At 41.2% G+C, this 144,179-nt stretch overlaps 1 protein-coding gene across 4 annotated transcripts; it reads left to right on the top strand.

Moving 5' to 3' along the window:
- Positions 1 to 69,670: 69,670 nt before the first annotated feature.
- On the top strand, positions 69,671 to 134,899 carry LOC117490970 (pre-B-cell leukemia transcription factor 1). Of its 4 annotated transcripts, none has more exons than XM_034140764.1 (9): positions 69,671 to 70,216; positions 70,975 to 71,048; positions 117,530 to 117,777; positions 121,034 to 121,224; positions 123,613 to 123,748; positions 125,113 to 125,272; positions 127,315 to 127,427; positions 128,264 to 128,353; positions 131,965 to 134,899. In XM_034140764.1, the coding sequence occupies exons 1-9, from the start codon at positions 70,029 to 70,031 to the stop codon at positions 132,055 to 132,057; spliced, it is 1,293 nt and encodes a 430-aa protein (XP_033996655.1). In that variant the 5' UTR covers positions 69,671 to 70,028; the 3' UTR covers positions 132,058 to 134,899. The 4 variants fall into 4 exon arrangements, with proteins under 4 accessions (XP_033996655.1, XP_033996656.1, XP_033996658.1 ...); XM_034140765.1 differs by having other exon boundaries at positions 70,029 to 70,216; positions 125,113 to 125,161; XM_034140767.1 differs by lacking the exon at positions 127,315 to 127,427 and having other exon boundaries at positions 70,029 to 70,216; positions 125,113 to 125,161; positions 131,965 to 132,071.
- The last annotated feature ends 9,280 nt before the right edge of the window (positions 134,900 to 144,179 follow it).

The raw sequence follows: 144,179 nt of genomic DNA, 5'->3' as shown, positions 1-144,179 counted from the left end.
AAACACAATGTGGTTTGCAAATACAAAACACCATCTACAAACTAATGCATTTAGTTTTGCAAAGAAAAAACGTATCTATCAAACAAACACATAACATTTTTCTAATAAATCATGTTTCAGAGACAAATTCAGACTTTTGGCAGTAATATTCCGCCGTGAGAAGAAAAAGTTTTGTACTTGTAAAAAAAAGTTTTGTAGTTGTAAAACAAAGTGTTGTAGTTGTAAAAAAAAGTTGTGTACTTGTAAAACCTAAGCTGAATTTGTCTCTGAAACATGATTTATTAGAAAAATGGTATGTGTTTATTATGTAATGAGTATTATTTACGTTAAAGGTTGGGAAGGTAAGTTTGAGAAACCGGCTCGAGATACACTTTTTGTTATATTCCATGGAATGCTCTTAACATCCCGATAGCAATGAATATCTTAAGTGCTTTGACAAAAAATCCATTAAAAAATGTCATCTGTGGAAGCCGTAGCGCTGTAAAAAGTACGACCAATCATTTTAGCCGGACGGCTAAAAATCGCTAGGCCATCGGGAAACCTCCCGGCCCTCCCGATGGCCTAGCGATTTTTTTTTTTTTTATGTAGGCTATTGTGAACGCAATGCTGCGCAAATGTGGGTTTGCCTCACACAGGGTGACTGTCTGTCTACATGATGTGGCATCTGTTTCATATGGGTGTTTCCATAGATCTAGTCTCTTTATTTTCCCCTCAAAATGCACCAGATTGATGCATTTAACTCCAAAATTAAAAAGAAATCTTACCAGGGGGGGCATACCCCCGGAAGCCCCTAGAGGATTTGAGGTCCACCCCCAAAATATGTTCACATGGATAGGTTCCCAAATACATTTGCACATTTTTTTAAATAGTAACCCCTGTCCATATGTTTATTATTGGTGTGTGTGTGTGTGTGTGTGTGTGTGTGTGTGTGTGTGTGTGTGTGTGTGTGTGTGTGTGTGTGTTTGTGTGTGTTTGAGTGTGTGTGCGCGTGCATGCGTGCGCACGCGTTAGTTTCAAAGACCCCCATAGAGCTCAGTTTATAACTCGAACCCTGTATATATATAACAACTGAGGACATATGGAAACATTTCCCCACATATATATATATATTTATTTATTTTTTTGTATGTCTTGTAAATTGCACTGTTGAGGAACCTGCGATCTACGTTTTTCAACATTACACAATGACACTGTAGTTGTATGTTATGACAATAAAACCTTTGAATCTTGAATGCTAAATGAAGTTTCCTTCTTCACATGCTGCTCTCATTTTCACCACAGGGTGGCGCAATCCCTCCACCTGTCAGATCAGATTCAGAAACTGGTTTATTGCCAAGTAGGTTTACACATGCAAGAATGTTCTGAATGGTGCACACATAAAACACAGTAAGAGAAGAACAACATGTAAGAAAAGGACCACAAATAATGATACAAATGACACCAAATATAAATATACAAAAAACTAAGTACAGTTTAATATATTAGATTATTATGAGAATTACAATAAGATATATGCAGTGTCCATACAGTATTTGTTTTTAAAGATGGATGAGAGCCACACCAGTTTTCAGTCTTTTATGTATGATAAATCCATAATGATCAAAAAGTTGAAATATGTTTTTATGTCAGGGATTGTTTTACTATCCTATGACATGAGTTATGATAAAACAAATGTTTTTACAACATGCAGACAAACAAATGCTGCCCTTGGAGAGAAAGGTCTTTTGTGAAACTGTGCGTTACAGTAATTCATGTTTGAGGACAGATATATTGGCTGGGTAATTTGCCCTCTGCCTCTCTCTTTTGGTTCGGAATACTAAATATCTGGGGGGTGGGCCACATAAAAGAGAGCCCGGCACAGTGATGGTCATTTCACCCTCAGACAGAAATGGTAATTGGCTCATTTCTGTTCAAACGTGTGCCATAAAAGCCTCGCCAGCCCTTTTAATTACGCTTCTGTGAAAAGACTTGCTTTGCACAATAAAAAACGGTGTCAATTAGTATGCAGAACAATGTTTAACATATCAGAAAATTAATCTACACAGCACTTTGAATGAAAAGTTTCGTTCTGGAGAAACTAGGGCAGGCCAGCTGAGAACGCTTGTATGTGGTCCAAATGACTCCTTTGTTAGCACTGTTGAAAAGCAATTAAAACAGGGATTCGAGTGTGGTCGTATTCTCCACAAACCTGTCACTGTTATATTCTGGAAATAAAAAAGCTCTATGTCTAATATGTGTGCTACTCAGGCTCATTTCTGTCGAGTCTTGAAGTGAATTGGATTCTGAAAGGGTAAAGTATGGAGAAATTGGAAGTTGGGGGATGAATCTTGCCAAAGGAAGTCCTGTTTACTCGAGTTATTGTTACAGAAGAGATGAGCTTATCTGATACCTCGCTCCCATTAATGATGAAGGACTGTGCGCATTGAATTTAAAAGCTGCCTCAGGCCATGTTTCTATATTTCCCCTGCATACATCCCCCAGTTGCTTCACGTTGTCATGTTAAAGATGTTTCTTATAAAAGAATAACAACTTGGAGTTCTTTTTATTACAGTATTTTGTCTCCTACATAGAAGACAAATAATGAGGTGTACAATATCTCAGGTCTGATCAATGTCACCCGGCGTCTCCGTCTAAATGCAAGCAGCCCACTCCTGGTGGGACGCACCCCAGAGGCGGTGGACAGCAGCCCATTTCCCTAAAACACAGTCTTTTAATTAAACAAACGAGCATAATAAAGGAGAGAAGGAGAAAAGGAGAGTTCCCGCTATTCCCGTGTGAGGAGAAGTTCATTAAAATGTAGAGACCCTGTGGGCTTCCAGAACATTTCCTGCCGCTCGGCTCGGTAATAAGGCGGCAAAGCACAGGCTGGTACTGCACTGCTCCTGAATGTCTGCACACTTAGTCTGGTTAGAGGCAGAATTACTGCACACATGATGAGGGTACGGATCATACTGACTGCAACTACCATGTTATCCATGTGGAATGACCTTTGGGGAAGTATGCTTGGTTTTTTGCCCAAACTGGTATGGTAAAATTAAAAGCACGCTCACAGTTTTTTGGTAAAATTAAAAAACTGCTGTGACAAGTTTGTTTGCTTGATCTTAGCATAAAGACTAGAAAGAATGGAGAAAATGTCATCAAAAAATTCATACAACCAGCAACCTCATATTGATGGCAAGACCCCTGACCAATGCACTGCCCAACACAACAACCCTAGTAAAAAATAACATTGTATTAAGGCGGTTGCATGAAGAAAAAAAATACGGAGCCAAGAAGGGTTGGTTATATTAACACAAAACAAAACAATTTGGCAGAAAAAACTCAAGAGTTTGAGAGAAAAATAACGATGCCGATGATCACATGGTGATTGTGGGCTAAAATCACAAGTATTTTCTTAGGGCTAAAGCAACATGGCCAGGTCGCTCTTGAAAAAGAGATTTTAATCTCAAAGAGACTGTTAAATAAAGGATATATGTATAACATTTTAACATTTTAATTTGATTAGGTCAGACTTCCTGTTGCATGTAGGTCAGTCACTGCCGACCTAATACACGGCTAGCAGCGCTGTCAGTGGTGATGAGGGTGAGCCTACTTTGCAAAGTAAGGCAATGTGATTCCTTTACACAAATTAAATACTATGTTTGGTCTCTTATGATGCCTTTTTGGTGTTTTGGAGCCAGAAGGGACCATATTCGGTAAAAGAGGAGATCGAGGCCAGGTACCGTTAGCGGTAAGTGCTAAGTTACCAGCTAGTCACTGTGTCCTTTTTACCTGTGCTGGATTATGGTGATCTGGTCTATATGAATGCACCTGCCCATTGCCTGAACAAGTTAGATGCCGCCTATCACAGCGCACTGAGATTTGTCACTAATTGTAAAGCACTTACTCATCACTGTACCCTGTATGCCAAGGCAGGTCTGCCTTCACTAACTGTACGGAGGCTCAGTCATTGGTACACGTTTATTTATAAAGCTTTGTTGGGTAAACTCCCGTATTATATCTGCTCTCTGATAACACAGAGAGTTGCAAGCAGCTATTGTCTGAGATCGCATGATGTAGTATTGTTAGATGTGCCAAGAGCAAGGACTGTCTTAGGTAAGACAGCTTTTATGTGCGCAGCTCCACTTGCTTGGAACAATCTACAGCTACATTTGAAACTGAGCAATCTCATTCCTCTGCATGTTTTTAAAGCTACAGTAGTTTAAGTAAAATGCTCTTTGAAACTATGGGTATTTGTAAATGTCGATAAGTATGTAAATGTAGCTTGTAAATATGTTGTATGATGTCCTTTATTGTTTTATGTTGTTTTATGTTTCATGTGGAACCTATTTGCTGCAGGTCTCCCTTGAAAAAGAGATCTATGATCTCAAGGGACCAATCTGGTTAAATGAAGGTTTGAAATGAAATGAACACTGGTTCAAGAGAGCTAGATTATTCAGTCAGCTGTGTCCATAATCCAAGTTAGATGTGATATTATCTGGGAGAAAATGTACTAAAGCCTACTGGAAAAACAGCCAACTCCTTTGTGTCTGTTTCCTGGAAAGTAAACAATGCCATGCTAGCGAAGTTGTGGTAGCAAGCTAGCCACAGGTTGCTTTATAGTCTTTTTCATTCTGAATTGGACCAGCATTTACAAAATGAACATACTTCTTCACTGAAGAAGATTTAAAACTAGCGAACATTATTAGGAAATGTTATTAGGGCAAAACTTCGATACTTTTTTTCATTGACTTCTACACAATTGGACTTCTTTTGGCATCCTGTAGTGTTGTCGGCCATTAGACAGGATGCAGGTTTAAGGAACACACTGGCTTCACTTTTTACACCCAGAGGCTGCCGCTTGCTTTGGAAGCTATTCTGGGAGATTCAGTTTCACACATAGAGCAAGTTTACAGAGTTTAGCTATGTAAAACACTCATTTTTGTGTTCCCTGAAGTAGTTTAAGTACATAATAGTGAAAGATTCAGGGGAAGGTTTCTCAAAATAACACTGCCACTTCTGTTTCTAGAGAATTCTTTTGATATCTCCTTTGGGGCAATGCAACTTTTGAAAAGCTCTGCAGTAAACCTGACTTTGAAATCAAAGAAAAATACTGGTTGTGTTGAGCGGGCGTTCCGTACTGTAGGCTTGTTGTTGCCTTTGTAGTCATGTGGTTGCTTGTCTCTTAATTGACAGCGATAGTAGACCAAAATGTTGTGGATTGTGGGTGTTATCTCCAGTCTAGCATCCCCTCAGTGCACCGCGCAACTCATTTCTCACTTTGGTTGCAGGGGCATGGAGCGCGTCTCTTTCTTACAGCCCTCAGAAGTCAGGTGGCCCTCAGCCATTCCAGCTGTCTGTCGGGTGTCACAGTGAATCAGCATCAGGCAGGGGTGTAAAAGAAAATCACACAGTTTTACATGCTACATTTGCCTTTAATCGAGAGGAAATCGTGCGCAGAGCCGAGCCCCAAATAGAAATCTCCAGCAACACTTCGGTGCATGTGTAATTAGCGCCGTAAATCTTCTAATTAGCTTGTTGTGTTGTCACTGGTTAGAGCAGCATCCGGATGCATGCAGGGTGGAGCGTTTGGGTGTGGTGGGGCTGGTGGGGGGGGGGGGGGTCCAGCAGATGGCTGTGTGCTGTCTTGCAGGCACACAGCGGTGGAGCGAAGAGGCTGTGTCAGACATCAGGCCACTGCCAGGAGCCCCACGACCCCCCCATACCCAGACTCCTCCAGCCCGGCAGCTACAGAGGTTAAGAATAGAGGAAGTCTTGTCACATTGCATGTAAAGGCATCCTGTGTTCTGAGGGGCGATACACTCTGGAAATAACCCATCGCCGCTCGCTGTGCAGCCCTGATGTTTGTTGTTTTCCGCTAGTTATTAGTCCCTTTTGGTCTCATACTGTCACAGATCTGCACTGCCTACAGTTGAGTTTAGACCTCGAGTTGACATACTCCAATGTGGGCCCTACTGTTGGCTCCTTTTATTGGGACTCTGAATACACCACTGTATTACAGTACCTATGTTGATATCATTAAGAATTCTATGCTGTCAAATCTTCTCTTTTCAGGTTTTTTTTACTGTATCTGTCAGGAGAGTGTGGACGAAAAATGTTTTAATGAGATGACAACAATAATTTGTGTAGGGTTGTTTGATTTATTCCAAAACTTAACACACCAAAGATTTGGTTATTGAAATCTGTGCTCTGAGACAGAAGCTGTAAAAGTCATCCTCAGTTGTTCACTGCTAAGAAAACGCTCCCTATTTAGAACGAATCATTGCAGCTGCCCAAAGTCGTGCCTCAGTCTGTCTAAAATCTGTTCTGACGCAGAGAACAAAAGCAGTTTCGGGGACTTCTTCATCCTCCAGATGTTGAACTTGATTCGAAAGGAAAAGGTGATTTTGAGGGGGTTGGGAAAAATGGGAGGAGAGAAGGGGGGGGGGGGGGGGGGGGGGACAACGGCAGCTGCTGCAAGAAAGAGCAGACAGCAATGGAGCATTGAAGTGCGATGCAAAAAAGGTGAGAAAAAAAAAAAAAAACTATTCGGGGCACAGCCACATCGGGCAAAGTGTGCTCTTTGTGTGTCAGATGTTGTTGTGGTTGATGGATTTCATGCGGCACCTTCTTGTTTTTCTCTCCTAAAATTACATTTCATACATACTAAGAGAAAATTCCCCAAGGATCACTGCCTATTGTTTGACGTTGAAAACCAAAATACCAGATTGTTAATGAAGTATGTACTAAAATGTTAAATGGCGCAATATTTTCCCTAGTCACCTTATGTGCCATATCATGGTCCAACTGCCCCTCTTTTTCACAGCTTCAGTCTCTGAGCTGACTGAATGTTATATCTTTGACATTTCCTGTTATGCTCAACAAGCTTATGTGACCTTATCCCAATTTCCCCCTTGCATATAAAAGACTAGGAAGAGGCATCCAATAAAGTAAAAATGTAAACTTAAATTAACCAGATTTAGTATGGGGACTTCTGAATACGTTTACTTTACTCTGAAATGCAGTTCATTTGTAACATCATCTTCCCTTAAATGTGTCATTGTTCAAATTTCTTAAAAATGTTCAAACCAATTCTTAGACTGAGGAATTTGATGTTTCGGACCATTTAGTAGTTAGGGTTTGATTAGTTTTGGGGTATTTGGTAAGTGTCAGTATTTTTTTTAGATTGTAATGTTTCTGTATAATACTTGAACTCTAATTCTAGGTGTGTTAGTAATTATGTAAATACTTCTTGTTTAGTGTCTGGGCGCTATTTAACAGCTTATTCAAGTGTCCAGTTTCTGAGGTCTCCATTGTGTCTCATGATTGTACATGTCTTTTTAAAACTATTTGTGAATAGAACAAATTGCAAACTGCAGTTTCAAATAGTTTTAAGGGAATTTGAGGTGTTTTTCTCCCAGAGTACGGTTTTCAAGCAGCAGTTTTTAACACATGGATAATGTTGTAAATTGAAACAAAAAAGAAACTATTTGGTTATGGATAGTCAACAAACTAGCATTACTTGTAAGTCTTTGTTCATTATAGTTACACTTGTTAAGTTATTTAAATGATGGACTTCATTTGAACCCTTGTGTTGTGTTCAAAAGCTGTTACCGTTCGTGGTGTTCGCGGGTCAATTTTGACCCATGATTTATCTCAGTCCAAAACACACAAAAAAAATGACTATCATCCAATATTGTTTTAACTACATCATAACTAACTTATTATGCATTCATTCTGTTGTAATTTAATTGTATGGCCCCAAAACACATTACACCACATATTGCACATGTGCATGTGTGTGTTCAGGTTCAAGTGTTAGTGTACATATTCTTTGAGAAAGGTCGAGTTCCCGTGGGGGGAGGGGGCAGAGGGAGGGGAGACCAGGTGCATGTTGCGAAAAATTATTGTTAAAGTTGATGAAGGGGGTGGGGGAGGGGTGTCTAAAGTCAAAGATGAATTTTGATTGGGCCAAATTTGACCCCGAGTGACCCACAACAATTCTGCTGGCTCTCCCCAGACCCGAACACCAAATTATACACCTTCAGACTTGGCAAAAATGGTCAAAATCAGTTTTGCAGTGTTTATATATCTGTTGTGGAGGATATCATGAAGCCTTGTTCCGATAAAAAAAACTAGAGCGTAGTTATTATATCATTTTAACTTGAAACGGGTCACGGGAGACCCGAACACAACATAAGGGTTAAATGAATTGATTTTGAACTTTGTTTTCACACGAGACACAAATACCAGTCTCCTGGGTGAAAGTCCTGTGTTTACCCAGCCATCTCACCCAACTTCCTCTCTGGACACATTTTTGTTTGAAACGTATAATACGCTAAAAACAAACATAATCTCAGATAAGTAGGTTCACCTTGAAACGTAAATGACAATGCAGTTTTTGTCATAACTGTCCCTCAAGGGTCCATTTTAGGTCCTCTTTTATTTTCCTAACACTAATGCCTTTGGGCTACACACTTTACTCAGATCAGATTCAGATCAGAATCAGAATACCTTTATTCGTCCCACATAGGGAAAATGTACAATTGTTACAGCAAAGAACCAAAGAATGATGTAACTAAGATAAGATAGGTTAAAATGGACCTATATTAATCCCCGTGGGGAAATTCAGTAGTTTATCAGCAACAGGGTAAGGGTGAAAAACATGACAGATTCACACAGATTAATACAATTAAGGATAAAATCAAAGATATACATTTTAAATGGTAAATAACTATAAAATAAGAAATGAATTAAAATGAACATATATACATATTTAGTCATGTGTACACATTTATTTACATGTATGTGTGAAAACAATGTGTATTTTATGTCCAGTTTGTGTCACATTGTTGACGAGGATGTAAAAGTCTAAATGGTGATCCATCATCATTTGCTCTAAATCTGGGTTTCGTTGTAATTCGACAACCATGAATCAAGGTTTCCAAAGAAATGTCACAGTAACAGAACTTGACAGAGTTGTCCGTGCCTTTGTTTCCCCGCGCTTGGACTACTGTAATCCTCTTTACACATCTCTCTCATGCCTGTGTCCTTGCACTGGCTCACAGTGCATTTGTTGGAAATGATTTCAAGATTTTGCTAATAACCTTTGAGGCATTTTTTTTTAATATTATATCTCCATCTCCTGTAAGCTTCAGGAAAAAAATAGGATTGGGTGACCCTCTGAGCAACACTCTGATAGTTTCTATCCTGTAACATCCCTATTTTACTGCAATTGAAAGTTTAATGACAAGTTTGATCAAAATATTATTTTGTCAGACGTCAGTTTGCCAGAGGCCCAAATATTCCAAAAGTTTCACAAAATGAACACAATTTGAGGAGCGGAGTGTCCCATATATATCGCATATAGTTTAATTAAATGACATCCAGTGATTGAAAAAGATATACTTTCAATTAAAGAGCTTTAATTGAAAAAGGTCATTTCAGAAACTAAATGTTCTATTAGAAATTCAATTACCTCCCAGAGAAAAGGAATATAATATAATTCTTCATAATGGACTCTGGAATGTAATAAGTCGGCCAATTAACTATTTTTTATTTGATTTAGGTAGATTTTATGATCTTTGTTCACAATATCAATTACACGGAGAGCTTTGTGTAGGCAATGTTCATAATGGCTGCAAATGGCAGAGGAGGAAAGAACCCTTGACTAATTAATGCATCCCTAACCAGCTTTCAATTATAACACAAATCATGCACTAACACACATCTAGGTCAGGATTCTCTGCCTTTGTTCAACATGGAATTTGAATACAAGAAGATTGCCTTTTCCAAACTAAAACTGATCTTCTTTTTTTTTAAATGTCAACAATACCCCCATACAAACATTATACTATTGGATGTGTGCTTGTTGGAGGTTAGAGAGGTGCTTTGAACATTGTCAGGTGAATCTTTGCTCCGTCTGGCTGCTTTTACACGTCTGACAGATATCAATCAATCCGCACATGAGGTCAGCTGTTTTAATTTGCTCACGCTGCGTCCTGGGAAATGAATATTCAGCACTCTGATGATGAAGCTTCGCTGTTTATGCACACTGAAGACATTCATTCGCTGGCACGTTACTTTTCTCCTCAGCACATCTACTGCAACATAGTGTAGAGGCGGTAACAGGTAAGGCTGTGCTGAGAACAATCCAATAAAGCAGTAATTCATTTCTAGTGTTGCTCTGCAGGACATTTTCCATATTTACCATGGGTCATATGGACCGTCTCTGTTCCATACTGGAACAAGAGACATTAGAACAAATTCAGAACCAATTAGAACAGTTTGAATTCCTTGTGGTCTTTTGACAACAACAAAAATGAATGTCTAATGTCTAATATACTAATAATCAATCAATCAAAATGTAACTACATTTACTCAAGTAAGTTTCCTATCCGATTTCTGCTCCACTTCGGACAAAAAAATGTTTTCACTTAAAACAAACTACATTTATTTAAGAGCAATAAATACTGGTTAACTTTCATAATAAATTAATATAATGTTTATTTGTGTGTCATGAATAATCCCCTGCGCTGCACAGGCTTAAAGACACATTCGATTCACAAGAGCCAGAAACATTTCATATCTAAGAATCTGTCTGTGATAATAATCCAAAAATATAATAAGTACAAATGTTGGGGTTTTATCCTATTTTAAAACGCTGAAGTTATTCAACCCAAGCACCCTCCTGCCTCAATTGTTTATTATTTGGATTTATTGTATTGTTTTAATTAGTTGAATACATCTTTACTATTCGGTCTAAATACTGTTTCAAAGCGAATTAAGGAACTCATACAAATATACTTTTTAAATGATTTGCTTTCACATAGATGAAATGACCAGACGATTAGTTGTAGTCATTCTTTTTAGCTAAAATGTCATGCCAAATTGGAATACCTAAATACCTTTAGGTTATAACAAAACAAAACAAGAACCTTGAAGGCATTAGCCAGACTGTTAAAATTAATATTCTTACATTGGACAAAACATTTAGTTGGTTAAATAAACACTTCTGCACCTATGTAGGCCTTGTTCTCACTACCACTACTGTATCTTTAAATACCTCATAATGGAAATATGTAATATTTGGTTTTATTCAAAATCCGAATGGAGAAAACACATATTTTGTATATCATTTTTGACCAGCATAAATTCTCTTTTGATATTGTTGCATATGTATTCGACCTGCCATATACTAAAGCTGTATTATGTTTGGTTTCAATTATAATAACAAGTCCAGACTATTAGTACATCATTGCAGCCCCACTTCCCCCTGTGTTCTAGAGATGGATCTACTGTGGGTCCAGAGCCAAAAAATGGCAATATGAAATATTTCCAGCAGGGGGCAATATTAACCAGGGAGGACAGGGAATCAGGGAGAAGAATATTTGACCACAAAGCAGAACACACCAAACCAAAACCAAATGATATGTTGCACCATATCCATTAAACCCTGCTCCAGTAAATGAAAGAGATAAACTATAATGTGGGACGTTGACAACTAGCCTACAAGCATCACGTCCCTGATTACAGAGGCACAAGTGATACACAATGCAATACATGCTTAAATGATCACATCCTCTTTGTGAGAGGCACAAAGTGAACACACAGGAAACATATTCTTTGATACCAGATAAACAAAAACAGCACTATTACATGTTTAATCACAAATCCCCAACGTTAGATAGATAAGACACACACACACACACACACACACACACACACACACACACACACACACACACACACACACACACACACACACACACACACACACAGCTGAATAATTCCACAGCGCTTCCTGAGGCAGATGTGAGTGAGACTACCACATGAGCAGTGGATTATTATCACTGCATAATGTATTTTCACCTCCGTAGGTGAAGTGAATGTGCCGTGCATTTATTCTGAATTGTTACCAAAAACAAAACAGTGACGGAGATGGAGGAGAGGATATGGGCTGGCAACAGAAATAACTGTTCCTAATATATTTTACATACATATTTATCATTCTTATGGTCTCTACTTTGGCTCCCGAAATATTGTAACTGCCATAGCCTTTTGCAAATACCACACTTACAAAAGGTAATGTACTTAAGTGTGATTTTGGGCTACTATACATTTTAGTGGGAAATATTGTATGTATTATTTGAGAGCCATTACCCTTTAAGGATTAAAATGTTCATACATAACATACATATGAAATGATGTCTTTTTATGGAGGCAAATTAGAAGCGCTTCATTAACTAGTTCAATTATCTCAAGCTTGACCGGCTACATAATTAAAATGTTACTCCTGTTAATGCATAAAAAATAATATATATATGTAACATATATTACCTCTGAAGAGGAACATCATGCACAAACTGTTTTACTTTTGATACCGTATTAAAGGATCTGAATGCTTCTTTTACCACTTCGTGTCCCCTTAAATAGATGTATATTGTCACAAAGATGAATAGCAATAAAACACTAATTAAATAACATTTCTAAAATTAGGAAACGGTATAAAATATGTCATAAAATTCACATTTCTACTGTAAATGTGTATTGTTCCTTCTTCTTTGTTCAGCATCTCAAGCATCTCTGCTTCAGCTGGGCCACGGGGTGTCTATCACAGTTAAGTTGTTGAGGGAGATTAAGCCTCTGTGTCTGTGTGTGTGTGTGTGTGTGTGTGTGTGTGTGTGTGTGTGTGTGTGTGTGTGTGTGTGGTGTGTGTGTGTGGTGTGTGTGTGTGTGTGTGTGTGTGTGTGTGTGTGTGTGTGTGTGTGTGTGTGTGTGTGTGTGTGTGTGTGTGTGTGTGTGTGTGTGTGTGTGTGTGTGTGTGTGTGTGTGTGTGTGTGTGTGTGTGTGTGTGTGTGTGTGTGTGTGTATGAGTGAAGGGTTGGGGCGGCAGCTGGCCGAGGGTTTTTTCCGCGCTCCGCCCTGGGGAGCCCCCCCTCCAGCTGTGATTGATGCGCTCCTGTTGCTGACCGTGCAGAGGCCAGAGCACGGGCCCCGCTGAGGCTGATGTTTATTTGTGGTCAGAAAGCGCCTCGGTCAGGGGGCCCCACTCGTCAAACATCTTAATCCTCACAAACAGAGCTCTGGCTCTCATTTGCTCCTCAGAAAAAGACCCGTCAGGTCTCACAATGAGCTGTTCAGTGTTAGATGTTGTTTCTCACCATTATATGAACGGCTAAAAAGAGTATATTCTTAAGGACGTATTGACATGAGAAAGCATGTGTGTTTCGCTGTCGCAGCCATATAGTAGTAGACAGTTGAGTGTAACATGTTTCTGGAAGAGTACACACACACACACACACACACACACACACACACACACACACACACACACACACACACACACACACACACACACACACACACACACACACACTATAATGCACATACCAGGGAATAATAGCCTATGGACTATCCAACTACTAACAAGGAGTTTCAAATGGTTATGATGCAGTCTAACTGATGCCTCGATATTACAGAAGCAAACAGACCATCATTGATAATGTGGCTATTTCTATGACTGCCTGTCCCTGGCTCAGATTCCTACAGTAAAAGTCACAGTTAATAGAACAGTCTGTTAGCGGAAGCAAATCTTTATTTAGAGCATTTCGTTTTGTAGGTATTGTTTTGAGGTTGTTGCTGATACAAGGGCAGGATCAGCAAAGAGAAAAAGAAAAGAATTGACAGAAAAAAAAGAAAAAGGCTAAAAGGATAGTCATGGACAGGTTTGGGAGGGTTACTATAAAAACGTAGTTTTAAGTGACTTAATCTGTGTATTACAACATGCAAGTAATGTAACCTACTTTGCTTTGGATTATCTTGGAATTTTAATAAAAGAGAAAAAAATAATAACAATAAGATGTTTAAGTTAAGTGTATTATGTAAGACAACAGAACAATGTGACCCACACAAGAAGAAACCAAGATATTTATGATCAGAAAGGATTGTATTGATAGGAAAAGCTGCCTTTCATGAAGCATATTCAGACAGCAGCATACACACCAACACTGAAACACATGAGCACATATTACAGTTTAAAAAACAGAAATAAAATCTGAGCTGACAGAACATGCTCTGTTTTAGTTTAATACACACAGTTAAGCTCACACACACTATTTTATGAACATATAGATTCACCTGCTGAATTAAAAACAGAACAAATGAAGCAAAGAGAGTGAAAGCCATGAAGCAGATTCAGGCAGTAGACGTATATATTCACACTTAAAGTATTAGCCTACAGAACAGCACGCCTTACAGAGAAGAGAGAACATCTGGTCCTTTACAACAAACACTATATGCCTGTTTTTAGGTGTTACTAACATTGTAATCCTGCTAGTAATCCCTTATTATTAAACATGTAACAGTAATCTGATTACATCTTTAAGGGATTACGATTACCTTTCTTTTGTAGCCTGATTACATTATCCGGTTACATGTAATCTGCTACTCCCCAAGCCTGGTCATGGAGCATAAGCAAAACACCATTCAGCCTCTGCCGCTCATTCAAGAGAGTTATTGTTTTTCACCATTACATGAGAAGTGAAACATCTACCAGAAAGCTTTAGAACATTATATTTTAAGAGAGATCATATTGGCATGAGACACTTTGTGTGTTTTGCCTTGGCAGCCACATTTAGTGGTAGACAGTGCAGTGTAAACACTCAGGACTTATGTTTCTGGAGAGTACACACACACACTCATGTGTCTTTGATCACATGGACGTCGAGGACTCGCCGCTGGATGAAGAATGCTTTTTGTATGTGACATTCCGGAGCACTTAGAGGAAATGATCGGTCAAAGTGCAATCAACAGGCGAGCCAGAGCTTCATAGCTGACTCCCAGCGGGGCCCACTGGGGGGGGGGGATGCAGTTTGTTTTTGTCTGAGTCCAGTTGTGTTCGGGCACAGGGGAGAGCCTTCATCATTATTTTTCTGTTTTCAAAAGTAATTGCTACTTAAGAATGAGTCAGGTGATTGCATGCGGCTCATATTACTAAATAATTTTATAATGAGAATTTTATAGAACGAGAAAACAGGCTTTAAAGTCATTGCACAGCTTATTGGACTTTGTGCTAATGTGAAATGTTTGCAAATCTCACAGAGTAAAAACTATCCCTCAAATTAATGGATCTTTTTTTTTTCCTTTTTCTTTCACAGATAGGAAAGTCCATGAGGGGCTTTGTCTCTCTGTTTCAGTGACAGTAAGTAGTGAGTACATTTACTCAGTATTGCACTTCGCTATTACGACGTATTTTCCTTTCATATTACAATTTGACACTGAAAACATATAAAATACACATTTAGGTGTTTATTTTACTCAAGTTGATAGTTGTATCTTTACTTTTCATTAAAAAGTTAGCATTAGCTAATGTCTCATTTGCATATTTAACTCTTATAAAACATTTCTTAATGTAGATAATCAGCTTGGGAAGTTTCCTTATGATACTTATTATTTAAACATTGAAACATATGTCATGTTGTGTCTTATCCCATGTCATTGATGGGATTTTAAGCGTACATATTATTAAATCACGCTCTTACTTACTTAACAAACTTGACTATTTTATTTATTTATTCATTTATAGAATATTTTAGAAAAAACATGCTGAAAATCTATATTTTAAAGGCTCTTGACAATATTTTCTGATATATTGAGTGATACAAAGAAATATCAAAGTTAACTTTGTATAAATGAAATAACATGATGCATCATTTGCACATCAAACACAGCACTTCAGAAAACTTAAACGTAAAAAACTGGTAATGTTTCATGGTGATATCTATTTGTAACATTTGTACCCTATTCACTTTAGGTGCAGTTCATTCCATGTATTCAGTTAAATAATATATACAAATCTGTGACCTTTTAATGATATGAAATATAGTGTTAGAGTGTAATTAAATCACACAGCATTACATAAATCAGCTACATTGAAATGCACCTCATAAGTAATGATCAAAGGATAATGTCTGCATGATAAGTACTTGGATTGAAGGGTGTAATAGAGTATTTATTTTATTATAAGATCCGGGCACATATCTCAGCGTAGTATGCAGAGCGTCTGTTTGTTTTTATAGAGATCAGCTTTACCTCTCTCATTCCACATTACAACGCAGGTTAATGGTTGACTTTAAAATTAACGAGCCCTAAAGATATACAGGCTCCTGGGGTTAAAGGCGTGATGTATAATTCCATGTCATCATTACTGTTGCCCACAATCTCCAATCTCATCGCATAGCCAACGAGAACACATTTCATTACTTTTTTATTTATGAAGTTATGCTACACTGAAAAAACTGAAAGATTGACTGTAATTATATGAAGTCAACAAATGTCACATAACTGTATTCGGTTAGTTGCAAGCAATAATATTTAGTTGAACATAGTCATTTTGTATTTCAATTTAATATGTTTACTTTCAACTAACCTTATACAGTTATGTGAAATCTGTTGACATAGTACATTTAATTAAAGTCAACGTTTCAGTTTTTTCAGTGTAGAACAGAGACTTAAATGCATAGCTTGTGTTATTTCCCAAATTGTTATCTAAATTGACTGAATCCTTAATAAATAATGGGCCGGTGTGATGTCTAAAATGAATGCAAAGTGATTTCAGCAGCGTTTTATTGATTAAGATCATGGTGGGCCGCTGCTGACAGCAGATGCTATACATCCTCCAGGTTTAGATGAAGCCCCCCCCCCCCTCTCTGCGCCTCAGTGACAGTGATGCTCTCGCTACACTGTCCAAAACATTCAGTGGATTACCAGGAATAATAAAACCTACAGCCAGCACTTTAAACTGGATGTGCCTATCTGATGCAAGGGGGGGAGATTGATCTCCCATAATGCTTTGTCTTGATGAGACAATGAAAAATGGCCCTAGCCGGCGACATGTCAATATCAGGGCTGCAGATGCACCCACGGTCCTGGGTTCTTATTTAATCCGCTTTTCTTTAAGATGATAGCTCTTGTTACATTTTCACTGCCTGTCTGTCAGCTTGACATCGCAATATTCCCCCTCTCCTCACTTTCCTGCTCGGTTTCATTTATTTTAAAACGCCATTTCACACACGGCTGACTTTAACAAGGCATTATACAGCACTGAGGGAAGGTCTTGGAGATAGAATTGTGACAGATACAACATTTTTTATGGTGAAAATACGGAATATTGTAAACAGCAGAGTGTATAAATGTGGAGAGAAGAGCTGCTGGTGTATGTTTGGACGTCATTCACTCTCCTCTCCCCTGTGGAAATGATGTCCACTGCCAATATCCACTCACTTAGGCTTTATTTATTCAAATGCAAACATTATAATTCAAAAATTATTGATTATGAGTATTGGCTATGTGTCTTTTAGTTACAAGGTGTTATTGGAAAAAGATAAACTATGTAACACGGGCCAATATAGGCAATTTCACCAGCAAATAATCCGTGACATATATTCTTGTTTTTCTACCCTAAGAAATTGAGAATTGTTGTGCATATATCCATTACATACACAATTCACAATATTTTTTATTGTATGTGCCGGCAAATGGGCAAAACACATATAAATATGTGTTCATTGGTGTAGTAGATCTTAACAGATTTCCCAGGAAAATAATGCACAGTGATGTTCAGGTTTAGTATTTCCCCTGCCCTGGATGTATCCACCACGCGTTTCACTGAGAGTGCAGTGACAGTAGGGTGTAGTTGCTCGCTGCACCCTCCACGTTGCAGCTGTGGGTGAAACATGCCGTGGCTGACATATCAGTGATGTTTATTAAGAGACGAGTCTATCAGGTCTCATAAGCCAGTCCTCGCAGGCGGCAGATCTTTTGTTTCTTCCAGAGGGTGTCATCAATCTTGCGTGGCTGCGCTCTCCTGAGCGCCTGATGGGAGATCACGGTTTCCTCCCTCCCATTGCAATGGGTTCAGTGGTGGAGGCAGGTAGATAGCACACACACACACACACACACACACACACACACACACACACACACACACACACACACACACACACACACACACACACACACACACACACACACACACACACACACACACACACACACACACACACACACACACACACACACACACACACACTGGAAACAGAGAGGCTGCTGTATCACACTGTAATTCTCTGTGCTACTGAGAAGGGTAGCTTTGCTGATAACAGCATAAAATAAATACAGGTTAATATAACATGTTTGTTTTGACACACCTTTAGGACATTAAATATCTGCTCTTATTAGTATCCCTAACGAGAGATGTAATACTAAAATAAGATTTTATACGTCTTATACATGGCTCATGTCTGTCTGCAGGACTTTCCTTGCACCACGTTACCAGGTTCACGGCTGCCAGTTTGGACAGCCATCTTTGATGGAAATGTATCCTTCGAACCTAGCTATTAAAATCAGTAGTAACGAGGAATTAAGGTTTTGCGTCGAAGTGTCTCCGTCCTAACGACGTTACATTGGTCTACATCATTAGATTTGATTAAATATCTTTTGTTTCACATGGTGTGTATCTGTTTCAAGGAGCAAAGGTCATAACACATATGAGATGATTAAAACAATTCAGCCCTCTCTAATTATCATACCAGCACATAACATCGGCCTGTCCAACTACTAAGTGTAACAAGGAGTTTTTTAAATGGTTATGGTTCAGTCTTAATAATACTGAAGTGATCATGAATTAGTCCTCTTCCTCCTAGACTGGTATGTAACAATTATTTGTGAAATGTATTGCAAGATGTGGAATTATATTAATAGGCCCACATACATTAGCATTGGCTTTAGCCACCAATGCACATTTACATTGGTGGCTAAAACACATCAGCAAACACTTTGGCTAACATTAGTTGCAGGTAGCTAACTTTAGCTGTATTTGTTGAGAAAGCAAGCACCATGATAACCAACATGAAGGCAATCAACAGTCATTGCTATGCATACTGCAAACAGCTGTGGTTGAAAATGAAATATATAATTCATTTTCATCTCACTCTCTTCCAAAACAATGACTTTAGCCAGGTTGAGATATTAATGGCATGAGGCTCATAGGAAATGCAGTTTTTTTCAGGGAAAACACTACCTTTTTTTTCACAGTGTAGATCTGTGACAATTTTGAAGTCATCCGATAAAAAAAAGTCCATTAATAGTCAATATTTACAGATCTGAATAGGAACAGATGGAAGCCTAAAGAAAAAAACATTATATATCATTTGATATATAATATAAAAACATATTAATGTCAGATATTATTATGTGAGCATTATACCAACGATGGCAGTTGTTTAAGTACAAGTTAAAAACGAAGTAAATCCACCAAAGGTAAGTACCCGTTGAAATGTTTTTATGGTGTGGCCTTGCAGCGTGCAGAGTGTCTCTTGCCTGTAATATGAAATTGATGTACTTGGCATGTAGAGACTTTGATAAAAAGTGCCCTCTGCACCAGCTAAAACCAAATGAAAGTAGATAACGGCATCGACTCGGAGCCTTCTGCGGTGTCATAACTTGTATGTAAATCTCCGCGGCTGGGATCGTAGACCTTCATTAAGTGCGCTTTAGTAGATTTATGAAGTGATCTGTGCAGAAGTCGTTTGTAGACGCTGTTCTCTTTAGACCTGGACATGATGAATATACTCCACTTGGCTCTGGCTGGACTGCTGAATCTAAAATTGGTGCTGCAAAGAGAGCGCTGCTTGTTTCCGGAGCTGGATGGAGCTCTCCTGTTTATGCTCTGACTCTACTCCACCATGTTGACCTTTATCAAAATATGCCAGCCCTCTTGCAAAGGGCATTCATTCCTTTAAGTATTTCTTGCCATTATGATTATTTTACATTCCCTGCTGCTACAACATGGTTACCTTTGTCAAGAATATTAACGGTGTAACATTAGGCAGCTCTCACTGCTTCGGTTCTTATTACAAATGATATTCAGGCCACATAGAAAGGTTAGCGTGTTCGGCCACGATTCCTCACCGCTCTCACAAAGCTAATGAATTGAAGGGATCATTTCATACTAATTGCTTTTTCAGGATGATAATCCAAGCAATAAACGGCAAAGAGGCGTGACATGTCTGTGGGGAAATACGCCCAAATGAAATAAACACCCGCTCACTTTCTGATTTCAATGCCTCAGAACAGAATACACGCCGGTGCCTGGACAGAAAGAACGCGAGGAAGTTTGAATCAATATTTCCTATTAGAGACGCTGATGCTCAAACCAACAATGACCCACGTTGAATGAGGTCCAAAGCTTTGTGTGTGCAGGTGTGTGCAGTAATTGCATTCTCCATTGAAAAGGCTCCTCTGATTAAACTGAAGAATAAAAGGAAAAGGCAATCAAAGAGACGGTTGCTTGGGACAAAGAGTTACCTTCAGAGTTTGTCATCAAAGTTATTTTGATTAATGTGGGACTCTACTGTATGAGTCGCTATATGAGAGGGTAATAGTAAGGCATATTATTTTGCAGGGAAGGATGTTTGTGGCTTTTTCTGTATTCAAACATTCCGTTTTTCACAGTACATTTTGCAGAACATACACGAAAACGCTATGTTCTCTTTCATGTGTGTTTATAGCTGCCAGGTGGTGTATTGTGTTAATAGACGGATAAAAATCAGTGAGGAAATGGCCCTCCCAGAGCTGACCCTTCCACCACCCCGGCTCTATCTGTCAAGTTGTCCTCCCTCTGACTTTTCACCCTCTGATCCCCATCTCCTGCTCTGGAGTAAGAGAAAACAGACCAGCACTCCCTGAGCACATTGCAAGCCGCTTTAAGAATGCGCCAGAAATACCTCGAAATGCAGGCCCAACCTGGTGGGCAAACAGAGAGAGATATGTATATTTAGAAACAATTGGATTTGTTCTTTTTTGTTGGGGAAAGAAAACGTCACTTTTTGTGAAATGGACTGTACACTGCTGTTGTGCATATTTTTCCATTGTTTGAAATAAGGCTGCAGCGTATTTGGACATATTTGTTGGAACCGTGTCTGAATTCAAGCAGCTGGGTTTCTTACAGCAGTGATTGACGGATATTTGAGAAATTGAGTTGTTAGGGGACATGTTGTCAACTACAGTGATATTCCCCTGCGAGGGAACTGTACAGCAAGCAAAAGTTGATGCAAACCCTTCAACTTAAAAAAAAAAAAGCCCACACATTGTGGGTTACTGTGAATTTTAGGCTGACCTTTACAACATGTAAGGATCTCACATGCGGCTTTCACACCAGCGCTTTTCCCGTTCTAGCTCCGTGCTAGAGCTTTTCTGGTTCAGCTCCGGTTTCCCTTTTCTGCTCCCGCTTTGTTCACACCACACAGAGCCGGGGTGGTACTGCGTCATTGCCTCATTGTTTGCGTCATGACGTAACCGTTTACGTGCCTGCTTCATAAAAGCCAAATCGCGCGGAAATCCCTCACATCGACAACAACAACAATGGCCGATTGTATTGAAGCTCTGTTTGCTTTGGTTATGCTCTTACGAAACGAAATGGAAGGCATTTTGTTGTTGTTCAGGAGGTTGATCCCGCCCATGCCCCTGCCCCCGCCTCGACGTAAGAGAGACGTAAGCGGCGCCGCCTCTTAGCTCCGGAATCTTGCTTCTAGACCGACAATTTTTTGGAGCTGGAAACGAACCGGATTCCGAAGCTAAGAGGCGGCGCCGCTGCGGTGTGAAGAGGAAAAACCGGTACTTTTCAGGCTCTAGCTCCGAGCCGGCCCTGAAAACGCGTGGTGTGAAAGGGGCAAGAGAGAGTTTGTATTCCACCTCAAAACATGGAAGCTAGCAAGACGAGCTAAGTAGTGTTTATATACCTTCCAACTTTAATAGTTTCACATGGCTGCTATATTTTTCAAAACTGTTACTGTTACTAAATGTGGATTTTGTAAATTGTATCATTACTGCTATTTAATTCATATTTAGCTATCTTTGGCTCTTTACTTGCTGTAACAAATGTAAATTTCTCCTCTCTGGAAAAAAAAAAAGGTATTCTGATTCTGATTCAAACATGGCAGCTTGTTAGCCTAGCTTGATAATGTCAGCAGTGATGTCCACTATAAATGTTACCTTGTAGTTTTCAGTCAATGATATCAACACTACGCACCGTACAAATGGTTCCGTTGCGTGCTTCAACGGAGACGCTTCCCATTCACTTTGAATGGGGTGACGTCACGCTTTGCCGAACTGTATTGTGGTTCCGTCGCGTCGCTTTGCCTCCGTAGCTCGCGCTGAAAGTTGAGAAAAGTTCAACTTTTCAAGCGTCGACGGAAGCGCCAGCCAATCAAATCATATGCCAGTGCAAGCGCTAGCCAATCAAATCGCGTGCTTGTGTGTCCGGGGCGGGAGATTAATGTGATTGGTTGTTGGTCGCGCGCCAGACAAGCCCACCGGCAAGCTTCAACGCGACAGAACCGTGTGGACGTACCGTTACTCCAACTCCCAGAAACTCACAGCCGAATTCAAAAGAATGGTTTGTGGGTGCTGATAGCAAAATGAATTGTTGCTTTCTGCATTGTCTCAAGTTCTGAATCACAAAATATATTGTGCTAATAATATAATTGCAACAATGCCCATAGGGTTTTCTAGCCGTGTACGTTGCCTTTATAGCATTTGATTGGAATGATCCATGTTGCAAAGTATAAATGTTATAAATGTGCCTAGAACACATAGGTAGAACAATGACAGAGAAAATGAAATGTTAAAGTGCACCTATCATGCTATTTTAAGGCATATCTTATGGGTCTCAGATATACAAATGTATAAAAACATGTCTATGATGTGTTTTGCTCAAAATACAAATAGATCATGCATTTTAGACATTCCTCATATCCCTCTATTTCAGCCCTGTTAGAGAAACGCGGATTTTGGATCCTTAGCTTGAAAAAAAAAAAAAAGAGGAGGCGGCAGAGCTAATGCCTGATCAGAATTCTACCGGAGATAAAGTTAAAGGAGACCTATCATGCAAAATGCACTTTGTGATGTCTTTTATACATAAATATGTGTCCCCGGTGCGTCGGGGAACTCACGCAGCGTCAGAAAATAAAACCCTCTCTCTTTTCCTCCGTACCCAAATCTTTTAAAAACGAGGGTACAACGAGCGGATACAGATTTGCCGCCGATTTGACGTCAAATCGGCGGCGGACCCACAGAAAGTTGCTATCAGAAACAATGCCTGACGTGTTTTGGACGTAATCTCGTCTTTGTTTACATTAGCAAGCCTCGCTAACACTCAGAGCTAACCTGTACTGGAGAGCACATGTGTTTAAAAAGCAGGAAATAAAAAAAGGAACTCACCTTGTGATAAACCCACAAGAGAAAAGGCATTTGAGCTCCATACTGTTTCAGAAATAATCCTTGATGTGGTTTAAACAGGATGGCGTTTTATCACAACCGAATTTAACTTTATCTCCGGTAGAATTCTGATCAGGCATTAGCTCCGCCTCCTCTTCTTTCTTTTTTTCAAGCTAAGGACCCAAAATCTGAGTTTCTCTAACTTCAAATAGGGGTTTGAGCACTATGAGGGATGGCTACAATGGGTGATCTGTTTGGGATTTTGAAAAAGACATGTTTTATATAGGTATGGCCCTACAATATATATTTCAAATATAGCATAATAGGTCCACTTTAAATTCTGCTGTGATAAAACGCCATCCTGTTCTAAACCACATCAAGGATTATTTCTGAAACAGTATGGAGCTCAAATGCCTTTTCTCTTGTGGGTTTATCACAAGGTGAGTTCCTTTTTTTATTTCCTGCTTTTTAAACACATGTGCTCTCCAGTACAGGTTAGCTCTGAGTGTTAGCGAGGCTTGCTAATGTAAACAAAGACGAGATTACGTCCAAAACACGTCAGGCATTGTTTCTGATAGCAACTTTCTGTGGGTCCACCATCCGAAATTACGTCATATCGGCAGCAAATCTGTATCCGCTCGTTGTGCCCCCGTTTTTTAAAGATTTGGTTAGGGAGGAAAAGAGAAAGGGTTTTATTTTCTGATACTGCGTGAGTTCCCCGACACACATATTTATGTATAAAAGACATCAAAAAGTGCATTTTGCATGATAGGTCCCCTTTAATGTTCATAGCATGAGCTATAGATCCTGGCCACCGGGGTGCAAAATGTCAAGCAATGAATTTAAACATGACAGACAAAACACCAGTCTCTCAATATATTTCAGTTCCCACCAACTCTCTAAAGGTGCTAATAATGTCACTGTTAATGCTAGTAATTTTGCTGATTGGACTGCTTTGTTCAGTGAGGCTTGTTTGCATAGAATTCCAGTCGCAAGGTTGGTGGTTCAATACCCAGCCATTTCATTCAACATTTCTCCTGATGGCATTGCCAACGGTGTGTGAATGTGAGTCTCCCTGAGCAGGTGGCACCTTGTATGGCAGCCTCTGCCTCTGTAAAATGAGTGCTCACAAAAACAGGAGTATCGCTAAATAAATGCAGAAAATATATATAACTAAATTGAGTTTCACTTCAAACGAGAGAGACTGTGCTGGACTCTGGGGAATAAACAGTATGTAGCATACGGTTGATATTCATACGCTTCATATTGTGCAGGCAGACTCTGATTTGATCTCTGCTGTTAGTCCTCAGCTCCTTGGATATCTCTGTATCAGTTTCAGATCACATTTGCTGTGATAAAATGCTGCTGCAGGAGAAAAGTAAGAATTGGTGCTGTGCTGATTGCTTTCCCCCCGCCGGTGTGTCAGATAGTGGCCAGCAAGAAACACTTAAGTGCTTCATCCCGCCTCCACCTGCTGCTGTCCGTCTGTCCGTATGTCCGTATGTCCGTCTGTCCGTCTGCAGCTTTTCATTCTGTCGGCCTGGCAGAGCAGAGAGCAGAGAGCCGACTGAATAGATGTCTTAAAGGCTGAGGGAGACCTCTCTTTTGAAACTTCCATCTGATAGGACAGGCACAAAGGAGCCAATCACACTTCTGCTGAAGTCGGTGTATTGGAGACACGTACATTACAGGAGAGAAAGTAAAGGTGAGAAAGAGAGGAATTAGACAGTAAGCCTTCCTGGTCATTTGGCTCCTTTAGTTCCTATAAACTCAAACTGACCGGCAGTTAACAAGGAAAATAACTTTCTGTGCCCTGCTGAAAGAGCACTGACATCTCCATTCACAGCCTTTTTTTCCTTCACATTACTGTTAGTTACAGCATTAGTGTCTCTGCAGTGTCTGACTGACCTTTACTGTTCCCTGTTTCAGACAACTGTAGTGGATTATGGGTAATTCTGTAGGACTGTAACATACAGGAGGATCCATTTAAATATTCCTCTCCTTATATTCAAATATTTAAAGAACAAAAAATAAAACAGAACATTATGTTCCTTTTATCTGACAGCTCTTGGGTGTAATGTACTGTATACATTATATCATTAAAGATGATGTAATGGTAAAGGGTCTATTTGCTCGGGTTACTAAATTACCCATGGGTATTTGGTCTGTGGATTAGTGACATGTGTATGGAAAGACATGTAATAGTTGAATTTTAGAAATGGTTATTTTTGGTACTGTGTGAGTACAGTAAGTCCTCCATTAGTCTAGTAGAAAGGTGGGTTCTCCATGCAGCCCACTAGAATATCTTTCTAATTTAATTTCTTATTATACACATTTTCATCTCCCCAAATGGATCCTTGTGGCGGCCATTTTTGAAGTCATCTTGGATAACCGACGGGAATTGAAAATCAGCATATCATCAAAGACAAATAACCCAATTTTTCTGAGTAACTTTGGAATAGATTTAGAGTGGTTATTGTCATGTATTATCTACGTAAAAGTCTGAATAATTAACACTCAAAAGCTTGCATCTGTAATTGTAATGGAGGCAGAGACCCTTATAAAGGATAAATGGGAATCTGGAAAAGGTATTTCTGCGTATTCCCCATAGCTAAATACCACCAAAGGTTTAGAGATAACATGTTATAGTAAGTAGTAGTTACAGTAACAGTAGCATTAGTAGTAGTGATAGCAGATACACACACTGTAGAAATGGTGGTTCTGTAATAAAAAAAATGTTTTATGTTGTAATAACTTTTTCAGATTAGGATTCAAACAAAAAAACAGATCAGGATTTCCAGCACACTGTCGTGACTGAATACTTGCGCTCACTCACAGCCGCATGAGAGGAAATATTAGGCCGAAACCTCTCAGGCGTGAAGTGCCTATTAGATTATTCCGGAGACCAAACAACAGAGCAGGGAGAGGGTGGCAGACTGGGAGCCAAGCCTCTCTGAGCGCTGGCAATCAGGTGGTATTAGGCTCCACCAGTTAGAAGCCTCAGTGAGGCAGACAAAGTGTTAGCCCTACATGTGTACATACTCTCAGCCATCATCCCAGACACAATAATGGAAAACCAGATACCTTATCAAGCTCAACTGTCAGGCTTGAGGCCGCGCCTTGGAGATTAAGTGTGGGATATGTGTGACGGTGCGATGCATGTGGTCCGGGGATTGCGCTGGGAGGAAGTGTGTGAGAGGATGGAAGGGTTAGCTACAACTTCCTGAGGTTTGGTTGCAGAAGAGTCCCATCTGTATTATTCCTGCTTTGTTACGGAGGGTGTGCAGCGTGGTTTTGTTCTCTTTATCCTACTGGGAGATCCTTAGAATGTTTCTTGATTGACGCTGGAGATCCACCCACTCCGGGTTGCTAATGAGAAAAGCCCTGAGGACACAGAAATTCAGCAGACATTACTCCCTGACCTTTGTGGGGTTTGCTGGGGACGCGGCGGCAAGGCGTTCATGCAGCCCCGCCGTCGGACGCGTGTCAGGCTCCTCGGGGCTCGGCTCGGGGACGGGGAGCAACACGAGGGAGCCTCGTTATGTGCGCAACATCAAAACGAATCAGGCTCCATCCACCACCCCTCATCTCAGGCCCCCACTGCGGGCTGCAGGGTGAGTGTGTGGAGGTAATGAGACCATGGCGCTCCTCGGCCCCCACCGCCACCTCCACTGCGAGACACTAACAACTACTGGTGCCCCGGGGATGTCCGTGAGATAGGCAGTGAGAAAAAGAAAGAGTGTGGGGGGAAAAAAGAGTGTGAGAAAGAAAGAGAGAGACCAGGCAGTCCACCTAACCAGCTGAAGTGGAAGTTATCCTTATGAAGTGTGTGTGTGTGTGTGTGTGTGTGTGTGTGTGTGTGTGTGTGTGTGTGTGTGTGTGTGTGTGTGTGTGTGTGTTGTGTGTGTGTGTGTGTGTGTGTGTGTGTGTGTGTGTGTGTGTGTGTGGTGTGTGTGTGTGTGTGTGTGTGTGTGTGTGTGTGTGTGTGTGTGTGTGTGTGTGTGTGTGTGTGACTCACGCACTGCCAGGGGTTTTCAGAGGTCTTGAAGGAGCTGTGCCAAGTTGTGTGGAAGTTTCTCTTGTTGCCAACAGGCGCTGAGCAGTCAAGCCTCCCTGCAGTCACACAGAGAGCGTTCATTATTCTTTGGTAATTATTGGGCCTAATTCATGTGCAAATACAATCATTCTCTAGGGCTACATGATATTGGAACAAACTAACATTTACAAAAAATGAAAAGATACAGGAATATTCTCACGGTTATGTCAATGTACCTTTTTTAGTCAACATCATTCTGTCTATAGCCACCATCTTTACATTCAACATTTCACAACATTTTCTTTCTGTTTTTCTGTGCTTCCGGACCCAACATGTCACTCACTAGTAACACACTCTGTGTATCCACTGACCTTTAATTCGTTTTCAATAATCGATGTTCTATCAGACAGAATTCTAGCTTGCCTAGTCATAGAATATGGAAACCGTACACGTTTTCTTCCTTGTATCAAGCAAGAACAAATGTTAGCATGGCGTGTTTGCTTTAATTCACAATTACTTGACATCGTACATCCTGTAATGTAACTATTACCAGGGTAGAAATTTCACGGCGGCCATGACGGCCATAGCCGTCGTTGCCCCTTGGTCTGGCCGTTATGCCCCACAAATAATTGTATGTCCTACGGCCACCATGGCCTTTGTGCCCCTCAAACTGTTAAAATCTCGAAGTTGCTTTAAAAGCGTCAGAGCAGTGGTCTGGTCTCTGAACTGCATTATGCTGCGTTCACAAGGGACGCGATGCGAATATTCGCATTGCTCTAATCGCTGGAGTTTCACCAGCTGTGTTTACTCGCATCATTCAAACAGGATGCGCTGGAGAGGGGGCGGGGCTTATATCCATGTAAATACTGTGGTAGAAACCAACTACAACAAAATGTACATATTTTACCGTGATTTAAAGGGGACCTATCATGCAAAATGCACTTTTTGATGTCTTTTATACATAAATATGTGTCCTCGGTGTGTCGGGGAACTCACGCAGCGTCAGAAAATAAAACCCTCTCTCTTTTCCTCCGTACCCAAATCTCTAAAAACGGGGCCACAACGGAGCTGATCCAGATTTGCGTCCGATATGACATAATGTCGGAAATGTAGGCTGGCTTTACACCCACGGCCAGAGATGGGGTCGTTACTAAAAAAAAGTAATATATTACATATTACATATTACTTTAAAAAAAAGTAATATATTACACTACTTCGTTACTCTCTACATAAAGTAACTCGTTACTTTACTCATTACTTTACTCGTTACTTTACTCGCAGGGCCGGCCCGCCCCTCCCTACAGGCAGATCACGCAGACTGCTAAAGTTTCAAATGTTCTCTTTAGTTCAGTTTCCATTGTCGCATAAGACTGATCCAGATAGCTCTGACTATGGCTGTCCTCTGTCTCCTGCTATCTGTATTTTGCGCAGTATATCTCTGAACGATGCGATGGTGATTCCACTGTGCAAATGGGCAACATTACCTCTACTATGAAGGATGCTACAAGCCTGTCCATCTCTGCTTTGGTTACCGGTCCTCCAAATTCTAATTTGTGCCGCTTCAGAGTCGCAACATCCTCACTCTGGGTTCGGGGGTCCGGTCCTTCGCTATTAGCTTCACCTTAGCATGTGTTCTTTGCAGGTATTTGTTGAGGTTTGACGTGGTGTTTACAGCAGTGGATAACAGCTTCTGGCCTGGACACAGTTTGCACCTCACCATCACATTCCTGTCTATTCTTCGGACGAACTCAAAATAATGGGCATACCTCCACCCCTCGAAAGTTATCGCTGACTCAGCCATGTTTATGCAGCACTGCACGCGGAGATGTGGACGCGCAAGTCGCGCAGATTACGTACATATAAACCTGCGGCGGAAACCCCTCTTGTCTGTCAGTGTGATTATGACTGATTTTATAAAAGTAACGAAGTAACGCGTGTCGGGGCAATGTTAGTAACTGTAGTGTGATTACTGAATTATAAAAGTAACGCGTTACACTACTCCGTTACCGACAAAAGTAATATTATTACTGTAACGCGTTACACCCAACTCTGCCCACGGCCCTATCAGAAACGTTGCTATCAGAAACAATGCCCGACTGTTTTGGACGTAATATGGTCGGTGCATGTTTACATTAGCATCGCTAACACTCAGAGCTAACCTGTACTGCACAGAGCATGTGTGTGAAGAAGCAGGAAATAAAAAGGAACTCACCTTGTGGTATAACCGGCAAGAGAGAAAGCCTTTGAGCTCCATACTGTTTCAGAAATAATCCTTGATAATCCATCATTTTTTTTTTTTTTAAAGCTTTATACCCATGGATGTATAATAAGAACTGGATACAGCGTCGGAGGCGGGGTCTCGTTCTTTCCTATGAGAGCTGCTCATTGGCGCATGAGGACAAAATGGCCCAATTTTTGAGAGAGCGAAACGTCACAGATTACCCATCATGCCTAGCTGTCAGAGCAGAAGAACCCGCGGGTGTTTCTCAATCGCGAGTACACTTGCTTGGTAGCACATGTCTGCCGAGCATCTTGCTTCAGAAGCGAGTCAAGAATACTTCCTGGCATTCAGAAAACGAAGTGTGGAACACGCTAGCAAGTGTGCAGGTGTGTGTCATATGAGAGGCCCCGCCTTACATCTTCCGCCACAGATTTGGGGAAATTGGTCCGTGCGCAAAGCATTGGGGGGATTTTAAGACCGCGGAGTCTACTCATGTGCAGCCTCGATAATTCTCCAAACGGAGTACGCCGGGCTCGGTAGATTTCCAAGTATGCTGGAGATTGGAACAGTACTTCGGCGGCACTCGATGACGTAGTATGCTTGAAATAGTGGCTCTGAAGCAGCTTTACTCGCGATTGAGAAACACCCCGTATGTGCGCTCACAGAGCATGCACCCCTTAAGCCCCGCCCCTCGAGCTCCCACTCTCGGCTCAGTATAATGAATGGAGACAGAAAATAAATCTAGATTCGGCTTTTAGTGCATTTTACAACTTTAAGGACCGAATGATTCTAATAAGGGCTATTAAATAGTTCATACTGGGTAGTTTATTTAGTTTAAAAAAAAGTATCCGCTGATTTACAGACGTCTCTTTCCCAATGTTAGTCAATGGGGAAAGGTCTTTCTGGGCCCAGTGACATCACGGACTGATACGGAAATTGTAGTACCGCCGTTTGGACACAACGAATATTTTCATCAGAGTCCGGCGCACTTCCTGGGGGCTTGTTTATACCCCAAATCAGCACTTTTGAAACAGGAAGTGAAATAGAGGGATATGAGGCATGGCTAGAATGGGTGATCTGTTTGGTATTTTGAGCAAAACACTTCATAGACATGTTTTTTATATTTTTTTATATATCTAAGACCTATGCTATTGCCTAAAAATAGCATGATAGTTGCACTTTAATTGTAATACACGTTTCAAAATGATGCCGAAGTAACAACATACTGATACCGGTTAGTAAAAACTATGAATTAATGCTTTGACAAGCGTGCAGACAAGACGGCAGGCGAAAAACCTTTTAAAATGCGTGTTTTCTGAATGGAGATCGGATCGATCAGGCTAAACTAACCTGTAGCTGCTCCGTCCACACTCACAACAACGTGCTAAAGACAGAAATAAAGCAGCGACTGTATTCGCCATGACACAGACAGTCTGTGTTTTGTTCATGTTTAACTTTTGTCTAGTTTCTGAACAGATATGAGGAGCTGTGAGCTCTGTGTGCTAACAGCCAACGGCTGATGTTTTGGTTTTCTGATTCAACGTCAGTGGCTGAGATCCTCACTGCTGTTTGGCTACCGCAAGAACGCGTCACGCGAATTTCACGCTCGAGTTGAAAACATTTATTAAAGAGACTCTCGTACACACACACACACACAGACTTTTGCATTTCAAAGTATTGCTTGTTCATACAGTTGATTGTTTGAGCTTCACTGTGCACTGCTGAATGATGTATGTGCAGAGTTTGACCCTTGAAGGCTGTTTCTTCTGCTCTGAAATGGAATATATTTGTTACATATTAATAGAATTTTTGATTTTTTGATTTGATTTCGGATTTGTGAATGGGAGAAGTAGTAGATAGAAAACATACCAAACACTAATTATTCAAAGTAGAGTATTTCATTTTATATATGGTAATATTAAGGATGCATAGGCCTATATGATTATAATGTTTGACATTATTGATATTAAAAAAGTGATTTGTTTTCCATGTCATTCGTGTGTTTTTCTTATCAGAAAGTGAAGTTATTTATTTGTCGGCTCCAAATCCAAATGTTTCCCTCAATGGCCTTTGTGCCCTAGCATGTGCCCTAAAAAAAGGTGTAACACCAAAGGCCAAATGGCCTTGGCCCTAAAATGACGAACCTGTCAAGCCTGACTATTACACATGCGCACATTGCAATGTCAATGCTAAAATAATATATATCGTGCAGCCCTATTTTTGCCATTTTTGTTTTTATTTTTGCACCGAATTATACACGTTTTACAATGTCATTTCTCTCCATTAACGGGTTGACAGCAATGATAATTTCACAGGTTAATGCATGTCAATTGGACAAAGAAACTATGTTTTACTTATTTGAGTAAATCTCAGAAAGATGAGAATCAGCATGGAGCCAGACAAACAAACATCCAGCCCCCAACCTGCCCCCTCCCAGACAGATATGCCAGGAGGCAGGATGACTTCAAGGCTCTTTTCTGGTCTCACAAATGCCCCTTTTCCACCAAACCGGTTCCGATTCAAGAACTGGTTCTTCTCTCTAGCACCAGTTGTGTTTCCACCGCTCAGAGCCCGACTGGTGCTGCCGCTGCTGCAACACCGTTTACATCGCTGATTTTCTCCCAAACACCGCTCACAACAACACCAATGGAGGACTGCTTCGGCCTGGTCGATGATCGTGTTGCTTTTAATCATACGAAGCCAGATTCAATTAAATAACTACTTCTTACGGTACGTCCACACGGTTCCGTTGCGTTGAAGCTTGCCGGTGGGCGTGTCTGGCCCGCGACCAACAACCAATCACATTAATCTCCCACCCCGGACACACAAGCACACGGTTTGATTGGCTAGCGCTTGTACTGGCATATGATTTGATTGGCTGCCGCTTCCGTCTACGCTTGAAAAGTTGAACTTTTCTCAACTTTCAGCACGAGCAACGGAGGCAAAGCGATGCGACGGAACCGCAATGCAGTTCGGGAAAGCTTGACGTCACCAATTCAAAATGAATGGGAAGCGTCTCCGTTGAAGCACGCGACGGAACCGTGTGGATGTTACGTTAACCCTTGTACTTTTCTCCAGAGTGCCGTGGTTCATTGTTTATTAATTTAGTCTCCCATTAATTCACGGCAGAGTTTTGTCTCCCGTTAACTCACGGCAGAGTTTAGTGTACCGTTAACTCACAGCAGCGGCCTCTGGAAAGTATTCACTGTCTGACTGTCACACAAGCAGCTGATACATATCCCCCATCTCCATAAGTGAATGTGTTTCAGTCTGAATTGATGCTGTTTGGCATCACAACGCTGTTATAATCTGACTATCTTGACTACTTGTTGCTATCCTATTGTGGCATAAACCGTCAGGCACATTTTACCGGCGTATATTTCATTATGATTCTACTCGTGATAGTCGGACATGACAATCTGTGTAGTCCATGTATTGATTCCATCCGATAGCTGCTCTAATACAAAACAAAACGTCTGCCTGCTCTCCACAATGATCAATAACAGCGAACCGATGGTCAAAGTAAGGTAACAATAAACAGAATCACACTAAGCCTGGTTAGTGTTGCCTGACTTTATAAAGTGTGTTTTTTTATAAGTGTGTGGTTGCGTTCAAGTCACTTTGCTCAGCGCTACTGCTTGTTACAACTTTTATTTGTCTTACTCGCCATGAACTGTTATTGCTCAGGTTAATCTCGCCCCCCTCCGTGTGAAGTATTGATTCTTGGTTCTTGCCGGGCAGCCGAGTGGGGTCAGCTAAGAACCGGTTTTCGGTGCTTAGAGCCGGCTCCGCTGCGGTGGAAACAGGAAGAACCAGAGCTAAATCAGGCTCTAGCCCGGAACTGGCTCTGGAACCGGTTGGAAAAGGGGCAAAAGAGAGCCTGAGATAACCTGCAGATCAGCCACAATGCAGCAACTTGTTTGCAAACCAAGATAACACACATTTCCTTACTCTCTTAATATCAATAGTATTCTTAAGTCCGTAGGTGGAAAGTCCGTAGGTGGAAAGTGCAAATAACATTTTGTTTTTTTTATAGGATGAAGAGCTTCTGTATGCAGAAACAAGGTTTTAGGTCTCTCTGGAGCAGAATAACTGTGGACATCATAATCTGCACTGTGCCTATTTAACTGGAAGTTACCATGATTACTATTTTTCAATGTGTAAAAAGTATTTGAGTAAAAAATATACATATTCTCTATGATTTGCTCATAATAATAATAATAATAATAATAATAATAATAATAATACATTACATTTATAAAGCGCTTTTCCTGGTGCTCAAAGCGCTTACAAGCAAGTAAAACAAAATAACAACAAAAGTAAAAAGTGCTAAGGTAGGTGGAATAAGGGCAAGGGGTTAGTTGATTAGGAGTTGAAGGCAAGAGTGAAAAGGTGAGTTTTGAGGGATTGTTTGAATGATGTGAGAGTGTTGGCGGATCTGACGTGGCTGGGGAGGGAGTTCCAGAGTCTGGGGAAGGCTGCAGCGAAGGCCCTGTCTCCCCAGGTCCGGAGCTTTGTCCTGATGGGCTGCAGTAGGTTAGCTTCAGCAGACCTGAGGCGACAATGGAGCCATCGATGGTAAGAGAAAAATCTTGGGTTGAGCGGGTAAGTGAGTTTGGGCCAATGATTATTAGTTCCGATTTGTCACAGTTAAGTTTTAGAAAATTGTTTTGCATCCAAATTTTAATGTCAGTGAGGCAGGTGCTGAGCTGGGAGTGTGTGGTTTGAGAAATTGATTTTGTTGAGAGGTAGAGCTGTGTGTCATCAGCATAACAATGGAACTGGAGTTGGTGTTGACGGAAGATTTGTCCAATTGGGAGGATGTAGATGATGAACAGAAGGGGACCAAGTACAGAACCCTGAGGGACGCCATGATTGACGGGGGCTGTGGGGGATTTGGAGTTGTTAATGGAGATGAATTGATGTCTGTCAGAGAGATAGGATTTAAACCAGGAGAGGGCAGTATCGGTTATGCCAATGGAAGACTGGAGGCGGTTGATGAGGATGGAATGGTTGATCGTGCCAAATGCAGCTGTTAGGTCAAGGAGAATGAGAATTGAGAGGGAACCAGAGTCAGCAGAGAGGAAAATGTCGTTGGTCACCTTGAGTAGGGCAGATTCTGTGCTGTGGCGAGTACGGAAACCAGATTGAAAAGGTTCATGAAGGTTATTGCAGTCCAGATGGGATTTTCATTGGGAGGCAACAGTTCGCTCCAGAATTTTTGACAGGAATGGGAGGTTAGAGATGGGCCGGTAGTTATTGAGGGAATCAGGGTTGAGACCAGGTTTTTTGAGTATGGGAGTGACAGCAGCGAGTTTCAGAGCAAGGGGGACGAGTCCAGTGGACAGGGAGGAGTTAATGACTGTGGTGATAAGATGAGTGAGTTGGGGGAGGCAGGCCTTGACAAGGGTGGAGGGCATGGGGTCCAGGATGGAAGTTGAGGTATTCATGCCGGTGACTTGGGCAACTATGTCCAGTGAGGTCATTTGTCTGAAGGCTGTAAAAGGGTGCCTGGAAGGAGGAGGGTAGGCAGGTTCCGGAAAAGGATGGGTAGTGGACGAGACTGAGGAGTTGGCTATGTTGCTGTGTATTATTTCGATTTTGCTTTGGAGGAATGAGAGGAAGGATTCACACGTTGATGTGGTGAAGGAGTTGGAGATATTATCCATGGGGTTGAGGAGCTTGTTAATAGTTGAAAAAAGGGACTTTGGGTTATTGCTGCCAGATTGTATTACAAAGGAGTAGTGGAAGGAGCGTGCACTGTTGAGGGCATCTTTGTACTGCTGTTGGTGCAGTCTATAAATGTCTTTGTGAATAGTGAGACCAGTTCGTTTAGCATGTCTTTCGAGCTGGCGACCTTTCGTTTTGAGGCAACGGAGATGATCGGTGTACCAGGGGGCCGAGTGAGTGAAAGAGACATACTTGGTTTTTATTGGAGCGAGTTGGTTGAGACGGGAGGAGAGAGCATTGTTGTAGGTGTTGACCAGGTCAGTAGGGGAAACATTCTGGGTGACGGTGGAGTCAGGGATGGTGTCAGCCAGTAGGGAGGAGAGGGAGGAGGGGTGTATGGACTTGATATTCCGGAGTTGTATGGTGCGCTTCTGCTTGATGAGGGGGGTTGGGGTTAGGATGTCCATGATGAGGGCCAGCTGATTGGAGATGGTGAGGTCATACTTAGGGTACTTAAGATGTCCAACCACATGAGTCTCATAATAACTGTGGGAATCTTCTATGCTGCTTACTGCCGTCCCACATCACGTAGGCAGCGTTGGCATTCATATAATTAAAAGGCTGGTTCACCAAAGTTATAAGAAAACATATTTTTGTCTCCATCAGTCTGGGTATTTTGCTGAAGTTTTGAGATAAACGTATAAGAAATGTTTGCCTACCCACAACAGAGTGTTTTTCTCCAGTTAATTTCATTCCTGTAGTTAATTTTTTGTGCAGGTCACTCAGTTTGATCTTTTGTTTTTTCTCTTATTGTTACTCTTTTCAGAGAGCAAAATCCAATCTTACCAAGGGGACAAAGTCTGATATACTTTGCAGGTGTCCTTTTGTCCATATCATAATTAGTCGGCAATTGTCTGATAGGCAGAGAAGGCACTGAAAGCCATCTTTTGAAAACTCTTCCCACACATGGTATATTGTGTTTTCCTATGCCTCTGCTTATCTGACAAGTCATTAAAGATACAGTCAAATACAATGGCATTTATACGGCTCCATAAAGGCTGTAACAATACAAATGATTCTTTACATGCACCGGGATGGTACGACATCATGTAATGTTAAAACTATTGTGACATTTATTTTTATTTAATCTTTTATTTGGCAGGGACAATGCACAGTAATGAACACTTAAAACATTCAAATGTATCAAGCGTAACAGTGCCAGATTTAGCTTTGAGCTCATTTCCATCCGCAGTCCTGTTGGAGCAGAACACCTATTAGGGTGGCTGAGAGCCCCCCCTCTGCTGCGCGCCGTTCGTTGGATGAGGCTGATCTCTATTTAATAAAGAAAGGAATTGAAAACACCGGAATCAAAAGTTATAACAATTACCTGAGTTTACTAGTAGGAAACAAAACACGTATACTAGTTATACAGAGTACTCCGGACTTCAGGCTTGTGATGCGGTTTACAGGTAGACAGACCAGCTTTCAGAAAACGAGAAGTATGGACTCCAGGTTTGTGATGCGGTTTACCGTCTCTAGACCAGCTTTCAGCAAACCAGAAGCATTTTACATACAAAAACAACAGTATTCATATTCATATTTTGGGGCGGAGATGTGTTGACTTTTTCCTTCCCATTTTACTCCGAAGCGAATTAGAGAGTCCGTGAGGAGGAGCTGTGTGAGCTGCTCACATCCCCCAGGTGTTTTTACTGGTTGGATTCACTTCTGGTCGGGTTCAATACAGCGAATCAGAGTTCTGACCAGAACGTGAGATTCTAAGGTTCCACAAGGTCAAAGTCAATCTTATCTCTGCCCCGATATCCACTCCCTTACTTTCCCATGGCATCTTTCACATAAACTATTCTTTCTCATACAATTAAACCTTGTGCACAAATATAATGATGCCCATAAAGAACCTTGAAAAGAATATGTGTGTGTGTGCTGGTGAAAAGGGAGGTGCACGGGTGTGTGTAACAGGATCTCTGGGTCAGTGAGTTGTAAGTGAGAAGACATTATATATGGGATTACTTAAAACAGTTCAAACAATACATGTTCACTTCAATACAGTTTAGAATCATATCTTTTTACTTCAGTCCCTCACATAAAACATTTAAGAAAATTACATTATACAAACATAGCAAAAACAAAATACATGATATGCAAAAAGTACAAAAGAGCAAGAGCAGCATACACAAGTATTTATGACATGGTGATACAATATAGCAGCTACGACATATAAAGTGCAAGAGAAGATACAAGAGCTGCAAGAGGAGAGACCCCTGTGTTAAAGTGCAGTTAGCGGTGATCGCACGTCTGGTTGTTTCTCAACCATTCTTTGAGTTGACCTTTGAAGCTATTGAGAGTGGGACAATCCCGTATGTCAGTTGGGAGGCTATTCCACAATGAGCTGCCTTTAATGGAGAGTACATTTTGTCCAAAAGTAGTCCATCTACGGTGGACTTCACAGTCTCCTCTGGTTTCTGACCTAGTGCAAATCACAGAGTAAGGTATACTTTACCTTATACCAATTATAATATGAGCAGATTATAGCCTCTGCTATCTCAAATATAATATAGCATACAGCTTGTAACTGATTTCCACTTTTTGTCCTGCATGTTAGCTTAGTGCTAACTGTTTATAGCTTTTAATCAGGTATAGGAAAATAGATGATCTACATCCTCAGTGCAATAATACAATATTCCAGAATATACTTAACTAACTACCTTATTAACTAACTCTCTCACTCACTAACTAACATGTGTGCTCTCCCGAAGACACAGTAGAACTCTTTGCCTTGAAAATGACTTTTCCCTTTTCATGTTCAGTTTTTTCCCGATCGTCCTTGATCTCTTCTTTTGTGGTCTTCCCAAACAAAGTATATTTTCATTAACAGACTACTATATTCAGTTCCTTTCATTGTACCATTTATATCCATTCTTTCTGAAGTGAGTTTGCCTGACCTAAATGTGACTTTTAATAATACCTTCATTTTTCAGAACTGTATTTTAGATCCATTGTTCAGTTTGAATAATGGCAGTTTCATCATTGCCTTTTGAATGTGACTGTCCACATTTAAACATTATCTTTGACACCATTGGGTCTCTGTGTTCAAGTGGAATAATACCAAATCTGTTGCCTAGGCAACACAGTTTGATGCACCAATAAGATTTAAGGTGGTTAACATGTCAACCTTGGCGCTGAAAATTCTGTCTAGTTAATATTTTTTCCCCAGTTGAAATAAATGTTGTGGAAATGCAGACTCCTGCCATACAACTGCTCATATCCTACTGATCAAAATGTGAAAAAATGCTGTCATAAACGTATATAAAGAGAAATACTATCTACGTTATAATGGGGAAAGATTTTTCCCTATTTAAAACAAGACACTACTTCAGTAGGTGTTTGCTTCTGCACCTCATTCAAACATGCTGATTATCATTTTTACGAGACACCTTCCTGATAGGGTTAACTCGTGTTTTTAGGGTCCGGTCGCTCATCGTGAACCTGCTATATTTAGGCTGTACTCTAATATCAGCACAAATTAAAGTGGTGAACAGGAGGAGGTGTCTCCTGCAGCATGTGGCACAGCAGCTCAAGCTGTTAGCAGCTGAACAGCCGCAGCTGAGGAGCAGTCTCGGGGGTCTCAGGGGGCCGGCAGCAGTCTGCCTGTCCTTACCTATTTCACTTCTTCTCTGCTCTCTTTGGGGACTTCTCCTGTTAGTGTGGTGTTTGCTGTAAGAGACGCGTCTGCCTTTCCATCTGTGCCCAGTTTGAGAGTGAGCTAAACTGCAGTCAATGTCACACAAGAAGTTGCTGAATTATTAAGAGTTCCAGATTTGCTGTGCACTGCACATCTTTGATCCATCTGTTGGAGGAGCATTCATATATGGCAAAGTGTACCTGCTGCATTTGCTGGCAATCTGTCGCCGATCAAAATGTGATGGCTCATACATTTGTTGTCACCAAAAAGAAGTTTGGATCTCAGCAATAAGCTCCACTCCCATGGCAGGTAAAATCCTTTTAACTCTGAATATTTTGAGTAAATTAACAGAAAGACCGTTATGCCACCTCCAGCAGCACTTATTAAAAACTGTTTCCTGAAACAATGAGAAAGAGATAATAAGGCGGACACACAGAGAGACAGAAGTGTAAAAATAGCAGCCCACTAACACCTTCCTAATCGTATGGCCCATTTCCTCAAGGTGAGACCGCATAAAGGTTAGCGCTGTGTTTCCTCACTGAGAGTCAGAGGACATTGTATCACCTCAGGTTTAATCATCACAGCTTCAATCAACAGGTTTTATTAAGAGAGCAGCCTTTGTAGGACAAGAGCTGTGGGGAAGGTCTCAGCTGTCTTAATGTCATCTTCTGACCTACATCTATTGTAAAGACAGTATGGAACATAATATAAGGAACAGTACAGTATATAATATATACGGTAGAAAACATTAAACCTGACTGCTAGTGCTTGCAGATATATTTAAATGATATAAAAGATACAAATATATTTAATATCATGCAATATTAATCATGATATTACTGTTAACGTATAATGTAATAATATAAAAAGAAATCAGTAAATCAAAATTAAATTATTGAGACAATTAAGACAGTATGACTACAAATGTAATACAAAAAAGAGTTTCTTAGTCTTGTAAAACCTTTTGCTATAAATAAGATTGAAATAAACGTTCTGTGTGAGGACGCTATCAGTCATATTTTCTGTCTTCGACCTTAAGAAAGGTTGAGGCCTCTTCTCACTTCTGATAGATCTGCCAAACGATGGACTTGAGGAATGTCTGTAAAGTAAAAAAGTGAATACAGCAGCATGATTTACAGTACAGAACACCAGGTATAAACTGCCAGGGAACATTTTCTTCACCTTTGGAGGAGATCCCTTTTCTATCACTGTCCTCAAAATGTGTCCTTTCTTGACCTTGGGATCAGGATATGTGAGAAAACTCATCGCAACTTAAGGTCTACTTTTGAATTATTACAGCTAAAAGTTAAGAAAAGCTTATAAGTGGACCTTCAATGGCCAATATTTGGGGGTTTCTGGGTGTTTCTCAATGTCGAGTAAAGCTGCTCCAGAGCCACTATTTCAAGCATATACTTCATCGAGTGCCGCCGAAGGACTGTTCCAATGTCCAGCATACTTGGAATTCTACCGAGCCGGCGTACTTCGTAGCGAGAAATTTCGAGGCTGCACATTTGTAGACTCTGCGGTCTTAAAATCCCCACAATGCTTTGCGCACGGACCAATTTCCCCAAATCTGTGGCGGAAGATGTAAGACGGGGCCTCTCATATGACGCACACCTGCACACTTGCTCGCCTGTTCCACTCTTTGTTTTCCGAATGCCAGGAAGTATTCTTGCCTCGCTTCTGAAGCAAGATGCTCGGCAGACATGTGCTACCAAGCAAGCGTACTCAACATCGAGAAACACCCTCTGTGTAGCCTGTGGGTATCCACACTAAGATACAATGATGATCTGCCGATTGGAGATGAGTTCCCAGATTGGATTTCGGCAAATGTGTTCTGACTATTTTAGAGTCCACACCAACAGCTTACCTGCATCCAACAAAAGCCAACTTAAACTTGTTCAAAAGTCAAATTAGAACACACCAAAATCTTCCCAATACCTACATATTCAATGCATTCTTTTGCGGATATCTGTCTATAGTTTACACCATATAACTATAAGGAACCTGGTTTGATTACATTACATGTCACTTGTTAGACGCTTTTATCCAAAGCGACTTACATACTCAATCCCCACAGGAGCAATTTGGGGTGAAGTGTCTCAGGGACACAACGACATGCTGACTGCAGTGGGGTTTGAACCTGTGACCCCCTGATCTGAACACCAACGCACAACGCATAACCCACTGCACCACACGCCTCCCTGCCTGATTACAGCCAGTGATCATTGCATGTCGAACACTCTTAGTTAGCCATTGACCAGACTTTTGGATGAGATTAACTTCGGACCAATCTTTGACTGCATGGGGATCCAATTGACAACACTGTTAAATAAAATATCAAACTGATTATATTTGTCATGAAGAAAAGCAAAAAGGATTGCAGTAGCTCTCCTGCTGCTCAGTGTGTTGTGGTCGGTGCCTCCCAGGACCAGCTCCTCACTGTGTTCTGTGGCAGACTTTGTACTTGACATTTCCATGATTCATGCCTGGTGTGATGGCTGGCCTGGAGGCTCGCAGAACCTTTACTGAGACAGAACCAGGCTGCGTGTGTCTGCCCGGCCAGAGAGCTTCATCAAACCCCAGCACACTGCTTCATCAAACCCAGCACACTGTGTGCATGCACATATTACGACCACTGTGGTAAGAAATCTGGCTTTTGATGCTCATCAATGTTTAAAACCCAATTATGGAGGATCTGTTTTGATCCATGGGTAAATCCTGGAATGTATTGCTTTATTCTGGTGTCACTGTTAAAGTTGCACTTCCAGCTCATAGTGAACTTTTTTCCTTTTTCTTTCCAGAACTTGTGTTCAGAGCGGTACTCACTACTTTTGAGAAGCCCACACAGCGAATGCTTTCTTTTCATGTTTTAGAGAAATCATGAAGTCAGCTCTGCATGCATATGTTTCAGTGCTTTGGGGAAATGATAGTGGCTATGAATAACAAATAGATGTGAGTCAGTGCGGTTGAAAAGCCTTGGCTTTGTTGCCGATTTATTAAAGCAGTGGTAGCTGGAGAAATGGATCCAAAGTATGCTGTTGATCTTGCACGCGAACAGATATCAAAGCCTGGACAGCAAACCAGTGGTAAGTACTGGGGGACAGGGGGGATCCCTGGAGCAAACCGAGGGTAAAGATAAAGGGATATGTAGGAGATGAAAGAGGGAGAGGCAGCGAGAAAACATAGGAAGGGAGGGAGAGAGCCTGTGTGCCTTTGTGTGTGTCTGTGTACCAGTGTCTGCTAGAGGAAGGACTTCAAAGACCCAGCAGAGCAAAGGCTGCTTCGCTTTTTTACTTTTTTCTTCTTCACCAAAGCTCCTCTCGCGTTGGATCCCCCCTCCTTCCCTTTCTGGTTATTCATCTGCCTCTGCTCAAAGGCAGCCAGGCCCATTGGATTCTGTAGGGCACCGCTGACATGAATATTTCTGCTGCATCAGAGGCGCTCGCTGTCGTTGCCTCGCAGTGCTCCAGCCGTAATTGAGCGAATGATACCACCAAGTTTATTGACTGCAATATTGGCTGCATTATACACTGCAATGCTGATGTCTGGTGTTGCCACTAAAAGTGGAGCCTCTGTGCTAAAAAGGATTTTACCCCCATATTGGAAGTATTTTTGGGACTGTCACTTTTGCAGGGAATATTCTTCACAGCAAAAATGGGATTAACAAGAGCTTTAAAAATAATGATATTGAACATGCATTAAAGGTGGAGTACTGTAGGTGATTTTGGAGAAACCAGCTCGAGTGCGCTAGAATTGGAAAAATCTGCCACTTCCTTACAGAGCCCCTCCTCCAACACACACGAACGCGCACATGACCAATGAGGGCACGAGATAAATGTGTGCGCAGATGGAAGGCTGACAGGCAGGTAGGCCATCCAGTTATTTTAGCCGGGCCGGCTAAAATGATTGGTCGTGCTTTTTACAGTATTACGGCTTCCACAGATGACATTTCTTCATGGATTTTTTGTCAAAGCACTTCAGATATTCATTGCTATCGGGATGTTAAGAGCATTCCATGGAATATAACAAAAAGTGTATCTCGAGCCGGTTTCTCAAACTTACCTACCCTACCTTTAAATAAAAGCTTCTATAAAATAAAATATGACTATTATAAACTAAATTGTTAGTTTGTATGTGTCGTAATGAAAATACTTTTAATTTCTGCTTATATTTGACTTCAACAGGTCATCTATGTTACATAAACTGAAGTGGGTTTTTGTTTTCAGAATAACAGGCTTTCTGTTTAATACGACTTTTTTTACTAACTTATTTTTGGAATACGGGCCGTTGTAGCTAGTTAGCATACGACAACAGATCAACAGCTAATGCTAGTTGATTGTTTTTGTTTAATACATCACAATAAAAATGAATCAACCTTATTCCGTCTTCCGACTTTCAGACCTAAACAGCAGCTTGTCTGATCACTCTCTGTTAAATGAGTTAGCATTAGCTCAGCAGCTAAGGGGGACACCTTTTTTAAGTTGACTCTTCAGTAAAAAACGAGTGTTTGTCAATGGGACCACTTTCTCATACAGTTTTCCATCTATACTGTACAGTATGTACTCATTTCTTTAGTGGTATTGGAAACAAAATGTTTAACATCAATCTGATTATTTTGTAGCAGCATTTACAGTATTGTTTGGATGTATAGTGACCCCCCTAAAAAAATAAGAATTGGCCTCCTTCCAGATAATCATGGTTAATCATTGGACAAACAGTAATTCTCATATATTTTAGCCAAAGTATTTTTTGTTTAAATACATTTTAACCGAACACATGTTCACCTTAAGTTCTTTACTCTATGTAAAGAGTCACACATGTCTATGTTCATAATGGATTCATACAAAAAGGCTAATAGGTGACAGCCTAGCCTTAAAAACAGGACAGAATGCATGTTCAAGTTCTTAAGGGGGTTTACAGTCTAGCTGTTGCTGTTGTCTTTTCCGAGTATGTCAGTCTTCAGCTATGTGACTGATTTACTTTCCTCGGTCATGGAGAGTCTTTCAGATGCCATAATACTGATCATGTTGCTCTTTGAAGAAGAAGAAGCCTCCCCGGAGGTACAGATGGCTACGCTCCTTCTTAGATTGTGTTCGGGAAGATGAGGGGCGACGGGGTGGAGTGTGTTCTCGTGGATGTGGTACACATAGAAAGAGAGGGGGATTACTTTTGGGGGAATATGAGGGAAATCAAAGCTTTGTTTGTGCTTAGAGGCATAGGTGAGTGGGTACAACTAGTGCCTGCTGCTGTCATGTAAGGAAAGGCTGTCAGGGCACTGATGGAGCTCATGGTTGTCTAATTCTGACTGGTTCTCCTTCGCGACACACTCAAGAAGTATTTGTGTCTCCCTGTCCCAAAGCTTGGTGTCACTTTATGTGTCTCCTACTCTACTGGAGAGTCAAAGGGGTCTGCAAACCAAGACGTAAGTTGGACTAGAAAGGGTGTCACGACCAATTAACTTTCGGAAAGCCTAAATTCATTCATATGGGTGTTCAAAGTATCTGTTTTTGGCACACTTTCACAATTCTTAAGATTGACATTGATTTGATGGTATAATCCGTTGTTTTAAAATAATTTCATGGCTGGAGCATTGACTGAACAATGTTCTTTTGGATATTTTCCGGTTGCATCAAAAGTCAGTTTGTGTGGCAATAGTCACGCTTCCTACTAGTTCTTATTTGAGCAAATAATCAGCTTTCCCGAGTTGCAAAGTCGCTGAAGAGACGATACATCAGAGCGCCTCTTGGGCAGAGAACACTGCCCTCGTTCAAAGAGTTTGACAGATAGATCCTCTCCCATATGTTTTTAGAGCACCCAAAGGACTTGGTTGACTTGTGAGTGCAGTATATTGGCCCTATGAATTTACTTTAGTTGTCAAGGTGAAACACTCGCACCTCGTTACATCGTATGGGCTCAGATTGTTATTATATTACAAATCCATGACGATGGGGCTCATCACGGTGGCGGATCAACAAAGGGGACGCGCCGTATAGCACGAGTGCACAGTTGTTAACATTTAGAGGGGGTGAAATAGTTACGAGCATATAACATTTGATTGCCCCCTTTAGAGAACTTAGCAGCAAGTGTAAAGTTTGCACTCTGCGGGATCAATGGCTCCCTTTTTCTATTGTACACTATATCTCAATATCCGTCTGCTACTTCTCTCCGGTGGGCTATAGATCTGAGTTTGTGTTGAAGTAATAGCTCCCTCTCTTAGAAATACTGTCTTCTGATGCCTCATGCTTTAGATCCACATTGTATTTATTATGGTGAGGATGCTGTAAAACATATATTGTGGGCGTAGGGAAGACCTCTTCCGTGTTCCTCATATCAGCCCTACTCAAAACGTTAATATCAGTGTGTGAAATAACCATAATTCCCTCTCATTGTCTATAAAGTGATATCTATCGTATTTTATGGCGTGTACGTGCCACAGTGGTGAAGTATATCATTGCGCGATTGATAAACGAGGCCCTGGGGCTTTGTAAAACACACTTCCACATATTCAACCTTGGTGTGCCTGATTCCATAGTGTGTATACATGGCCCCCCTCACGTGGGGCTTGTTAAGTTTTTTATTTGGAGAAGGTAGGACCGTAATTAGGAGTGAACACAAAGGCAGTTTGAGAGGGGGGCGACGTGTTAATGGGTTGATGTGTGGAGTGCTAATCACCGCTCGACCGTTAACCACACGCCGGCACCACCGGGCTCGTTCCAGGGGTTAACTAAACTGAGCCGTGACACATGGCTGGGCTTTATGGGGTCCAGGCAGGGATAGGAGGCCCACGGATGACGCTAAAGAGCCCATAATAATGACAGCAATTACCACAATCGGCTTAAACAAATGGGAGCACGCCGAAACCTCATCATACTCTGATCTGATTGGCCCTAATGAGATAAAGATGCCAATTAATCCTGTGTTAATTGCTGCGGCGCGTTCTTGGGAAAAACACTGAAATATGCACATGCAAATGCAAGACTGGGCCTGCTGCGCCGTCCAGGATCCAAACTGCAAAATGTTGGGAGCATATTTACATAATGATTATGATGATGATGGTCGTGTGGATAATGATGATGATGATGCAGATGAGTGTTCGTTTCTGGGCTGTATTTAGTGTGGATTTTGAATGATGACCTTCCTAAACTGATCACTAGCTGTTCCGCTAATCCGAGAGTCTCTATCACAAGAGACAGAGACAAACCCAAAGTCAGACTGACATTTGCATTAAGGTAATGTTTGGTGACTGATGCCATCTTCTAATGATTCAGAATGCCGGGTCGGGTAACCTCTCTCAACGCTGAGCCTGAACCCCAAAGTGCTGAGATGACACTGTACAGTTGGTGACCTCATTATCGCTATTACTGCAGTGTGGAAATTTATAACATACATGTCTGCGATGACAAATTCTATAAATCACTGCATTAAGTCCTGCTCAGAAGTCCTCTGCTGTAACATTCTCCTCAGCGCTGATGCCTCAGTGATCCATTTTCTTTCATGTTCTCTAATTGCCCCCCTCATAGTTTTGCTCTTTTTCTTGCCCGCGTTGACGTGCAGTAATAGTCAGTCCATCCAAAGTGGCTGCGTTGTCGCTTCTGCCATTATACGGGCCATTTTCATTTCATCTGCAGAGGTCCTGGCTCCTCACCACGGTGACAGCATCCCCCTAAATCATCCTCATGTGTAATTGCTCCCTACTTACCCAAATGGCTATGGCCTTCCCTATCTGCCTAAGAGCATTTACTCAGGCTTCTCAGGAATCCGTGCTCCTGGTTCAATGCTCTTTGACTAGTCCTTTATGCCGAACTCAGTGTCAGGAGCTTCATTACTATCACTCATTGTGATGTCAAACGTAATGGGTTGTTTTGCATGATGTGACTGTTGAGATGAAAACCTTAAAATGATCATGTTTTACCTTGAAGGATTACAAGGTCCTCTATGGTTAAGTGACTTCTTTGTTGACCTTTAAGAAAAATAATCCTTTAGGGAAAAACTGTTTTAATTACAGTTTTGGTTTTATTTTTGTAACTGCAAACATCCGTTCTATCAGTTGAAACACTCACCATAAATGTCTAGTGAGCCAACAAGCATGGCCATAATGTCTCTAATAATGCCTTTTGCACAGAACAAACACGAGTTACAGCAGCGGCAAGACGTCTGGAATGTTTTTATTGGACAACTTGGTTTGTAATTTCACCATTCTCCATTGTTTGTTACCAATTCATTTGACGCCGCAGACGACTTGTTTTCAACTTGACTACTTGTGTCTGTTGAGATGTTTTAGCTACGACAAATGAAAAACATGGTAACTCAACATTAGCAAATGTTTTCCCCAGCATTGTTCAAAATGCACACATGCACCATATCGTCTTTCGCATTTCGTCCAGTATGTGCATGCATTGTTTTTTTATTATCTCTTGTTCCTTAGGTTGTATAGTCAGATGGTCAAAAAAATATGTCCTAGCCATTTTCTCTTACCCCGATGGAAAATGTCACGAGGTCAAGGAAAGATGTGTATTACAATTCTTAAGGATTTAGAAAAAGACAAAGGTGATGCTAAAAGAACTCAACTGCACTTTCATTGAAAATACGTAATCATGCGATGGTCGATGTTATTGATGCCATAATGGTGCATCTATAAGTGTTATATTTATAAAGCTGTATATCTACACTACCTTAGCTAAGGTTTGGGTCCAAAAATGACCTGGTTCTCTGGTTTTGGTCACAGCCAACAGCAGCCTCTCTTCAAAGCCCAACACTTGACCCACCCATCAAGCCTCTCTCTGCATAAGGACCTTTTGGCGTGCTGTTGTTTTTCTGGCAGTATAGCCGCAGAGGAATGCAAATTCATTGAATGGCTATTGCGTAAAAAATGCCAGACATGAATAGCATCTCAAATTGGATTTGATGTAATGAAAATCTTAAGGATTATTGCTCCTGTCAAGCTGACATTCTGGAGATTTTGGCCTGACAGCAGTGACATTTCTCTTGTATTTGTATTTATTCATTCGATCAAAGGTGACACAAGGGAAGGGACAGAGATGACCCCAACACACAAACACACTCAGGACATGCACTCGCACACACAGCAGCTGGCAGATTGTGGCCACCCCATTACAATGATAATAGCTGTGACCATTGTGATGTCCCACTTTTTAATTTTGATTTCGGGGAGGTGATTGAAGTCATTACGTTGCGGCCCTCGCTTGGTTTTTATGAACAATGCAATGCCCGAGAGACTTTCTCCTCTAAACACAAGCAAACACATGGACAATAGATAAGCACACACACACACTCTCACACACAGCGAGTCAGTCCCCTTCCCCCCAGTGATTTGCCCTGCCATTAGGCCTGCGAGTTCCAGAGGGTGGCTGAGCGAATGGGGTGTCCCAGACCCACTCAGCGTCAGAAACACATCACTTAACCCTGACGCTCTGCCTCCACTCTGCTCGGCATGAAAAGCCAAAAGCCTCTCCAGTTAGGCCCTGCCTGTCTCGCCTCCATCGATTTTGTGACAATGGGAAAAGTCCAGCGTCAAATCAAGAAGCAAATCATTGAGAGAAAGTTTCAATTGGGTTTTCTTTTTCTTTCCACTCCTGAAATTAAAGGCCACAGAGGATTCGGCTCTGTCCTCCTGTCACCCGTAATAGGCTGATAGGCAAAGGCTACACAGGGAGAGGTAATAAGCCCACGGGCCAAAGCCTTTCCAAAAACATGCCTGAATATGTGAATATAAAAGTTGTGTGTGCAATATACCCTTTATTTGTCTTTCAATTCATTTGCAATCTGTCTACATTAACACCTATTTCAATATTTTTATGGTCCGATTTTTTATAAATATATTTCTACTTAACTTTTTTTTACCATCTGTTATTTGTTTTTACTCATTGAGCTTTTGTATTATTAATACCGTATGCATCATTTTTAATATAATACGTAAGTCTACTCTTTTGACTCAATCTTTTGACTTCAACTCTTGCTGTTGAAATACCGTAAATGTCCCAGTTTCGGGACAAATAAAGGAATTCTGATTCTGAATAGTGTCCAAAACTCACAGCGTTCATCAGTGAAGCAGCCAAAAGTCATTTGCACATAATTATAATTATATGTGTAATCTGTCACAAACAAAACAACCTAAAAATAAAAGCAATAGGAACTCATGGCATTGAATATGAAAGAACAAGATAAGTAAAAAATAACCAGTTTAGATATGCCGTGTCTGCGATTCTAAACCTATTTGTGCACATTTGATTATTTGTCACACTCTGGTGTAACGGCACATAATGAGGAGTGTGGTTTCAGCCGTGATTGGATTAGTTGAGGTTCCACATCTTTTGACTTCTGCATACTTCTAATGGAGATGGAGCTGCCTTTAAAGTGATTACTGTCTTATTTAATCATTTCAGGAAAAATGTGTTCTAATCAATTCAGCGAGTGTGCATCCAGATGTTTGGAGTTTCTATAATTGAGTTATTTCAGTCAGACAAACAGAGACGTGTTTGGTCTAATTAGACTCCGTTGTCAGGGAAATCAAAAAATCTTCAAGCGGGAGCTGAATGCTTTTAATATGCTATTGAGTGATGTATCATTTTTAGAATTAATTTCTGATGCAATAAAAACTTGTCTGATCTTTGGATGTTCCTGTTCATCAAGAGCTGTCAGTTATTTCTGTCATGATTCTCTCAGAACAAACTGTTTAGAAAGTACATTGTTTGTCTCCGTTTGATCTTCCCGGAGCAATCAGGCGGTCACGGATATTTATAGCGCTCTTCCTCAATCTTGGATGGAATTAATATTCGTGCAAATGAACGGGCTCTCTACTTCTGTCAGCGTATGTTGGGGGGGGGGGGGGGGGGGATGCAGATGAGTTGTGTTGTTGTGATGTATCTGAGCATCTGATGGCGTTCTCTCAATTCATCCATCTATACATTCAAGGCTTTGAAGGGAAACCGTCTTTATTTGGATTGCAATAACGGCTGATTTTCTTCCTGGCAGCCCTTAGCCTGTGTGACTTCATTACCCCCCCCGTCAGGCCCACCGAGCGCATTGACTAATTACTCAGTCAGTCCAGCATTGGCAGGTAGTTGCACACATATTGATCAAAGTGCTTCAGGCTGGACTCTCAAGCAGAAATTAATCAGGCATTATTTTTTGCTGAGGGAAAATATTAAATCTCAACCACGTTTGACGCGAGGTGGATGATGTAGTGTTTACAAAGCAATATTTTCCTACTGGACCAATGTCCCGAAGATGAGATGACATCAAGGATTATGAATACAATGACATGGAGACTTGCAGGGCAAAGGAGTTGCTCTGATGGCAGTCCAGTCAGTAGAAAACATACTCACAGTGTTGGGTAACTTCAATAAGTGGGTCTTAAATATACAGTTAATGTCATGATTTGTTTTGCAGTAAAACACTACTATGGGCATGTCTCTGTTTCTTCTTCCATTAATAGTGCATGTTTAAGCCACAACCACTGTCGGACATAAAAAGTGTAATTCAAAACATGAAATTATAAACTGATAAACTGATTTCAACACAATAAATCCAGCCTGTTGTCCTTCAAACTATATTCCCATTCAACAAAGTGGCATTGGCAATTACTTTTAAAGGGAAATGTATTTTTGTCCTGGATCACAGTTGTCTTTGACTTATCACAAATTAGTTTCTAAGAAGTCCAAACCCATGGATGTATAAAGAGAACTGGCCAGGCCTAGGTTCAGTCAAATGAATGGAGAGGTCAAATAACTCTTAGGCCCTGGTGATTTGAAGTGCTGTTCAAGTGATCTTACTGGGTAGTTGATTCATCTCAAATGTAAGTCAATGGGAAAAAGTATTTGTTGGGCCCAATGACGCCATGGACTGGCACGGAAGTTGTAGTACCACTTTTTTGCCACTACAAAACTTTGTTTCAACGTCCGGAGCACTTCCTGGGGGCTTTTCCAAACCATGACGCAAGTAGTTTTGTTGTGTATTGTTTTGTTATGTCTAAATATACAACTGTAACCTAAAATTAAACTGCATAATCCTGTACAAGACATGTTTCCGTGGGCAGCCGGATAACTCAATGGTTAGAGCTTTCGTCAAAACGTATTTGAGAATGTATTTCATTTGTATTGGAACGTAATTTGTAGGAGACAGCGTATTCATAAATCACATTTATGTTAAACAATACAGTTGGTCTAATTGTCATCCTTCCAGTCAGATGCATAACTGGTTTTAAAAAGAAACGTTGTTACCCGGTCGTCAAACCTGATAGCATCTCCTCTAATAAGGGGAGGGGCTTTAGTTGTGGCAGGACACAATGTAACTCAACTGAACATTATCAGCATCATAGACATGCGATTTATTGCAGGGCTGATCAATGGGATTGAGCTGGGAGGGTGTTCCTAATAAAACTGTAAATGATTGAATAGTTTACTGCCATGTTATCCTTCCTTTGTAGGATCCATAGAGAACACACAGAAAAAAAACACATCTAATCAAGACAGTTGTATACAATGTTATCTTAAGTCACAAAAGTAATTTCATGTAATGTACAATTAAATAAAAATAAATAAGCAAACCCTGTCTCCTAAACATATTCATTCCCTTACAGCTAACTTTATTCTCAATTACGTTTTAGGGAAACTTTTTTCCCAAGATTACAGTCGCAGTTGTAAACGTGTTGGTTGTGTTGTAAATTGAAACTAAAACTAAAAACTTAGCTTGGTCCCAAAAAATTGGCTTAGATCCCCCTGTCATAATACAATTGACACTAGTGGTCTGTTGTATGGGTATTGCATTTTGAGGAGTCCAGGCAGGAAATGCAATGATTCTTTTAATTAATTTACATTTTATTTTAGTGTCGTAAAATATGTGCAATATATTATTGTCCTCAATGTAACAAAAATACCTAGTTTCCATGTACTATCGACTTTTCTTCTACTAATATTCTTATAATGCAATTTGTTTGTGGATGAATTACAGTCACGAAACACTAAACCATAAGTATGGTAATATGATCATTTGTTTAACAGATGAAAACTAAACTGAATTTCCCTTAAGGGGGCTATTAAATGAAATATACTCACATTCCACGTGTAGTTTATGGTCAGTATCATAATTTGTGTGCGATGTGCATCTGTCCTGATAAGCAGAATGATGAGTTTTAGTGCGTAAGTTTGCCTGGTATCTGGAGTTCGGATGGAAGAATCTGCTCTGTGGCCCCCGTGGATTTATCTGATGTCATTTATGTAGCTTGGTGGGCTGCCAAGAAGCCTGGATTGAAACGTACGTCAGCAGCGTGATTAACGGATAATGACAGACCCAGGTGTCGATATGTTCTGCTCTCAGATTTGTAGTGTGGGCATTATCACAGGCTCAGGCCCAGTATATCATCCGAAGGGAGAGCAGCGAGGTGGGAGAGCTACAACTGTTGTAAAGAAGAAATGAACAGAGAGGATTCGAGGCTCCCTTGGTGCCACGTTGGACTTTTTTCTCATTTTCGTGCACGGACAGTAAATACCTTGCTTTCTGCGCGCGCTCCTGACCTGAACCTGTGACCTGCCCTTGGTCTCTGATGATTCTCCCATGGTCCCCTGCTCAAGGCTGACGAGCTGCCTGGATCCAGGCCTTGTAATTCAAAGGCTTCTAGATCGCCTGCCACAGTCTATTGATTTTTGTTTCCCCAATCTCCAGGAGAGAGGCAAAGAAAAGATTAAAAACACTGTCAGTTCGGAGTTGAATAAGAATCCTGCACAGGGAAGATACCTTGGAGAGCAAGGGGTCAACGCTGAGGTACGTATATCTCTTTAAAGGTTTAACCCTTCCTCGGCCTGCAATCCAATCACCAGAACACAACAACAGCATAGGGTCAAGAATGTTGACCGCTATTATTATTATCTACATGTTGTACATGTAATCTAATCTAGCTGTAATCTAATATTCTAAGGGCTCTACAGCATTAGTTCATACATTCTCATTACACCAGTTATAATGGTTATCACGTGAATGTATTCATTCATCTATTTAGAGGAGCATGGCGGGAACATTGAGATATGCTTAAAGTATCAATCATAGAATTCTGTAACTTGTGAGTATATCAAGCACATGTTTTTAAATGTTCCCTGAAACACAATGCTGCTACATCCTTGCCACTTAGCGTCAAAAATCGGTGTTTTATTAAAATCTTCTACGACCTACACGGTTGATAAGGATCCTTTTAGCTACCGTATGTAAAGAACCGCACTTTCAAGTAACTGTAATGTTGAATGCTTAGTTAAGATTGTTTTGAACATCCTTTTTGTTTTCAACCAAAACCACAATCTTTTCCTTACCAATACTAAGTACTTTTGTGCGGGTTCCTTTTAATAGGTTGAAATTATTCAGAATATATATGGTAATATAAATACTTTATATCTCAGCTATGACCTATATTTTGGAATCTAAATCAAACGCAGGCTTAAATAAAAGGTTAGATTACTCAAACAATCCCATAAAACAGAATCATTACATTGATCCAGAGCACAGTGCCAACAGAGAGGTAGTCCTGTCACTCAAATTACAGTATCACTATACACACAGTGTGTTACCATCTGAATCAGTGTGTATGAGTGTGTGTGTGTTTTACATTCTCAGGACGGTGTGTGTGCTTGTGTGTCTGGCATTTTGATCAAGCAGTCGGGCCCCATTCATCTCTTTGGTGTTGAAAAGGCGCCTTATTGGCCCTGAACCTACATGAAATATTGTCTTATCAGCTGGGCATGAGTTGCCATAAGGCATTAGGGCTGGCACATTTCTCCGGCTTCCTCCCGAACAATCCCCGTCCGCTGGAAGGAGATCACAAACACAGCGCTGTCACTGTCTGTCCGCTCTGTTTACTTGATTTCTATCCATCTATGGTCACAGCAAGGATGTCAAATCAAGTCAGCCTCGATAGATGTCTTTTAAATATTGAATATTTTAAGGCTTCCTTCTTTACAGATAAATTCTTCAATATCAAGTAAGTGAATCAAATGTATACCCACCCTGAGTTTTACAGTAACACACACTGTACTCGGGCATTACAATGCACAGGTGATAACTCTAATAAAAGATGACAGAAGACATAAGAAAGCAAATTACCGGGTGCCAATTTCCTCAGATGCTGTCACCCAAGGTTCAAATGGCAGGCACTGTGTTCTATTATTTATTGAGTTAGTTGATGAAATGTCATCTTTGATGATGTGATGTTCACAGAGAAGGCTGACGTCTAAGAAGTTTAACTGACATGCATCGCCGTAGCCTTGCCAAAAACACGTACTCTTCTTTAAATATTGAAGGCCTACATAAGGAGGAACATGGAGTCCTTTGTGCTGCCTGTCATTATTATACACATGTCGGCTGGTGTAAATTAATTGGCTGGATGGCACTCTTTCTTTGTATGCTGATTAAAGGAAACTGGTTACCTCTCAGGAATGGCTCCTATGTAGCTTCTACGTACACGGAGATCCCCAGAAACACACTGATCACTATTGTGCACTGCTTTAAACTGTACTGATGTTAAGTTGTTGTTTAAAATGATTATTTTACTTCTATTTGTCAGTCCTTTTGGCTAGGTAATTGGCCTTTAATATCTCATACCACCAAATATCAGCTATTACATTACACCATCATTTTATGGATTTTGTAGTAAATGTTATAAAAAATAGGCAGCAGAAGAGCTCAAAGGCAATTGACAGGATAAACAGCACAATAAAAACCCTACATGATATTGTATTATGTATGTTATTCATAGGAATTTGCCCTCAGGCAACTTCACAAGCTTAAAGTCTAGCACAATATGCTATATCCTCAAAAGGCATATTAGTGTTTGCTGTTGCATATTAATTTAGCATCCAGAATGAGTGACTGGGTACAACCCACCTTCATGCTTTCCTCTCTCACCCTGGAGGGCTTATATTGCAGGATTATGAGTCCTGTGTGTTATGTTTATACATCCCCCTCTTTCCACTCCTTTTTATCTCCAGCAATTATGCCTCTCACCCCATCAATCTGTCACTCAACATCTACTTATACCCACCACACTGTTTTGCCGGGAGACTTGTCTGTTCATTCACTGCTAAACACTCGACTTTTTGATCAATCCTCATTTACTTCCCTTCACATGATCAGCTGTGGTTTGGAGAATGAAAAGGGAATTGTTAAAGCCACTGGAAACTTGGACTTGTTCTTATATTAGTAAGCTTCTGAAAATGAGGAATTAGTTTCAATCCAAATTTAAGTATTTTTATTTGAATTATTGAAAACTTTCCTGATTTGGGGTTTAAATTGAGGCATGGTTTTGCTTGGAAATTACGCAGTTAATTTCGAGAACCTACTTCTTCTCTATGCCAAGCTTTTCACAATAAATCCATCCATCCATCCATCCATCCATCCATCCATCCATCCATCCAACCAACCAACCAACCAACCAAACCCAACCAACCAAACCAACCAACCAAACCCATCCATCCAACCATCCAACCAACCAACCAACCAAACCCAACCAACCAAACCCAACCAACCAACCCATCCATCCATCCAACCAACCAACCAACCAACCAAACCCCAACCAACCAAACCCAACCAACCAAACCCATCCATCCAACCATCCAACCAACCAACCAACCAAACCCAACCAACCAAACCCAACCAAACCCATCCATCCATCATCCATCCATCCATCCATCCATCCATCCATCCATCCATCCATCCACCCATCCATCCATCCATCCAACCAACCAAACCCATCCAACCCTTTGTTTGTATAAATGAGATCACTTTACTTATTCTCTCTGCTCTTTTCCGATCATTTGTAGCTAAACTTACTAGCTAACATTTATTATTATGCTTCCTTATTGTATGGATAAATTGACTGGACTTTTCTTTGTCCTCTCGTTTCTGATCATTTGTAGCTAACCTTACAAGCCGTAGTGTAATGCTACCTTAATGTGTAATGTCATTTACTTGAATGATCCTCTCTGTGCTCTTTTCCGATAATTTGTAGCTAATCTAATCACACATCGTATACATTTGAACTGACACTTTTGAGTGGGGACACACATCTCCTTTGTCGCTAGCCAAAAGCTACCTTCAGCATTTACATCCAGCTCAACAGTCTCATTGAAGAGTTCTTTCTGCCATGTTGACGTGTCTCCATATGGCTAGGTGTGAGGGGAGAATATGTGAGGAGTCTATCACTACTGTACCGCGGCGGCGCTAGTTATTTCTGTTTGTCCCGTCCTCTTTGGTGGAACACGGGGGGCTCGGGGAGCGCTGAGCGGAAAACATGCGTGTGGAGAATCAATGGAGAAATAAATCATAAAATGTGCATGTGCATAACAGAAGACAAACCGCAAACAAAAACCACGCCTACACATCACAGGCACACACACACACACACACACACACACACACACACACACACACACACACACACACACACACACACACACACACACACACACATGCAAACATTATAAATACACAGCATAAGCCCAGGTGGATTTGGTGCAAGCTGTTTTCACTGGCAGCATCCACCCCCCCCCCCCCCCCCCCCCCCCACACCCCCATCCCAGCCCTGTTCAGCAAAGCTGTCACAGCGGCAGCACTCATAATGAAGGGTAAAATATTTTATTCAGATTTATTAATTTGAAAATGAAGCATGCCTGTCGACAGAGGGACAGTTCTTCTCAATCTGTCAGCCGGAGCCACTCGGCGCTGACACCGGGATTCATTTGTCTTGTCGGCTCTGACAGTCGGATTCTCCCAGTGCTCTACGGAGAGGGATCGCCCAGGGATTTTTTGAGCCGGATAAAACACATTCCGACAAGGAACAGCCTCTTTATTAATGCAAATTAGGCCAGAAAAATTCCAGCAACAGCTACTTGGCTCCAGAGCCCTGGCTCCATTCTCTGTTATTTTTGTTGGGGGGTGGTGCTAGGGGGGGGTAGTTTTAATAAAAGCAGCCTCGGAGTGTTTGTGAGGATAGGGCCTCCAGGAGGACCTGTCACACCGCAGCTGTGACACTCTCCACACACATGGGACCTAGACCACATTTTGGAGACTTTCCTGCACTTTTAGGTATTACATCTCACGTCACAATATTTCTACCAGAGTATGTTTTAGAGTTTAATATTCACACGCACATGAGTATTAATCAGGGTTAACCTATTGATTTGCTTATGCTTAGTCCATATTAGTTAAACCCATTGCCTTCTACACTGTTAACACTGAAACGTTGACGTTATTTGAATGTATTATGTCAACAGATTACACATAATTAGATTAGTTGAAAGCAATAATACTAGGATTAAATAAAACATTAGGTTCAACTTAATATTATTGCTTTCAACTAACCTAATACAGTGACGTGACATTTGTTGACAACATACACTTAATTAAAGTCCATGTTTCAGTTTTTTCAGTGTTTTATTATTTGCATTTGGATTTCTTTCTTCTTCTTCTGTTGTCTATTTAGTCCAGAGGCCAGGAGACTCACGAACTGTGCCTGACTTGTGCCTGCCTGGATGAGTGCAGGCGAGTTGTTGTTTTATTTTGCTGAGAGTCCTTTGACATTTATCTCTCTTCACCTGCTCCGTGATGGTGATTCCAAGTGACAGGGTCTCCTCTCTCTCCTCCTTCTCTGTCTTTCTGTCTGTCCTTTTCTCCCCCTTACTCCATCCCTCCTTCTCTTTATTCCCTCCCCCTCCAAGCTTTCCTTATCCGATATATGCATCCTAACCCCGGCCACTATTGGCACTGCACACGGTAAATTGAAGCTGCTGCTGTGGGAGCCTTAAAAAGGAAATGCTGTCAGTCAGAGACATTTGACTGGAGACAGCATGAGATGGGACAGCCAGGGTGAAGACATGCATGATGGGATTGCTCCTTTATAATGTTGGAAATGGGACAACCTTTCCAATCCTTAAATTACTTAAATGGACGGGATAGGGAAGGAGTGCTTGCTGCCACTGTAGCTGCACTGTAGCGCTCAGATTAGTTAATTGCCAATCCTCTGGAACAAGGTTGTATTTCACTCAAGCAGACAGGAGGCGTCACTTATTCAGAGTCTTCCCACTGTCAATATACTGTAACAGAGACGGGCTTCTCTCCGGCCTCCTGCGGTGTGGTTTACTCTTGCTGGAAGATGTATGTAGCGCACATGTAACCACAGACTAGCTATTTCTGTTGCGGCACACGTTGCTGCAGAAATCAGGAGAGGAGGCTGCTTGAATACGTTTGTATCCCAGGCAATGGCCATCTCTTATGGGAAAAGTCACCTTAATTGCAACTGGCTTCAATACTTGACCTCACCATCAGTTCATTAACCCGGCAATAAACGAAGCCCTCATTCTGACGGAACTGCACCCGCTCTGCCCATTTCAAAACCATCTCACTTCCACAGCCCCGTTCCCCCCCCCCCCCCCCCCCTCCCCCCTCCCAGAGTAAACGCCTGTGCTCCAGCCTCCCACTTCATCAATTGCCTTCATAATTTTAAAAGCCTTTTTTATGTTGTTGTTTTTCTCTCATATAGTAAATGGAGCCATAATTTAATATTTTAATGCATGTTAATGTGTTGTTTAACCTTCTAGCAACAATCAGGCGTCTCTAAAAGGTTAACCTTGAACGTGAGCCAGTGCAGACAGCAGCACAATAACGCGTCAATCTTTGAAAAACATCTCTGTCTAATGGATTAGTGGTTGATTGCACAGCCCCATCTCGAGGTAGATGCCGTATATATTGGATAGGCATTAAAACGAGCATTTCTCAATTTTCTTGCTGCGGCCCTCAGGGTCAATGGATCGCTAGGGCAACAAAATGCTGAGTCAACGCTTGCCTCTTAATTTATCTTGGGGTTTGATTATAGCTTCGTCTAAGTCTCCGGCAGCCCACCAGCACAAACACTAAACAGGTTGGATTTAAAGGCAAGGAGGGGTCTGTTCAAAGTTCAGGTAAGAGATATTTTCCCTTCTATAATAGCTCACTGGCTGGGCTATAAGGGGCTGTGAAAATATACCCAGCCTGCACTGACATGAGAGGTAAACAATGTTGTAAGAAATATGACAGGTGGCTGAAAAAAAAGTAGTGAATGAATGATAGAAAGGGCAAGCAGCTACTGGTGTGTGAAGGGTAACTAGACTGTCAGTAACCTTTATGTGATGACTTGACATTGTATCTGAGGATTGGTCAGGTGGAAAAGCAGTGATCAGGCACAACTTCATGTCGGAATTCTATTTCAGTTATTCCCAAGACCTGAGGTAGTTCTTCTAAAATCTCTGCACTGTATTTCTAATTAAACCATTTGAGACAAAGGTCTGCAAACTTTTTGATATGAAGCACCATTTATTTGATGTTCTTGTAATCAGAGCGATATATCATTATTAAGGATAACATCAACATACAGCAATCAACCATCAACTCTAATACAGTATATTTGGACTCATTTGATCCATATAATTAACATACAAAACACAATTTATATTAGAAAGAATATGTTGATTCTGCTGCAAAGTACACAGGTTCGACATTCCTCTCCCTTTCAGCACTGTGTCGCTAATAAAGGCACTCTGGCCCAAAAACACATTTCTCCCATAATCAGGACATTGTATTTATATATGAGAGCACTATACAAAGAAGTTGCCATTCTTATGAACTAATTAACATCTGAGTTAAATGATAACCCAACAAACTTCTTTCACTGGCTGTTAAAGACATTATTTGGCATGCGGATGAGAGTGCATTTGAACCTTTCCAAAACATCATCTTGCACACTTATTGCTATGTGTCAATGGTTAACCACGTTCCACTTCCTAAAGTTGCTGACCCCTGTTTTTGGGCCTGCTTCAAAGGAAATGTATGTCAGATCCATCAGCGAGAAACCCCTCTTTCCTGAAGTTGAATACATTTCCAAAATGGACCATCCAAAGGTTAAGCTCTCTTAATGCAGCGATGAACCAGGTGGGAGGACGTGTGGTTTGAAATGTTCATTCTTCACACGACTAATTCTTCCCTCTCATGTGTACACCTAAGGGCATCACCACTAATGTGTCTGAAAAGACCATCATTTGTATCTATCATCTTCATCAGGTAGCTTAATAGGCCTTTACTTATTATAGAATACATAAAACAAGTTTGATAAGTTAGTTTGGAGAATACTTAAGCCTTAAATCTTCCTCTCAAGTAGATTCCTAGAAACAACTTTGGGAAAAGCTAATTGTAACGACTGTAACTAGTCTGTAATTGTTCTTATTTTCAAATTTGATTATAGCTAAAACAAGTGTTGGGCAAGTCATTTAATATGATGATGACATTAACAGTCACATTAATTTCCAATACTCAGCCCAGCAGAATCGTGTAGAAGTAGAACACATGATTTTTATTTAAAGGAATAGTCTGATATTCGAGGAAATGCTCAAAATAACTTTTTCGCTGAGTTAAATGAGAAGATCAATACAAGTCTCTAATGTCTGTATGGTGAAAATGAAGCTACCGCCTGCAGCTGGATTAGCATTAAGACTGCTAGCCTGCTCTGTCCAAGGATTACGCTTCGATTACCAGAAGCTCTCAAACAAACAATTTACTGATTGACTGGGCAGCGTCACAGTGACATAGGCAATATTTCCCAAAATGTGAACTATTATATAGTTAGCATATTGTTTGGAGGAATTCTGATTAAAACCTGTCTCAACCAAATCCTGATAAGACAGAAAAACAGCAATTTTGCTGCACATTTGTGAATTTCCACTGCATGGTATGGCTCGGCTCCATTTGACTACATTTCTGGTAACAGGTGCTTTTGTTGATACTGTTTTCAACTGCAGATAGTGCCCCTCAGGGTAGGTGGGTTTATTAGCTCATTGTCACTGTGAAGCTGCATCGCTTGCTGGATCCTTAGATTAGATCAGCAACCAAACAGAGGAATGTCTGTATGTGTTCACTTGACCATGGCGTTATTAGTTGGGATACGGTATTTCTAAAGTGAATTTTTTTTAAAAGCATTGTAGGAGACCTTACCACAGCAATCTGGGTCCCATTCCTTTGGTGTCAGCTTGGTTCAGTTGGAACTTTGGCTGAGTTGGTACGAAAAAAGAAAAAAAAACAGATACCACTCAGGCTACTATTCACAATGTTTGCTAATGATAACACCAAAAAAGAAAATGTTAAGGGAGTCGAGTCGAGCCATGCAGTGGCAATGCAACAACTGTACTGTATCATGTATCTACTGTAAGTAAGATGTACCTTCCCAACCTTTGCTTAAACAGACTTGCATGTTATTATAATGAAAAAAGACAGTTGTATGAGAACCGTGTTAGCCGAAGTAGCTCAGTTTCTCACAGGAGTAGTTTATGTGTCTATGTTGTGTCCCGAGTTGCTTCAGTTTATACACCTGTCCTCACATCTGTCTTTATCCTTGTTGTGTGAGATGCATGTGAGATGCCGGGGATCCACTGCTGTGACAGTGGCTGAGCAATGGGCCTGTCTTGTTCTGGGGCCCCTGCTGAAGCACATCCTCCTTGTTCTGTGATGTATTGATCCATTCAGACCTCCTCCCGAATATACTCCAGTGCTGCTCTGCTCAAACCGTGCTGTACCATGGATCTTCGTGTAGCGCTCGCTCACACATGGCAGCAAGAGACTGAGCTTTCACCTTGACATTTTATTTTTGAAGCTGTCTCATGTAAATCTTTCAAACTTCTACATCATCTTCAATGTACATTTCGCCAAATCTTTTCATCTGCAAACAAACACAGGAATGTCGTAGTGCACAAGTCATTTTCGAGGCCATTTAAACAAATCTTGATCAAGAGAATTTAAAATGTGGTTGCTATTGACCCTAGCTTGGCTATTTACAAAATGTCGGGTTTGTGCAGGATCACCATATGTCTCGCAACGACTGACCTTCAGTAGTCTACAGTGTTGTAACTCTTGTACAGGCTAAGCTAGCTTGGAACCTTATCTGAAGTGGAACTAAAAAGGTAGCAGGTACAATCCACAACTTTTGCTAATAGAAAAACCTAAAAAGAGCACGGTTAGTAGAGTTGCACTGTAAATGTAGCATTAGTCTATTATAGAAAAAGCTTTAAGGGATTATAAATTGTGGCCAAAGACATAAAAGGAAATATTGTGGATATTGGCAGGTCACTCATAGTTATCTTTGGCAGCCATAGTGAATCAAAGATTGTGTAAAACAGATGCCATTTTTTAAATGTATAAAGTAAAACAGCAAATACTGTAGCTGAAGAGTTGTCTCCTGCTTTTTCCATATAGTAGTTATCTGCTGTGACTGCTGTACATATATGCTGCTCTGTATGTTTGGAAACAGAGTGGACGTGGAGCTCCCATGCATTTGCTTCTCAGTCCAAATGGATTAGAATCAAACAGAGGGTTATGTGTGTGAATCCGTTCCATTAGCGCTGCCTCCACACAGCCTAGAAGCCGTGCAGGATGAAAGGGAGGATTTATCTCCACAGCCTCATCACATGTTGTGACCCCGGGCCTGGAGTAGAAAGGTCTTTCTCTCAGGTGCCATGGAAACCAGCCCACTACCGGCTGCTGGTCCCGTCGTCCTCCAGCCGCCCTCTGTGCTCTTCCTGTACAGATATCTGTCTAACACTCTGCAGAGGATCCCCGCCTGTTGCATGTCTGGGTGAGTTTCCAAAGAGATTATTCTGAAATGGTGAGAACTCGTGCTTCTGTTGATGCCCTGCAGAACTGAGATCTGTGGAGCCTCTCTGTGGTCACACGGTAAAAATAAAACTGTGTGAGAGAACATATCGGTTAACCCTGCCTCAAATTCACAGAAAGGCTTATCATTTGGTTTCAGCATGTGGTATTGAATTGTACATTTACTGTATAGTGAACTCAATGAACTTGTGGGCATTTGTATCTACTATGGTATCATTTTAATACCATACGGTAATATACAGGAAGTTCCATCTCATTGCACGTTGAAGAGAGTTTCAAGTCTACAGTGACCATATTACTCCCATACAGTAGCCGAGATCAGACTTACTTATTCATTTATATGTTTTAGTTTTTTGTTTTACAACAGGCAGGGACAGCTTCAGATGCATAACCACCCCCCTCTGGAAAGGGTTGGGGTTGTGCCTTCACCAATTACCGTGCAAGGCATCTGGATTCTCAAATATCACACAAAGATCTATCTTGTCAGGCTTCAAACAATGCGTTTATGCATGCCCGGAACAGCTCTACAGAGAGGGCATGTGATTTAAATGGGAGGGCCCATAAAACCGCCATGTGCTGCGGCACAATATAATTTAGATAACATCGAACAGCATGGCCAACAGCATTGCGTAAAGACTCACACCTATCACAAATACACACAAATAAAGAGCAACATAGAAACCACTTTTGCAAAATTGTGTGTGCGGTGGCACAAACAACACAGCACGCATGAGCAAGGCACAAATTGACAATAAAAACATGACAGCAACAGTTTGCTTGGGCCTTAAACTTGGGCAACCGCTAACCCAAGCAGCAAACATATTAACATAATAATATTAACATAATACATTATGCAGAGCGTAATGTGGTGCGTAACACGGTTGCTGGCCCAATAGCAGCAGCAGCAGTACCTGTTGGAGTGCTGATAGGTAGCGTCTGTGGTGGAGGAGGAGGAGGAGGAGGAGGAGGAGGAGGAGGTGTGTTACTGGGTGTGGCAACGCTGGTGGTGATGGTAGCGGGACAAGGAGCTGTGCCTCGGAGGAGAGCGCTAGTATTGGCTGCCTCGATGGGTCAAAGATTGGATGCTGCTCCAGCAGCTGCAGGATCACCACCATCCTGCAGCTCTTTGATCACCATTTATTGTTAATAAATCCTTTAAGCCAATTTATGTTGTAAATGTTTTAATTTAAAACAGAAATGGCAGGCTACAGAATGCAAAGTATAAACAACTCCAGAATAGTCGGCATAGCAGTGTGACGCACAACAACTTGCTTGCGTCATCTGTTCTGAATAGCGATTGGTCTAAATGTGGGCTAATCACAACTAACAAAAGACCGTATTACGTATTACTCTATGTATTTTTTTAATTTGACTTACTATCTCATCACATACATCGTACACATATGAAAGTGCTAAAAAAGAAACAACGTGTTCTTTGGGGGAGGGCAGAATTGTCAGATGGGAGGGCCTGGCCTGCGTTTATGTTTGGGCAGCCAGTGTCCAGAACCAATCAGAGTCCTTCATGTCTGTGAGGCAAGGCAAGTCTGTACCTTTCAACCCCCTACTGCAATGGCCTAAAAAAACGACGGCTCCAAAAGAGGCTCAAATTGCTCCAGAAGAAGTTAGCTAAGATGCTACATTAGCATTACTTATATCAGAAATGGATGGATTTGTTGTATTATAAGAACAACAATGAACAGCCCTAAAGGATTGTCTTGGTGAGAAAGAGCTCAGCAATGCTTCAGCCTTTCTCCTGAAAAATGACGTCTTCCACTGCGTATGGAGATTCAGGCCGCAGATTCTTGCCTTACCGCCATCTGCTGGACTGTCCCTTGTGCCTTACCAAACTGCAGGAATGTCATGGGATGGGTGAAAAGGCGCTGGAACAAACAAATACAGTATACAGTAGGGCAGCGGTTCCCAACCTTTTTCAACTCAGGGACCACTTAAGATTCTAAAAAAAATTCGCGGCCCACATTCAACCATAAACAATACGGAGGCTAAATAAAGTAGAGTACTTTTTATTTTTATTTTACTGGCCATCAGTAACGAACAGACATTTTTATTACACGGTTTAGTTGAATACTCGATTCTGATCTGGTCAATTTAGAACATGTGACACGTTGTTCATCCAGTAGTACAGACCGCTGTCAAGGACTGTAATGACCGTTGCTAAGGAGGATCAAGAAAGAAAAAGGAAAAGAGGTTCAAATAAAAAAAAATCTTAATAATGAAATGTTTCCACACAAATCATAATGTTTTGCAAATTATTTGGCGGCCCACTTGCAATGCCTTCAAGGCCCACAGGTTGGGAACCACTGCAGTAGGGCATTTTGTGAATATTTAAAATCCCTAGCGATGCCTGAAAGGATATCCCAGTAATTGACTGGGGACTGTTTGAAAGAGGCATCTGATCAGTCATAAATAAAGGAGGGACAAGCCATTTAAAGGTTTGGCTGCGTAGTGTAAAAAATAAAATAAAATAGAGAGATAGACAATATGTTGAATGAATGAATTCTTCTTTTTTTTAATGTATGTGGTCGTTTTCCAGTCTGGTTGTGTCCACTGCTCAGTGCCAGTGTTCTGGAGGATCTACAGTGCAGAGCTGCTGTTCTGTCCCACACCTCGGTGTTATATTTGCCACTCCTGTTCGACTCTGCCTTTTTAATAACTGTGACTGTATCACAGAATCCCACTAATGTGGAAGGGACTCTGGCATGGCAAATTCATGGATTCTGCACCCAACTCTATAATACATCGCTTACGTCTCTACTGCAAATTAAGCATTTTACAGGACCTCTCTAAGCACTTCCTGTTTTATCACTAGCGATGGCTGATCATACATCAGCTGGCAATGAATGGATGAAGATCACTACCAGCTCTGTGATTTGTTTGCTTTGCCATGTAGCCTGAAAGTATCAGGATATATTTAGATTTCTAAAGGCTCTGCTAACGTAACTTAGCAGATGTTGGAGAGTCATATGGATGTTGGTGTAACAGAGACCCCCTCAGGTATTCTCATTATTCTACTACTGAGCAGATGGCAGAGAAACTTACGACACTTACCATTATCCATCATACATATTCTGCTCCCAATTTACATAGCCGCTGCATCACAGGAGCTCCTACAGGGAGAGTACCTAGCTCCAGGAATGCACCGCAGCTCCACCTGAGGCTCAGGAAGACAGTCTGAGATGTCACTGCCACTGCACCTCAAACTCAAATATGCTAATGGTTGTACAGAGGAATTCCAGTGGGTGCATCCCAGTTGTATATATTGAATTGTGAGGAGGAAAATTCTTCAGCTTGATGATTTTTAAATAGTGTAATATCAAGGAGAATTTATTTTCGCTACAAAACCGCCTCTATAAGATGGTTATAAAGTAACTTTTATAGCAATTGAGCGGTTGTATTTTCCAAAGTGTCTTAGCCTCAGTTGTAACAAATTAAATGTACAATCAAGACTTAGCAATAACTTTCTGCTGCAGAGCTCCTGGCTCAGCCCTACCTCCGGAGCTGGGACCAACCTGCATTGTATCTTGGTCTCATTTGTGTTATCACGTGTGTTACGGTGGAAAAAAGTGTGTTCATCAAGCTTATTTACTGTATCAGCAAAATACATGCAGCTGTATTTTAAAGCGCAATGTATTGTTTTATTGTATCAGGCAGGTCTATGACACATAACCTTTACAACCTTAATTTTTCTACGTGACTATAACTCATTAAGTGAGGTAACTTTAACCAGTAAATAAGGCACTAACTTTATGAGTTTGCTAATGTTAGCTAGCTATGCTGATGTCGCAAACTAAAGTGTCGAAAAGCGCAACGGGAAAAATACAAATGTAATGTTCTAACTAGTCTTCTTACGACATTAGCATGGCTACCAAACTTTATCAAAAGCATTAGTTTAATACAAGTTATTTTCTACTGAGCTTAACCTACATTTATAAGTTACAGTTATTAGATTACCATATTGTTTACATTGGTGTTTTGAGTGGAGGTTTGAGTGGCTTATTATTCAAACCATAGATGCGTGCTATCTGATGATGAACATCTCTGGCATACACCATTTTTGACACCACCTACTCCTCCGAACTCAGGCCTGAAAGAGAGCGAGGGAGAAGGTGGAGGCTTAACTTCTTCAGCCAGACCCTTTTCCAAAGTTTTCCAAGAGATTTTCAACTCTTCATAAATAATACCTAAGGATGTTTTCTTAGCCATGAATATTTAAAGTTACATTTAAACATTTCTGATCCTAGCTGCACTTTGTTGCCGTGTTCTTACAAGTGAGTCCCTGCTGTGTTTGTTCTGATGCATGCGCACAATACAGGGGATGTGAGACATCTCTGCCACTGGTTTCTATCTACAGATGTACAGGTGTCTGTAACTTGCCAAGAAATGCAGGGGTGTAACAAGAAATGCAGGGAAGAAGACAACAAGTAAACATAAAGAATGCAGTTTTAAAAGAAAAATACACACTTTTTTATATCATAAAGATTATGTATAAAAATGTAAAGCAGGTTTCCAGGGGCTTTGGTTGTTTTCAACAGGAATTGAAGGAATTTTTTCTCATTTCAATGTACTGTATTTCTAAGCAACGCATTGGTTCAGCAGGACATTGTTTACAGTGATTTATTTTCCGCTAAAATGGATTAATATCACAGGTAGCGGTCATTGACACATTTAACTCTGGTTTGAATTGAATCTGCTCACAATACAACCCTGTGCCACTCTTGTATTTACATATTATGTGTGTCACACATGTATACATGCATGCTGATGATTTGCACAGCACTGTTCATACTTTAGTTCCACACTGGAGCTCTATTTCTCTGCCTCTCCTCCTCCTCCTCCTCCTCCTCCTCCTCCTCCTCCTCCTCCTCCTCCTCCTCCTCCTCTCTTCCCTCTGAATGGCTCTCAGTGGCGGAGAGGAGCCGCGGCAGCGAGGCAGCTCTGGGCCTGAAGGGCACTTTTCAGCCTGGCCAGACACACTCGGGCCTTGCTGCTTGGCTGCGCAACATGGGTCACCGCCTTACATTAGGAGGACCCTGCCAGAGCCAGCCAAGCGCAGCCCTGCAACATACCTGAAAATGAATGTCTCTGCTCCCATTCCTCCTGCAACAAAAACAAGCGTGTCTGATTGTGCTCAGAAATGAAATACGAGCATCACAAAGGTGCTTTACATAAAGATGGCTCATCAGAGGATGGATTTCCAGCCATAAATCTTTAATCACATTATCTTTGCAATGATTATAACAAACCAAAGGGCTGGCCAGTAGTTTGGGTTATATCTTGGCACAGCGTGGAGATGAAATGTTCTCATGTGCGCCTAGGTGCATGGCTGGATCTAGGGGGGGGGGGGGGGGGGGGGGGGATGGTGGCCAGAGCCCCTGTAACAATGAGCTTTGACCCCCTCTGCAATACAATTGTAGGCAGAGATGGGGTCGTTACTAAAAAAAAGTAATATATTACATATTACATATTACTTTAAAAAAAAGTAATATATTACACTACTTCGTTACTCTCTCAATAAAGTAACTCGTTACTTTACTTGTTACTTTACTCGCAGGGCCGGCCGGCCCCTCCCTACAGGCAGATCACGCAGACTGCTAAAGTTTCAAATGTTCTCTTTAGTTCAGTTTCCATTGTCGCATAAGACTGATCCAGATAGCTCTGACCATGGCTGTCCTCTGTCTCCTGCTATCTGTATTTTGCGCAGTATATCTCTGAACGATGCGATGGTGATTCCACTGTGCAAATGGGCAACATTACCTCTACTATGAAGGATGCTACAAGCCTGTCCATCTCTGCTTTGGTTACCGGTCCTCCAAATTCTAATTTGTGCCGCTTCAGAGTCGGCGGCGGCGCACTCACAACATCCTCACTCTGGGTTCGGGGGTCCTTAGCTATTAGCTTCACCTTAGCATGTGTTCTTTGCAGGTGTTTGTTGAGGTTTGACGTGGTGTTTGCAGCAGTGGATAACAGCTTCTGGCCTGGACACAGTTTGCACCTCACCGCCACATTCCTGTCTATTCTTCGGACGAACTCAAAATACAAGTACAAGTCGCGCAGATTACGTACATATAAACCTGCGGCGGAAACCCCTCTTGTCTGTCAGTGTGATTATGACTGATTTTATAAAAGTAACGAAGTAACGCGTGTCGGGGCAATGTTAGTAACTGTAGTGTGATTACTGAATTATAAAAGTAACGCGTTACACTACTCCGTTACCGACAAAAGTAATATTATTACAGTAACGCGTTACTTTGTAACGCGTTACACCCAACTCTGATTGTAGGTAGCATTGTGCTGTAGCTAGCTGAAGTTATCTGGAATGTATTTTGTTTACCGTAATATAATTTAATACAAAATTGACTACTTCAATTCTGTCACTAAAAAACCCACCAATAATATTGTATGTGTTGTTTTGTGCGCTATGACGTCATACAAATTAAAATGCTGAACACTGTCACTGTCTCTTTTGTCCCTCATTAAATATGCACTGAAAAAATTGATATGTTGACTTTAATTAAATTATGTCAACAGATTACACATAACTCTATTAGGTAAGTTGAAGGCGATAATATTAAGTTTAGAAACAAAAATATTTGGTTCAACTTAATATTATTGATTTCAACTAACCTACAGTTGTACATAATACATTTAATTAAAGTCAACGTTTCAGTTTATCAGTTTGTCCCTCTTAAAATAACCGGCCCCAGCATGGCCCCACAAGTAAAATGGGTCTTGAACCGCCCCTGCCTGGGTGCTCCTGCTGGGGTCAGAGGGGGGGACTGGAGCAGACCCTCGGTGTCAGCCTCTCTTATTTATTTGGAGTTGAGTCTCTATTCATCACTCCGTAGAGTCTTCCACATCTCCCGCCTCTCCTCTGCATCCACCTTTACTGTGCAATGATCGACGTTTCATGAGAGGCACCTCAAGGTGGGGCTAAATGGTCTGATATTCCCAATCATGTCGCGGAGGCGGAGTCTGCCTCATGCTCCAGCCTGTACTGTACATGACAAAAGCAAAAGGGGGATGGAGTGAGTGAAATAAATCCACACTTCTTATTTCTCACAACCACTTTTTTTATTGTAATTTGGCAGGAGGAGCGGGATCACTGCGCCACATTACAAGAGAAACGTGTCCCAGTTCATGTTCAGCAGCCTCTTTACGCACACCCCGCTCTCAGTGAAGGCAGCAGCTCTTCAGATCAGATTTCACATTCTGCTCCGACCAGCTGAGAGAGAGGCAGCCAGAGCAAGAGGGCTCGGATCTCCGCTTTCCCCCCCATACGCACCCCCGCGCCACAAGCAGCGAGGAACCACCGGGCGCAAATATTTTAAACACCACTGGGATTTTTTTCCCCTTTCTTTTTTTCCTCCTTTTTATGCATTTTTGCAGGATTTCAGCAGCGAGAGCTCCACTGAGAATTAGATAAGAGCGAGGAAGAGATGGACGAGCAGACGCGGCTGATGCACTCTCACTCCGGGGTAGGCATGGCAGGGCACCCCGGCCTGCCGCAGCACATGCAGGAAGGCACCGGAGGGTCGGACGGCGACGGGAGGAAACAGGACATTGGAGACATTTTACAGCAAATTATGACCATCACGGACCAGAGCCTGGACGAAGCGCAAGCCAGGTAAACATGTCCATCCGGGGAGAGGCGGCAAAAACTATGCCCACATTAAAAAAGAAGGGGGAAGAAAAACTAGAAAATATATTTTAGATTTTTTAAATCTGCAATAAAGTGGATTGTAAATGGGAGTGTAGAAATAATGGGTTTGCAGAGCGTTGAGCCGATTAAACTGACGATGGCATGCCCGCACACTCCACAGGAATAAGTCGCTCCTGGAAGAGAACATTTAAGTATATTACTGTCAGATGCCAACGTGTCGCCCACGGACTGCATTTTTAAATAACTTTAATAAAGTCAAGGTGCATTCACAAAACCAAATAAAAATATTTCTTCTAAATTTGAAATATAATTACTGACTTTAAAGTGTCTTTACGCTTGTTTACAGCAAATATATTCCCTTATTTTTGATACTCAATTATTACATTTTGTGTAATCCTCTGAATTGAGTAAAGCTGACATTTCAAATATTATTAATAAAGTTGGTCAAAAAAGCAGTAATCTATGCATTTTTTTAAACCACAGAACACCAGATATATCTAATGAAAAGGGTTCACTTGGAGAACATGTGAACACATAGAGATGTTAATAAACAATTTGTATTTATTTATTATAATTTGTATCTGTAATTGTACTTCAGCATTTATCTAAAATGTTAAAAAAAATGGTTAGCATGCAGCCTTGTCCATAATTTAGATGTTTTAGATGTAGTGTGTGTGTGAGTGTGTGTGTGTGATGATGATGAGGCCACTCTTGTGTTGCAGGAAACACGCTCTGAACTGTCACAGAATGAAGCCAGCTCTTTTCAATGTCTTGTGTGAAATCAAAGAGAAAACAGGTACGTTCACATTCATTCTGCTCTATAACAAGAAATACCACACTGTAGTAGAAATACTCCTTAACAAGGTGAAACACACACACACTATTCCTCACTAATGGTAGCTAGAAAAACCCCAGCAGCTCTGTGCGGGCTATCTGACCATGAAAGGGTAATTTGCTCATCAGATCTGAGCAGAACCTGGTGTAGGATATGCCGTCACAACACAATCCAGAATATAAATGTCCCTGACACGTGTTTCCTCCTGTAGCTCATAAAGTCGTTTTTAACTCTTTCACAAAAGGAACTGTGGACAATTACTTCCAGCGGTCCTTATCAATTATCATGTCAAAATAAGAATGAGTTTTTTTGTTGTAATGCTATTGTGCAATAATAGAGAATAAAATGGTCACAAGCATGTTGATGTCTCCCCTTGTGAGCTAACTGTCAACTCTGGTGAATACGTCTCTTTCTATTGCGTATTGTGTCTCTCTATTAAAGCGGTTGTGAGGGAGCGTGTCAGCAGAATAATTGCTAGTAGAGAAATAACGTAACTCAGGAGGCGTAAGTCATGTTTCCAAATCAGTTTCCTTGTGACATTTCTGAAATTGGCACAGATGGAATTCAGTGCACTTCAGACTGATAGCTCATCTTTTTATTTCCTGTCTTTAGACTGATAGGACTCTTCAGAAGTTACACTGCTGAGATATGGCGTTGCTTTCTGCGTGTTTCACACTCATTAGCATGTGAAATCGAGTGGAAAGGATGAGGATGAGGAAGATGTTGCTTCCTCTAAAGTTGCTCTTCATACTTGACCTTTGTTGTGTTGTTTCTGGTGCTTCATGGAAGCTCTCACTGAGGTTTCCATGGAAGTTCACCACGGCAGTTCATATTGAGTCGGCCCCTGCCTCAGGAGGGAGCGGAGGGGGGGCCTTTTGAAGCCCTCTGTTGTCTTGGTAGGTTTTTAGGAGGGGGAGTGACACAGTTATGCATAGTGTTTTACTCCCTGGCGCTCCTCGGAGTTCATCCAAAGTTCGGCTCTGCTGAGAGTACAAAGTAGCCTGGACCCTTCCTGCCTGTAAGCCATTCTTCTCTGTTTCTGCTGGCAACCTATAAATACTGAGGTGCAGCTCAGGAGCGTTACACTGGAGATCTGCTGTCCTGTTTGTGGAAACTTTATTCATCTGCTTTGTTCTAGTGAGAAACAGTTCAGACACTTTCACTTAGTTTGGTTTACTTCAGAGATGGGATGGTGCAAATTAATAAATACGCAAGGTAAAAAAGGAAGTCATTGCCAAAAGCATTTTATTCATCTGTCATTTCTGCAACAAAAGGGCGTGCAGATTAAATATTTGAATACAGTTGTTACAGCAGCTTCTACATATAGAAACACATTATCCGAACCCAAATATATATATAGTTTAACATTTACTATATTAATTAATTTACATTTTAGTATTGTGTTTTACCTTGTGTGAATCTGTACTGTCCTGTTTTTCACTCTCACTCTGTTGCTGCTTTAACTCCTGAATTTCCCCAATGGGATAAAGAAAGATCCATCTTATCTTATTATCAACCAGCAGGACATAGATAGAGTTTAGTGTTGATGTTAGGATGTAGTATTCATGGTTATTGGTTACTAAAATATCTAGATGTTATTTCTATGATCTGAGATGGAATTATACTCCACTGACTCTTATTCTGGTCATTTTTGGATTTATTAATTTAATATTTATTTTAAAGGTTTGTTAAATTTGTGTTACATTCATTTGTGTTAAAGCATTGGCTACGGTAAATCATATCTCTATAAGTTGTGAGTTAAAACACTTATTCAACCTTTTCCATACCCAAAGCGGTGGCTTTGCTGTCACTTCCTGTAAATACTGTTAAAAAGATCCAGGTCCACATATCACGTCGGTCAAAAAACACAACTTCTCGTGAAAAAGTCATGATATGAATGTTGTGCTTCATTAGGTCCGCTCCTCACAGATAGAGCCTGATAAGGAATGATGCACATGTGACCAGCACCCTCCTGCTGACCTCAGGGTGCTGAGGCTCACAGTCGGACGTTGTCAGTATTGTTTTGCTCATGTCTCTGAAATAGTTCGATATAAACTGACTTGTGTAGAATGTTTTTAAAATAGTCGCAGCTTGTTGCTCCCTCTAGATTGCTCTCCTTTGGGAATGAATTATTATCTATTAAAATGACTGACGAGGATAAAACGTGTTTATTCTCATGTGCTTTTTACTTGAAGTTGTATGGATGTCTGGAAGTTAAATGACAGCTGTGAGGGTCAATGGAGGTTCTAATTATTCTGATGTTGGGAAGTCGGTTGTATCGTAGTATTGGTCGTTTTGAAGTTTGCTGAAACTAACGGTTAATTTTATTATTGATGATATTGTCTTCTTGGTTTGTAAATACCAAAAATATGCTTGCACAAAAGTGAGTTGTTTTGTCGGTCAAACTTTTTCAAGTATTCATTTTAATATGATATAAAACGAAGAAAAAGAGAAAGACGTTTGTGTGGCTGAAAACAGTATTCTGCCATTTTTCCATGAAAAGAATAACTAAAAACTGAACTTTATTTAAATGACTTAAGATTAACAATTAAAACAGTGGCCAATACATCTTCTGTGGATTCACTTGTTTTTATTTAATGATGTCTTTATTAAACAAGGACCATGCATAAAAACACATTATTCTCAAAGAGAGAAAAGATGCTATATTATAGCTAAAAGCTCATTTCCATCTGCAATGGTTGCAGTTCTGTACTCTATGAACAAAAGTATCTTCTTCAGGTTCTATATACTGACGTTACATTAAGGCTTTGAGAGATGGCTGAAAGAATCAAAAATGTAACTTTGTTTTTCTTGCTATTGGAATTATAACGGTATTTGAGTGATAGAACCTGGTCCGAAGAAACAAAGCGTCCTGTCCTACCAACGTTCCCTCCTTTAAATATTTCAGAGTGCATGTAGTCCAACAGTTTCAGCTGTAGCATGTACAGTGTGTATCCTCAGTGTGTATCCTCAGTGTGTATCCTCAGTGTGTATCCTCAGAGTGTATCCTCAGTGTGTATCCTCAGTGTGTATCCTCAGAGTGTATCCTCAGTGTGTATCCTCAGAGTGTATCCTCAGTGTGTATCCTCAGAGTGTATCCTCAGAGTGTATCCTCACAGTGTAGCTGCTTGTGTATATTTTCGGCCCCGCAGCGGCTGACAGCACCTGCAGGAACAATGCCAGTGTTGATCTAGGGCTTGAACTCTTGACCCCCTCTGTGTATTTTTACTGGGCTGGAGTGAGGGATGGCCAACAGAAATATTGTGCAGTATAAACAAACAATGGTGCAGCAACACTCGAGAGGAAGGAACACTTTATTTAAACCACGCTCGCTTTTTTAAAATTCTTATTCTGACAGAAACCGTCTTTTCCCGGTTTCATTCCAGGCATATTTGGGTTGTCTTTTTTACTTCAAAGGAATCCTGTCAGACACCGTGCATGTTTGTGTGTGTGGCATTCCTAAGAAGAGATGAAGCGTAAAAATATATAAAGCATATTAAATATTGTCCAAAATGTGGAGCAAAGGTAAAAACAGTGCGGCTTGTTTTGTTTTGTCGGTCCCGGCAACGCTCTGTTAGGAGACGTTCCAAAAATATATCCAAACTATTTGACTCCGCTGCTATTGGCCCGTGAAACCTAACCCTTCCACTAACTGAAGGTAACAGGCTGGTAAATATCTAACAACCTAATCCAAGTGTTCTCTATGTGTAATATATCTTTGTAAAAACACTGATACTTTTAACAGTTTTCTCCTCACCATCAGTTTTTTATGATTGATGAAAAGGCCTCTTTAGATAAGCAAATGCATGACAAACTGATTTGGAAAATGAGCCGCCTTGACCTCTGTAAACACTTCACCAACATCATAAATCTCGGCAGTGTCAAACAGAACCACTCCTTGACTGAGCGGCTCAGTAAATGTGCTGCTCTGACTTGCTGTTTAATTTTTTTCCCTCAACCTCAACAAAAGGCCAGCTTTCTTGTGGCCCCGTGTTTGTGTAGTGTAAGGTTTCAGGCCTAAGGGATCCTCCATTTATAAAAATGACTGGCCGAGTGATGTAATGTTATTTCTTGAAGGGTGAAAATAGGGTGTTTTACGGAGGGCAGCGAGGAGTGTTTGACAGATGAAATGAGCCAGAGGTCTGATTATGGAAGGTGCTTGGAAGCCTTCACTACATCGACTCGTCCATTCAGACGCCCGCCGTCTGCCTGTGTGTTTTACAGGCTGCCCGTCACTGTGTGTGCACCTCATGGGGATCAGGTAGCCCACTGGTCAAACAATTAGCCCACTAATTCATTTGTCTATTGACCTAAAATGAATCCTTAAAGTTTTGATGAGTCATGATTAAAGGAACACCCTAAGTGTTTTGTTTCTGGCTCTCTTTGCTGTATATCATTTTAAACTTAATATATTTTGGATTGTAAGTCAGGCTGTTAACAAACATTTGTTCAATATCGATTATCTTTGAAAATTATTTTCCAGATTATTAAATTCATGGTTTGGTCTATAAATTATGAATAACTGTGGAAAATAGTCACCACATTGAGAGGAGAGCTTGTTTTTTGCTTTAACTTCTAAAAAAATGCCAATAATATTAAAGACTAGACATTTGAACTCTGTGTGATTGAGATTCACATTTCAAGAAAAGTTGCCAATTCTCACTATTAGGAACCTGGTACCACATTTAGTCATTTTTGCTTTTAAAATAACACACACACAAATATTTTAAATACGTAAAAATGTGTCAATTCTTTCAAATAGTTGACGATACATTTTCTGTATCAGTTAAATTCAAATTCCTACAGCTTAAAGGTGGGGTATGTAATTCACTTCAGAAACACTTTTAGTTATATTCCATGGAATGCTCTTAACATCCCGATAGCAATGAATACATTAAATGCATTGACAATAAATACATAAAAAAATATCATCTGTGGAAGCCGTAATACTGTAAAAAGCACGACCAATCATCTGAGCCGGCCCGGCTAAAATAACTGGATGGCCTACCTGCCTGTCAGCCTTCCATCTCGTGCACAAACTTATCTCGTGCCCTCATTGGTCATGTGCGCGTTCGTGTGTGTTGGAGGAGGGGCTCTGTAAGGAAGTCTGAAAGAAGGGGTAGATTTTTTTCGGCTGCGTACTTTCAAATTCTAGCGCACTCGAGCTGGTTTCTCCATTCTTACCTACCCTACCTTTAGCAATTTTTTTTAAAGAAATGTCCTTTGGACTTTTTGAAATTGTAATTGACTTTCACATTTAAAAGCGATCAATCAGCTTGACATTAACAACTTGATTGATATTGAAAATAAACATTAAAGAAACATTGGCCAATAATCTGAATTATTTTCATGAATAACTGTTACCATCTACAGTGTCCAAACTTATTGAGAAACTTAAAAATGTTCACACTTAGAATTCCTCAAAGTCAAAGGTGACTTCTTTGAACGACCGAAAGTGTAAAACCACTGCCTGGATGTTGTGATAGAGGATGAAAGGAATCCTAATGTAATTCAAAAATCCATTTTATGAGCATGTGTTGATGTTCTGGGCTTGTTGACTCATTGTCAGACAGTGAAGGAGTGTGTTAGCTTGTCTGATAGCGAGCTGTGTGAGGCTGCCTCTCGGTGGACACACACACACACACACACACACACACACACACACACACACACACACACACACACTCTGATACGTGGAGCTTTGTCTTCCTCTTGTCCTTCCTCCTCCGTGCTGATACAGCAGGCTCTCGGCCACAGCTGTTTCCCCAATCTCTGTCCAATCACCCACCGAGAGACAGCGGACCTCTGAAGTCTGATTCTGCTCTAGGACCAGGTTTAGATTCAGCCGGTGAAGCAGGACTGTTTGATGCAGAATCCTAATCACAGAATCATCAAGCAGTGACAGCATTGTAAATGGTGTGTTAATACCATTACAGTATAGAACAATGTGCTTACATTATACATTATGCAAATTGTCAGTCGCCTAATTGATACATGTTAATCATATTAACGAGCTTAATTATAGGAATCTTACTGTGCCGCCATTTGTTAATTAACCCTGACATCACAAGTATGAGGAAAGTGATCTTTTTTTTTGTCTTTCCCGAGAGAAGTTTCTGTACAGTGAAACTCCCATCCTCCCGCTGCATTGTTTTTGTATTTTTAACTGGTATATTTTCAGAATTTCCTGAACTGATGAATGATTTTTCCCCTCTTGGCTGAAGGCCACTGGAATGCACCTTGTAGAAAAATTACATTTAGCTGTGAGCAGCCCTGCCAGAGTGGAGATTACAGAACGAAGGCGAGATCCGAGTAGACTCGTAAAAGAGCGCGGGGCTCAATCTTTTACAGGCACGTCGACTCCTGTGCGACGCACTGCTTAAATATCAGTTCTGCCATTTATGTTCCCGTTCTGTGCAATCTCACCCGCTGCAGGCACACAGTTCTTTTTATACACGGCCCTCCTTAATATGTTACGAATTTAATCAAGTCTGCAAATTTGTTATGCACGTTAAATTGAACATGCAATGGCACATTTGGTTGTGGTTGCCATACCAACCCCCCAGGAGTTCATTTTCCATAATGTAGTGTTTGGAATCTCATTTCCTCCACTTTCCCCCGCTGACGCCACCTCCAGGCTCCGACTGTACGGTGTGTGTGACGGAGGCTCGGCTGCACGGCTTTCAAACACTGTGAGGGAGAGAAAGAGACGAGAGAGGGGGGGAGAGAGAGAGAGAGTGGCCTCTCTCCACGTAGTGGAAATGACACAAATTAATATACACTACTTAAACCAGACCAAGATTAATGGTTCCCTTTCGCTGCAGCTTAGTCCCACTGTCAGTTGCCGGGTGCTCGTTGGACAAAATCAACACTAATCAACATTTATTCCACTTTTGCCCGGGGCTCTCAGGAGTCAGGCAGGACTGCACCCCCCCCCCCCTTTCCCTCCCAGCAATCCACCCCTCCCTTCGTCCGTCTCGCTACGCTTTTCACCTCTCATCCAGCTCCTCCATACATCACCCTCCTCACACCGCTCCTCAGAGGAGAGCGCCCCCTCCTATCAGGCCACATTAGAGTCATGATAGATTTTCTCTTTTCATTTGCATCTGATATTTAACACAGCAAAACAGTTGCTCTGTCACTTTATAGTACAAATATGTGTGTGTGTGTGTGTGTCTGTGTGTGTGTGGGGGGGGGGGGGTGTTTTTTAAACTGCCTGTAATCTTATCTCAACTGCATTATGAGAAACAGGATATGTGTTCACTCTCCACTTCAGAGTGTGTGTGGCAGGTAGTGTATTTATACAACATGTAGTATTTTAACATAACCACAACTGAAGTCAAAGGTCGTGAAGTTATCACATGAGTATTTTATACAATGTTTAATCCCAGTCCAAATCTGTGTTTCTTCAGTATTCCTTTAATTTCTCTAACTGCCAGCAGCGGCATCTATCCACGAGCTGCTGACTCTCATCTCAGCAGCAATCCCCCCCCCCTCACAGAGCTACATTAAGCATCCCGCCAAGGCTCATAATTGGCCGAGCTAATGCTAATGCAGCTACTCATGTCTTTGTCATTCCACCGGCTGCGATGAAAACACACTCTGAAGGACGATTATAATGAAGAAATGCCAAAAATGTAACAGTGTCTATATCCTCACTGTAGTTCACACCATTCATTACTGTAATGAACGAGTGCATTACTGACATCAACTACTGTTGGTTATGTAGGACAATATCAGTCTTGTTATATTGCTGTGACTGTGACGGATATCTCAAGCTAGTTTCAAAATGTGGTCGTATATCCTAATTTACGATTTTTTGCTGATACTCAGAGCTGTGACAATGAGTTGAATGATCTTAATTGATAGACAAAGAAATGATCTCCAACTATATTGATAATTGACTAATAAAGTAATAAAGTAATGTCTATGCAAAAATTGGAGAAAATGCTTTTTTTAGCCTCATTAATATTGAGATTTCCCTTTTTTTGGTTCTTTATCATTAAAATATATATCTATGCTTCTGGATAAACAGAGATATTTAATTAACCTTGTGTTTGAGAAACTCTGGTGAATATATATATTTTATATTATTAACAGATTTATTGATAATCAAGTTAATAGTTATATTCATACTGAAGTACAAATAATTCATAAAAGGTTAAATAAAAATGCACATTTTATGTGTTTTTTCACCATCATATCTGATCTGATATTATATAATTATATTATATTACAAAATATATTATTTATATATAAATATTCAATCTGTAATAATACTTCAAAATTCAGGGAGTATGAATGCAACAGGAGATGTCTCTACTGTTAATTCTTGAAGCTCTTTTCCACTATTCAGAGGTTTTCATTTGTCCAGCTATTGCCTTACCATGTTATTCTTATAACTGGAGCTAGATTAGCTGGATGTATTCCCAGCATGCATTGGGCTGAAGCCAGGTTAGCACCCGACCTGGCGAACAGTCCATCAGAGCAGCTCAGCTTTTATTAAACTCCAATAATCTGAGGTGGATCCCTCCTGCAGCTCTCAGATTTAGAGATTGTGTGTTGCTTTCTCCCCCTCTGAAGATGAAATTGTGCAAACAGCTGATGCCTCCTCTGAGTCTTTGCCAAGAGATTGTGCGCGGTGTTGTCCATGTTGTAGCTCTGCACGGCCAGAGGCATTGTTATGGCACCAACTGGCCTCATTGAAGTGACACCGAGTGCTTTGTCAGCTTTGTGTCTCAGGTGCCAACCATGCGCTTCCCAAAATAAACTGTCATGCAATGTGGCAGCACAGAAAAATGTAGGAGCATGTTGGGGCCCCGCGCCTCCCCGAAAGGAAACAAATGTTCCATAGCAGAAATGCATCGTGGTTTTTGGACGCCTTCCCAGCAGCGACACCAGAGACATGGTGAGGAACTTAAAGTGTGGAGAGTGATCGTCTGGGCGTCAGCGGGGGTCCCAGCAGGCGGGGGCACAGAATTTGGAATTTCTATGCATTGGAGCCTTTTATTCATTTTTTAAGCAATTTGACTTCACTGAGGACCTGTTAGAGTCTGACAGCTCTTTGTTACTTGCACACATCCTCCTCCAGGAATAGCTGATGCTTACTGTAGTTTGCTCCCCTTCCTCTTTTATAAATGGTCTGTCATTCTCTCTCCGCGGTGCAACCGTAACCCAGAGAGTTAACGGAGGATGTGCACTTGGCAGAGGTCACTTTCAGGGTGGAGAGGGTGAGCATGGGGAGAAGTCCCACGCAGAGACGCCTTACTGACCTCCAAACTGTGGCCGGTGTCCGTGTCCGGGTCTGGCCCTGAGCGTGGGATTCCTGTTAGATCTCAGTGGTCTGTGGTCTATAGCTGCCGTGACATTTTTATGACTAGTGGACTGAAGGTGGGAGTCACGAAGGCTTGAAATGGAAGTCCAGGCCTCACCTCCGTAATGAGGAACCAGGAGCTAATCATGCGGACAAAGGGAAGGCTCCTGTAGCCTGAGACGTGTAATGATGTTTCCCCAAACACGACTGAAGAGCACAGGTTGTGATATGATCGGTGTTAGAGACTAGGAGGGGGTCAAATGGAGACATTACTATTGTTCCACGGAGTTACTGCTCCATCAAGTGGGACAATAAGCAACAGTGAAAAACCACACAGTGGTACAAAAGCATGCTATAATAATATGAGACTGACATTAGAAACAAAGACCTGCTGAGGTCCGACCAAGGACCCACTATAGAAGCTATATAGAAGCTCCGTCTGTATATAATATTTGAGGAATCAAGATAGTATTTCCTTTGATTTACCAGGGCTGAGACTATATATATATATATATATATATATATATATATATATATATACAAGAAGTTCCAATGCAAATCCATACGACGAAATTAGCAGTTAAAATAAGGGGCGCGGAAGGAAGTGACTTAGTACACGGATTCGGATGGGTTGATGAGTCAAACAAACTTTTAAACGTGACTTTGACACAGGATGAACAGTTTTACGTTACGTCTTAACATTCTGCTGTAATGTTGATAACGTTTATATGATCTAAAAACATAAAGCCTGCTATAGATCCTGCCATTCATTGTAATTGGCACAATTACTGGATTTATTGTCACAAAGATCAAACATTAAATACCAAGCGTGCTACAATAGTCAGACATTTAGTTGATTTATTGATGGACAAAAGTGTAATCCATAAAGATACTCACTCACTTGTTGGTGAACAAAATAAGCATTCGAAGAGCATCAACAATGAAACAGAGTTATTTTTGGGAAATTCTTTGCACGAAACGAAAATGAATCAATCAAATTAATTAATTGGGAGATAATTTATAGTCACACTAGTCATTAGTTTTGGTTCTAGAAGCCAACTGGCCACCCTGACATTGTTCTCCTGCTGATGCATGCACATGGCTGCTGTACAGAGATTGTGTTGATAAGTGAATATTCCAACAACAGAGATGAGATAAAGAGGTTTTAGGACTTTGGAGGATAGCGTAACCTTGATAAAACGCTCATCTCAGTGACATTGATTTTCACCATCCATCTTCATCTGATATGAAGTATGCAAATGGTGGCATCGGCTGGGAGTGGAGTACAGTGCTGTTAAATGGCCCATTTCAAATGTTCTTTGTACTATGCTGACTTCCAAAAATGTCACTGACAGCGCGCTCTGCTCATGCTGAAGTCTTTTTGGAGACGCTTTTCCACCTCAATCCCATATATCTTCCCATTTATCCCATGTCTCTTCAACCCCCCCATCTGTTCCCATCCCCTTTACTTGCGTGCCATACAAATTAGGTATATACTGTCAGTGTCAGAATGGCTACTCATGAAATATTAACAGCTTGTAGAGAATTTTACATAGCCACATTTCTCTTCATTTTTAACTATGTCAGCACAGGCTGTGGAACATTTATTTGTGTGAGTTCAGGCGGGCCATTACCCTACCAGCTCTTTTTTTGGTATGTTTCAGATGATATCCATCAAACCTCCATCCACATGCATGTAGTCTATCTCACCTCAAATATCCTCCCTCTGCAAATGGAAGCGAGGCAGTTTTCCAGTGTGTTTATTTGCACCTTCCCACCACATCCTGGCTACATGATGTCTGGATACAACCTCCTGAATGTAACAAGGTGTTTATTGCCTTATGAAAGTGGTAATTATCCCTTTATGAGTCAGATAAGACCAAATAACGTTGCATTAAACAACATATGGGGAGTTGTTAAAATGCCTGCGTGGAAGGAAAAACCCGAGCTCACTGTGATTAACAATGAGTCCAATTAGAATTCGCCTAGGATCAGTATTCCTCGGCACAAAGCGGGAATGTGTGTCGTTTTTTTCCCATTTGTCTTTAAGATGGGTCTTTTAATATTATTTGTCCAATCTCTTTTAACCGCCGGTCTCCATTCAGCCCAGTGGGTGGGGTTGGCCTTTTTGTTGGATGGCCCCTATAAAGATGGAGCTGTCAATCATCTGCGGGCTTCCTGAGTCCTGAGAGGCAGCATCAGCTCTCTGTGAGGGACTGGAACAATGACTTTTGTTGTGACACATGTGCGTTTCTATTGAGCATTCTGTGGACAGAGTTACCCTCTAATTAAATTCATCCCTTCGTTCTGAATGAGGCTGAAGGGAGGCGCACAGATGGTTTTCCAAATAACGATTGAATGTAATAATGCAGAGGGAGGTCATTTAGATCCTGGGATTTGGTTTGAATGCTTTTTTTAAAGGATCATTTCAGTTTATTACAACTACCTTGGCCAAGGAAGTAATGCCTTTGGTTCAGTTTGTTGTTTCATTCGTCTGATAGTCAGCAGGGTTAAGGAAAAACTACTGATCCAATTGCCATTAAACCTATTGGAAAGGTTTAGCATGGGCCAAGGAAGAAACCATTTCATTTTTTAAGCAGAACCGAATTACGGGACGGATAAATGGGTAGGCGCTCAGGAAAAATACGTTTTAAAAGAATAAACATTACACAATCAGCTAGATTAACCCATATTTTAACATCATTCTAATAGTTTTTGAAAATATATCCAGGTTAATGGATATAACCCTAACCCTAGTTGTACAGATGTGCTGTATCCTAACCCTTCAACCCAACATTAGCTTTCATCCAGAATGGTTCTTTGTTATATGATGTTAACCCAGCAAGTCTTTTCTGAGTTGTTGTTCAGAGTGGAGGGGATGTTCACATGCATTTTCTGGAACTCTTTGTTGTCATTCATCCTGACGCCAGCTAAACGCAGCACAAATGTGCTCATGTATACAAATGAAAGAAATGCCTGTGATTGGAATCTTCTTGGAGTTCTTCTTGGCCCATACCAACAAGTTTCATCAAAATCAGGCCCAGTATCCTTTCATAACATAACTTCCTTTGCAGTATATGTGTTATGTTTTTAAAAAGTATGTAGCAATTTTGATAAAATGATACTGTCCCCCAGTATATATTGTGATCGCCCAATCCTATCCGTAGACGGCTCCTTTAAACAAGGCGAAGATGAAGGTGTTACATATTTCTTCTTTGATTGTTTGCAAATAAATAGGGTAAAATGAGTTGATGAGGTGTATCCTCCTCTCTTATCACACAGGGCTGGGACTTGCTCTCCTCTTGACTAATGATGATGTGTGGTACAGGTAGCTGTCAGCGAAGCATGATTAATTAAAAGGGAAACTAGGCCAATTAGTCACATATTTCTAACTGTGGTCAGTGAGCAAGGCGAGTTGATGCCTCCACACCCTCCACGGTTCCTCCATATCCATAACGTGTTGGGTTCTGCAGCTATTTGTGAGAAGTCTCATCATCTCCAGGGGAGTTTTCTTTATCAGTGTCTCTGCTCAGACTGCCTCAACACAGACCTGATAACAATTAAGTGGCGTCTGCTTTCGAACGGGGCTCAGAAGTATGAGCTTGCCAAGCAGGAATGACATAATGAACAGATCCGCCGCGCCTGTGTCTGCTGAGTTTGAAGTCTTGCCACTAACACACAGTCGAAGCTGCGTTTGATTTTCTGTGTTTGTGTTTTGGAGGTCCGACCATGCAACAGTGATTAGCATTGTTGGGGAGTCAGTGGCTCACAGCGTTGCTTTCAGTGCCTGAGGCTTCTCAGCTGCCAGCTGTGGGCCTCGCTGCAGAGCCAGTGAGGAGAGCAGGAATCTTGTTTGTGTTGGACTGCAGTGTTGCTCTCAGCATGCAGCCTGGCCCTTGTCAGCGGCCCTGTCATTTCTGTCTCGGGCCTGTCCCGACAGCCTACCCAGACTCTACCGCGTCACAAAGGCGGGCTCGTCCTGGGAGAGACAGGTGTCAGCAACTCGCCACCCCCCCTCCTCGCGCTCGCCGGGCAGATGCCTGCTGCGACGGAGCCACATATTTGAAGCTGAGCAACTGAGAGAGAAGGGTCATCTCTGCCACCCATTCACAGTCGCCACATCGCAAGAGACCCTGGCTCCATCATCGTGAGAGGGCGCTCATGTCAGATATGGAGCATCCACCAGAGTCCCAGTCCAAAGCATTACAGACCGGGCTGCGTCCTGACTGACTGACACGCTGACTGACAGCTTTATTGTGTCCTTTGAGGAACAGGGATGAAAGGCTCTCATGAAGAGGCCTTACAAACACAGACCACACTCAGCCGTGCTTGGAAAGAATTACTTGTTCCTTTGTACGCATTGTTGTTTCTTTGTATAGAGTCCACGTCTTTTAGCTGACAACACTCTTTTTTTAATTGTGCAAAAGCATTAATTGAAGCATCTGACATGTTATATTCTGACTACAAAGCTTCAGCCCCAAGGACTGGGGAATTTCATCAGGAATTCTTCTGATTTTATCTTATTCAATAAAACTAGTGAAATGAAAGTAGTTGATTTTTCGTTAGTGCTGAGCCAATGTACTTCGCTAGAAACTATTTGTAAAATGGATCCACTGAGAAAATAGCACCAAATAAGTCAAAATCTTGTTGTGTAGACCTACTCTATTTAGCAATTACACTGCTAACAAAGTACTGCTTACATCAGGTACAGATTCATTCAAGCTTTAAAGATTTCGGTATCTGTTTATAGTTCGACTTTTTTGACTAATCCAATCTGAAAAAGCTTTTCTACTATGCACAAAACAAACCATTTTGAATGCAAAGTAGGCAAAGCAAAACTGGCCAAAATGTGATCTAATAGGACTGTCAACAATGAAGCAATTGAGAGCACCTCCTGATCCAGATAACCAATGGCCACACCAGAACCCGCCGAAAATGTGCCCGTTGCCTCTAGAGGCTATATTGTCATCAGACCAATAGTCAATGGCTTCCTAGATGGTTAAGTTAGTAACGTGAGCATGAATGCCAGTTACAAAGCAATATCAACATTAGCCAACATTAGAAACCGTTAGATACTGTTCACACTAGACCAAGTCAAGTCGGTTTTATCGCTGATTGATTCAATTTTCATAGTTAAGAAGAAGAATGTGCTATTTAGTTTTAAAAGTCTTTAACCAGAAAGCAATTTAAGTGGAACATTTGGGAAGAAAGTAATGAGAGCTGCACCTAGCTCTGTTTAGGAAAGCATTAGAAAATGATGCTTTGTTTCTACTAGTTAGCGGATGTGTTGAGCCAATGTAACACCATGTTAATGCTTCCAAACAAAAAATGGCTTTTGGATTTTTAAAAGTCATTGTCTTTTACAGCTTCGCTTTACAACTGACTAAAATATGGGATACAAAGAAAGGGAACGATTCAGAGACACATGCTTAAGTTCTGTCATTTCAGAAGCAAATTTGTCCATATTTCGTTCCTGCTCTACCTGCCACTGCATGACATTTATATTCAAAGAAATAACAGGAAAAAGTGAAAGCCAAATGACTAATGCACCCTTCTCTGTCTCTCTTTCACCCGTGTCTCCTTACTCTGTGGCTAGCATCCCTATTTTCTCTCCGTGTTATTTCTGTAGTCATCTAAATTGATCCACGGTGAAGCCAGACAAAGATTGCTGTATATTTAATGTCTTTCAGCAGCCACATTAAGAGTGCAATGTGTGTGGGGGGATGCTCTGACATTAATAATTTAATTGCAGCCGTGTATCTGAATGCTGCAGGAGCGCCAAGTGATGGATATTTTTAATGATATGAAGAGTGAAGCTCAGGAAAGATCAATGCAGGCACGCACACACACCACACACACAGTGTCTGTCAGTGTGGATATATGGTGCCAGGCGAGTATGATTGTGCTCACACACTAATATTGTTTTGGTCCAGAAGCCGTCTGCTCTGATCTTCGGGGCTGAAGGTCTCCGGCCTGAATGACTCTGTCCCCTTTTGCTGGTGCTGTCAGAACTGACAGTCCTCATGTTTATTTCATTTTGCGTCCGGGCTGTCTCGTTTCCCTATCCTCCAATGTCATTAACGCTCGGAGCCAGGACCCTGCAGTGGCGCGCCTAATGAATTCCTCTGCGGCTCCTCACTCCCCACCTAGTTACCCCAGCTCAAGGTGTCAAATTAAAACAGCCAGGGAAAAGAGACAGGAAGCCGCTCTTGTTTGTGTACGGTTGTTTCACTACATGTATGTCCCTCTGTTGCATTATTTAGTTTGTTTAGGGCAGCAATTTGTTCTAAGTGGTTGGGGTTGAGAGAGTGTAGCTTTCTGCCCCAGACCATCTAGAACAAATGAGCAAAATTAATCCCTCAATTAGACAATAAATAGAAAAACACATCTCTGCTGTAGAAATGAGTTTGATCCAGATCTGTCTCTGATGTCAACATGCTGCTTTAACCTTCCTTTTGGTTTGTTATCAGTGGGATTACTCTTGATGAAGCATTGTTGCCTTTTAACATTTGGGATCTCCATGATGATTTGGGGAATGAAATGAGCAGCGGTGAGGATGCCTGGCTGACTGCTAATTGTGGCTTATTTAGTTGTCAGTGTGATGAGCGTAACGAGGCCAGACGTGTTATTGAGCTGTGAGGCTGCAGTGGGGAAGCTGATTTGTTACATTTTCCCCACATTGATGGAGCCTTTGTGATAGGCGTTCATGTTTCAGGGAAGTGTGCAGTGTGGATAACAGTCTTATTGATCCTGATCAATTTTACATTGAAACACATATAGCAAGTAGAGATGTCGGCAATGTAGGGGTTGATACAAATACCAGTAAAGTTCCACAATTATTGATACCACGATTGAAAAAAATCCAATATTCTTTTCAGTTCATATTTCCCACTCATTTTATATTGCTTATGAAGAATCTCGTTTACACAACTGCATTCATTCAAGTTGCCCACCAAAAGCTAAATGATACTCGATAATCTTTTAACAAATTATCACACCAATATAGTTGACATTTGCCATTTTCATTGAATAAGGCTTAAAAACATCATAAAGTGAACTAATGGCGCATTTCCACTACAGCGCGGAGCTCGCTTTAAGCGTGCCGAGCCGTGCGGGGCCCGTTTTTGGTTGCGTTTCCACTTAGCGTAGTACCAGCTAGCGGGTACTATTTCCAGATTTTCTGGCCCCATAAAATCGAGGTTCTTTCCGGGCCAACAAACAGGGCTGAGTATGCTAAACGAGTGACGGAATCGCTGGCAAGGGGGCTATAACTACGACTACATGAACATATTTGACCGTGATTTAATTGTAATACACGTTTCAAAATGATGCCGAAGTAACAACATACTGATACCGGTTAGTAAAAACCATGAATTAATGCTTTGACAAGTCTGCAGACAGACGGCAGGCGAAAAACCTTTTAAAATGCGTGTTGTCTAAATGGAGATCGGCTAAGCTAACGCCGTATATGCTCCGACCGTCCACACTCACAACAACGGCCTATACAGACATAAATAAAGCAGCGACTGTATTCGCCATGACACAGGCAGTCTGTGGTTTGTACTTGTTTAACTTTTGTCTAGTTTCTGAACAGATATGAGGAGCTGTGAGCTTGAGTGCTAACAGCTAACGGCTGCTGTTGTTTTTCTGGGGTTCTCATTGAAGATGACGTCATGGCTCCGCCTACACTGCGTTACTATAGTTACTGCCCCAGCTACTAAACTGTAATAAAAATGCGCCATAAAGTGAGCCAGTCCTAACAAGGCCTAACGAGCCATACCGAGCGAGGCAGAGCGAGGCCGTGTAGTGGAAATGCGCCATAAGAGACTGTTAGCTTGATTGTTTAAAGCTCAGCACAGCTAACGTAACTAGCTTGTTCTGCTGTTTTCAACATCGATTTGTTGACATTTTACTAGATAACTTTTGAACAACTAATCATCCAAATATAATCTACATTCGCCATTTTCACTGCATAAAGCTTAAACGCATCATAAAACAACTTATTGGACACTCACGTTAGCTGTTAGCTCAGGCTGCTAACAGCTAGCGTAACTAGCTTGTTATTCCGACTTCAACAGAGGTTTATTGTGTTGTACAGTTTGTGTCCATTTGTGCTGAGCCATCAGAAGTGACCACAGTGCTGGGTGTCAGAGGAGCAGCCCCCCCCCGTGTGGTGCTCCCTCTCTTTCTCTGACAGCCCTGCAAGATGGAAAATGGTGTCAATCAATTCATCAGAGCAACACGGGTGGATGTGCTGAGAGGAGAGCTGGGGGCGTGTTAATGGCAGCGTGCAGGAGGAGCGCAGCACATGATTATGGCTTCCTGCTGCTGTAGCTGATGCAGCAGTGCCTTAATGGAATGACTGCCTGTACACCCCCGGTCCACAGCCACTACAGATTCCTGTAGAGCGTCCTTAGCAACCACAATGGCAATGTGTTGTTTTGAAGGGCCTCCTTCCCCTACATGCTCCACAGTGTGCCGTGTGTTCAGACCCCACAGCACTCAAAGTCCACGGCTTGTTAGACTGAAAGAATGTGCAGCGTTAATTAAAGATGTGTAAATATGCTTGAATGGGCCACATTAGCAAAGATTTGCGGAATCCTCTGTGATATATTTTAATTAAGGATTAATAAAAAAATAATGGGGGTTTTATTTTGCCTGGCAGACTGGATTTGGACATGATTCTGGCATCTGCTGCCGGCTCATCAGTGGAATATTGAGCACCTCGCCTGCTTACAGGAGCACAGGGAGCCTCTCAAGGTCTCCTGAAAAGAAAAGCATGGCCCTCTCCTCTTTGAGGAAAAAAGAAAACAGACATTTACTGTGGGAGGGAGTTGCCAACGCGTTGGTTTAATTACATTTTTTCCACCCCCCCTTGTCTTCACCCTCACCCATCCTCTTCTCTCTTTTTCGGCTGGCAGAGCAGCAGAGTGGCTCTGAGACACGGAACACTAGTTGTGCTGGCAATTATGTTAATGGGATGCTATTAGGCCATGATTCCGTATGAGCGATCGGGGAGAAGAAGAGCCCCGGCGGCAGAAAATGATAACGGAGCGTGCGCCTCGTTGATACCGCTCCAGCAGGATCATTTGCATAATGAACCCTCCCCACTAACGAGGGGTGTGGCCTCGACACTGAGCTACTTAGAAGGCTCCGGAGTCGCAGCGTGAGGCGAGCCGACACTGAAAGCACAAAGTGACAAAAAGATTCATGGACACAAGTCGTTGCGAAAGCCATCTTGGCACCAATGTAACTGTAGCATGCAAATTCCTCAGTTGGTGTCTTAGGAAACTCAGTTTACAGCCTCTGGTTGGTGTTTCCTTTTATAGGGAGACATGACAATGCAATTTCTTTGTAGTGCGCTCTTATCCTGAAATATGAATGAGAAAATCTCCATATTTCTGCCTTTGTGGTCTAATTTAGTCTGGACTGAGTCATATCAAAGGTGTTTTGTTGCTCCTGTGTAGTGATAGGACATACAGTACAGTACAGCACAATGTTATTTCAGGGAAATACATGCTAAAATCTCTTTGGCTCCATAAATAGTTACAAATCAAATATTCATTATGCTGCCATTTTCAATTTATTCATTTTCAACTTACAACCTCTCGTCTCCCAGTCAACATTTTCCACACATGCACACACACTGACACAGTGCCGAGTTTTAGGCTGTGTGATTCACTAAGCGTTAAGAAGGAAACTACCTCGGGGCACCAAAGCCCTGGAGTCCCTCAGCAGCTCAAATAAAACAAGCCGAGCAGGGATTGCTCCACTTCATTTACACTGCTGTTGGCTTAACATGGTAGCCTTTTTCACCACTATTTACACAGCTAAGGTTATGCACTGCTGCTATTGATCCCAATCCCAACAATTTATTATTAATTTGGCCGCAGAGCGCACCATCTTTATTAATGCACAGCTCCTCTCGTCTTGATGTATAATTTGTGTGTCCACGCAGCGTGCGTGTTTTTTTCCCTGCCTGTCGTCTTTAGACACGGCCTCAGGATTTGATTGGAATGATCCTAAGGCCCACGGGAACACATTAAACTCCCAGAATGCCCCTCAGGCTGCTCTCCCCTCCTCTCTTTCTCAACCTTAATGAGAACTCCTCCTAATTATTTCAGTGGCTGGAGCGCGGGGACACAGCCAGAGTTAGATCCCCTGCGCTCGGACGTGACTGCTATGCTGATGAAGGCGGGGGATCAATAATTTAGGCTCTAGCCTTAATGGTGGAGTGAGGAGAAAGCGATACATCTGAGTCAGAGATTACATTTTAAAGGCGCTGCCCCGAGCTCCAGCCGGAGTTAACTAGAAGCGTCTGAATGTAAGCAGCTGACACATTTATGTTTACTGGAATCCTTATCGCTCTTCCTCTAAAGCTAAGTCTGTGTCTAAGTGCTTGTTTACCTTGTTTTTGTATATCCCACATTCAATTATTGCAGTCTGCAGAGTCACTCTGGAAATGTCTTGCTTGCCAAATGATTTGCATTTGAAGTACATGGGGATATAATTGATTTAGAGGCATGAATATTGATAGTATCTTATCAGCTCTGTGCCCATCCCTCAAAGCGCTCTGTGGAGAATAATGGTCCTCCGAGCATTTTTCTGGTCATCTCGCCTTAGCGGATGCACACATAATCTTTAAGTGTACAGAGCCTGGGCTCCATGAAGCCCTTCCATCTCCCTCTGGGGAGGCATCCATGCATCTTTTAAGGACTCGTCACATCAAGAAGGCCTGAGCAGAGTACCCTGCAGTCTCCCGCTCAATTATTAAAGCTGGGATTTTCATGCTCTGTTTTAACTTAGCCTTGGACGAGGAGAGACACATGCAGAAGACAGTAGCCCAGCCAAGCCTCACATCCCTCCCCCCGAAGGGAGAGAAGGATGGTGACAATTTTCCATGGCAATTTATTAGGTTTTTTTTTCATGGAAACTTGGAGGAGGTTTTGAAACATTCATATGGATTTCATATTGCAAACATTCCCCCTTCAAACAGAATGATTCACTGTGGGTTGCATTACAGTTTCCCAGCGCCTGCATACACTGTCACTGCGCGATAGAAAAAAGGACTGCATCCAATTATAACACGGGACACATGTTTTCTTTGATTGATGCGTGAGGGCTGTGGTCGGATATAACAAAGTCCAAATGGCTCGGATTGAAACGTCACTTATTGACTCAGCCTGACAAACAATAACATCAGCGGCAGACGTCAGTGTCCTCCTCCAAGCTGGTTGCCATAGAAGTGGGAGAAAGGAGTTATGAATCAACTAAACAGGAGACAGAAACCAACATAATTCTCACGGTGGCTTGTAACGTTAGAATATTTAGGTTTCGCCTACTTTATTCCACTTGGCCTAGATTAGATGCTGTTCATTTTTCTATTTAAGTGCAAAATAAGTCGTGCAAACTCCACAGTTGCTTGGCTGATGGCCATTTCAACTCTATCCATTGTCTCTGTGAATTGCAGCTGCATTTAACTCTGATTAAATATTGATACCCATGTAAACACTCGTGCCATATTGAGTACTTTATTCAGAGTCAGCCTCCCTCTGCAGTGTGGAATGGGCTGCTGCTACTCGCTTGAGAAATAGGCCCATTGTTTCTGGGCTCACTGTTGATTTATGGTGACAAAATAAAGTGTTCTGACACCGAGCTGAAATTAAGGCTCAACCGATTTCCAACTAAGGTGTCATGAATTTGAATAAATCCTTGTGCGGGCGCGAGTCCACACGCGTGTCCTCGGCTTGCGACACACATGAAGCTGCGTCGGCTGTCGCAGTAATTTAATATTGTCTTCGACAGGCATAAATATTCTCTGGTTCTGGAAAGGCAGAGGATTAGTACAGCCTAATTGATAATTGACAAGATTTATTCAGCATCCACAATCAATCAACGCAACACTCGGTTCGTTACATGGAAGCCGCTCGTATCTGTGATCATTTGATTTGCACAAGTGTGGGCCAAAGTATGCTCTGCATGCTTGTGAATAAAGGGATGTTAACCTGTTTTCTTTTCACAAAACTGTGTCTCAGGGCTTCTTAACATTTAACAACCTATTAATGTGTCATACCCACTTAACGGGAAGAAACTCAACTAACTAACGATACGAACCATTTTTACAGAAACAAAACACAAGTCTCACAAGAAGCGTCTAAATGAGCCCTGAGCGAAAAAATGCTAACGCACTTAGCACAGAACTCACGGTAGAAATACTTATACTTATCGAATCTGCACAAACAAGATATTAGCTAGCAAGCTGAGATTCCACAGATTCTAGGGGTATAAGTCACTGAGCGATCAAACCTTGCGGCAGGGGAAGCAAACACAGACAACACACAACGTAGCTTTACGGAGCAAAATCGGGAAATATGTCTTACCTTTTGCTGTTTCTGATCAAAAGTTGTGTTCAATGGCATTAAAACGATAAAAACGCTGCTGAAGGTTAACCCAATGTGTCTATGTCACTTTGAAATGATTACTGATAATCCATCATCATATTTATGTCAATAACAGAGATTTCATATTAGCTGCTACGAGAGTGTATGACAGCTTCCGGTTTTGGGCATTCTGGCTACGCATCACTCATTCACCAATGGGTAATGTTTAGATGGATTTTAGGAACTTCCCCTCGATTCTATTGGCTCTAACGGTTAAAAAGAGATGTCAATCATCAAAATCGACCGATGGGTTCCAGAGATATGGAAAATGCACCCAAATGACCCCAGAAGTGGGGTTTTTTGTCTAAATCTCTCTAAAAAGGTCAAAGTTCACTTGTTTTGCATCAATCTTGATACAGGGTACTTATTATATGTTATAGTTTGGATTCCTAAAGCCTTTTGTCTGCTATCCCATCATTCAAGGGTGGTTTTCACTATAAGTAATGTTTTTCTTTGGACGGACACTATAATTTACATTTTTTTTCTATGTTCAATCTGAATTTACTTTAAAATAAAAAAAATCTATATTGATTCTGACTTTTCTACATCCAACCCACAGGTTTATCATTGCTTTGAGAAAAAAGATTATTAATTTACCCCTTTTAGAAGTGAAGATATAGTCATTTGTTCTGGGCATGTCATTTTCGAGCCTGAGACCTGAAAAACAGGCTCGGGGCTTAACTGGTTAAAGGATGTGTACATTCATTTATAGGCAGCTCAATGGTAAATATGCTGTCTGTAAGCAAGCAGTAATACAAATACCATACATCATCATTATTTGCAAAGTATTATCAAGTGCAGATAGAACTGGGCAGAGAGGAGAGCTATTCTTAATATTTCCTGCATATTTTGCCCAAACTTTATGTATATACACGACATATATATATTTATACAAATAATACTTTGCAGATTGCATTTCGACCAAAAATGTGTACCTCCATGCAACCAAACCCTGTTCAACCGTGACTGGTTGATTGAGTTTCATTGAAAGAAGTTAGTGATCAAAAATGGCAAAGTACTTCTTACTTACTACTTGATTGGGTTTTTGTTATTGCTGCTCGGATCCTTCCAGTAGCCCAAAGGGAAGAATCCCAACTATTCCATGTTGAAGGCAGTACAGGAAGTGTTGAATTATTTGACAGTATAGTAATAGTGATCGGCAAAATGGCAGAATAGAAGCAAGTAAGTATAATTTGTGAAAAAAGAACACAGAGGAAATAAATGCTGCCATTCCCGAATTAGCCACTGGCTTCATGTGATCATGTGATAATGCTAAGACTTGGTCATTGTCTGAATCCCTGCCTTTATTTTAGAATTGACTGTACTCAACCATCAGGTAAATTGAGAGAGGATCTGGGGACACGATCATTCTGGGATGTATCTGCAGATTAGCTTGAGGCACAGCAGAGCTCACTACCACCTGCGCCTTTCATCCTACGCTGCAATAGTTGCCACATACTGAGATAATACTACTGCAAGGGGAGACATTTTCTTCCCTTCTCTCTTTCTGTTTTTCTCTCTTTGTCTTTTCTGTGAATAATAGATCTCCTGCCAGCACACTTTCTTCTTTTCTCTCTCTCAGTGTTTGCCTGATATCTCAGGGTCAACTCAATGGATATGTGAAATAGAAACATTATGGACTCTTTCTGTGAGATGTGCATACAGTATACCATGAGCCGTGTCTGAAATGCCATGCTCCTGGGAGAGGGGAAGCTATCCCCATATAAGAAATGAATGAGGTAATGTGCTGGGAGGTAATGGCTTTATGCAACATACTGGAACAGAGAAGCTCGTTAGGAGACTGGAGCCCTAACCCCCAGTGCTGCCTGCCTTTACTCCCTTTGTCATGGCAGACTGCTGGAAGCCAGGGAATTTAGTGCTGGAGGGGGGGAATCCATTTTGGGAGGTGGAACTCAATACTGGGAGGCTTTGCAGGGAGGCACAGGTGAGTTACTTTATGTATGAAATGGCCTGTCTCCAAGCAGCAAACCAGCCATGTCGCTTTCACTGGCGAGGCAGCACAAACAAAGGAAAGCTCTCAGTATTATTCTAAGGTAGTGACCTATATGTACTGTTAAAGTTGAAGGCAGTAGTGATTCAAAAGTCAATCCTAAAAACAATTACTTATGAGGGCTTGGTTTTGACCCTTAATGGCTCAGTCACATGTGCATGAATGCAGCGAGTTACCATAACCTGCTGAGATGACACTGCTCCGGCAGGTGGGGGGTGCTTGGTTTTGGCGTGACTGTTTCCAACATGGCAGCAGCGTTGGATACAGTGTGGGAGGCTGGGCCCTGTTCATTCCTATGAAAGTTGCACAATGGCCAAAATGGCTTGACTCTCACAAAAAAAGAAAGTCACTGATTTACAGACAAAGTCTTTTTAGGCCACATGGCGTCCTGGACTGACATGGAAGTTGTAGTACAACTGTTTGGCAACTACACAAATTGTATTCAACGTTCGGCCCACTTTCCTGGGGTTTGGTAACAACTCTTCTTTTACAACAGTTAAACCGTTCACATATATTTGTCTCTTAAAACCCTGCAATGCAGTTACAGATTCTTGATTCGTATCAGCGCTTAATGTGGGATGTGCTGTGGTGAAAAAAACATGTCCTTGCTATTGATTGAGACTGCGACTTTTACTATTTAAAGTTAACCAACTGTTTGCCTTCTCACATATAGAGTAGAAGTGAAAGGGAGGTGAATATTTACCAATCTTACCTGAAAACGCCTGGTTCCAACCAAAATGCGTCCAGAGTGCCAGAACAAACAGCTGGCCTAGGAAGTTTCTACATATTCTTTGATCAAATAATGCTAGATCTCAAACTGTGTGGCTATTTACTGATTATTAATGTACAACCATAATCATTCAGGTTTACAGTTAACTGTCCTCAACTTAAGACATTCGTAGTCAAATAATCAAAAAAATGCTTTTCTCTACAAGGAATCATGCAAAAATGAACACTTTGAATCTTATATTTACCAGAGATTTGCTCATAAGTTTCATGTAATATACATCATTCTGCATTAAAAAAGGACAAATCCACCAAATACATTTTTGTTGACTAAGACCAAAACGACCAATTGACAAATGGGGGCAGTCCCTTATAAATTGGTGCCTCTCACTATTGATCTGTTGTATGTGCTATGTTTCCATCATCCTTTTGTTTATGAGATGCTCCAGGTAGTGAAACATTTCAATATGACTAGTATTGTAAAACATTTCAGTATCATACCCAATCGTATTCTGATTTACTGTAACTTTCAACCTCACATCCCATTCAGCCACCACAGAAACATCCCCTGTCTTGATGAGGATCGTGTTGTACAGCGAGTGTAGTGTTTTGTCGGTAGCTGCACACCACACGCACAGAGAGTCCACGGATGGGCTCTGTGCCATCTCCAGCGTTATCACACATGAGTGGACAGCACATCAGCTGACTGAAGTGTGCTGCAGTATCCGCACACTTCACTCAGTGATGGTGTCAGCATTATAACATGCTTGGATCATGTTCGGTTTGTATGATTGAGACATGGTTGGGGGTTTGTCTCTCGACAGTGCTGGGGTTTGTTTGGCAGGCAGGCAGGCATCACCAGGTTTCTGGCCCGCGCTGAGGCTGGCTTTCCGGTCTATTTCCAGCGCTGCGTGTTCATTCTAGGTGACTGGGGGGACTGTGTGTCATTAAAGGCCCGTCCTCTGCCTCTATCCAAGTGTGAAATGCTGCGCCTTGGAGATGCTGGTCTGCTTTTGTTTGTTCCACCAGTTTGTCGCGGCTCGGAAATCCTGTGCAGAAGGTCAACGGTGCTTTTAGAGGTCAAGAACACGCTGCGCTTTTCTGCTTTTAGGCATTTTTACTTCTTTGTACATGACCAACAACGTGAGAATGTCTATTTTCTATATAACATAGATATATTTTCAATTTTTAGACCTATACACAGGGGTGCACATAACTGGTACGCATGCGCGGCAAAACTCTGAAATGCGTACCGTCACTTGTGTCACAAAGCGCATTTGCGTACCGACGTACTTGTGAAGCTTTTCCAGAAGGCGATTAGATCACTGGACGACAGAGTCGGTCTCCGTGTGCACAGACGGGGCTGCTGTAAACGTCGGTCTGTACAACGTAATTGTGCCAAAACTACGCCAACCGGCTGCGGAGGGAGACTCCCCTGTGCACATTCTGTGCTCCGCGCACACACTGGAGAACTGCGCAAAATCAGCTGATCACAACGTTCACTCCACTAGCACCCCCCGGCTTACTAAAGACTACAGTGTTCAGTTTTCTCATTTACTGTCAGGAAAGAAAAATAAGCCTGTTGGGACACATCACCATAACAATAAATGCGCTCAATTATCTCCTTGTTGACAGTTTCCAAACCCTTTTGTATAGTTGACTCAAAGATATAAAACGTTATCGGATAAAAAGATAGGGGACGGAGCGCTGTATGGTTTCCTTGGCTCCGGTTTATACTATCTCTATTATAGGTCCTTCATGACATTTAAAACTTTATTGAACAGTACTTAGAAATCTGGGGGCAGTATATAAAATGAGGAATTTATGAGACTTTGTGGCCTTTTGTGTAGGCTGTGTTTGAAATATTGTACCGCCAGACAGATGAGCTCAGCCTGTGTGGTTTTAATGTCGCGGTAATGATGTGCAGTAAAGAGCAGGTAACAGATGCCAGAGTAAAAAGGAGCATGATATTTCAATATTTAGCATAACAGATGTGAGGTGGCATTTTATAATGCCAATAATCCCCAGCTGACCCTGTAAGTCAGTAACAGATGAGTGATTTAACAATATAGGGGATCAAAACACCCTTTTTTATGTTTATTATATCAGATACACTGAAAAAACTGGAAGGTTGAAGGTTGTCAACAAATGTCACATAACTGTATTAGGTTAGTTGAAATCAATAATATTAAGTTGAATCTAATAATTGTATTGCTTTCAACTAACCTAATACGTGATTTGAAATCAGTTGACAATACATTTCATTAAAGTCAACGGTTCAGGTTTTCTCAGTGTACAGGATTTCATTTCATTTCATCTCTTGGCAATGCGCTAATATGAGGTGTGCATCTCCTGCCCAGAGGATGATGTTCTCGATGCGGTTCACGAAAGGCTATAAAAGTGCCGCGTTAAGCCTGAGACTTTCTCTTCCTGAGGCAGGTGCGCATCCTCAGCCACGAGAGCAGAATTTAAAAGGAGCCGGGGAGGTTGGCTCTGCGGGGAAACAAAAGTAGGAAGTCAATATGTCCTGAATCTTTTATGAAGGCAGAGGTATTCAGATCACAGCTCTGCCGACAGAGAGAGCAGCCTGCTGCTTATATGAGGAGACAGAGAGTGGTGGAGGGTCTAAATCTCTCCCTGATTTACCTCAATCCTCATTAATGCAGGAGCTGCTGCTCGTTACGCCTCGTGCCTCAGGAGGAAGAGGGGAACGCACAGTCTCATTCTGATGGAATACAAGAAGAAATGTGCTAATAATAAGCATTTAGTGATATTTTCAGTTGTAAGTTCATTTGGGTTCATGACTACTTGGTCCATGGTTTTATGGTTTGTCCATTTCTATTGGTTTTTATAAGGCGTGGGCTGCTACTGCTACTTTCTTAATAAAATAGTTATATATATATATACCCATCGCATTTTGTAAATCCCAAAGTGTCATCTAAAAATGTCCTCTTTGTCCAACCAACTGTGAGAAACCAAAAAGATCTTTAGTTTACTATGAAAACTAAGAAAAAACTGTGAATCCTCACAAGCTTATTCAAAGGAATGTTGGGAAGTTTAGCTTAAAAAATGATCAAACAATGATTTCATTATATATTGGCAAGTTCTGGCGACACATCATAGTCATGCCACAAAGTCAGATGGGGCCAAAAATACCAGCAGTCAGGCGATGCTATAAACAAGCCAGCAGTTTACACAGATGATACAAAACACTTAACTTTGGGCTCAAACTGGGAGTAAACACCCAAAATGATACCTTTGTGCTTATAGCACAAACATCCGGTTGAATTTAGAACTGTGTGTCGATTTATTTTACAAATGAGTTTGGCTAAAATTGAGATTCATTCTCACCTAATTGTCTGACTGACATTTTTACAAATTGTACCACATTCCGTCATCACAGTTTCTGACACTGTGAGTACAATGCTAGTACGGGAATATGGAAATAATATAAAAGTCGTAAAGAAAACCCATTAATATCATTTAAGTATAGTAGAAATAAGTTAAATGAATGTCTTTAAGAGAATACTTAACATCCTTGCCCATACATTTCACTTAAGGCACCATTACTTCCTGTTTGGTCTAAGCCTCTTCACCTAAAGCCGCACTAATCAATATGTTTATTTTAATACTGGATCAAATGACTACATAAACAGTGGAGTCACATTAAGGGAAGAACTGCAGAGAACTAGGAGGGCGCTCAGAGAGCACAGGCAGAAGCCAAATACCCTCTTGCAATTTGAACAAAGGTGAAAAAAACAATTGTCTGTGTCCACCCTGTGATTGGGATCTGCTCCAAAATGTAAATGGTTGTTCCGAGGACCATGTGTGAGCCTTCCTATACGTTTCAGGGTCAACAGGCAAGGGCTTTCCTAATATGGTAATATCACAGGAACCTGCCGTTTCCTTTAGTCATACAGAGCGTTTAGAGCCTTTCAGAACATGGTTTTGGTTTTATGGCGCACAACTTTACTGATTCGGTTCAGTTTCACCGCTCTCTTCAACTCCTTTTCCGGAGAATTTACCAACGAATATGTCGTAGCTGGTGGAGACCAAATCAGATCCAAAAGTAGAGTGAATATTGGTCAGTTGGAAACAATCATGGCTCTAAATGGATTACACTATATTAACTTTATAAGATGATAAAATGATTCAGGATCAAGTGGCCAAAACATCAGTGACTGCAAGCGAACAAGTCAACGTCCACTAAAACTAAGAATGAGATGAGGTATTCCTTGGCTGTAACTCTGAGATATGAATATATGTTCATATTAACATCAGTCTTTTCAACACACACAGTTCCTGAAAGACTCAGTTCATCATCTCCGTCTGCTGTCCTCACTTCACTCAGACTCTCACAGAGCGTCTGAGTGGCTCTTGTTTACAAAGGGGAACGTCTGGGGAACTTTCACTTTGTTATTGATCAGGTAGACAGAGTGCGTCTGAGAGCTGATGTGTTGTGAAGCATGGGCCGTTTGAATGGCCGCCTTGTGTGTTTGAAACACTGAAAATAGCCCATCAGCGCCTAATCAAATGAATGCACACTTACTGGTGCCAATATCTAATTAAGCATGCTGGGCACAAAGACACCAAATGACATGGGATGAAAAGGGAAAATATTAATTTGAGTGGGAAACAAATATCCAGCGGAGCTTGAATAAGAAACGTACCACAGACCTGCTGGCTCACAGGAAGCAGCAGGTGTGGCGCTGCGAGAGGTCGAGGTCGCTCTTTGTGAACGTTGGCTGGGACATGTCCACAATAACAGATCTTTTTTATGTCCTTTTTCTCTCCCGGAGATGCTCCGCTGGCTCTCATTGCAATTAAAACCAAGTGTCCATCAGAGGCTATCTGCACTGTGTGGCCCATATGTTTGGGTGCTGATAGAGCGTGGATTACTCTGTTTGGGACACAGATAACAGGCTGTTTATAACCTTGGCAGAGTCTGGGGCCTAATCTGGCAGGAGCATATTTCCCCTTGCTACCCGATAAAGGCCTGTTAGCAGCTTTATCACACGGGCAGATAGAAGTCGAGCCAGAGCGAGACGAGCACAGCACAGAGCCCAATCTGGCACCACACACACTGCTGCTACTGCTGCTTTATTTTTAGAAGCCTTGTCACCCCATCAAACACACACACACACACACACACACACACACACACACACACACACACACACACACACACACACACACACACACACACACACACACACACACACACACACACACACACACACACACACACACACACACACACACACACACACACACACACACACTCACCAGCCCAGCTCCTTGTCAGAAGGAGCAATTAATTTCTACATCTGCCTTCTCAAGGCAACACAAGGACCAACTAACAAATTAAAAGGACAATGTCCTCATTCATCATTAAAGCATGTGGAGTCGCCTGAGAAATAAAGGCAGGCCTCCTCTCATATTCCTCTTGATGTCTGATACATATAAAGGTAATTAGCCTGAGCCTGAAAACACAATGTACATTTTTAGCAATGAATGGGCATCTCAGTATTTTTGCCATCCTTGACTAAATGAAAGGAAGGTTCTCAGAGCTGTTTTCCTGTGAGCTGCTCCTGGATGCGTGCGAGCCTTCTCTGCTATTTTCTGTATCCCCGTCTTGATGGCTCTGCGTAGGCACAATTAGAGAGAGCACTCCTTTCACAGCCGGAGAAAATTGCCGTCCTCTGTAAATTGCTTTTGCCGCAGCTTAAAGAAGATCTCTTGTTACCCTCTCATTCAGTCTTTTCTCGCCGCCCGCTCTCCCTCCTCTTTCGGGAAAATTGCTTTCTCGCAATCAACAGATTGCTTGCCGCACTTAGGGGTAAATACAGGTAGACTAGAGCATTAGCATAACATTATTCAGACAAGTGTCAACCTCCAGGCAGTTACCGCTGCATCTGAGCTCAGTGTGAGGTGAAATGAAGTGCTGCAGAGTCGGAGGAGAGGAGCTGGAATTTGGCAAAAGTGCAAAAAGATGATGTAAAAAAAAAAGACCGCAAGTAATCTAAAAAAAGGATTTGAGCATGGAGATGTGACAGCACATGTTGCTTCAAGGTGACTGTACAGTGTACTCCCTTTGGATGCTGTAGGTCAGAACGACCTCATCACAGAACACGCCGGATGGGCGAGATGGGAAGCGGCTTTATTGGTGCGCCGGTGATATATGGTGCTGTGACACCAGAGCGAAAACAGAGCTTGATGTTGGATCCTACAGGAAAAAAATGTTAATGCTTTTTCGCTCGCGTCACTTAGCTCAAATTAACCTCACAAGCATGAGTCTAATTAAGTTTCCTCATTGAAGCTTAGCAGCGCTCCCCTCTGCGTATGATTCGATCCCCTCCTCCCTCCTCGGGGTGAGGAGATCTCTCACACTCTCTCTTTACTTACTCCACCCTTTGTTCTCGCCTGCTTGATTGACAACAGGGGTTCCTTGTGACCTACATTTGCATCTGCTCCCTGACCCAAATAGGACCCACGTAATGAGCCGCTTGGCCATTTCTTTTTTCCTAGCCGGAACTAGTGAGGTTTTATCCTAGCTTCAGGGGGTTTTTTGTATCCGTGTCCCCGGGGCTTTGTGTCTGGGGCCGCACAAAGACACCGTCCCACTCGGGCCATTCCAGGTCATCTGACGGTGATCACTAATCAGCCGCTTGTGTTAATGTGCTGTATCACCGAGGCGCAGGGCCAAATCATCAGTCAGATTTCAATCTTGTTTGTCAGCTGTGTCATCACTTCTCCTGGAGTGTCTTCCCCAAATATGGCAATAAATCCCAAATCCATTCAGAGTCTTATAGCCGTGCAGAGCGTCGGGCTGTAATGCAATCTGACTGTGCAATGAGCCTGTTATTGTTTCCTCCCAAACACCAGCAACAGTCAGCAGTGGCAGCAGCGTGTACACAAACACAGACAGAACCCCCCCGGGAGCCCACCGTGGATCCCCCAGCCAGCCTGAAAGACATGCAGCCATCCCAGCGTCTGATAAACACAATCACCGGAAATATGAGAAAGACGCTTTGTCAAAATAACTAGAGATAAGATTCAAGTGCATTTAGAGTACAATCACTCTTTTACCACCCTGTCACTGTATGTGGGCTTCAGCAAAACTCCTCAGTGTTTCACAGTACCCCTTATTAAGTACATCACACACATGTAAACATGGACCAGAGCCAGTGGAAGAACACACACTCTTTTATTAAGACTGCCACCTAGTCGCATGATGCTATTTTGCTGGTTTTGTGTCAGTTGGTGTTATTTGATCTTATTAGCCAGTGCCAAAGAGACATTTTCATTATATCTACAATAATGAATGGACAATAAGACATTCTGAATCTGAATCATACATACAGTATGAATTTTGTTCCTGCACAAATATAAATGTAGGCTCTCAGGAATAACTCTGGAACTTGTTTCCTGGTTTCATTTCCTGTCTCTTCGACGTGTGATTTCCTCTCATCTGCAAGTGTGAAATCACGTGAATAATCTCATTTTCCTGCAGCTTTCATAATGACAATATCCCACAGTCCTGATTTTGATGAACACCTTCGCTGCAGTATCAGTGTTACAGTTAGATAAGAAGCGCCCTGTGAGGGAATGGAGTGAGACATATCCAGAAATGGCCTTTCTTCTTTTCACTCATTCCACTCCTACTTTAGTCCACCTCATTTCAGTTAATGCTGCTCCCATCTGTGCTGAACAATCAGGAAGGAAAGCTTTTCTGGCGGCTGCATTAGATGGCCTTTCATTTCCCTTCAGCCCATAATGACATAATGTTGAGCCTCTATCTGTGGATCCACTCTCTTCTTCCTATAATATAAAACACCAGATCCTATTATTTCTCCGGCTAAATAACACCGCTCCCAAAGGCGTTGTGTGATGTTTTAATGAGCGCTCCGATTTCCCGACGCTCGACGCCGTCTTCTCTTCTGCATTTCCTTAAACTGCCAAGTAAGAGCCCCATTAATAATTCAGCTCATTAAAGTGTGTAATTAATCTGGAGCTGGGTAACAGGGAGAGACTGAGGCGCAGGGAAAAAACTCTCCGGGGGGGCACAAGAGAAACATTGGGCGAAGAGAAACAGCCCCCCCGATGTGATGGAAGCAGCTCCCCGGCACACGAGCGGTCCTCCTGCATAATTTATCTGGCAGGAAGAAGCTACACATACACACACACACACACACACACACACACACACACACACACACACACACACACACACATCTTCAGGCAACTCATACAATCAACAATACAGCGTGGGTACACACAGGGCGCTGGGGCTGTGTGTGTGTGTGTGTGTGTGTGTGTGTGTGTGTGTGTGTGTGTGTGTGTGTGTGTGTGTGTGTGTGTGTGTGTGTGTGTGTGTGTGTGTGTGTGTGTGTGTGTGTGTGTGTGTGTGTGTGTGTGTGTGTGTGTGTGTGTGTGTGTGTGTGTGTGTGCGTGCCCTTGTGGATGTGGGGAATCTGCTCTGGTGTCTGTTTACTGTAGATATTGAAGGTCAGTTTCATGGTTTCTTGGAAGGCTGTTTTAGTCGCTACAGATTTCCTTTAAATGAATCCATGAAAATGTAAAGACTCTAGAATGTAATCATAGAACTCATCTTATCCTATTTGTAATATATTGTCTAGAGCCCCAATGACTAATATCTTAGTCATCAGTTGTGTTGTTTGGGGATTAAAATCTGTTTTTAGCCCCCAAATATGGAGATTTCCTGTTATTCTCCGATTTCTGAGAAAATATATTTAAATGTCTCTCTGACAAAACATTTTAAGACACCACCTTTGAGAAAAAGGACACTTTTAGTATTTTCAGACATTTTGTATATCGAACAATTAGAAGATTAAAATAAAAGAATCTGCAGATGAATCAATAATAAATATAATGGTTGGTTGCTGCCCTAATTGTAATCCAAGGGCAATATTCTCAATCTTTTTGATTCATTTCGATAATTTTCTATTTTGAAATGAATATACATCAGCATTTTTTTTATATCACTTAAACACATAAATATGGAATAAAAACCTACATTATAAATCAGGACTCGAAATGTGCTTAGTATGTTAAATAATATGTTAACTTTTCAATAAATGTATTTGTATTCATACAAACTCGATTCAAAATGACTACATTAGGCATCAGCAATGGAATCTTTTTTAATATAAGTCAAATATGTTTTCAGATTAGTTACATGTTCAGTATTCACTGATCCTCAGCAGGTTTAAAGAATAAAATATTAGTCTCTAATAAACACCTTTCAGTCAAACAAACGCTGACGTTTAGTTGGCTTCAGTATCAAATATATCAGGATGGAATCCAGCGTGCTTATCGTCATATAAACATGTCACTCTTATTGTAGTGCACTAATATTTTCCAGTTGCAGGATGCCAAATCTTCTCATATCTGGGTTCACATTTGGATATCTAATAACACCAGAGCATCTGTTTTGAGGCAGAGTGATGGTTGGAGGAGGATATATACATATCACAGATATATACATATATATATATATATATATACAGTGGTAGTCCAATAAGTGACTAGAAATGTCTGCACAGAAATACTAAAGATATGTTCAAGGAGATCCAGAAACAGTGTCTCCATTACGTTGTTACTTATTTTTTTGTAATAAAGTGAATATTCATGACATCAGATTTAAAAATAAATCTTTCAAAATATCGGCTTAATTCTCAAAATCCAGAAATTCTTCACTCCATATTGGCCAGCAGGTCTAACTGAACAGCTTAACACAGCATGAGTAGTTGCAAAAAAACACACACTTACAGTACAATATCACAACAATTATACAAACATTTATGATGAATGCAGGGATTGAAGCAAATAAATAAATGGCAATTTAATGCAACTAATCAGTAACTGCTATTACACGTCTATTGCTTTTTGTAGCCCTTATTCAAATAGGTAATCTTATTAAGACATGTAGTCTCAATCTCAAGGTGGGACATCTACATTACAGGAGATATTTGGTGGCCATGAAGTGAATTTTGCTTCGTCAGGTCATGGTTTATCTCCAGTTTTTGGTCATTTGTGACAGAACCATGGTAAGGGTCTCTGCTCTTTAGAGTCTGACACAGAGCAGTTGAGATCTGTGCTGTTTGCTTCAGAGGCTTCAGAGGCTTCAGAGGCTTCAGGTGCACCTCCGTCAGCGGCGCTCTCACTCAGCATGCCTGCTGCCACTCCGGAGCCCTCAGCTGCTCCAGATGTGGCTTAATTTACTGCGACTTGGCTAATCATGGTGATTAAGAATTAATTACTGTTAATCACTTTTACATAAACTGGTTGGCAGTGGGAAGGCTGTGCTCCGGTGAAAAATACCACACAAGTGAGCGTAGTCAGAATGGGACGCAGCCGTAAGCATCCAGGCTCGCCATTGTGGACAGTTTATCTGAAGCTCTTGAGCTCATGAGCACACCATTCCAATAAAGTTAGCCTCTTATAATTCTGCATCAGTGAAACAGCACAGGGCATTATCCTGAAAACATGGCTTTGAGTTTCAGCATTCCTAAACAGGAGACAACATGAACATATTTCTTGCTGACAGGAGAGACGTTGTCAATATTCGACTCAGCAGTTGTCTCCTGGTCAGCCGAGGCTACACACACACACACACACACACACACACACACACACACACACACACACACACACACACACACACACCGCTGGGCCGTGCTCTCCCCTGCTGCAGGAGATAAGAATGTGAAGGAGCATAACCACTGTGAGTTCCATTAACACAGGCTGACAAGGGAATCACAGGGACATCAGGGCGTCCGGGATGAGGCTGACAACAAAGTGCTCTAACCCCCCCCCCCCCCCCTCTCTGCACTAGCTGAGGGTGGCAACAGTGTGGTCACCTTCCCTCCTTGGCCTGGTTTCACACTGTGACATGCTCGTCTGCTCTCCTGAAGAAATGGCTTTAATAAGGTGGAGCGGATCAAGGCGACTGTTAATGACATGACAGGCCCAGCCACACAGTGCCCGGGGCCACGGGGCCCCGTCTGCTGCATGCTGCCGGACGCTCACTGGCTCATGTGGGACACACAGGACACTGGTGTGGATGCTCTCTAACTGCTACCCATCCTTTTTGTGGGATGGGAAGTGGAATGAACACAACTGGGCTTCACTGAGAGGGGAGCTGGTTCTACTGCATTATAGGCCCTCGGCAGAATATGCGAAAGAAAAATAATAATACAAATACAACTTTACTTATATAGAAACCTTCCGAACAGTGTTACATTGCGTTTCGTAAAAACGGAACACATTTGAATACAAAGAATGAAAGAAACTAGAGCCCTTGTAACACGCAGGAAATAAAAGCTCATTTTAAAAATGTAAGCAGTTCTGAGAAACTGGGAATACCATAAATCTAACTTGATTTTGAAATTATTTTGGATTTTCTCATTAGGCGTTGTCTTAATTGCAAATTTGGTCAGTAGCACCTACAAAGTCTCCTTTAAATTACATTCCCATGTAAATCAAAAGTCACAATTTGAACACGTGGATTACAAATGTCCGTAGGCATGAACAAGACAAGGCAGAGGTGAAAGCCTGAGGCTGGTGGTGTCACAGTATTAAAGAGGCCCTATTCTTCATGTTCATATCAGTATGTAGTGTCTCTACTTTAAAGAGTCCTCTCCTGCTGATGTTCAGGTGTATATCAGTATGTAGTGTATCTACAGGGGTGCACACAACTTTCTCAGTGAGGTCCTCAGATGAGTACCTGGAGTCAGTGTTTGGTACTCCAACTTCTGACCATTGTTAACGGGGGGGGGCGTCAGTGGAGTACAGCGCTTCACGATTGTTAACGGGGGGGGGGGGGGGGGGGGGGTAAGTGGAGTACACCGCTTCGCGATTGTCAACGGGGGGGTGGCGTCAGTAGAGTACAGAGCTTCGTGACCGCGGCGCGTGTGAACGTTGTGATCAGCTGTTTTAGCGCAGGGCTGCTGTACAGACCGACGTTAACAGCAGCCCTGTCTGTGCACACGGAGACCGACTCTGTCGTCCGGTGAACTAACCGCCTTCTGGAAAAACTTCACATTTACGTCGGTAGGCAAATGCGCTTTGTGACACAAGTGACGGTACGCATTTCAGATTGTTGCCGCGCATGCGTACCTGCGTACCAGTTATGTGCACCCCTGTGTATCTACTTTAAAGAGTCCTCTCCTGCTGATGTTCAGGTGTATATCAGTATGTAGTGTCTCTACTTTAAAGAGTCCTCTCCTGCTGATGTTCAGGTGTATATCAGTATGTAGTGTTTCTACTTTAAAGAGTCCTCTCCTGCTGATGTTCAGGTGTATATCAGTATGTAGTGTCTCTACTTTAAAGAGTCCTCTCCTGCTGATGTTCAGGTGTATATCAGTATGTAGTGTCTCTACTTTAAAGAGTCCTCTACTGCTGATGTTCAGGTGTATATCAGTATGTTGTGATTGGTTAACGCTTAGAGATGTCCCGCCCCTTAGCCTATCAGGTACAATGTGCTGGAGCGCTAGCCAATAGAAGCGCAAGTGTTACATAGTGATGTCATTATGTTCTGGAAGTAAACAAAGGAGTCCAATGGAGACGTTTCAGGCAGAGGGGGGGGGGGGGGGGGGGGGGGGGGGGGGGGGGGGGGGGGGGGGAGTGAGTGTGAGAGAAACTGACTCTGGAGGGAACACATTTTAGACTTTGCAGACCATTTACATGCACAAAAACCTTTACAAGTAACCTTAGGTCAAGCATACCATTTTTTTTTTAAAGAGAACGTGTCAGATAGAAGTATATTATAAAAAACAAAAGCTTTGTAGGTAAACATTAATAAGAAGTGCAATGTGCACTCTACCATTATGTGGTTTCTAGTGACCCGAAGGCGTTGGTGGACCTCATTCCAATTACCTTAATCAGTGGAATCTGCAGACAGTGTGTGTGAGACTAAGTATTTCCTAACAAAGGCTCTGCTTCTCTTGAACTGGTGGCTACAAAGCGGAGGGGCCACAGAGAGGATGAGGAGGCAGCGCTTTAATGTGAAGGCTGTCAGCTCCACTCCCATTGCTTTCCACCCTCTGAAGAGCACGAGGCCTTATCGCTTTAATTGACTCTTTATCTTTTTGTTAATTTCCCCTTTAGTGCAATCGCTCCCTGTCTACCTTTTGATATGTCATTTTACATTGGTTTTGCACGACTTACAGGAAGTGGCTGTATAGATTACCATATTTCGTACAAAAAGATGTCTTTTTAACAACACTGTTAAGGAGCTCCGTTGCTTCTTAATTGTCTTCATTGCCCATTAACCTCTTTGATATTGTCTGTTAACCGTATTCCCTTCAAATGAATTACTGTGAAAGTAAATGCAGTAAAATCATTTCATTCTTTACACATCCCAAAGCTCTTCTTGTGAATAATAAGTCATGTCTGATAATGTTATATTGCTGGCAGGAGTTTAAAGACTGGAGCCTGTACAAAGGCAAACAGAGGAGACTTAAGAGGAGCAGGATTTAACAGTTTGATGCCTGTCGTCTTCCTCCTGGTGTATGTTGGTTCTCTTTCCATTCCACTACACTTGCGACTGTATAATGAATTATGCCGATGTTGAATTAGCATGTAGCTGTCGCTTCGGCGCTAGTGCCTGCCTTGTGACAGGGCCACCGTAGCACAGACTGGTGTGGAGAGAGGGGGCTTCTACTGTGATTTATTAACTGCTGAAGCCACAATGAAGTGTGCCCACTGAAGCACCAATGCAAACAAATAGGGCCAGGCCTGTCACTGTAAATTCAAGCAGACAGGCCGACCACAGCCTGACCAGGAAGGGTTAATTATGCAAAATAATTTGGCTTTCAACAGACACACTGGACTGTTTGGAAGGATGGACTGATTATTCCAGGCAAGATTACATCATGACTCTGTTTGGCCCACAGTATGACTACAAGCTGATTGTAAACATTTGAGATCATACACTTGTATCCAACCGTATGCTAATTTTATTTGATAACTCTAAAATACATCACTATGATTTAAATATCTTATGCTGTTTTTTTTACTTACACAGGATGTTGTTAAAGCAATACTTATTCAAATATGAGGATAAAAGATTTGTAACAGCTAGGTAAAGCACTGGTGTCAGCACTGCATATTTTACCATTTTATTTGTGCCTATTCTAAAAAAACATTTTTGCACAATGAAGAAAGATCCTTGTCCCTTGCAGATTCCCTTCAAATTGAGCAGTGCCATAGCTTATGGGCACAAGAGAATAAACATGGAATTATGATATATAAAGAAACCAATGAAGTTAATTACAGAATGGCTTTTGCACTGGTATATTTTTTGAATACTTGATTATTATTTCTCTAAATTAAAGATACTTTGTAAATGTCTGATGTCATTAATATAAATGACTATTAGTGAAAAATACTATTGTATATTTAATGCCAATTTCTTTCCCTTCGGTATTAAGTCTTGTAGGTAAAAGGGCATTACATTTTGGAAAAAAATCAAGTTAAACCAAATTCCATCCCACGCGTAATGAACCCATTTTCTGAACAATGTTGTAGCCTTACCTTAGATCCATTCTGCCTCACTGTGAGTGACAAGCTAACGTTACTATTAGCAGTTGCTTTAAAACATCAGTAAACAGCTTCACCATTAGCCACTATTTTACGTCTATTTTGGAATCCTTAATCTTTCCTCTCATTATGTTTTTGGTGTTGTAATTATATGACTAGCAAGGCCTGCTAGTGTTCACCATTGTGCGTTAGCAGAATAGCCTAGCTTGTAAACTGCTAAGAGGTCAAACAGAGCGTTACAGATTGATTGTTAAATGTTTCCACATGTTTGAATAGTATATTAAAATACAAATGTAATATGACAGCCTTGTTGGATACTATCCTGTTTTTTTTAGCAGTGGTGGTTGCTAACAATGCTAACAACCTGCTCTTCTCCTTTCCCCACAAATAAACCAATGTTGCTGCTCTTACAAACACAGGAAGAATCACTTCCTGTGCACTTGTTTCTTTTTTTACTTTGGAAATACCAACCTGACATATAAAAAGTTTGAGTTAGCCTTCTATTGGCTGATTACTAGGCAACAGAACAGAAAACCTGACATGAAAACATAACAGGTTGTCACTTTAAAGTCTTGTGCCCTTCGCCTTTCTACTCTAAGAGCTCTTAGAAATGTCAAGCCGGGTGTTGTTGATGTGCCTGGACATGCTGTCACCTGACCGGCATTGCATGTCACTTTTGGCCAGCTCTCCCGTGCTGCTGCTACCTGTGATGTAACACATGGATCACATGTCAGCGTGTGGGTGCAGAACGGAGGGCCTCCAAAGGTGTCTGCCAACTGAAGCACACAGGGTGTTTCTCAATGTCGAGGACGCTTGCTTGGTAGCACATGTCTTCCGAGTCACTTGCTTCAGAAGCGAGGCAAGAATCCTTCCTAGCCTCGGAAAACAAAGAATGGTGGAACAGGCTAACAGGTGTGCAGGTGTTCGTCATAGGCGAGGCCCCGCCTTAAATGGAGCGCTATTTCCGCCAAAGATTTGGAAATTGGTCCGTGCGCAAAGCATTGTGGGGATTTTAAGACCGCAGAGTCTACACATGTGCAGCCTCGAAATTTCTCGCTACGAAGCACGCCGGCCTCGGTAGAATTTCAAGCATGCTGGACATTGGAACAGTCCTTCGGCGGCACTCGATGACGTAGTATGCTTGAAATAGTGGCTCTGGAGCAGCCTTCCTCGACATTGAGAAATACCCCCAGTCTCTGTCAGAGGACTCCATGTTTGACCGTCCATCTCGCTAACTTTGACAGAACAGCCCAACATAATTAATTAACCATCAGGCCTTCCCCCCCAATCACCCGATCGCCACGACAGGCTGCCATGCCAACAGTCCCTGTCGACATGCCTTGGAAATCTAGAAGGGGATTACATATGGTAATGGTTTTTGACAGCCTGCCATTTGCCTCCGTTAATCTGATAGGATAAGATATCTGGACTGCAGAGCATGGTGTGCTGGAACTCTTTGAGTCTGATATTGTTACGCTATGAAAAAAATGGGATCATTTTGAAGATGCGAGCAGTGTCCTGGAAGAAACCTAATCCCCTGACAAGCTTTTGATACAATCCCAAATATTGTCACCGACTGAAAAGCGTATTTTTAGACCTGGATCTTGCTGTCAATTTGAATATTTCTCACATTTATGAACTTCTGTCATGTTTGGCGAGGCAATGTGCCAATCTGTAATGGACCTGGGTCCTTCCCTAGTGATAACATTACTCTGAAAGGCTAGTTGTGATGCTAGCCCCAGCCTGCTAACCCACTTTTAGTTTGCAATGGTTCATTCCCTTTCAGAGAAGACATAGTTTATTCTCTGGTCTGTTTAATTAATACTCACCCCAAACTGCTGTGAAATGATGTATCTCTGTTGCTAGTAGTTCAATTAATATTTGAATACCCAGACCCATCTTCATACCAGGCCAAGCCAATCTTCTCGGATGACTAATATATGCAGAACAGAGCATGTTACACATGTGCTTGCTGAAAACAAGCAACGAAGGGGGAGAAAAAGGGGGTCGAGGCAAGCTGCTCTACACCAAATAGGGACGTAAATCATATCCGAGCATGATATTCCAAGCTTATCCTCGAAGAGCCTCTTCACTCGAAAATGAAATGAATATACGCAGATAGACAACCAGACAACTTAACATCCACCTCTCCAAAAGCTGATTGCCCCTCTTTTTAATGTCGATTCAATTTTTAAAAGGCCATGTTGTGTGGTGGAATTAATGTTATGTGCTGCCATACCAGTTTCCTTTTCTTATTTTCTCATTTGATTACATTTTTCTTGCCATGTGTAAAACACAGAGCAGTAAAACTACCAACCAGTGAACACCCATTCTGGCCCAATTCTCTACTGGCATAATGTAGTGTGCTGTTTATCCGTTATAAAAAGACACCTATGTTTACTTCAGGTCTAATCTACATTATAGTTACCTTTGTCCTTAGTTTTTTTTTTTACAAGGTTAGATACTTTGCTTTTCACAGTTAACTGTTTTTTGTATATAATATTTTTGATATATCAGAGGACAACTTAACCTCAAATAGAGATGGAGAATGACTCTGTGTCTTATAAATGTAACGGTGCTTCTGTTTTTGAGCCAGCTAGCATTACATTAGCTTATTGGCCAATCTAGATATTTAAAGTGAAATCTCTTTCACAACACCAAAACTGATTTGGATTGTGAATTGACTAATTTAAGGATGAAAAATGAAATGATAAAAGAAGTGCACTATGTAAAATAGATCTGTGTCACACTACATTTTGCAAGTACAGAGCACATCCTTGCAGAGATGCATTTGAACTGTAAACACATGTAGAGGTTTTCTCCCAACACTACACCACATGCATTCTGTATGTTATTAGCAAATTGATCAGCAACCACATCCAATATAAGAGTCCCATCTTTGTATTCCTATTAAAGCATAGAATAAAGTGCAGCAATAAAGCCCAGTGCATGCCTCCTTGGGAGAATTGCTTGTCAACAACAGGAGGGAGAAATAAGGCATCGTCTGACAACAAGCCATCTTTGAAACGCCTCCAAGAGGGAAATGGAATCCATTAGAGACATACAGAAAATGTGTGTTCACTGAGTGGGAGGTGGGGTGGGGTGGGGGGGCAAATCACACAGACACACAGATTGTAATTGTTTATCCCTGGGAGAACCTTCAATGTCTGTCTGCGGGTGGCTAAGTAAGTTCACCGGTACTATTGGACAGGGAGTGCCCAGCAGACCCTAGGCTCGAAAAACATTAGGATGAATCAATTAGGCTGCCATTAGCCAATAAAGTGGCCCTCGCTGAGTCGTGTAATTATGACCCACAGCAAAGCCAATTTTATGGAAGCACATTATCCCTTTCTTTTCTTTATTAATTGTATTTGTTTGAGATAATCCCTCCATGGTTTTAATTATGTGCTTGCGTTTCATGGTGGAATAAATAAATCATAATTTCCTTCCATCACCGCAGGATTGTACGGAAACACCACAACACGAGACATTGTTACCGTTATGTCGGTCTTGGGATCAAACTGATTAGTCCCTTAAATTAAAAATGATGCATCATTTTACACATAAGCCACATTAACCCCACTCCCCATCAGATGGTGTGATAGGAGGCGGCAGGAAGAGCTGATATTATAGGCAGCAGCTACTTAGCTTGTTCTGAGCTCAGAGGACACTGTGTAAGTGTGACAATGTGCTGTCAATGAGGGATGACAGTACACAGCCAACATGGCGTAATGCATTGTTCCTTCCTGGGTCCCTCCTGACAGATGCTCTCTAAGACAGCTGGATCAGCAGCCAGAGTGGAGCAGGGATCTGGGCTGCATGTGAGCGAGGAGAGGAAGTGAAATGCTGCTGATTAGCGACGGTGTACACATGTCAACAAGCAAGGCCCGGGGATCACGCCGGAGTTTGGTTTAATTGCCAGTTTACCTATTTATTTTGAGCACAATCCCCCGCTTAGATACGCAGCGCTGTTGAATGCAGTCGTTTGTTTTCCATTACCTTTTTTTATTCCATCTTTCAAAAAGAAAAAAGTCAGTCTACTTGTTTTTTTTTCTGTTTGCCTTCTGAGAGATCTCCTAAGAAATGACCTTCTTTTGCAGCAGCCGCTGTTATAAGACTGATGTAGTAGAGGTGCTTCCAGCCAAGTAAAATAAACACTTCATGAATGTTAAGTTGGAACTTGGCAGACGTGAATCGAAACCTTTTATTTTTCTCTCTTCTGGACACAGGGAATTTTTGTGTTCCATTTTCATTTGACAGTCTAGACGTTTTATGAGTCGGGGAAGAAATCTGGCCTTGGGTTTTTTCGGTAAAAACATCTGACATGAGCTTCCTCCTTCACATTTGTGTGCTGGTTCTACTTTGTGCCATTTTATTCGTGTACCTTTGTATTCAGGTTGCAGCTTTTGTGAATCTTTTAAATCTCGTTCCATCACCTGGAAACTTAATGCAGCTTCTTATTGTGCGCTTTGGTGGAAATTGCCAGTTTTCTTTCTTCCCCTTTACTGCTATCAGCTGTTTTCCTTCTGAAAATGACTTCCAGAAAGTGCAGCTCATTTTTTTCCTCCATGGGATATTGCGGTGTGCTCTCATTGTACACCCACTTTAGTCTGGTATTTATGAGGTGGTAACTATAGAGAAAAGCCACCTCTCCGTGCTGAGTGTTCGGGAGCCGGGGAGCAGCGGGGCCTCGGTGATGTACGCTAACTGAAGCAGACAGGCGGGTGTAGAGTTTCTGATGAAGCAGGTCTGATCGGGTCAGAGCGCGGCTGCATCGCGGTGAGGTGGCGGGTGTGAAGCCATCCGAGGTCCCCCCCCCCAAGCCTCGTCCATACACAGGCTTGGAGAGTAACAGATTACATGTACTGTAAACAGATTACGTAATCAGGATACACAAATAAGTAATCAGACTACCGTTTCCTTAAAAAGAATAGAGATTACTTGCAGGATTACAGGGTTACAATTCATTTTTGAAATAAAGATGGATATATTGACATCATGTGTAGTTCTTTATTTTAAATACATTTCTGTTTTTCATGCAGTAGGTGGACACCTGATGTATTAAACAAAAATACAGTCTATACTTTTGATTACTGGATTAAGTTTAAACAGCATTTGTGAACTATTACTGTTACTACATGTTTGATATGAAATATCTTAGTTTCTTCTTTTCTAAGGTTACATTGTTACACACACTTAAGTAAAAATCATCTTATTGTTATTTATTTTCTCTTGTTTTTATTTATTTTCTCTTGCATTTGATATTGAGGTAATCCAAAAGTAACGGAAAGTAATCAGGTGACATACGTTTTATTCTTGACGGATTAGTTTACTGATTTTTTGTATTATTGTAACGGATTACATTTTTTAAGTAATCCTCCCAACCCTGTCCATACATTACAGAGTGATGAAGGAGTCTGGGTAATGAGACAGGATGTTTGTACAGTCCTGCCAGACCCCCTCCCTTATCAACTCTCCTCCACCTCCCACACTCAATCTACCCCCCGCTGAGCCTGTGGCCTGAACCTCTGACCTCCTCCACTCGCCAACAGTTGCCATATTTGCATTTCCAGTCCACTTAAAAAAAAACAGGGGTGGGGGGGGGTGACTGAGGGAGCCCCCTCCTCTTGCGATTGCTAGTACAGCCGGCCTCATTCTCATCCCAGTGACCCCCTGCCCAGGCCTACCACCCCGGACAGCAGTCTGGGGTTAATGCACCAAGCACTCCCATTGTCTCTGAATTAATGAAGTGCTCCTGCCTGTCCCTTCTCATTCAATGACAACGAGGCGGATGACAAATGGTAGCGTTTTAAATGGCTATCGACACACGCCGGGCGTCAAGTCTCAGATCCACAGCTCATGTCGGCGGAGGTAACGATAATGCGGGCCGCAGTCGATCCACTTTCAGCGTCCACTCTGGGATTAATTTGGATGTAGCAGCAGCACGCTCCACACAGGAGAAGGTGCTTTATATTGAAATGGATGGTTCTCAGATGGAGGAGGAAGAGTCAGAGCACCTCAGAAAATGGAAGGTGGAACTCAAGTATTTTAAAGAATGGCAAGGGAGACCTCTAGTGGAAGGCAGTGGTACTCATACAGGCTATTGTTGGAGAACATCCACATTTGCTCTGAGCTGTAAGGATAAGGAGCATTTAATTTCAAAGGGTCACATCAGGTCACTTAATACATTTAATTTAAAAAATAGTTGCAGCCCTACTGTATTTCTGGAGGTAAATTAATATCTAATTCCCTGTATTATCAGAATATTGTCATTTTGCAAGGGATCAGTTTTAGTTTCTCAGTGTTAGGGCCAGTCTTTCGTTATGTATAAAGGGCCAAATATTGTCACCTAATCGGGACCGCTGTAGACTACAATTCCCATGACGCCAGCCCTTCAAGAGACACAGAGATGGGCAACCTATGTTGAAAACGCTGTCGAGACACAGTTTTTAACCGTTTTTAACCGTTATTATATTAACCTTAACCTACACTAAGAAAAAGGAAGAAAGATGATCTAAGTTGTTTATTATTTTATTTGAGTGTTTCCTCTTAATAATTCCTTACATTTATTATAGCGCTTTTACAAATACACATTACACATATCATACATGTAACGGTCATGTACTGTGGACAATACCCACAGGAGCAAATTCAGGTGAAGTGTCTTGCCCAAGGACACAACTGCTTTACAGACGCAGCGGCGGCGGGTTTCGAACTGGTGTTCCCCAACTTCACTTTGATCTGATGATCAACGCACAGCCCACTGCGCCAGTCCGCCCATCTTCACACCTCGAAGCCATCAAGGCGCTTTACAAGTACACATTACACACATGGTCATGTAACGGTCATGTACTGTGGACAGTACCCACAGGAGCAAATTCGGGTGAAGTGTCTTGCCCAAAGACACAACGGCCTGACGCAGTGGCGGGTTTCGAACTAGAGTTCCCCAACACCACCCTTGATCTGATGATCAACGCACAGCCCACTGCGCCACTCCGTCCCCCTCTTGTGGTTTTGACTATTGTAAACGCCTATTTTCTTTGTTGAATCTGTGTGGAACGTTTTTTATTGTATTTTGATCAAACGTGAGTAGCACAGCATCAACACATCATCAGAAGATGTAAAACTAATATATTGAAAGATAACGGGTTAGAGCTGTCTGTTTAAGGCGTCAAAATGGCGTGATGGAAACAAAGGAAGGAAGTGTTGCTCCAGTATTTAGCCACATCCTTCCTGTACACACACTACACTCTGCCTGTGTGTCTTTCTTCGCTCCACCTTACTGCATCACTCTGAGCTACTGGATCTGACAGCTTGTTACGGAGCGTCTCTCCGCTGTAGGTGTGACCTTTCATGGCTGACCTCTGACCTTCTCCTGTCGTTGCAGTGCTGAGTATCCGAGGCGCCCAGGAGGAGGAGCCCCCGGACCCGCAGCTCATGCGCCTGGACAACATGCTCCTGGCGGAGGGCGTGGCCGGGCCGGAAAAAGGGGGGGGCTCGGCGGCGGCGGCGGCTGCAGCGGCGGCCTCAGGAGGGGGGTCGGGGCCCGAAAACTCAACTGAGCACTCCGACTACAGAACCAAGCTCACCCAGATCAGACAGATCTACCACACCGAGCTGGAGAAGTACGAACAGGTGAGGCACACATACACACACACCACACACACACACACACACACACACACACACACACACACACACACACACACACACACACACACACACACACACACACACACACACTTCATCTCATAGAGCAGTGTGTGATGGGCTCCGGGCTCATGACTGTTTTAATAATCTTTTAAAGGGCAGAGATAAAGAGAACAGGGTCATTTTTCCGCTTCAGCTTCTTAAATATAAAGTACTAGAGAAAGCTGAAACACTGTTCACTGTTTGTTTCACATTTGAGACTTTACTCAGCAATTTACTCAATTAGTTTAAATGTTATGAATTTGTACCTCTGGATTTCTCCCAAACTCATAAGAAATAGCATTAGATAATGCCTCATTTGCATATTCAAACTAAACTTGTACATTTTAACTGGGTAATATTTATGGTGATGTCTACAGTTTTTACCTGAAGATTCTCTGCTTAAAACATTTAGACAATAAAATGTCTAAACGTCCCCTTTATCACATTTTATTCACTGCATCACGTTAGGGTTCTTGGTTTTTATGGATTTAGATTCTCTCTTTGGAGTAAAAGCTGTTTATATACAGCTGAAATAATCACGCTGAAGAAAAATAATCAGCAAGTACTTTGATCATTATTTAGTAAAAACACTGAAGGTTTGTTCATTTCAGCTACTCAGTTGTAAGGATCTGCTGCTATTCTTTGTCTTATTTTAGAAGGTTAAATTTGACTTAATTGTTATGGAAATTATTACAACTTTCACCGACATGAAAATGTTTTCCAATACTTTTCTACACCAACTGGTACTGAACAAAGAGGTGCAATCTTAACACAAAACAGACAAACCCAGGTAACGTCTGTGTTTGCGTTTATTTCACAGACTACACGGTTTCTATCTGTTGAGCCGGTTCATCTTGTTCTCTTTAACACAGACTTCAAATCTTCATTGAAGCAAGATTAGCCAGTTTAAGAGCTCTCTTGCTGCTGTCACATTTTACTCACTGTGGCCTCGTTTCCACTGCAATATAAAGTCCATCTCTATGGAAACGGCATATCATAGCGAGAAGTAGAGAGACGTCAAAAAGCTCTTTTGTTGAGGATAACAGATTAATACTGGCATCCATCATACAAACATTTGAAAAAGGTGAATTTCTTTGATTTAATTTATCCTACAAAATTGGAAGTGTTACTAATATTAAATAAAAAGGATTCCAAATGCTCTACATATTGAATTATTACGTGTTTTACAAACTTTCCTCAGCAGAATCATTCCCGGCTTCTGATGAGTGCAGAACTTAATATTTCAACAGAATCTTGTTAAAAACACTGTTTATTGCTGTAAATTCTTAAAGTTCGACATATTAAATAAAGTAATTTCGATAAAAAGGCACTATTTTCAGCTTATATTTGGTTACTGTTTCTGGCAGCAGCCTTTGTCACATGTTGAGTTCAAGGAGCGCCCGGATGTACAAATCTGACCATATTCGACAGTTTTACAGTCTTTCCTTGATCAATGCCGAATCATTTTTCGGTAAGACTTCACTTTAGATGGTTTTCAGCGCAGAATAGTCCAGCACATGCAGTATGTCGTGTGTCTCTGTGTGTATTCCTCGTATAGTCTCGAAAAAGTGGGGATGATTTCCTCTCATTCTTGATACCCGATGTATTCGTGACAATAGCATGGCTCTCAGATGAATGTGCTGAAGACAGATGAACACGCAGATAGACAGACACAGACAAAGCCTGACACGACTAAACCCAGAGAGAGATCGACGGGAGGAGAGGAAGTAAAGAAGAGGAGACAGTAGGAGACGCAGAGCCGGAGTGTAATATGGTGGCAGATTCACGCCTGGTGTCACACGGGGGATGAATGAAACGTCGTGGCGTGTTCGTCTCTCAGGGCGGCGAGGCTGTGAAAGTGTGTGTCTGAGAAGGGAACAGCTGTCATTGGTTCCTCTCAACACACTGCCATCACCACTTGTGTTAAATATGAATTGTATCAGCGCTTATATTCCCCCATGGCTATGTGGAAAAGCTTGCCCCAGAACTACAATAAGCAAAGAGCTGGTTTTTTAGATGCATTTTATTGGTGACTTTTAAATACTGTGTGACATTGTGTGTGTGGTGAGGTGAGGTTTCTGTGATGGTGAACTTCATATTAAATGTACACAGTAAATTAAAGTAGAACTTCACCCTCATCCCAATTACTCACCCTGTGTGACTTTGAATTCTTGAGGAATGTATTGATGAATTAAAGAGGCTCTATTATGTTTTGGTTTTGGTGTGTTCTATAGGTTTTAGGGTTAGGGTTAGGGTTATGGGTTAGGGTTACAGGGTTAGGGTCACAGGGTTAGGGGTTAGGGTTAGGGTTATGGGTTAGGGTTACAGGGTTAGGGTCACAGGGTTAGGGGTTAGGGTTAGGGTTACAGGGTTAGGGTTAGGGGTTAGGGTTAGGGGTTATGTAAATGGTCTGCAAAGGCTGAAATCCCTGTGATCCCTCCAGAGGGAGTTTCTCTCCCACACATCCCCTCCCCCCCCCTGCCTGAAACACCCGCATTGAACTCCTTTGTTTACTTCCTGAACATAGTGACATCACTATGTAACACCCACGCTTCTGGCTAGTGCTCCAACACAGAGGACTCGTTAGGCTAAGAAATGGGACATGTCTTGGCGGTTGACCATTCTCAACAGAGCCGGCCAGCTAACCAATCAGAGCAGACTGGGCTCTGGTTTCAGACAGAGGGTGAAAAGAGGTGCTGCAGAACATTAAAGCATGGAGACATGTCCCAGTAGAGGCAGAACATACTAATATGAACCTGGGAATGAGCTTAATAGGGCCCCCCTAAGGTATGAACAAAACATATTACTGCTTTTATAAACATGTAATCATAATGGTTAAGTGAAATTGCATGTGTTTGTAAAATAGTGCGCATACCATTCAATAAAAGAGACTTTGCTCATATTGCAAAAGTTACGGTTAATTTAAACAGATCATTTGAGACTGTTTGCTGACTTTAAACACCCTCCCATTTACTTCCATATTTTATGAATGTTCTCATTCTTTTTGATTCCTCATTAACCTACAAGGTATGCAAGAAAAAAATACTTTCTTTAAGAATACAAGGTAACTAGATGTGAGTAATTGATATTCAAATGGTCATTTCAGGGATGATTTATTATTTATTTTTTTGTTTTATTGACCTGAGTGTTTTTATATGTATTTTTTGATTCATTCCTGCATGTGCTCCCTCCTCTCCAGGCCTGTAACGAGTTCACCACCCACGTGATGAACCTGTTGCGGGAGCAGTCGCGCACGCGGCCGATTTCGCCCAAAGAGATCGAGCGCATGGTGAACATCATCCATCGCAAGTTCAGCTCCATCCAGATGCAGCTGAAGCAGAGCACCTGCGAGGCCGTCATGATCCTGCGCTCACGCTTCCTCGACGCCAGGTGTGTGTCTTTCTGCATTTTCATACACACCACGCAAGTGCTGCAAATAACCTCCCAATTGAACAACATGGCAACTCATCATGTGCGCCTCATATCCATATGAAAGGCTGACGTAGGAGGCCTATCATGCCACAAACATGCTGTAACACATGCTGTTTGCTGCTCACCGCAGACATTTGGACCAGCATCCCCAGCAACGCCGGCCAATAAGAGTTCCCGGCGTGCTCCACAGCGCTAACTGTTTCCCTTTTTTAATGTAATCGCTTGTTCCTTTTGATGCGTGTTTTGGATTTGCATACATTTCTCCGAGGATAAATGTCACTCAAAGTCTGGAGTCGGAGGCACAACATTTAAATGAGGCATGCGCTTCCTTACAAAGCTTCCTATCTATTCTCTTGCAAATGATGGTGGTGTTGCGGCAGGGTGGGGGGGGGGCTTTCACTGGCTGAGAGGCACTGCCATGCTCGGCGCCGCTGATTAATCTACTGGCTGCTGGAGCTCATGCTGGGAACATTTACATATTCTCAAGCAGGCTTTGGAGTGCGGGACAGATATGTGAGCAGAAATCTCCTCAGCGGTGGGTTCAGGCTCAGAGAGTGTTCAGGGTTCCCCGGCAGCTTAACTTAAGCCCTCTTTAGATGTGGCACACGCAGACGTGACCTGATAGGTGCAGCAGATAGAGGGTCAGTCAACTCATGGGCATCAGCATGTGATATCTGTCTGCTCTACGGTGTGTGGAGAGTGGGGGGGCTTCTGACTGTTTTTTTAATATTCGATATATTCAGCCTTGTTAGGATTTTTCTAAATGTTATTACATTTTCACTTAATCCTAAAAACATGTAATCAAACCCCATATTATTATATTTCGACCAATAATGTAAACAAAGAATGTCCTGACTGATATTGTAATTACATTTTTGCCAAAAATGTATTATTGTTCAGGGATATTTTAACTGATGATGTAATCATTTTAATGGACATTTTATACAATTTTAAAAGCATAGCATTTACATTTACATGTTCAATACTAATAATATATACATTAAGCATTTTGTATATTTGCACTAAATGTAATATTTGTATTTCAATTTAGAAATATGTTTACTAATTTTCAAGCCAATGTTACATTATCACTAAATATGATATTACGATACCAGTCAGGACTAATTGTTACGATATGAGTGAAATTATTGCATGACGAAGTTTTATTACATTTGATCACATGTCAGATGGTAAAAGCTTTTTTTCTATGCACGCTGGCATGCTAGAAGGTGTCATTTGGATTATCTTTGTGTCTATAATAAGACAAAGTTATTCTGTATGAAGTTGAAAACAGTAGTTGAAAACAGGCTGGCCCAGAAGTCGGCTGATCATGTCCTGTGTGAAACTACGTCTGTAATTCAGGAGACAATAGGATTCCCTGAACACGTAGTTGTATTGCAATGTCATATTTAAGAGAAAGTGTTATTCCAAACACAGCAGGCAGTTGTGTTCAGAACCAAACACTTCAGCAGCAAACAGGTGACACACAGGCACACACACTAGCTGGCAGACATAGCGGAGGAGTGGATGTGCTCTCATTATGTTTTTTGTTTATTCTGTGGATTGTTTGGAGCATGTGATGCAAAACTAACTTTATTCTATCTTAACTTATAAATCAAGGGACCAGAAACACACTTTATTTTGGTCTGAAAATGTGTAAATAAACTGGACAAACATGTTTTACAAAACAACTTGTCAATGTTGTGTTTACAGCGTGCTGCCCCCAAGTGGTCAAAAAGGTTGCAAACAAAAGTAATGTTGATCCAGCAAGAGCACGGAGAAACAAAGGGAGGACATGAAAACATCTTGAGCACTAGGCTGGAGTTAGTCAAACCTAAAGGACCTGTCCTGCAAAAACACTATTATTACTTCTGGTTCATGTTGTTGCTCATAGGGTTCAGGTCAAAGAGAAGGTGCTTTAAAACCCTGACTGGTTTAAATGTATATTATTCATTATTTGAAACCTTAACTGACTAAAAGGAAATACAAATGTTTGTTCTTTTAAATAATAAAAAAATGTATCAAATCATTAAAAGATGTTGCTTTTCAACCCCTAAGTGGTTTAAAGGATAAAAGGGAAAAAACACAATGTTGTTTGAATGCTAAATCATTTAAAAGAATAAATACATTTTAAAGATGAAACATAATCAAAATATAATAAATTGTAAAAAAAATGCTTTGTGTTTTTAAAACCCAAATAGTTCAAAAGAAGAGTAGGATGGATAGAAATAAATCTATCTAAAGAGACGGTGTGATTTGCATCAATGCACTCCTCTATCCTCTCTAAGCTGTTGGAATAAACGTGAACTGGTTTCCTGTTTGAACTTCTGATGCTTGTTCTTGCAGACGGAAAAGACGAAACTTCAACAAGCAGGCGACAGAGATCCTGAACGAGTATTTCTACTCACACCTCAGTAACCCGTACCCCAGCGAGGAGGCTAAAGAGGAGCTGGGAAAGAAGTGCGCCATCACAGTGGCCCAGGTACAGAACAGTGCACCCCCCCCCCCTCACACCTGTAGTAAAACCACTGAGACAGTTTCAACAGTGAAGCAGCTGTAAGCGTCTTGGCAAGTAACCTAAGAATACATTCTGACTGTCATGAGAACAGACAGCTGCTCTGATCTGTCAGCAGCACCTTTCATTGAGACAACAAAGGGCTCCAGTAGAAATATGCCGTGTCATGAGTTTGTTGTCGTGTAATTCAAACCAGACAAAGCTATTTTTGACCACTTTGTGTTTGTATTGAAGTAACACAAGCTAAAACAACACTGCTGTCATAGCCATTATCTAATCATATAGTTTTCCTATAATACACAAAATGTTCAAAAGTGAGCTGTTACCTAATCACTTTTTTTGATAGTTGAAATGAAAAGTAACTCTTCTTTGATTCATATGATTATAAATGTCAATGTTTTTTGGCTAGTCATCAAAACATTTGACAAAAATATGAATTGATTAATAAAATAAGATCAACATCAGTTGTGAAAACATCAGCCTACAGTTTAAGGAAGTAATTACCATTAGCTCATTAGCTTCTGCAAAATTAGCGCTGCAGTCATTTGAGGCATGTGCAGTAAAGGTTTACTATAAATCTTATAATAACTTACTGTGTATCTAAAGACACTTAAGATGTTTGTTCCAATACTGCTGACAAGCCATGAGAGTTCAATATTTAAGCACCTTGCTTTTTTTCACCTTTGCTTTCTAGCGCTCAAGTTGTTTCAATCCTGTGAGAATTGATAATAAGCGAAGCCACGCCAAGGTAAACAGCAGTTTGTGTTTTGAATCCATCATTTGGGAATGGATTGTTTTCTCAATTGGTTTCATTAATTTATACCAAATGATTGGAGGATGCATCTGGGCCTGATTGTGGAAGCTGCTCGGCGGCGGGAATGATTTGTCGAGTTTCCGTTTCTCGGCCATAATAAAGGAGAATGTTTACCTAGTCTGTGTATTGGAAACTTTGCAGGATTGATTTGGTTTTCATTTTAATGTTGTTTATCATTAGCGCTGGGATTACCCCCCTGGCTTCATCTGGGAGTCCATTAGCAGTAATGGGCGTTAGCGGATGTTGACTGATTGGTGCTTGCGTGAGTTCTGATGATAGCTGCAGTCATGGTGACATAATGAGACTGTTATTGGCAATCATTCCATTCTGGCACTAATGCAGATTCACAGCACCAGTCTATGTAGCCCCTACCTCTCTGCAGTGTAACACATGCCATTAAGGCCATGGAAGCTAAAGACCACCATTATATTTCTGGATTCTTGCCCTCAGATGTGGAGAGGCTGTGTTTGTTCTGATTTGTGAGCATTAAACTACATTTTTTTGTTTGTCTGCTCAGGTTTCCAACTGGTTTGGGAATAAACGAATCAGATACAAGAAAAACATTGGTAAGTTCCAAGAAGAAGCCAACATGTACGCTGCGAGAACTGCCGTGAATGCGACTAATGCATCCTCACATGGAAGCCAAGCAAATTCACCCTCAACTCCAAACTCTGCAGGTGAGACAGGAAGTCCCTGGCTCTGATCAGCTACTAGACATGTACCTCCTCTCTGTGCATTACTAATCAAAACATTTCAGTTTATTAGTGTGAGGCCATTTCAATGCTTGTGCTGGTGATTTGTAAGGAATGAAATATTATAGACTAACAAAACAGGCAGTTCATTTACAACAGACGTGCCTATCACCTAGTAAAGCACCATTGTTATATTGATAGGTTCATATTAACAAAAACAACCACCCCATTAGAGCAAAACTGTGTCAGGGATTAGCCAACCTGAGCCCCATGCCAAGTCTCCCTATGCTTATACTGTCCTGTTGTCTTCATCTCAATTAATACTATTCTTCATTTATGACTATTTAACTCTGTATCCATCATGTTCTACTGTACTGACATTCAAAGGATAGGTTTGGTAATATTCATTACTTCTTTCCTAATGTTGACAAATCTCATAAAAAGACTAAACTAACAATTCATTGACTCTACTAACAAGTACTTCCTGATATATCTTCTTCCTTTGTGCTTTGGAGCTACCTTTTTCTAAAAACTAGTGAAAACACATCGATGAGCCTCATTAACATGAACACACATGGTATTGTTTTGGGGTCAATATCACATAAATCCCATGTGAAACTAGTGCTGCAACAATGATGCACTTGTGGTTCCCTCGTATTGAAGTCTAAAAAAAGGTCTGATGTTAACACAAGCTCAAAAGATTCTCAAGTTTTATGACATCAAATATTTCAGGAAATACCCCACTCTTAATTGTGGAATCTTTAATGAGTCTTAATAGAGGTGCTTACTAGCAAGTGGCTAAATGAGACTAAGTACGTTGTTGGAAAAATTCAACGTCATCATGCCTTTTTTAGCTTGGCACTGAGAACCACTGATAGGGCAGCAGAGTGAGAAACTGCTTTGCCTTTTTATGGAGTTGTTGACAATGAATAAAATATTACTAGGTGTATCTTTTTCAAATATGGTCCATTATTTTGAGACATTTGTATATTTGACATCATATCAGTGCTGTGTCTCAATTTGGATACTTCTGCTAGTACTAAACTGTCTACACTGTACTTGCATAGTCCGTGCATTTCTACAGGGCATTGGTTTAAAAAGAATACGGCTGATGTGCACTTAATGACCATCTCCACTGTTAGCCAGCTAGCTAGCTAGCATTTGTGTTAATTAATATTGACTGCTGAATTTATATTTTTATTATATTGTATTTATACTAGTTGCTTCATCCGACAACAGTAAAATGGTACCTAATTAAAAAAAAATAGCACACGTACCTTACAATTGTATAGAAGTGTTCGACAGTGGTTGAGGGTGAGAAATGTCAATAGCGATATAATCCCACCATCTTGGTAATCAAAGTGCATTGTATTTCGCCATATTTCTCAGTATGAACACACTCAAAATAGCAAGTGAAAGTACAGAAGAATGCAAATTGAGACACAGCACGCAACAGGAAGCATGTTTAGCCAAGCATAAAACGCATATGGATAGCCGATGCAAACACCTAGCTTAGTTTAGCAAAAATGTGGTGGGGGGAAATACTCATAGACCACTCTATATCAGATTTGTTTTTACATGATTTGCCCTGTTGTACCAAGTAGTCACCAAGTACATTGAAAAGCGCCACAAGTTTTGCTGGAAATGCATTTGCATTTAAGTCTAAATTTGACTCTTATTTCCCTATAGTGTTTTGTGCTATGCTAGACTAAACACATCCTGCCTACTTCTGTAACTGACCTCGGGTTGGACAGAAATAAAGAACATTCGGAATGCTTTTTCAAGACTTCTCTTTTTTCCTAGTACCACTAATATACAAATAACTTGCTTGGCCATGCTTGGATGTAAAGACTTGACCGAAACGTGGGTGTGGGGTTACAGCTGTTTCTCTATTATCCATTAGTTTCCTGTATGGCTCCATTCCTCTCCGTGTGGCTGCTAGCTAACCTCTGCATGATGCTCCTTTGACTTGCTCCCCTTGCTTGCTCTGTCTCTCTGTGATGCGACTGCTCCGTCTCTCCTTTCAGGTTCTGCTGGCTCTTTTAACATGTCAAACTCCGGGGACTTGTTCATGAGCGTGCAGTCTCTCAATGGGGACTCGTACCAGGGGGCTCAGGTGGGAGCCAACGTGCAGTCACAGGTAGGGCTGTGAGCAGATTAGCAGATAAACAGGGGCAGGCCCACTTACCATCCCAGTAGAGAGTTTGACTGGTCATGCACAGGTGTAATTATTATTAATAATTCAACACATTTCAGCTGAAGTTTATTAACGGATTTGTCGATTTTGATAAACAATTTAGAGATTGTTAGGTTTTTTCAAGCGAAAAGAGTGCTACCACTCCTATAATCTCTGTTCTAGGATTTCATACTTTTCCTTTTTCATTTATCATTGTAACCTATAAATATCTTTGGGGATTTGGACTTTTGGTCAAACAAACCAAGAACTTTTTGATGGCCTTTTTTTGGCTTTTTAATTACTTTAAATTTGTTTTGATTATTTGAAGAAATATCTGCAGATTAATCAGAAATGACTCAACTCCCAAAACCACCTACATTTAAAAAAAGTATTTACTAAAAAATAATTATTCAAAATTGAATATTTCTAAGGTTATAAAGTCATATTTGCGTGAAACTAAACGTATATTTTTTTAACATGGTCCTAATCTGTTTTCATTTAGAGCCATCATTTAATGCTATGATTAACTGCTGGTTTTAATAATATGGAAAGTTAAGATGTCTGTCGTCCCCTCTGTAGAGTTTCTTCACAAAGGCAGAATACTTCTCCCTCACCATGGGAAGGGATTGTCATTTTAACAACAAAAAAGCCAACGTTTTTATCATAAAAGTATTTTTTAGTTTGGTTGGACCTTGTCTTCTCCAGAGATGTCCTTGCAGCAGTGTGCTCCGTCTCGTCTCCTCTCTGTTCTCTGGCGTTGGCTCTGACCTTGCTTTGTTTGTTGTTTCTGAATGTTTCAGGTGGATACCCTTCGCCATGTTATCAGTCAGACAGGCGGATACAGTGAAGGACTCACAGCCAACCAGATGTACAGTCCGCAGGGCATCAATGTAAGGATTCTTTTTTCTCCTTTCACTCCCTACCAATTATTTCAAAGCCATAGGGCTCAGAATGCCACTTAGCGGGACTTGTCTTTGCTCCACCGCCACCCTAGTTGATTGCTTGTGTATCGCGCCCGCCATGGGCAGCGCGCTGTCCGGCGTACGCATGCATGTGGCCGGACACACACATGTGGCTGGACACACACGCAGGGCCGCCGTCTGAGCCTGTCACGTCGCATCAGGTCTGGCGGAGCACCTGCAGCCACGTACAGTCAGCCGTGAGCGAGCGGCACCACCAGGTGACACCTCCTGCCCCGGCCTTCAGATCCCTCTGACCACCTGACCCGTGAGCAGCAGCCCCCGCGGCCAGAAGCTCCCACAAAGACAACACGGCTAAAAATAAAACCTCACGCCACTGGGAACAACTCCTCACACTGGAAAAGGATAACAAAATAATAAAAACAAGGCGTTTAGCTAAAAAACATCTGCCAATAGAACACGTTAAAATGTGCTTGGTAAGATTTCTTGAAATGATTTAGATAGATCTTGTAATTAGCTGGGAAAGCGTACTTTTATTTTTACCAGAATCTGGAAATGTTGTGTTACAAAATAAACCACAAATGCTCAAAGTTTTCTGATGTTAGTTTTCCAAAATCAAGTTATTTCATGAAACAAGATCACCCATCCTTTAAAAATACCACAGCAGCTAAAAAACTTGTGTCATGCTTGTTTCATCTGAGATACAACTCAAAATAAGATTTTTTAAGAGTATTTTTAACCTTATCAAGATACTTAAGATGCATTGTCTAAAAACAAGACCTTCTACCTCACTGCATTGTCACTTCTTAAGTTGTTGTGTCTTATATCAAGTGTAAAGATTCAAAGGCTTTATTTTCTAAGTCCCAGTCTCCTCCAACACGGCAACATAAATATATTTAAGACATAAAACCTTTTAAAATAACAGTAAAGTAGTAGATAAAATAGTACATGGTTATCTTGCAAAACCAATGTGCAAGTAATGCAGAGGAAGCAAACTATATACATTTAAAAAAAATCCAATAAGCTAAATGTTTCAGAGACATATTCTGACTAGAAATGAGTCAGATATACTTGGCAAGATTTCACATTTCTGCAGTGCATGTGCCATCAGGACGTGTTCCCTTCATGTTTGTGAAGAAGAGTTTGGGGGTAGAAGTGGGGGTTGTTATCAAGCGAGGGGGGGGGGGGGGGGGGATTTTGCTCGCTGGCGGCTGCAAACAGTAGGGAAATTCACAGCGACAAGCCGTGTCGTAAAGGGGAAAATCGATAAGACAGACACAAGGAGAGCAGACTGTGGACTTGGGACAGCAATCCAAGCGCATTGCTCAGATCATGCTGCTGCCACGCTAATGGCCCTGACAGCGAGCCCCTGCTCAGAGCGGGGGGACCGTCCTCCGCTCTGAGCAGGGGGACGGTCTCCGCTGGCTCCGTCGTGCCTCAGCGGCCATATGATAATCAGATGAAATGTCTCCCATATAAAAACATCTATGTGTATTCAAATGGGCAGCTGTGAGCCCGGAGAGGCCGCTAACGTATTCAGGCCCCGTCCCCCCCCAGTCCTCGGACCTCACTGATACGGTTCTCCTTGGACGCCTGCCTGCTCTACCACATCTTACACTGCCACAATATGCTGTGTTATTCACTTTTATACCCTGTACAGAAGCACGCAATGCATAATGTAAGAGCGGGGTATCTGTCTGCAGCCTGTTGGCCTGTGATTTATGTAGCCGAGCAGTACGTTAGGACTTCTGGCTTCTTCACTCTGCTCTTCACTGAGAGAGGGGCTCTGCAGTTTAGTTGAGTTCCTGCTGCTTTCTGTCAGAGTTGTTCATCCTGTATGCTGTACGTTACCTTTTATCTCAAGCTCTTTCCGGTTTGTTTTAGCTCCTAAATGTCATAGCAAAGAGATCCAAATTGATTATATTATGCACAGTGGCGTAACAAGGTTGTGATTGGCCCCGGTGCAAATATTGTTTTGGGCCCCCCCCATCGCCCCAAACATAAGCGCACGCTGATGCGCTCACACACGCACGGACATACACTCTCTCTTGTCCTTCTCCTTTGCTGCCGAACTTGCTGCTGCTAGCTACACTACAGTACAGGTTGATTAAATGGTTCGCTCGTCACACAAGGTATCACATGACATGAAAGGGAGCAAGGTCATTGGAAAGACAAATTACAAATTAATTTTGGTTGCTTGGTTACTTTGAAGACTGCGTGAACCGGTCAATGTCATTGGGGCCCCAAAAAAAAAAATTATATATATATATATATATATATATAAAGAAAAAATATATATATATATATTTTATTTATTTTTTTGCATGGGCCCCTGGCCGGCTCTGGGCTGCACCGTCGATAGTTACGCCACTGACTATGCAACTGATACTGTACATTTTAATAAAGTCATCTTGTGTCTCCACTAAGGAATATATCCAAAATATGCCAAGACATCAGCTTTAGAGGTCTCTTACAACCAGTGGTACTCAGATCTGGTAGTAATACTACAGTTTAGAAATACTTTGTTACAAGGGAAAATGATTAATAATATTAATAACAATAATAGTAATAACAATAATGATAATAGTAAAAATTTGAATAATAATGACAAATAATAATAATTTAATTAAAAGGTACATTCATAACGGCCCTTTTTAATATATTATGTATTGTATTGTTGGATTATTAAGTTCAAATGTTCATTTAGTATTGCATTATTGCATTATTGCATTGATATTGCAAATGGTAAATGTGTTGCTGACCTCTTTATTACACACACTGCATGTTATCTTAAATGTCATTTTTTCTTAAATATTTAAAGGGATAAATAATCAATGAAAAATTGAGTCTTTGTCCGATGAAATACATCATTATTTGTAGATAGTATTTTGTATTATTAGTCAAGTCAAGTAGAACTGAATTGCCTTAGTTATTGCCCTGCAGAGTAGAAATATCGAATGCAAAATAAAAAAGTGAGTTGAGACATTCTCCAGTGTGACCGCTCCACATTTGGTCCCCCACTCACTGTCTGCCATCTCAAATAACAGGCTGGGAAATGAAAGGCTGTCGCAGTCTTTCTGATGGCTTTAAACGTATTATTAATATCCTAAAATGTTCTTTAGCTGGCGTGTCTGTGCAGAGGACGGCTCTCCGCTGCTCTTATTGTATGTTAATTCCTGCTGTCAGCGTCACAATTAGTGCAAATGACGTTGATTGCAGGTGTTTTTGTTTCAGAGTTCTTTTCATACAATTCCCATATATTATTCATATTCAGAGTGAAAGTGACAGGCACTTATTTCAAGCCCAAATCTTTGTATTTTCTTCATTATGTGAATTTGAGTATGCAGCGCCTGATGGGGTACAGACTGTAATTCACTCGACTTCTGCTTGGTTGAAAACATGATTTAATATTTTTTTATGTCAGTCTGGCTTTAGGCTAACATACAGTATTTCCCAGCATTCCCTGCTGCACTCATACACTACCTCGCCCTCAGGACTTCCATGCATTGTACCTCACTGTGTTGCTGCATTGAGTAATGAATATGAAAGTAATACCCCCCCCTCCCCCCTTTTCCTCTCAGGCAAACGGCGGCTGGCAGGATGCTCCGACCCCCTCATCGGTGACTTCGCCCACAGAAGGACCCGGAAGCGTTCACTCTGACACCTCCAACTGATCCTCCACCCCCCCACCCCTCCGTCCTTAACTTCCTCCTCCAAATCTCCCAAAACTTAACCCCCCCCCCCCTCGGGGCTGGAGTACTGACTTTGGGGTCTGGGATGACATTAACGGACAAATATTTCACTTTTTTCCTATCTGGACCGCCGTGTAGGATGACTCATACCCCCCCTCACAGTTTGTACAGTTTCCACTCGATGTCCATGTTGCCTCTTTGTATTTCTGACAGTACACTCACACAGTAGGTGCACAGCTAGCAGAAAGCCCCCCCGTATTGTAAATTGAAACGCTCCCATACTACCTCGATTCGGAACATCAGAAAACAACAGGCTTCGGTTTTACTCAAGTGGTAGCACTTTCTATGACTTCCATGTCTATAATGCATTATTAATACACTTATAATGCAATGTAACCTGCTTGTAAGCACTCTTTAATATTCATAATGATTTATAACAGCAATATTAACACATTATAAACCATTTTATGAAGACTTTTAAGGTCAAGTATCATAATACTTCATATTTGCTGTTAATTCACTGACATGTATTTGCATAGATCATAGTGTATTGTTTTTCCCATTTGTTATAATGCATAATAATTGTTTTATAACGCATTATACTCTTTTTATAATGAATTACAATGTGATTATAGGTTACTGTGATAGTTATTGTTTGCTTTAAAAAAGTTTAAAATAATCTTACATGTTTCGTATGTTCTTTAGATTTAATGATGTTTTTGTTCACAGTATTGAAGGCAAACAATGTTAGACTAACTTATAATCACATTATAATGCATTATCATAAGATATCCATTTAAAAAGAAACTCTTATTACAATTATTTGAAGAAAAATACCTTATGATTCTTGCAAAAATAAAATGATAGTGATGTGATACACAACTTAATGAAATGTTGTTCATGTTAATATAGGATTACAAAGCAAATGTATGAGTGCTATTAACTATAATGAAAGAGTGCTGCAAGCAGATTCTATGTAGGTTTATAATGCATTACGGACATGCATAGAGAGTGTTATCACAATTATTTTTATAATTATTGAAATGTTACTGTACACACACCATGCCCTGTCTTTAATACTGTGTTCACACTTTTTGTTTCATCTATAGTGCCAAAGTTCAACCCTGGAGGTGAATTTTGATCATGTTTTTCAGGTCATCATTTGTGAAGTATTATAATGTCCTGTCATAATAATCAGGTAATATCCCAGGCTTGATTTGTATAGTTTGTATTCAGAACAATAATGAACAACAGATTCCATTTTTTTTGCAACAAATAGATTCTGTCATGCTTGTTGGCGGCATCCACAATATTTATAGAAGAATTGACCTGAAACACTAAATGAATGACAACGTTAGAAGCCATTTGGGCGTGTCAAAAAGTATCAAAGCACAAGAACATGTAATGATTAAGCTCAAAAGGTAAATGTGTCAAAGAAAACAATGTTAGAATGTAAGTATAGGAGTCATGTATGGAAGACAAAGAGTGCACGTTCATGATCAGACAGTCGGTGTGTATTAGTGAGGTCAATATAGCCAAATACTGCTGGTAACCAAATCCACAACAACAACTGTAATTCAGATTTGAAGGTTCCATGTTTGCATGACTTTTACTCTGAATTCACTTTTCATTCATGGAATTATATTTGTTTAAAAATCCTGATAGCAGGTTCGGAAATGTTGAGCAGATTTAAGATTAAATTAAATTATTCTTTACACCATAAGAAGAATGTATTTTCTTTGCAAAGAAAATTGTACTCAAAATGTCCCATTGCTCAGTATTTTTGCACAAATGTACCTCCATACACAGTCAGTTATTAACCCGTAACCCCTGTTTTCTAATTTTATTATTATTTGAATAACTTTATATTTTCCAAATACTTTTAGATTTTCTTTTTAAATGACACTAAAAACAACATATTGACACAAACCAATCCAAAATGTGAAACTAAATTTGTGATTTGTTTTCTTGTATGTACAGTATTGTATGTGGTCTAACATGTATACATGATTTCAATAGCATACTTTGATACCAAAAAAAGGCAGAATTTTTATCCTCTCCATTGGGATCAGCTTTATTGACATTTCTTTTTTTCTTCTTTTTCGTAGGATTTGTATTATCTACGGTACTAGTGAGCATCTCATAATGCTCTCTGTATTCAAAACCAAAAAAAGCAGTTGGAATACAGCAGTGTTTATATAAATTAAAACGGAAATACCCTGATGGCACACAAATCCAGATACTGTTTGGATATATTTTTATGTCTCCATTTTGTGAATAACAATTTTTTTTCATTTGATATTACTTTGCTTTGCTACAGGTCTTTTTTATGCTACCATTATATGTGAATTAGCCCAAGAATGCTCTATATACAGTATGTAGATATGCACCTTTACTCTTTTTTCTTTTGCATCTCTGAATTTGGACTGTAGTTATTTGAATGCAGCCTGGTGGATTGAAGGTGAAACCCTTTAATGGCCGCTGTCAGAAGGAAGGTGACGTGAAAAGTTAGCGTTACGTTAGCATCGGAGTCTTTGTTTTTAGCTCATCTGAACCCTTACAGAAAACTCAAATTAAATCCCGACATCACAAATACAGCGTGAGAACCACATGATTTTATTTTTTAAGTTGTCAGTGTGTTTGTATTTATTACACATGTATGAAATCATGGATGTTTCGGAGCTGCTGTGTGGACGTCAAACACGGCATGATGACACCAAACACTCATTTGGATCAACCCCCCCCACCTCTTCGAGTCATTGAAGTGAACTGACAGCAGCGGCCATGCAAGGAAAGCAAGGAGTGTTTTTGCAGCCCCCCCCCCCCCAGAAGAAAAAAAAAGGCTTAACTCTACTTTTCACATCGCCTGTCAAATATTATCGAAGCTTCATGTAATGACGCTTTTTAGTTTTTGAATATAAAAGGAAAAGAGACATGATGAAGAAAATTGAACAATTTGTAAAACATGAAATGTTTTATTTGTTGCATGTCTTTTTGTTCTTCAATAAAAAATAACGTACTGCAGTGTTTTTGAATGTTAACTTCTTTTTTATAAGGATTTCAGAGTGAAACCGTGGAGCCTTTTTCTTGACAGGTTTGAACTTTTAAGATCTCTGCGTATGTAAAAAGGGTATCAAATGGAAATTCTAAAACCTGTTTTTTCTGTGGAGAAAAATTTGAACGGTGTAGGTTTTATGGTCTCTTAATTTGTACTGGCAATGCGTATCCCAAATAAATGGTTTCTTTTGTTGCATACATTGCCGTTTGGTCATTTTTTATGTCAAATTGAATGTGCTCTGGGTTCTGATCCAACCTGGGGACCCTTTACGTACAGTATGTCACTCCCCATGTCTCCATAATAAATGCACTGCAGTGAAAAAACTGAAATGTTGACTTTAATTAAATGTATTATGTTTCACATAACTATAGGTTAGTTGAAAGCAATAATATTAAGTTGATCTTAATGTTTTTTTACTGAAACTTAATAATATTGCTTTCAACTAACCTGATAAAATTATGTGTAACCTGTTGACATAATACATTTAATTAAAGTCAACCTCAAAAAATGTTTAGTTGAGTGGCAAAAAACCAACGTGTTTTCAGGTTTTCCACACATGGACGGCTGAATTTCAAACTTGTGTGTGGTTTCTCCTGCAGACCTTTGTAACAGGGTCAGGGTCAGGAGTCACTGTAGGATACGAGTTTACACGTGGCAGCCCTGTCAGCCCAACACCTCTGGATAACATCGCACGTCTCACTTCCAACTACGCGGCTGCACGCAGGCGTTCATCAGCACTAACAGCGCCGGAGCACGGGGTGTGAAGGGGACATTTTCACAGTTTCTGGAAGTGAGTGAAAGCTGTGCGCTCCCGGCAGACACACACCCCCTCCCTCTACACACACCCTCCGAGGCATGGTTAATGTGAGTTCCCTGGAAGAGGCGGAATACACACTTATCTCTCTCCTGCAGATAAACCAGACAGGATTCTGCTCCTCCGATTCATGTGAAGAAAGAAGGAGGAAAGGGTTGAAACATTAAGTTGTGGATTAGGTTCCCAGGAGCATCTCAAATCAGAGAGTGTGACAGACACTGTGGGAGTGACACATGCAAACATGATCAGGTGTAATTACATGGAGGGGCCTTCTTGTTTCTATCAAAGAGCCACTCTTACACTGCATGAAAGGCAAGGAGTGCTGGACGTGTTTAATTTATTCATGCACTCCGCCGAACAGGAGCATGGCTCATTCAGTCATTACACGCTGAAAGGTGTAAATCCCATTCTGAGGGAAATCACTGTGTTCCTTTTGGATTTGTGATTCCTTTAACAAAGAGACTGGAAAGCATGAATCGTGAAAAATGGAATGTAGGATTTTAAGAACACTAAACGGATCATTATCCACTTTAAACAATGAAGGGAAACCGATGTATGACAATATGAAATCTTCTATCAATACCATATACAAGGTTGAAAAAAGGTAAAGAATAATAAATAAAAATACCATTTAAAAAACAAACGTTAATGTGTTCTCTTCCTGACATTTTGTTAAAGGTCAGTCACCCTAAAATGTCAGTGGCTAATATCGATTTTTAAAGGATTTAGATTTAGATGACAAGTGTTATTATGTTTGTTATTCTACAAGACATTCCCATAATTCACTGCTCTGATGATTTGCAATCAAACAAGCCTTGATGTGTCTTGGTTTAAACTGGGTATATTTGGCTGAAAGGTGAAGGGTTTCAGTTGTCTGGTAGTCATTACTGTTACAGCATTGTGTGACTGTTTCAATATGTATTAAGAAAGGGGTTCACACTAAATATTGAAAATGTAATATAGTTGACAATGCTAACCAGATGTCTAAAAAACTGTAGCAATGTGAACTAAGATAACGGTTAAATAACGGTCAACAGTTTCCATGTAAAAACTACAAATCTGAAATATCTGTGCTTTCCCTGATCTCTGAAGCTAATATTAAAGTGTTCATTTTAGTGATGCGACAACATATTGTTCCCAAAGTTGTCTTTTTGCTCTAAAGACAGGAGGAAAAGCAGAGGTGCGAAATGAGAGATGGCTGATTTACATTACGCTGGCCCACTTATTGAGGACACTACTTGTTATATATCATATTATAATATTATAAAGACTAAATATATTTGTATACAATTGGATATGTTTTATGGCTGAGGTATGTAGTCTTTTTATATTACTATATTATTACATTTGATTTATTATTCACTGCCTTATATTCCTAATAGAATTATAGCAGAAGTACAGTAGTGGTAATGTCTGTGACTGATGGCAGGTGCTGGGGGTCCCGACATTACACATTTGGGCCCCAGACCCTCAGGGGACTGAAAGCCAGAGGTTCACTAATGTGATTAGCTGCCATTGTTTTTGGCAGAATATTAATTGAAAAGAAAATGTCTTATGGTTGGTTCTGCATTGTTTTCCAAATCCTGAGGTTGTTCGTTAAAAAAGAGATCTAGTTTGAATAGAGAGTGTCTTACTTCCACGCTCTGACTGCAGTTATAACTAAAGATCCAGCCTTAGAAAAGAACTATTCTCTACAGTATGGCAAGTTGATTGTTTATGTCTAGATACAAATGGTAGTTTGAAACATTTGAATAATAATACATTTCAAGACGCTCGACAGAAGCTGTTGGTTTTTTTTGTGCTTATAAAGAAATCATTGTTTCTGCCTCTACTCCGACTCGAAGGTTTCCCACTTCCCTAAGGAGCATTTACGGCTGCTAAATCCTAAGAACTGTTACAGGATGTGGATTTTGTAAATTGTGTAACTTTTTTTTTTATTATATATTTTTTTATTATATCATAACTTTTTTACTTTAATTATTTTGAATGCATGTAACATATGTAACATAAGTAACATTAAGTTGTGGCTCTTTTTCCGCTGTAACAACGTACATTTCCCCTCTGTGGGACTAATAAAGGAATTCTGATTCTGATTCTGATTTAGGAATCTTGAAGGTTTCTTTCTTGTGGTTTAAGAACTTTAACCAGATGGGTTTATTAGTAATTGGTGGAGGCCAAACCTGAGCTGAACTGAGAGTTATCGGATTCAAATTCACTAGTGACATTACATTTAGTTGAAAATGTTGTCCCAAGCCACTGACGATGGGGGCCCCCAGCTCATAGGGGATTCATCCAGCAGACTGTAAACAGTACTGTTCATACTTTTTATATACAAATAAAGGGAAATAACTCTTTCTGACTGAAATCAAGAGGGAGCATCATCATCATTACTTTAACAAAGCACACTTCAAATAGGCTTTTGCAAGATTTGCATAAAGTTTAATTGCTAATTTGCAAAGAAAAATAAATTCAGTTTTGGCAGAATCAAACAGAGCTCTCACTCCGGAGGACAGTCACCCTGTCAGCGTTGTCTTTGGTTGCTTTGCTGTGTCTGAGCTTCATATCAATCACCCTCAACCAGAACACAATGCATGCGGCACCCACTCACATTATATCAATGACAATAACAAGGCTCACATAAAGGCTGGCCTCGTACACAACCCATAATGCGCATCAGTTATGTCAACGCCTGCCAGCATGATATATATACACACACACACACACACACACACACACACACACACACACACACACACACACACACACACACACACACACATGCCTGAGGGAAGGGCTACTGAACAGACGGTGTGGGGTCCGAGGTCTGAGGGCACCACAAAACAGAGAGGCTTTGTCTTAAAGGTCCCATGTCATGGCCATTTCTACCGATCATAATTCCATTGTTGAGGTATACTAAAATAGATTTATACTGTGCAATTTTCCAAACTCACATTGGTTTCTCATACAGCATCTCTGTAAAGTATGTGTATTCACCAGGTATTCACTCTCTGTCCTAAACGGCTTGTTGGAGCTCCTGCCCCCCCCCTCCCTGTGAGCCCAGTGTGCTCTGATTGGTCGCGACGTTGAGGCTTGTTGCTGCGAGCTGCTGCGAGGAGCGGACAGGCTTCCGTGTCGGCGATACAGCGAGAACAAGCGAAACTCATCCTGAGCACACACAAACACTCACAGCCGAAGTAAAAACAATAAGTGTGGCTTGATATTGAGTAAGAAAAAGGTTTATAACGCTGTGAGAATGGGTCTGCGGAGAGCATTTCTCCGCCATCCCAACTTAGCAGCCCGAAACACGTTTACCCATTTAAACAGTCGTGGTAGATACCTTGTTTGTTTTAAACATCATAAATACACAAACAACAATGAATACTTACAGGTTGTGTAACTGAATCTCCCGCTGGTCCAAACAAAGTAGGAACAGCATCGTTCTTCAGTGCCCTACGCTGTACATATCCGGCATGAAGGGTTTGGGAAGCTTTGTTTCGTGAAAGGCTGGCAGAGGGTGCGACCATAGCTCTGGGTGTGGCCTCTGGGTATCCCCACGTCAGAGTACCCAGGAAGAAAACAATGGAAAATGAGAAATCTCCAACGAGGCGTTTTGGGGAGGTCTTTTCTGTGTTAGAGTTTTACTCGCTACAGGGTGTACTTTGAGGGTTTTTGACTCTGCAGACCGTTTACATGCATAACAACCTTCATAACACAAGGGGACGGGTAATATCCGGAAAAGCATGACATGGGACCTTTAAGATAAGCCTCAGCATTATTAACATTCTTCTGATCATATGAATCACAAATATAGTCCACAGTAAGGTTGTACAGGAATATGCAGGAGTTATTAGTGCCTGTGGGTGTGTTGCACATTTCACATTTGGACAGTGTTCAGTTGGGCTTGCCAACTGGAAAGCCTCACTCTCATATTGCCGATGCCACCCACAGATCTTTAATGAATTCCTCTGATCCCAACTTCCATAAAGAAGACATTCGGAGGAGATTTCACAGATCAGCGTGCGTCATCGCAGCCTTTCAAGTTATTTCAACCGTGGAACATTTGAATTAGGATCTGCGGTAAATTTGAACATTTAGGGTGTGGGAGTTTAAACTGCTTCTTTATATTTGCCTAAAGCTTCCATCATGAGCAGGATGTGGACCTTATCCTGTTCTTCGATAACAACGGGGGGGAAACCCTTTAAAACTGTGCCAGGAGAGGCTCTAATTAAATAAATTAAAGTTATCTCTCCAAAACAGGAATCAGAAATGAAACAAAACAATATTTTTCCCTGATGATCAAGGATGTTCAGATACACTGCTGTTGCAATAATTATCACACGTTCATCCAACAACAAAAGCAAGATGTCGATTCTCGTGCCGCTAATTTGTTTTGAGTTTGTGTCCGTGTTTTCATCTTCCTAAATGTTCCCCCTGCTTTTCTGGACATGAAGTAATTTGACACATTTGGTCACCGCCGTGTGTTGCTTCAGAGGGAATCCTGTCTTTTCATAAGATAGCAATGCTGATTATGTTGTCAACATGGATTTATGTCTTGTAAAAAAACTGCCCGGTCCCCCCTGCTCTCTGTACCCTCTATACTGTTTATTGTAATTTAGAAGGCAGCTGTCATATTGAGTTTTCCCATCATGCAGTATGCACCGCGTGGCTCAGTCAGACTGAATGCAGGGTGTGACTATCTCCCATCTTACACACACTATCTTGATTTATGGATTCAAATTCATATTTAAATTAATAGTCAAAACTGAAGGCGGTTTAAGAAACGTGTTTTTACAGAATGAGCCTGTGGCAGGGGGGTGCGTTCCAATAGTGACACACTGCTGACCCCTCATGGTACTAACAAGAGCAGAAAGCCCTAAAAACAGAAGCAAAGACAGAATTAAAGTGTCTGTCTAACTGTGTCATATATAAGTTGTGAAATCTTATTTTTAGGTATTTTTAAATGTATCATTAATATTTTTCAAAGACCTTCAATAAAACCAAAACAAACATACCAATGAACATTTAAATATGCAGAAAACTACTTAATTAAAATTAAAATGTATTCATAATTAAACAAGCATGTGTAATTTAAAGTTGCAATAGACATGTTTTTTACTTGAAGGGGACCTATCATGCAAAATGCACTTTTGTACGTCTTTTATACATGAATATGTGTCCCCGGTGTTCCAGGGAACTCACCAAGTGTCAGAAAACACAACCCTCTCTCTTTTCCTCCATACCCAAATCTCTAAAAACGGGGCTGCAACGGGTCTGATAAAAACTGATCCAGATTTGAAATTCCTCTGATGTCAGGAACGAGGAGCTCCGCCTATATGGCCAACTCTCCACCTATCAGGGGAATGTGGGGTTGGGCCACGGCCGGCCATTGCCGCTCGAAAGCGCTGGAGACGCTGTAGTACATATGCCAGGCCTGTAAGTGGCGCTGTAGTCTGCCACAAAAGCAGCGAAGAAGACTTCCCGCGCATGGTTGCCATGGTTGCCCTTCTGTTTATTCTCCGCTGTGGCTTTTTTTCTCCCTCCCCGAGGCAAGCGTTTGCTCCTGCTGCTTTAATTCAATGCAATCCCTCCCCGTCGAGGCAAGCACTGTAATTCTCTCCGGTTAGTCCACCAGCAGATGACAAACACCCACCTCTCCGCCTCTTCCAAGGAACGAGGGGACCGTGCGGCAGAGTTTCAGTTAGATTTTCTTTCGCCGGTCAACATGTCCGTTAAAGTTTAAATCTTCCGGACAAAATTAGAAAAGTGCCGGTCAAAGGTCTTCTTTGTTATTTATTGAGCTTTAAAACAAATGAATAATGACTCTATATAATAATATAAGAATAAAACACGGACGACGGAGATCTCTTTTTCTCCCCCTCTTCTGACAGCCCAGCAGCTGATCTCAAAGCACGCTCCCCTCTCCTGCAGGGGGGCGTGGTCAGCTGCAGCTCATTTGCATTAAAGCTACGTCACAGAATCAGCCCTTGCAAAAACAGGGCTGGAAAGAGCAAATAGAGCGAAATGAGGCATGGCTAAAATGCAGGATCTGTTTGGTATTTTGAAAAAAAAAACTTTGCAGACATGTTTTATATAGGTATGGCCCTACAATATATTATTCAAATATAGCATGATAGGTCCACTTTAACTTGTCATAATGAAGTATTGATTGCACAATATAATGGCAGTGGGTATACATATAATGACACTATCGGCTTTTAGATTGGTTCCCTATGCCTCCTTATACTGACTACGCAATTCTGTCTTCTGCCATTTCCCTGATGAATAAAGGCTTGACTTTTGGCAACCATTGCGCTAACAAAACAGAAAAAGGCTAGCACTTTTGTTTTGCCACAATATACTGTAGCTCCATGGATGTATAAAGAAAACTCTTATGAAAGTTGATCAGTGGCGCATGAAGCCCAAACAGTTTGACTGTCAGTTGTAAAATGACCAGGGTCTTCCACATCCAAACTAACTCTAGATTCCGCAACTTTTAGCCCTGATGATAAAGGTTTTAGCAAGGGGTCGTCCTGGGAATTTGATTAATCCCTAAAATCTATGCTTATTTACAGAGGTCTCTTTCACATGTGTATGGAAAGCAGTTTTGTTGGGCCAAATGGCATCACATGACATGCCACTATAAAAAAATTGTCTTCGGCGCTCCAGGGGGCTTTGGTAGTTACCGGTAGCCATCAGTTACCGAAGAGTATTAATGTAAGGTACTCTCATCCCCTTTAGCAAAATGGCAGATAGTGGAACCACAGAAGTATCTTTGGAAAATAAAGTGCAGTGTATTCTGTGTTGATATGCTAACAGCAGCGCCAGCAATGAGGAGGAGTTGTCGGCTACTATTTTAGATTTGTGAAATGAGGATTCCACTAGCTTTAGCAGGCCTAGCTTATGTGGTGTTACTCCATCATTATTTAAGATTTAGCCAGTCTTATTTATTTGGTATGATAGATTTCACTAGTTGTTGAAACTCATACAATTGTTTTATTATCAGAAAATAGAAACAATTAGTAAATTAGCTTAAGCTAATGCTATCTCAGCAGCTAGCCTTGGTGGCAGGAGTTCAGCCATTTTGGTTTGGTTAAAACCTGTTTCCCAGTTCTGTTTATGTAAATGTTTCATGTTTCAAGAAAATACATTTGTATAAGATAAGATGTCAAAAAGACCAAATATGAACTGTGTTTAGGTTTTGTACAGCAGCACAAATGGATGGCATTCAGATCCAGATGCAACATGCTAGTTTTATGACAAGAAGAACATTTATAATTGAATTGAAAACGGTCACGAGGCTCAGACGTGGCAGCAGTGTCAGGGCAGTGATGGTGTAACACTTTGTGAGTCTCTCCAAAGAGAGCAATTTAAATCACTGACAGCATCCGTCCTGTACAGCTCTTAAAATATGATCAGATCAATGTTTTCATTATCAAGCATCATTCATTTTTAATTATTAAAGGACCAAGTCAACTCAACAGAACCTGACAAGAACATGTGAAGTACCACAATCATACATTGACAGTAAAGTAGGAACTCGTGAAAAGCTTTAATTTGAACTGTGTCGTGTGCAGTGGTGGAATGTGGTAAAGTGTATTTACTTAAGTACTGTACTTAACTACAATTTTGCGATACTTGCGCTCAGGGCCGTCCCTCCCTACAGGCCGATCATGCAGACTGCGTGGGGCCTCATCTTGCGGAGGGGGCCTCAACTGAGCCGAAAATGCGGCGCACCTATGCGCTTATGCGGCGCAATTAGTGCCACTAGCAACCCCCCCCCCCCGCCGACGCTCGCAAAACAGAGGGCCTCCTCATATAACTTTGCGTGGGGCCTCATGTTGGCCAGGGACGGCCCTGCTTGCACTTTATGAGGATTCTCACTTAATGCTATACTTTATACTTCATACTCATTATTGTACTTTTTACTCAAATACATTTATCTGAGAACTTTAGTTACTTTACAAATTCAGATTTTTAGTTAACACAATAAATCGAATGATGAATAAACATTTACATATGATCAAAGGTTAACACACATCCAGCAGCAATGTTTTAAGTAATTAAAAAGAACTCCATCTTTAACAGCTGTGATGAACACATCAATAATCATAATCCAGAAATTGAATATATATGATTCTGAAATTGGCCAATAAATGAGTACTTTCACTTTTGGTACCTATATTGTTATGCCAATGTAGGATATTAAATGGAGGACTTTTACTTGTAACTGAG

This window comes from Trematomus bernacchii, unplaced genomic scaffold (genome assembly GCF_902827165.1).
Source record: "Trematomus bernacchii unplaced genomic scaffold, fTreBer1.1, whole genome shotgun sequence".
NCBI lineage: Eukaryota > Metazoa > Chordata > Actinopteri > Perciformes > Nototheniidae > Trematomus > Trematomus bernacchii.
Note: the sequence above shows the minus strand (reverse complement) of the source record. Positions and strands in the feature narration are given on the sequence as shown.

Excerpts from the sequence above, each read along its gene's own strand:
- LOC117490970 (XM_034140764.1), top strand. The coding sequence starts at position 70,029 with ATGGACGAGCAGACGCGGCTGATGCACTCTCACTCCGGGGTAGGCATG. Across the intron at positions 70,217-70,974 it reads CTGGACGAAGCGCAAGCCAG|GAAACACGCTCTGAACTGTC; the intron begins GTAAACATGTCC and ends CTTGTGTTGCAG. Across the intron at positions 127,428-128,263 it reads GAGCCAACGTGCAGTCACAG|GTGGATACCCTTCGCCATGT; the intron begins GTAGGGCTGTGA and ends TGAATGTTTCAG.